Raw genomic sequence first — 144,179 nt, 5'->3', positions numbered from 1 at the left:
TCAGGCAGACAGCAGGTCTGGGACATGTTAGCATCCTCCTCCTGTTCTCTAGAGCGACAGACTCGATTTCAATCTGCTGCAGCTGAAAAAAGTAGACTTTTGGACTGTTCCAAAAAATGCACTGAATATAGATTAAAGCAGTGGTTCCCAACCTGGGGTCCACGCCCGCCCAGGAGGGGGGTGCCAGAGATCTGAGGGGGAGCATGAAGCTTTGTCTGCTCTGAGGCTGTGAGGTTATAAAAAATAGATTTTTACATTCTGGATGAAATCAGAGTAACAGACTCACTGTGTCATCACAAGTCTACCTATAAAACATTTTTAAAACACATTTATTTGGTCTTTCTTCAAAAATCCTTTGCTACTTCGATGGCCACACCTCCTTGACCTTTCAACTTCTCTCCACGCCTTCTTCAGGTTGGCTCCTAGTTCATCCTGATTCATTAGTTTGTGTGCAGTTAGAAAATTACTGACAGAAACGGTGTCTGAAAAACGCAAAACGGGTGAAGATTCATCAGTACCTAAAAACTCCGGCTATACCTCGAGAGTTACCTTAAATTTGGTTTTATTAAAGGACAAGACAGAATTATGTAATTTGTGGTGAAATGCTCGCAAATGACAGCATGAAGCCAGTGAATTACGGCGATGTCAAGAAACAAAACACAGTTCGGTAAAATGGGAAAGAAATTCACAAATTCGGACTTCCGGCATCAATAACTCATTAAATATACGTTGTCTAAACATAAACGATGCCTCTTTTCCATCGTTGTAAGGTAGACAATGTGCTACAAGCCCAGTTTAATCAAAAGTAGCTGCAGGAATAACATTGGTGTCTATGAGCAGCTGGTTGTGTGACGAGTGAACAGGGACCATCTGCAAAATGCAAAACCGCTGCAAACAGCGAAGAGACACAAATATTCAACAAATTTACTGCAGCAAGCAACTGACTCCTGCTGGTCATACTACAACTCTTGGTTTGATATTAATTTTTTTTTCATAATTTTAAGGATTTTTTTAGAAAAAAAAAATCTTTTAACTTAACTTTTATGCATTGTAGTGTCACCAAATTTACTGCAGCCATAAACTCTCTCCTCCTCATAGTACAACTCTTGGTTTGATATAATTTTTTTATTTAAAAAAAAAAAAAAAAAATTTTAGGGAATTTTCTATTAGTAATATTATTAGCACTGGGGAGGCGCTGGGGCTGGGGTGCAGCTTACATGGGGGGGCTCCAAGCTAAACAGGTTGGGAACCACTAGATTAAAGTGATATGCAATTCAGAATATTTTCCTTTACAGCAGCACAGAGAACATGCAAACTCTAAGTGTCTCTCGAGACTTTAAATCCAGTCATAGTCTTAACAGCTTCACTTTAATCAGAGCTCACTCTTCATACTGTCTATTCAGGCACTGAAAATAGAGTTTAGCCAAGGACGTTCGTCCACCTCAACGAGCTCCAGTTGCCAAACAAATCCGAGTCCCATTGGACAGAAACCCCTCCTGTTGTTGTTGTTGTTGTCAACCTTGGACTTTTTTGAGATGGGAGAATTTGAGTTTTGTTTTCAGCTGCAGCAGATAAAGAGTCCCAGAGAGCCAGACATCCACTGTCACAGCAAGTTTGTTCAGAGTCATTCTTTTCATGCGTGAAGCTCCTTATTGTTTAATAGTTTAGTGCACAGATGCCTCATTAGTTGCTAGTTATTCCCTTTATTGATAGTTAGCAGGTTGATAAGTAATAAGAGCCATGTGTCTGCAGCAGCTGGGAGTTATAACGCTGGTTCTCGTTAGTCACCCCGTGGTATTTAACTAATATTGTCAGTTGAGCTGCCAGTGAAGACTATTTTACAGATTTATTGGTTCATCTAAACATTTAAATTTCTTCAAAAGAAGTTCTAATTAATTGATTCATTTACAGAATTATTCATATCCATATCAAATTTAAATGTATACTAAATGTTTATTTGACAAAGAGGTTTCAACATTCTGAAAAGGACACAAACACCAAAAGACTGCAAGAAATTCTGTTAGAAATGTTAAGAGCAACTGTTTTACTACAATCTCATGTCCAAACCTACTCATACTCCTTGAAACTGAAGCTTCTATACTGTCCCGATAAGTTTATTTATTCTCTAAAGGTCTCCAGTCAGTTACTAGACAATTGCCAGTCAAACCAAAAACCAAAGACTTTAGTGAGTTCGCTATTAGGGTCCATCTCAGAGACAGAGTTGCACATTGTGGCTGCTCATCAGATGGGAAAAAGGCTATAAAGGTTAAAATCTGAGTATTTTCAAGTCCCACTGCCTACAGTGTAATGCATCATCAACAAGTGCAAGGAGTTACACACTGAAAATTCATAAAAATTTGTGATGTGAAGCCAAAAGTGCTGGAAAGAGTAGCAGTGCAAGAGGCCAAGAAGCATCCACGGGAATCCAAGGTCACTGCCAAGATCATCCTGATGAATCTGGTTCCAACATATCAAATCACAAACATCACCAGACGCTGAACAAGACTGTTTCTCCAAGATTGGCAAAGAAAAGTTCATCTGGACACAGAAGAAGGCTTTTGGTGGTCGGTTCTGTGGTCAGATGACATGAAAATGGAGTTGTTTGGACACATGGACATGGCTTTTGTCTGACAAAAGACAAGAGAAGCATTGAACTTCAAAAACACCATCCCTATAGTCGAGCACAGTGGTGGAAATGTAATATTTTTGGAGTGTTTTTGAGTAGATGTATTTGGCAGTCTTATTGAAATGAGCAGCGTCAAGAGACAAGAAGATGAAATTAAGATTCTAGGAAAACATCAGGCAGTCTGCAGAAAAACTTGGCTTGGGCTGCACTGAATATCCAATAATGATCTAAAACATACAGTAATATAAATTTGCTATACATAACATTTGGCATGAGTATGAATAATTTGAGTCTTAAATGGAAGTTCTTTTTTCTATAGATTGAGCTTCATGAGTGAATTTAGCAGCTTTACTTGTAAAAGACATTAAAACGTTCTCCCTACTCGCTACTCAGGTGCTTGTGCAATGATTTTTGTTTTCTATTTGGTTTATATTCTTATGACTACAACTAACTACTGTCTTCATATGCAAGCATTAAAGTGAAGTGTGACACTGTAGTTGTACAAAGGTACTGGTTGTGCGCAGTGAGAATCTTTGTGACAGCGCTGAGAAGTAATTATGAATCTCCACTCTGAGTGGCCTTAAGTCATCAAACAGCTCTATCGCCTGCACTATGCCTCAGCAAACAGAAAGGAAAGGAAGGCATTTAGTGAGCAGGATTTCCCTTTAAAAATGCTGATTAAAGCAAGTTGGATTAAAAATGACAATGCATTTAGAGCTGAAGAGCTGCAAGGAGGTTTTGGTTCAGTTTAGGGAATTTACAGCTTCTGAACCATTTCTTACTATTATTTTCAACAGATGTTCTAACTAATTCATCTCACAGTAAATACATACACACACATACACTATTCAAGAAACCGGTGACAATTAACAATAGTCTTACAAATGCCATCTCAGAAGTTTGGTTACATTACTTCTGTCTAATACTAGTTCCATTTCCCATTTAATTTAGTAATAGATTTTTTTTAAACATCTGGTATCTAATATTCTACTGTTGATGTGGAAATAAAAGCTGCAGCTTAATTTGATACATTTTGTTTATCACAAGCTATATGATTAAAATAGTGAATAAACAAAACATTCAAGCTGGTGAGGTTCAAATATTGATAAGATTAGGGATGTCCTGAGCCCCATCTTTTGTTAATGTCTGCTATCGTGCATGTATTGTAATTTGGAAAAATTACCTAATATGTGCAATAATATAAATTATTCACTGATTAATTGATAACATAATTCAGCATATTTTTATTGGGTCATGTGCATGTTGCTGGCACAGCTGTAGAACACAGTCAACACATATGCCACTGGGATGTTGTCTCAGTGTCAATGGAGTTAGCATATATGTGCTAGCCAGAGGTCATTAAGCACTACAGAAGTCTTCATCATGGTGCCCCTCTAGCCAGTAAAGGGGCAATTTAAAAAAAAAAAAATTAAACAATTTCTGGAAACAATTCATATATCAAGCTTAAATTTCACAAATGACTTTATAAATGTACATATTTTATGCTATAAAATTTCCAGGAAAATCAGAGACAGTTGAGTAGAAACTGTTCAAATCATACAGCAACCTTGTTGACTGACACCAATATAGAATGTGTGCATCGCAAGGAAAGCCCTATAAAGACAATTACATTTTTTTTAACGTATATCTATTCAGACAACAAGGACCAGCACTGCAGCATGTTGAAAACACAAGCACCTCCACCAATGCAGCACAGGCTTAGACCTGGAAACAGCTTTGTTAGAAGGTCGATCCGTCACATCTTAGCAAGCTGCAGCTGCTATCAAGGCTAAAATAAGAAGTCATTTTCTGTGTGTTTTCTACTCTGACAAAAGGAGAAATAATGGATTCAGTACGTTAAGCAGCTTAGCACTTTCCGCCATCCCAGCTAAGTCAATCACCACCATGAGGTGAAGTCACACATCGTTGTTTACCTTCGCAGCTTTACACTGCTGCAAAGGAAACATTTGGGGCTTGTGACTGATCCGCAATGCAATTACATTACGAAATGCTGCTTTTTTTTGTTTACGTGTCAGTTCAGGATGTAATTCGCTACTAAAGGTGTAAATTACAAATTGCGTTGGTGATTCCAATCATTTTGTGTAATTCTTTCATTTACTTTCTTTTACTTTTATATTTACTTTCAAACATTTGCAGTGAATGATTATGCAGTTTGATTTGCAATGCAAAGGAACTTAATTGCAGTTCAAGCCCACATTCAAAATTCAGTCTTTTGCTTTATATAAATGTTATTCAGCTTTACAAACTAAGCAGATCTCTGCCTTGTCTATGGATTTAATGCCTTAGGAGCTTATGCGCAAAAGATTTAAATCTTTTGTTCACCAGTGAGGATAAATAACAAAGCTATTAAAGGATTGTGTGTTTAAAAGTTGTTTTATGACATAAACCATTTTTTTATGTCTGTTATTCAATGTAGTCACAACAAAGTGATGTAAAGAACTGTTCCTGGCAAGCCCACACTCAGAATGAAGTGAATGGATGATTCACTGAGGACATGTGTTTACTTGGACTTTATAACCTTACGAATAGAGTGAATTTTCTCCATGTTCAAATACATTAAACAAAAACGATATTCAAGCTGATATTTAACTTATTAAATGTCAAATATTACTTGAATTTTGTACAAAAATTAGACAAATTCAGTTAAACATTGCCCAAGGTAAGGAAAAATAACCAGAAATAAAAGATCTTTCCAAAAATGACTCAAAATTGTCCAGATTGACTTGAAACTGACTCAAATTTTGTCCAAAACGAATCAAAAGTTGTTCAAACCAACTAAACTTGTCCAATCAATGCACAATCTGTGCAAAATTAATTAAAAGCTGTCTAAAATAAGTGTTTAATTTTACAAACTCTTGCCAGCACGGCCTCCATAAATACCGTCAGTGGCGAAACTTTGAGTGGCTGCAAAGCAAACTGTCAGAGAAGTTTCTGAAGGGGCCCCAGACAAAAAACCTGTGAAGCTCAATGAACAGAAAAGCTGCTCCACGGTCAGTGGTTTTCTTTCCACTGGGACAATCTAAACTCAGAGCCTGTTCGCTTTCAGCACCGCGAGCTGCTGCAGATAAGAGTCCGTCCAGCCACATGTACATATGATGACACTGAGGTGTTGATATCTGTCTCTGTCTGCTGCTTCCGTCTCCTCCTCACACGCTGCATCATCTTATTGCTGCAGAGACAAAGAGGAAGAACTACTGCTACAGAAAAAAATAACCTCCTGGCTGCTTGGTGGAGCCAACACTTTCTGTCTGACGGCCTCCTGATAGAATCCAGAGGAGACCAGACTCTTCCAACGGTTTATCAGCGGCAAGCAGCAGCACAATTATACCAAAGTCTACAATGGAAACGACTGTAAACAGCTTCTGGAAATGTACGTAACTCAGAGTGAACGCCCTTCTCTGTCTCAGAGTCTCTGCTTTTTTGTCTATTATTATTGTTTCTCTCTGTCTCTTCAACCCTGCAGCATGCCGGCATTATTCTCAGCTACACAGTTAAACCTGTTAACTTGCAGAGCAAACGGATTCCCCCACTTTAATTCACACCGTTGTGATTTCCAGGATGCTGTTGCTGTTGCTCTCTGGCAATTTAAAGTGTGATTAGTGATAGTGAGAGAAAATATCACAGTTTTCTTCCAAAGCTGCTCAACGCACACAAACGTCTCCTGTCATTGTCACACACCTCCTCCAGCTTCACTAGACAACTTCTCATTTCATCTCATACCTCAAGGTTTTTCATCTTTTATTTAAGATACTAAAGGAGGAGAAATTAATTCTTGCATTGTATTTTTAGTGGAGGCAGAGGGGGAAAAAAAAAAAGAGGGCAGCTATTATGCAAATGACTCCAGAAATCAAAGCATGTGATGTTTTCCGCTGGAACTTGTTGACACTGAACGACTGGAGAAGTGAAGCTTGTTGGAAGTAATCAGGCAAGACAACGAAGCTCGAAGCCGACACGGTGGACAAACTTAAATGAGCATGTAAAATCACAACGTGGCGTTTACTCCTGCTTTTTGTTCGACAGTCTCCCCACGGAGCAGGAAGCTCACTGATGTAACCAAGCATGCTGTGCTAGCAGATGCTGCCGCCATCCACAGGGTTTACTCAAACAGTTCAAATGGAGGTTTAGATGCCTTATAAACACAAGAAAACAAAACCAAAACAACCATTCAGCCTTGAAGCCCTGACTTTAAGAGGACGTGTTTTCCCTGGTGTTATTTTATGCAGTGGATTTTTTACTGGGAGCAGTATGCAGGAGAAGTGAGGAGACAAATCCCTGAGCTGATTCTTGACACTTTATGCTAATCTGCTCTATTATTTGCCTCGGTTTGCCCTTGATGGAGACAGCTGTACCCGGAGGCATGTTGGAGAAACAGTTTTTGGATTAATGCCTGCCACACACACACTCACAGTTGGTGTTGATCTGACGCCGTGACTTTCAGCACTGATCTGTGTCAACACTCCAGCCAGGACGCATTTATAGCATTTGTCAACCGAAACAACAGTTTCTCCGGATAAGGGCAACTGCTGAGATCTGTAAATGTTTCTCGTGTCATCTATTCGAACAGCACAGCTCGTCTTCAGTTTGACTTCAACCCCTGTGCTGGTTTAATACAGGACTGTTTCTGTTCCGAATCCCCACAAAGAGGTGAGAAGCAGATGAGATTACAGCTCAAAGATGAAAAAGTCAGACATTCTCTACAACTACAGCCAAGATGGAAGCTATGTCAGGGTGAGATTAAGAAAGGAAAAGCAAGAATGTTTCACCTATTCAGAATTTTTTAGCCATCCTGTGAAAGAAGCTCATGTCTTTAAACATTTAAGCCACTGCCTTTCCAGTTTACAATATTCCTAGATGCATCAAAGGTCCTGCGTTGGGGGTTGAATGGTAAAAAAGACAAATAAAAGCTCTACAAAGTGAAATAGACACCTAAATTACTCAGCATCAACAGTATATACACATGGGAATACTGTGGGCTAACAGGATATTTTATGCGTAATTTGCCATATAAAAGTTGGACGTAGCCACCGCGATGCCATTCAGTGGTTTGTGGACCATTTCGAAGCCTAAACTGTGGCATTTGGTCGTCACCATTTTGGTCTTTTGAAACCGAACGCGATGATCGAGGGGTGGATCTGATGCTATAATGTCCATTATACTCTAAATTGAAATCATTTACAGAATAGATATCATTCTGTATTGAAGAAAATTAACAACAAAAAAAAATACAATTGAGACCAAAAACCTGATAGGAAAATGTTTTTCTGAAATAACAAATCAGAATAGAAGTAGAGTCATATTCTCATAGACTTGACAAACAATCTGATTTCTTTTTGCAACCACAGGAGTCGACCCCTGTTGGCCAGGAGAAAGAATGAAGGTTAAAGGTATTTCCTGCTTTCAAGTTGTGTATGAAAAAACACAGCTCACGGCCCTTTGCTGCAAGTCTTCCCCCATTCTTCTCCCTACTTTCCTGTCTGCCTCTCTAAATTGTCAAATAAAGCCTACAAAAAGGCCAAAAAAATACCTTTAAAAAAAGAACACTTAGGATCCTATAATAAAAATGTACTGAAAGGCTGAAAATACAAATAGCAGGCACCTGCTTACATTGATAATATTTAATAAAAACATCTCCACAATGATGAGGATGATGATGAGAACTTTATCACTAAGCAAATACCTGATCTGGTAAAATGGCCAATTTGTAGGGAGGTCTACTGGCAGAAAATTAAATCTATTATTGTAATTATGCTTTCTTTATGCATAACTATAAATTGCTGTGTTTTTGGTAGCTTAGCTAGAGCCTTTAATATTTACACAAAGAGCAACTTGTCTTTCACGGAGCGCAACATGTTGCACTTCCATGTTTCTACAGTAACCTAGGACAGACAAACAAAACCAAACACTGGCCTTTGCATTTTTTACTTTAATGCGATGGCCACAGTAGGTTCTCATATATGCTTGGAAAGAGACAGATGTTTAGTCTGGTGCAATCTGCAGGATCATTATGTGATGATGCTCCTATCAACGGTTTTCTGGAACATTTAATTGTGTTGTATTTCTGTTGCAATTTCAGCGGATAAAGACGAAGGCTTCTTCAGAACTGCAATGCAGTATTTCACATTCTCATTTTAATGCTCTGCAATATTGCAAACATCCAACCCCATCAGTTGTGCAGGAGGGCAAAAGTTATTTTCTTGTGTTCTGCTCAGCAGTTTCACCCAAAGTCAGCTTTCTTTGTGTTTTTGTTTTCATGTTTAGCCTGAGGGGAAGGTCTGGCCACTTATCGATCAATCTGAAGCGAGAGAAATGTCACCATGTCGCAGTGGATCAGCGGACTGGCCTTTCTGGATAAATCTCATTAACTTGGCAACACTGCCATTCTGCTGTCAGTCATCAGACCCAAATGTCAAGAGAAAACAGGCACTTTTTGCTCCACACAGGGAGAGGGGTTTCAAACAAGGCAGTCGAACATTTAGGAGACTGAAACCTCTTGTTCCATGTTCTGGTAAAGCTGTAACCCTTGTAGACACTGGGTTTCTTGCGCTCAGGATTCACTTTAACAACATAAATGTCATCCAGAACAGATACGGTACGACAGTGGGAAAACTACAAAAAAAAAAACTGTAGGAAGTCTTCTTTTTTTAAGTGTGGGATCAAAGAAGGATAATTACACCCTTATCTGCTGAGCTTATGTAATATGAAAAACCATCAAACCTGCCTAAATCTCATCTAAACAGAGGAGGTTCGAATGATCAATCAACTTGTAAAGTGGGTGTCACTTTGCCCCAAAGAGTAGATCTTTCATTTTTAAAACTAATTTCTCAATTAGTGTCAAATGAGTCACAGCATGTGCTCAGCGATGCCTCACATTAAATGTTTCGGAGGAACACAGCTCGTATAGTAGACCTAAGCATCCATGGATGAGTTTATTTGAGGCTTAAAGAAAAGGCTCAGTTTTTGAAGGCCATCTTTAAACAACACTGATGTGCTTGGATATGCAATAACAGTTTTTGGTTGCTGATATTCGTCGTGGTAGGATGAAGCATATATGAAGTTCCAGGAGTTTAAATGGGGAAAATCAAGTGAGTTTTCTCCTCAATATTGTCCAAGTACATCTGACAATAAGCATATTTTTTACTAAAAAGACCAATTTCGATTCAAATTCAACGTATTTTTCACCTGAAGTCTCTCATTAGCTTCAGCTGAGCTTTATTGTGTAGTTTTACGCCCCAAGTACTATAGATTTTATCCTAGAACACTTTAATTGAAATAATTTTAGGATGATGATTAGTATGATCAGTAGGGACAAGAGGAACACTTCAGCAACAACAAACAGTCTCAATGTACATGGTAAATTACTGGTATTGGTAGTGGATGGTTACTTATGTCTTGCAGGTCAAGAAGATGATGGAAGATGGGGGTTTTGTGGGTTTCTGTCACTTCTTGGCAGACTTGTTTGAGGCCATCAGCATATTCAGCCTTCTTCTCCAAAGAAATGATGTTATTTTGCCTCAAGTAATATTGAGATGTTAATAAGACTATTGTTTAACCTCATTAATTCAGAGAACAAATTACAAATAAATCTAGTCATATATAGTTTTTCTCCTTATTGTTTTTCATGTGTCAAGGGAAAATATTTTACAGGCTGTGAATGGGATTGAGAATCTTATTGCAACCGTTGAGGCCATGTCAGTGAGATGCAAGCCAGGTGGCAGGCTAGCAGAATTACTGGCAGACCTTCGGGCACACAGAAGACAACAAGAAGGTGATGGTGAGGCTCACCTTTTGTACAAATATCAGGCTAGAAATTATTTTAACAATTTTAGCTTCTGATTTGATTTACTTATTTTTTTAATATTTGTCTTAGAGTTTAATCTTGTGTGAACTCAGGGGGTCACCATCAAAGGAGAAGCTGTTGGACTGGGAACAGATGGACTCACAATGGCAGGCACACCGCACCTGCAACAAGCAGTAAAAGCAACAGTTGACTGCACTGTGCTGCACTTGAAGCAGAGAGTCAGCAGTCTACTTGGCAAATGAAAACACATTATAACAATTTTTATATATATCATTATTATATCATTATGACACATCATCTTTCTCTTCCTTTAATCTCTCGCTCTTTCTCTCTTTTATTCCTTGATAGATGAAGGGTCCTCATCAGCAACCACAAAGGCAGTGAGGTCGTTCAAGATATTCAATCATGATTCCTGGCCAGAGCAATGAGATCTCCTGACAGACTATGGTACAGAGGAGCTGGACTTCCTGCTGGACCACTTCTCCCCTATCTCAACAAGGTTAGTGGCTCCTTTCAATGATCATGATAAAATAGAAAAATTATAACACAGAACAGCATTTCAAACATCTACCTTGATCCTACAGAAACTTAGTTTGAACAGTTTTTCCTTTCACTCTTTTCAGAAATGGCTGTGACACTAATCTGGCAACAAAGGAGTATCAGTCCATGAAGCTGTTTATTGCCAGGAACTACATGGAGCAATCATACCATGCCCTATGGGGTATGATGGTGACAAAGTTGCCGTTCTGCTCCGACTACAAAGTAAATATCATGTTCTCAGTAATTTAGTTGGCATATATGACTTTTTGATTGAATAAACCTACACTATTGTTCTATTCTTTGTAGAACATCCTACTTCTTGTTCAGATCATGCTTGCCCTCCCAGTGTCCTCTGCTGTGTGCGAGAGAGGATTCTCTTCTCAGAAGAGGATCAAGTTTAATATCAGGTGGTCACTACATGTGGACACTATTGAGGACCTAATTAGAATAGTATGGAGAGACCAAGCATTGACGACTTTGATGCCAAGGAGGCTTTACAAATGTGGCTCAGTCAAGCTCAACGCACAAGGAGGCCAAATTACAAAGGCTGGCCTACCCATGCACCTTATCCCCCACCAAGGGTGGATCTGTTCTAAGGAGTGGAAGGAGTATAGGCACAAGTTATATGTCTACTTGTTCTGTATTGGTTAGTGCGGCCAGCAAGCTGTTTATTATGTTGTGTCAGCTGCTGCACAATAAAATGTGAATTGAAAACATTATAGTTTCTGCATTTATTGTTCAAGTATTTATCAGTAATACAGTGAAAATGAGAGGAAATGTGAATATTTACTTTGCAAGTCGATTTCGGTGTGCGCCCCTAAATTTTCTGTTTGCGCTTCTAAAATTTTAAGTTGGGGTCCACTGTGCTCCAAGGAAAAAAGTTAGTCTAGAGCCCTGTGACTGTCTGAAATTTTGTCGTTTGAAAATTAAAAATATGCCCATAATGAAAAAGATTACTTTCTTAATTACAGTTTGAGGTTATGAAACCGTACGACTCGTTTCTACTTGGATTAGGCTGTCTACCAATATTTGCATTTTTGTGGTATGACATCTCATACCTGCTCATTTAGCTATGAAAGTTCAATGAAAATAACTTTTTTCTCATTTTTTTAAGCACATTTTCTACACATTGAAATTTTAGTTTATGTTTGGATGACAGTATTTCAGGAACTAAACTTCAACCTTTGAAAGTTCAGTGAAAACCTATTTTTATTTTATTTTTGTGATCAAGTATTCTCTGTTTTTTGTTTTACTGTGACACGCAACTACATATGGGTGAGAAAATATCAATAGCTGACTTCTGCAGCTCACCCATAATCATAGACAATTTTTTTTTTTGTGTTGGAGTTGTGTCATTATACCTTTTAACACCAAGATTTTTAGTTCAACTGTGAGGATTGATCTCCATAATTACAGAAAAACTGGTATCAAAAGACAGCAGTAATGGCAATGAAGGTAGCTGTCTATACCTACTAATGTTCCAAACACAAGTTTGTACAATACAACGAAATTTCCTGAAAGCTTCGAGTTCACAGGCTCTAAAATATGCATTTTTTTCTATCCACACTTTTCTCAGTCTTTTTTCCCCTTTTTGTATTGTCACATTGCAACAGTGTTCTCGCAGCACAAGCCACCTGAATGCCATTCCTCAAATGCAAAATACAACCTCATGATTTCTATTTGAAAGCAGCAATAGCTATCACCTGAGAGCACACCATCTCACCCATCAACACTTTGGCTCCTTCTGCTGCAGGAGAGCAGATACAGGAAGGAAAATCTTGGCTGTGTGGAATACATTTTGACAGGATGAGTTTTCAGCCCATTCTGACAGATAAGAAGCGGCTTTTAAGGCCTGTCTGGGATAAAAAAAAAATCTGGCAGAAATTCAGAGCAGCGTTTCAAGAGGCTGAGCAGCTTCCCAGCAGATTTTTGTCCAACTGGCTAGCTGGTTTTCCCCTGCTACCGGCTGACTGGCGCTGTCACATCCAACCAACCAGCAGCGGGAGATGAAGAAAGATTGTGAACTACCTGGAGCTTTTGTCACTCAGGTCAATCTTAATAGAGATCCGTCTCACAGCTTGAAATAAGCACTGAAGCTGAGAGTCGTGTGGAGAAGAAAGCTTTAATATCAAAGGCAGTTGTGGTTGTTGTGCTGTTGTTTAAGTTCAGCTGCTGCTCAGAAGGTCACCGGGTGTCATAAAGACTTCACATCCTAACAGCAAAATGAGTTTGTCGCTGCTTTCCAAAAAAATAACCCACAAATCTGACTGTCTAAAAAACAAATCACTTCGGTTGCTGTCCAAATCACAGAGTTTTTTTTAATTTTTAATTGAAGTATGTGCTGTTTCATGTAGTACACAAAAAATTGGGAGAGCCCACTTTGTCATAATATTGCACCTTAAACTTTGACCAGTTTATCATGCTAGTATTTTTGCATTTCACATACTACAGTGCCAAAAAAAGGTATACAAGCTCTGTCCATTCTCTCTATGGTCAATTTAATTTGGCTTTAATATGGCAGCAAAAATTTACAAAAAAACAACTCTTTCATGACTAAGTGAAACCAGATTCCTGCAAAGTAATATCAATAAAATAAAAATATCAAATGTAATATAAGTGACTCCATACTCATTTACTCAACTGATTCAAAACAGGAGCAGCCAGTTGGTGCTAGAGATCCGACAATCAGTAAAATGGAGATTATCTGAGTGCAGTCAATGCGTTTCGATGATTTAATGTTGAGAAGCATAAAGAGCAGACGAATAGTTTTTTGTATGCACTGTATGTTCTGGAACATATTAAATCTTTTACCAGCATATTTTATTTTTATATATATATATATATATATATATATATATATATATATATATATATATATATATATATATATATATACATATATGTATGTAGGTATGTATACACACAGGCAGACAGACAGACATACATACATACTTACATCTGACAGCTCTGATTAAGGTTCGGTCAAGATCCAACAGTTGAAATTCGCTTTAGTTAAAAGTACAATGTGTAGCATTTAGGAGAGCTACTGGCAGAAACTGAATAATTAATATAGAATTTTTACTGGCATATAATCACCATGAAATTATAATTAATATGTTTCTATCAGCTTAGAATGACCTTCTTACATCTAGGTTGTAGATCCCCTTCCACTCAGTCCGACATGTTGCATAGTAATGATTCTACAGTAGCCCAGAATGGACAAACCAAATACCTACTCTAGAGACAATGCTTCAGATTTTTCATGACCACAACAGGTTCTCCTACAGGTTTGAAAGGGCAGACAAAGGCAAGCAGTATTTAGTTGTTGTCATCTAAAATCTTGCTGCTAAATCCAATACACTGCATCTTTAAGGTGAAAACTACACTTCAGTTGAGGGGAAAGTGGTTGATCACTCTAAAAAGCAGCACAGGAGCCACTACTGATGGCTTTCAATACCTCTGCTCATGGCAAAATGGCACAAAGCTCTGCAGGTTTGGCTTTTCATTCAACAATACAGGTTACAAAATGGATTGTATGGCACAAATATGCAAGTTTCTTCAAGTTTAGACTCATTTGTTACACTGCAACAAGAACATGTGCTTCAGTACAAAGTCATTACCAAAATAGTTTCTCTATTCTACAGGTATTGGAGATACTGGGCAATATAAACAACATGTGGAATGGTAGTCACTAAGCACATGCAGCAACACCTAAAGAAGTGTATCAAGATGTTCTATTGAGTTGTAGAAAACCAAAAACCAGTGTGCAAACATCTAACATCTAAGGCAAGCGTTCAGACCTGTACACATAATTCAAGAAGAGTAAGTCTAAGTTGTTGTACTAGTAAATTAACAAATGGTAAATTACAACAGCTGCACACAACATCCACGTGGTATCTTGCCAAGATTAATCTGGCAATGGATTCAACATCTTCAAGGATCTCTCCTGGTCTTTCCACCACCCGGACTCCAGGCTGTCTTCATACTCCAAAATGCCTCTTTCCCCCCCAAGAGAAGATTGGCATGAACAAAGCGCAATTTTCAGAAACAGGTGCACTAAGGACAGGACACTCGCTGCATTCATGTCCAATGCAGGAACCACTAGAGCTGAGAAAAGAAGGTACAGTATCATTGAAGGGCCAAAAACTGCAGTTCCTCAAATGTCCACTTGAGAAATGCTCAACTTTACAGCAGAAAGAAACATATTTATGCCCTTGTATAAAAGAAAAAAGACCCAGCTCTTCACTGAACATCTTTGCACTTGACAGACTGCAAAAATAAAAATAAAGAAATGAAATTCCTATTACCTCCCACAATGCCTGAAGACATCAAGGTCCTGCTATCACGCTTGAACTTGTTTTATGACACTTATCTAGGTTGTTTTCTCCTAACTAGATCCTTGCTTGTGTTGCATCTACTCTCAGATGTAAGTCACTTTGGATAAAAGCGTCTGCTAAATGTAGAATTGTAAAATTGTACAAATAAATGTGCGGCGTCCATGGCCTGTCTCAACTCCACATCTTTACTTATTTTTAGATTAGCTAAGAGTTATAAGGGGTCAGACAATGCCAAGATGGCAACGGGTAAACCGACCACACTGACCTTCAAAAGGGTTCATCAGGACGGACAACAGGACGGTAAGGGTTTCTCGATCTTTATATACAGTCAGTGGCACCATATTGTGGTGTGTTAGCTCCTCAGCAAAGGAAATACATTCACTGAATTAGTTTATTTTTAATCTAATTCAGCATCAGAAATAGGAGAAATCCACTAAATTAGGTATTGAGATTTCTTGAAGACCAATTCCAGAACTGGTTTTCCAAAAAGACCAAAAGACAAGAGGCGTCTGTCAACACTAAAAAGAAAGCTTGCAGTTCATCAAAGTCATAAGTTGACATGTTTGATTTAGCCAGTATTGAATCCTACATGAAAATCTAACAAATTCACTTAATCTCAGAGGAGAAATACACTAATTGTGGGGATTCCATTGAGCTAAACAAGCATGCTTTTAATATATTTTCCAGACTTGTGGTTACCAACCTTTATTTGGCAATACTATGTGAATAGAGTAGACAAATAATGACTGCAAAAAACCACAACATCAGGGGACGTGGGAATGGTGCAGTAAATAAGCATTACTGTCAATTTGTCCCAGTGCAAAACTCCAACAAATATCCCTTGTGGCCTAAAGCCCATTTTCCCTGTAGACTGTCATTATATTTTTTAATTTGAACCCAGTGTTTGATGTCTGTAAAACTTTTCCGGAGCCCTGAAAAGCTATTTTAAGTTTGGGATGTCACCCTGTTCCTATGATAGATTCGCTCTTCAAACTAGCTGAAATACCTTCAAGGAAAATTCGATACAGCAAAGCGACACAGTGTGAAGTGGTTTGCACTGCATAAAAAGTCTGCTTCCCTCCCTCTGTGGTTTCCATTCACCAGCGCCTCCGAGTATAAAGTGAGCTATATATCTGCGCACTCAGCCCACCTGCCTGGTAGCGTACAGTCTGGGTTGGCAACAACAATAATTGTGTGGAACGTAATCATCATGCAGAGCTGCAAGTAGGAGTCGGAGAGGAACCCCATCAAGCCTGTGCTTGCTGAGGAGGATATAATTACCATGCAGGATCAGTAGCAAGGGGCACAGAGGTGGTCTTGTCTGCTTTTACATGTGTGTAGATGGGAGGGGAGGTGGTCACACACTCACAAACACACACTTATACAGTGAAGAGATTAAAGAGAGTGTGTCGACCTGCCACCGTCCACTGATTGATCCTCTTGTCTCTCCATCCATCATCCTCGTTCGTCCATCCCCTGAGGCTGGTTGTCACTCAGCGGTTTGACCAGACGAACATGAATGCTGGTTGTTAATGTACCAGGCATTCTTATTTAGAAAACAGACACGTTAAAATGAACCGGTGTTGGAAGAGAGTTGCTGCCCAAAGAGGTCTTCGCACTCTCTTTTTAGGTTTTCAACAACTTGTCCCCGATTATCCGACTTAAACACAATACCGTTGCCTCTTCACTCATTGTGTAGCATTGGCACTCTGTGTTGCTGCATGTTCACTTGCGGCAAACATTTCACGTTTTTATTGTCTGATGTCTCCAGTGGCTGTGGTACCTACGGCAAAATAGAAAAACTATTTTGGTACCTGGTCTTGTGGCAGTGTAACAAATGAGCGTAAACTTGAAGAAGCTTGCATAGTCATGCAACAAAATCCATTCTGTAACATGAGTTGTTGAATGAGAAGCCAAACCAGCAGATTTTCCTCTTTGTGCCATGTTGCCATGCAGAAGAAGCAGAAGTGTTGACAGCCATCACAATCAAGGATATATCACTGCTGTTTCACTAAGACTTTCGTTTTGTTTTTTTTAATCAATCCGATGGCGAGCTTTTTGCATCGAAATTTCAGTCTGATGTGCACCAACTAGTGTATGTTCTGGTTGACAATAAAGTGGCTATTCTATTCTATTCTATTCTATTTCAAGACTTGACACTGTAACAGTCTGTCACCGTGAATAAGGAGCTGAGCTTGAAAGCAAAACTCTCAATTCACAGCGAGACACTTCATTGATAGCAATACGAAAGTGTCACTTTACTAGATGCAAACTTCTATCAAAGCACATAACGAATGCAAAATTTGCTTGCTTGAACAAACCCCAAGCGTGCTCCCTGCCTGGTTGACATCCCTTGATAATGTAGACCCTTTGCCCTTCCTCATTCTCCCTGTGGCTATTGTTGCCTACATCCATGCCGGCAGACCTCTTCTAGTGGAGGTTGCAGCCAGCGGTGACAGGTGGTCTACCTTGTCAGACAAGCTTTACGGTGAAAAAACACCCACAAACCCCGCACAACCTCCACCTGAGCAATGCTCTGAAAGCTGATGGATTTGATGTAGGAGTGTCCAGTCCAGGACCACCACTCTGACCGTTAACCTCAGTGTGGTGCAGCACTGTCACCCTGGTGGGCCTCTAATTAATATTTGTTTTCTTTATTACTCCACCAAGGAACGTGGCGGAGTTAGTGACGATCCACAGTTTGTCTGTTAGCAACATTACTCCAAAATGGACTAACGGATTTGGATGACATTTTCAGGGAAGGTCAGAAATGACACAAGGACCAAGTGATTCGATTTTGACTGTGATTTTGACCGTATATAGTCTGGATCCACAAATTTGTTAAAGATTTCTGTATCATTGCCAAATAGCAGCACAGCATCACTGTAACTATGACAAGTGAACACTATGTCAGCTGCCTGCTGACGATCACATGATTGCGCTCCTACTATAAATTGAGTGCTGCAGACTTATCGGGACTTATCTGTCAGAAATCATACAAGGAACAATTGATTAAATTATGGGGGTGTTTCCAAGTCCCATCAATTCCCGCTGCCTGCTATATATTTAAGTCACGCGATTTGGTATACGTACAACACATGCATAACACACATCTGTGCTGAGTGCAAAGTCATTTTGTTTGTGGGTACATCTATATTAAATGGCCACATTCTATGTTGCCGTGATTTCTGATCATCAATAACTAATAAACAAATGCAGCATTTCTAAAATTTAAAAAAAAAAAAAAAAATATGCTGAATTTCTGACAATGCCATATGGGGAATGAACTGCCTTGGCGAAGTATTGTGCTCTCTGTACATTGATGTGAGACGATTCCTTTACCTTCATTTTTATTTATGAGTGCAAATCTCTTTATTTTTGTGTGTTCTTCATTTGTGTTACAAGAGCTATTTATAGTTTTGTTGTTCAAAATATAGAATATGTTGCTTTGTTCGGTTACTTGACCTTGTTTGTTTACTTGACTAGGATCTTTCTTTGATTTGTTAGGTATTTAGTTGGGCAACAGGAGCCATGATTCTCTGTTCTTTTCTCTGCAAAATTAAACAAACTTCATGTATACTCCGTTCAAGTCTTTCGGAAAGTCACCATCATGTACATAAATTTAACCTCACTAGTTGGTACAAACTCATGAAAAGATATTTATAATAAATACTCTTGTTGTGATGCTGTCTTTACCTACAGGAAGAGTTTCAGTGCAAGTTAAAATTAATGTTACAGACTACATCCAGGTTTATTCTTGTGGTTAGATTCCAGTGTTTGTTGCCCAACAGAGTGGACAGCAGCTCAGCCTGTGTTTATCATTTACCATGCAGCCAGTGACTGAGCAGATATTAGCTTGGTCTTATCAGCAGGAGCCACAAAGGGCTGAGGGTGAAGTGTGGTGGATGCTGAGAGGGGAACAGCTCCTCGGGGAGGCAGCTAATGATGGTCCCCACTGATGGAGCCTGACGCTGGGCCTGAGGCTCTGCCTCTCTGTGGAGGACCAACAGCAACAACTGCCGTGTAATTTCAAAGATAACAAGAATCTCCTCATTCTGTACTGAGCGAGCTAACACTCTGTTGATATTAACTTTCTAATTTTAGCCGATTATAATTCAGAGGACGGGATGCGAGGTCAGTGTTCAGATCCTCAGACGGGGTGCAAAAGCCAAAATTAAAAACTATAAAACCCCCTTAAGCTTGTTCCAGTTAACAGCAACTGTAAAAAACCTATTAGCATTTATATAAAGATGTTTCATTGGCTTCTTATTATTATTTGTTTTCATATTATAATTTTAAAAATGTGCAAGTCCCCCAACATACAAACATCAGCAGGTTTATCTTCAAAAAATGAGAAAATTTGAAGTTTTTCTTGGTTTAAAGTAACTGTAATTTTAATAAATATCTGTGGTTTGGATTGTTAGACAAAAACAAGCAGTGAAGGGTCAATTTATGTAATTTTGATTGATTAAAACAATCGATAGAGTAAATATTTTTCCAATGTGAACCTTGTATCTTTAGATTTCCATTCTTACAGCCTCAAACCATTTTCTTTCTTCTATGCTGAAACTGTAGTTTAGCCTTGTGACACCATATTCTGTCAAATTAAAGCCTTAAATTCCGCTTGTAGTAAAGTCAAAACTATTTTATTTGCAGTATAATGATGCAGAAATTGATTTTTTGCAAACTCCACATACATTGACTAGATTAAGTGTAGTCTGACTGTGGCTTAATCCAGGTTAAAGTCATTAGAAAATACATTTGAACTGTGGAAATTTGTATTTAGTAACTGCTGACCTGCCCTCCTCTCTCTGATGTAACTCTAACTGGAGCGATTTAAAGTAGGACAGCCCTTAAAAAGAGCATGCAAGCTCAGCAAAACTGTTTTCCAAGAAAAATGAAGTTGCACTGCTTTGGGACCATGCAGACCTTCAGATAACAGTGGTTAACTTCAGTCTAAAGTTCCAGCAAATGCAAGAGAGAACCCAGAATGTGGAACAAATATGTGGATATTCAAATTGTAATCCGGTGCACACAAGTTCTTAAACCTCCTTCATCTTCTCTGACCACCTGTGAGCAGCAGAAACATGTTTAGCACAATGTTCACCAGGTAGTTGTGAACCATCTGTTCGAGATACTTTTCTGATGAAAACAATAAATCTAAAACAAAAAAAAAATAAAGACATACCTCTTAAAACCAAAATAAACATAATTTGCAGAGAACAAAGGATCGACTGATGTGGGGTTTTCAGGGCCAATACAGATGCCAATTATTGGTAATCAAGAAAGGCCAATAACCAGTGTTTGGAACTCATATATATTAAATGTAATGTTTTAACAGCATGTGATAGCAGAGAACCTGTCGTTCATAACTAGGTGTCTTCAAAAATGAGAAATAGGAGTGACTAAATTAGGAAACTCTCCTGTGTTTGTCATCTGCAGTTGCATCTGCTCTTCTCTATTTTCTTAATATTTCAGAATTCTGCCACTTCTATTGTCTACTAAGGCTCATATCTTAAAGTGTGATTGACTTTGTTTCCCAGACTGTTTCTGGGTAACTTTTGACTGCCTTCTAACTTAGCCGCTAGCTGTTAGCATAGACTTTGCCCCTGTGAAAGTAGCTAATTTTCCTGGTTGTGGCAACAGCTGGTGTTTCTTGTTCAGTTTTCTTTGCTTGAGACACATTTCTGAGACCACAGAGAGAGGAGGCTGCATTAGACCTGAAGAATAGCATTTAATTTATCAATAATCAGTCAACAAAAATACAGAAACCAAGAATCGGAAAAACACCAAATATGAGCCACGATATTCTACCAGGCCAATAATCATGTTTTTCCCGGCAGAGAACTAAGAGAAACTGCAGAATCTAATGATAACTACGTGTGTCACTGTCAATAAAACTGATCTCTTTCACATGCACGTCTACATTTGATCCATTATTAATATAAAAAAACACCATAAAGTAGTCTAGAAACGCTATTTAGCACTCTGAATGTATGGACAAAATATCCCCCAATACCTTACAGGCATTTACTGTAATAATTTAGCTGAGAAATCATCCATACAATCAATATATAGACACAAATATGATTTAATTATACATGATACTTTTGAGAAATACTTTGTTGGCGTGTGTGTGCCGAGTCAAACAGGTGGAATTAGTTGGTCAATATGCTGTAATTACAATTGTAATATACACCAATTATACACCATATACACCAATTGTAATATACACCAATTCTCATTGGCCAGACATGGAGACAAGTGTTAAATATGAAGCCGTCCAAAATGAATCCTGCTTTTCTGGCAGCAGGAGGAACAGATTAGCTGTGAACACCTCACACATTCACGGCTCTCACCACCACGTCAAAAATGTTGTTGGTCTGGCTGCCTTTTGTTCAAGAAGATGACCAAAAATTTTACGTAAACTTTGCCAAAAGCAGTTTGTCTTTGACAGCTCAACAACCAACATGGCAGATCATTTATGTCACAATTAGCTAACCTTTCTATGTTAGGACGTTCTGGCAGCTTTTATGTTTTACACTTCAGGTATTGATAGGAATTGGCAGATTTCAATATAATCATTTCATAAAAGGCAGGAGCATCTAGCAACGGATCAACAGCACCTGCCCGTAGCATCACCAACACCCAGATAAAACTGTAAGTGAAGCTGCTTAAAGTACGATGGAAAATGTTAAATAACACTGCTAAAAAGATAAAAATATAAAAAAAAACTTTCTTAACCCTCTTGTTGTCCTGCGGGTCAAATTGATCTGTTTTAGTTTGAAAAGAAAAAAAAAATGTATTTTCACAGTGAAACTTCTGATGTCCACATTTTCAACATTTTTGGGAAATTTTTAAACATTCTTTGGTGTAAAAAAAAAAGTTTCTTAAGAACATTCACAAAAATGTTTGTGAATGTTCTTAAAGAAAATATTAGAAGTTTTGCCGATACATATGTAATCGCTTTGGATATTTTTAAGACTTTTAAAATTTTACTCATTTTCAAAATATTTGTAAGAATTTTTTTGCCTTTTCTTTTTTTTTTAAAATAAAACTTCTAAGGGAAACTTAGAAACAAATTTTCAGAAACATGGGGGATTTTTTTGTTGAATTTTTGGATTTTTTTTCAGACAAGGAAACAATATTTTTTGGTGTCCATAAATGAAGACAACAGGAGGGGTAATGCTTAAAGCTCTCACAGCACTTGGTAAAGGTTGGGGAAAGATCACAGTCTGGTGAAACCCTAAAAAAGTCCACAAATTTGACATGCAACTTGTTTGTTTAACCACAATCATGATTGTCCACACCGCAAACAGCAGCCTGAATGCAAATGTTGCCTCACAACACTAGCTTACACACCTGTAAAGGTCAGAAGAAGTGTCTAAAAATCTGTAGAAATAACACCAAACTCACTGAGCAAACATCTTCATCTCTCCTTTTTCCACCTGTTTTTACATCCATCCATTAATATTTCCATACATACGACATGTCTCTTGTTATTTGAGCTTTTTGATGGTTACGAAACTCACAATGAGGCCCCTCAGACATTATTTCCATTCCTAAATTCAAACATCTCTTGCATCTCTTGAAGGGCAAATATTTTCTTCTCTGTGGATCTGAGCTGTGATGTGTGAAACCAGAGGACAGAAAACAGCAGGGAGGAGAGTCAAAATGCTGTCGATTTCTCCAAGACGGAAGATACTTTCACAGCAGAATACAAAAACGACCTTTACCCTCTGACAAATGCTTTGCATTCACTGACAAATAAAAAAGAATCTATTATCAAGGTTTAACCGAGACCAGGCCTCAAAGATCTCATTAAAATCCATGAACTACAATCCTGCTGCATTTTAAGCATCTGAGAGGGAAGTTTTGATTCTACTGTTTGTATTTAATGTGATTTTTTGTTGGAATCGGTCCTTGGAAATTGCACGATGCATCTGTTTATACTGTGTTTTACTGTCAGACAGGATGAGAAGGACAGCGGTGGTTTTGTCATGTACAGCAGGATTGAATATTAATAATTGTGATTTGAAACAATGCAATTAGCAAATCACAAAGGATGCGATTTAGAGTATGCATTATTCAGCCTGTATGACTCTGAGTTTATTTTTATTATCATTTTATTTAATTTGATTGCAGAACGAGGAATATGTAAAAGCTACTCTGCACCATAAGTGAATGACTTCTATTTTTAATATTAGAGATTGTTTACAGAATTTATTTGTTTTTAGAAAGGATTTATTAATTTATGGTTACAATATCACTTTATTTAACTGAACACAGTCACAGCTTTTGTGATAATTGTTCTACATTAAACTGTTCTGAGTTTTGTGTCAATTAAAAACTTGCAATATACTGGAAACAATATCTTTAAGTTCTCATTTCTTTAAAATTACAATACAGCATTTTGGTTTAGCTTTTACACATTGATGACATCTAATGTGTTACAGCTCCACCACTTTTTTAAATCTACAAAATAACATATGTTAACCTGAGGCTTGACTTTAACAAAAAATACCACAAAGCAAACTGCCACTGCAACATTTGCAAGAAAAATCACAGCTTCATATTTTCCCTAAATTCATAGTTTTCTCCTAAAAGTTTTTAATCACAAAGCACCACTTTGTTTAATCACATGGTGCATTTCGTTAGTAATTTACATCTAGAAATACAATTGTGCTCCATGCTTTTGCACCGCTACTTAATTTCTTTTCTCAAATGTCCGCTTTGTTGTTGTAATAGCTTGTGGCATCAATGTGTTTTTCAAATCTTTTTCCCACTTGGATTACAGTCCTAGACTGAGCTGAGCATTAATTATGAACTCTATTCAACTGAGCCAATCCTCAAACATGCAAACTACAATGAGCAGAAAACACTGAAGGTTAGAAATGCAAAAAACAGGGAGGAAAAGCAGTTCTTAACTGTAAACAACCCTGACAGATCTGAGGGTTTTAGTTTTGCTCGGTATGTTTGAGAAAGCTATTCCTTAGATCAAAGATCACTTTGTCACCATTATTAGAGCATTTGTCGTCCTCTGCTGCACGTCGCTGAACTTCTGTTTGACATTTCAGTTAGAAGCTGCCATGCAGGTTGACTGGCTTCTCCACACAACAGTGAACTTAAGATTCAGAAAATCCTTAAAAACGGTCACAACAGGCCAGACGTAAACATGTGATTGTGGCCCTGTGCAAGTTCGATACCAGAAATGTTGTAGCTTTACAAGTATGTATATGATCAACAAGACATGCTCTACTTTACAGCACTTATTATTGATTATTTTTCTTTTAGGGCAAGTTAAAGCAGGAAAACAGCTGTAACTACTACTAGAATCAAGGCCTTGTCCCTCCATGTTATCATCTTATCTTGTATGGATATTATTTTCCTGAAATATCTGATCCATCCAGGGTGGAGGAAGAAAAAGTGAATACATTTTAATGAGCAGAGAAGCAAATAAGAAGCCTGTTACATAAGATATGCGGTAATGTGATCATTTACAAACATTCAGGAGCAGACAAACCTAAAATCTTGGTCAGACTGATCCTCAGTATTGCACATATAAGCAGCAGCCGATGATCTAATTTGAACTTAACATTAAAAGCAACATATTCACCTCCTAAATGATGTATATATGGACTGGAAAAAAAATTACTAAAAATCCAAGACTCAGTAAAGCACAGTGAAGTTCAACAGCATCACAAACCACAGCCTCTACATGACTCTAAGGCTTGCTAAAGAACAGAAAAAACACAATATAACCTTAACAAATAAATCATTTATGCAGGGATGTTGTTTTGAAATGCATTTGCATAGTTAGTTGTAACTAACTAATGAGCAAATTATGAGATTTTAGCTTTCAGTGAGCAAGCACTAGTTTCTTCCAATTATGTGCTCAGATATGTGCAAAAAATGAAAAACTCACCTCCTGCAGGGCTGACAGGTGTTCAACTGCAGTTTGCTTCAGGTGCAGTTGCTTAGCTTAACTTAGCTAGCGTCGTCTTTAACACAGCGTTTAAATGACAATTTTTTTTTTTAAAGCCTAAACAAACAAAAAAATGTCCTCTTGCAGTAGAATCCATTTGCCTGCTGTCCGTTCGTTTTCTTTTCAAACTGTAAAACAGATCAATAATAATAATTCGTAAAAATTATCAAAATAGGTCATATAGCTTAGTAGCTAATGTTAGCTCCCCAGCCGTTACCTGCCTAACTAGCTAGGTAGCTAATGTAGCAAGTGGTGCTAACAACAAAAGATTTGCCAAAATGTGCTAAATGAGCTAGCCACGGCTAAACGCAGTAGCTAGTCACAGCGGGCTAATGTGATTAGTCGTTAGTGTAACAGTTAAATCTAATGGTGAAGCTAACAGCGCTAGCAACAAACAGAAGATGTAGTTAGTTATTTTGGCCACATTTTGTCCCATTGAAGACATGTACAGTCAATTCTGGTTTTCCTTCTTCCTTATTTCTCACAGATACAATAACTTTTCCCCCTCTTTCACTCACAATGTGACCACTTGATGTTTGAAGTGGTGTTCAGCCATCAGTAAGTTGTTCCTAAACACACCTGTAGTGGAAATATTCAGGTATTTTACTTAGTACTACCCCGTGAAAATACTCCATTAGAAGTAAAAATCATGCAAAGTCAGATTGAAACTACACAATTAATTTCCTTACAGTTTAATCTTCATTTTTTTGTTTTTATCAATTAATCAGTTCAAATAAACATTTGTTTTGTAAAATTTCAGAAAATAATGACAACTTACTGCTTGTTTTGTCCAACTGAAAGTCCAAACTTCAATATTACTAAGAAAACAATGTTTACACATTTTTAAATAATCAAAAAACTCTCATTTAAAAAGTTGGAACCATTAACATTTTTTACATGACAATACCTTTATCGAAGTAGTTAGATTTTTTTTTCCAACTAATTCTTTATTTCAGCTCTATGTTAATTCAGTAATTAAAGCTGCCAGATGAATCTAGTGGAGAAAAAATACCATATTTCTCTCATCAATGTTGTGAGTATTGGTATTATAGTATATTTGTACTTCCTCGAGACCATTGCAACAATCATAAGATCGCTGAGAAGTCTGATTTAACAAATATTCTTCTTGTATGTAATAGATGCTCATTGAATTGTTTCTCAGTCAAATCAAATCGATGCTGTTTTTCTTCTTTTATTACAGCTGCCTGGACATCGTCTTCTATTTTTCTATTTCTATTCCACCACTTACTTTTAGGAAACATTTGCAACTTCTTTACCGCCAAACAACCAAAGCATCTGAAGTAAAAGGGTCGATAAAGCAGGTTGAAGGTTCCCCTCGTTGTGGTGGAGCTCATTAGCAGGAAAATCACAGGAGTAATTCATCACCTTAATTAAAGCCGCGTAGCTTCACGGTGCTCCACTTCCAGGACCCTGCTGTTCACGAGCCACGCTCACTCCATGACCAAAAAGAAGTTATTGTTAGTAAATCATTAGTTACATCCAATGTTTTAGCCTCGGCTTGTCTACAGTCCTGAAATTTATATCCATACAAAGTACTTAAATTATACTGTAGGTCATATATTCCTGACAGGGTGGGAAATTAAATACACCTAAACAACCGAACAGGACAAGATATTAACTGTATAAATAGAAACTTTTACATGGAAAGTAAAATATATGAAACTGAGTCAAATGTTTGGCCTTCAAATTATGACATGGAGTAAATTAGAACATACTAAGAGCAATTTATAAAGGAAAATCTAAAGTGACTTCCCAAAAGAGTTTACGACTGCTAACTTAATGTTGTCACTAATTCTGACTAAAAGTTTATATAAGTTTAATATCTTACAAAGGGTCATCATTTTTGACTTTTTCAATTCAAATCATCAGCAGCCTTCTGCTCAAAACTTTATTAGAAACTATGAATATTTAAAATATTATCTGTGGAAATTTAGCTTCAAATACCAAATGATTTCTGAAAAAGTTTTTTTTTTGTTAAATACTTGTCACACCTGCTTATGAAGTTCAATGAAAATAACTTTATTTCACGTATTTATTACTGAAAGGTAGAACAAGTGTAAAAACAACAAAGAATAGGAGCTTGGGAGATCTCTTATTAGAGGTTTTTATTCCAGTTCGATAAAGCCAACAGGTAAACCTCCACATCCCACTTTACAACGATCACAAAATAGTGATTTCTCCCTCGTATCACATCCGTGTCGCTCCAGGCATATGTACTTACATTTACTATTTGTACAATATATTGTCTTTAAATTCATTCATCCATTAATTCATCCACCCTCCCATTCACATGCGCACACATAAACACTGTACAGATTCATCAGTGGAGACGTCCGAAAGGCTGCTCGCCCGAACATTTTACATGAAGGAAAGACACAGCTCAGTACCGTCAGTTTGTTTGTTTTTTCAAGTTGACTGCTGTGAGATGATTTGTTCTAAAACTGAGAAGGTGGCGTGCAGATATAATACAGAGTGGCGACTACCTCTTATGTGTTCAGAGGACCTCGGTCCTGTTAATCAGGAAGAAAATGGTAGAAAATGGAGATTCGGTAAAATAAAAAGAAAGCGGACATGTTCTTCCCCTTGTTCTAGCTTCACCTTTTAGTGTATAAACGCCTAAAGCCAAGCTGAGGGTGGTGAGAATTCAGCAGTTTGGTTTCTTCTGTTGCTTCCCCAGTGTGGTTCACACAGGAGTGACTATAAGCAGAGACATTTACAGTACAGTCCATACAGGTGGCATCCAGCATCTCAAGCCTCCAATACTGACGCCTCGTCTGCAGTTCAGCCGGCTGAGGCTTTTCTTCTGCTGCTCCTTTGGTCTCAGTCAGTCTGTGCAGCTGTCGAAGCTCGTTCGGCCCACGTCTTACCAGTTTTATTAATCCAGTGTCGGGACAGAAGGACTTTGCAGTAAAGTGGCACAAATGCAGCTGCAGAAAGAAAACGAGAGGCTGAAAAGTGCAAACAGTCTAAAACTTGTTGGTCACTAGTTCTACGTTTTGGTTCATGTGTGCTGGTCCGGAAGATCGGAGAAGCCGGTTAATAGCAGTAAAGCCAGGTTGGGTAGAGATGAAGAGAAGCCGGACTGGACCGAGCCGAGCTGGGCCAGGATGACTTTTGGCAGGGCCATGCTTGGGTTAGGAAGAGCTCTGCACTGGAAGTGGAAAACAAAAAAAGAAAAAAAAAGGCTCGTCCTCTGGCATCTACCTGCCAAAAATGTTCTCATACTCCAGCAGTATAAGCTCCACGATCTGGTTCTGATAGACCATGTGGACCGCCATGTTCCAGGTCTCCGTTTCGGGTCGCAGCAGCGTCGGGCCGAACACGATGGCGATGCTCTGGGTGGTCATACGGTTCTCCTCGCCGTAGTCAATCACTCTGGAGGAACAAGGGAGAGTCGGATTAGGGCTGCAGCCATCGATTATTTTAGCAATTGAGTATTCTATTGATTATTCTGGTGATTAATTGAGTAATCGGAATCTGTGCTTGGCATGCGGGTGACAGTGTCAGAAGTGGAAGTGAAGGCGCCGTGCAACAGAAATAACCGTCCTGGTGGAACACGGGCGAACATCTGCAGTGTACTGTACATATATAGTATAGAACAGGGATATAGTACATATATAGTATAGAACAGGGATATAGTACATATATAGTATAGAACAGGTATATAGTACATATATAGTATAGAACAGGGATATAGTACATATACAGTATAGAACAGGGATATAGTACATATATAGTATAGTACAGGTGTATAGTACATATATAGTATAGTACAGGTGTATAGTACATATATAGTATAGTACAGGTGTATAGTACATATATAGTATAGTACAGGTGTATAGTACATATATAGTATAGTACATATATAGTATAGTACAGGTGTATAGTACATATATAGTATAGTACAGGTGTATAGTACATATATAGTATAGTACAGGTGTATAGTACATATATAGTATAGTACAGGTATATAGTACATATATAGTGTAGTACAGGTGTATAGTACATATATAGTGTAGTACATATATAGTATAGTACAGGTATATAGTACATATATAGTGTAGTACAGGTGTATAGTACATATATAGTGTAGTACAGGTGTATAGTACATATATAGTATAGTGCAGGGATATAGTACATATATAGTATAGAACAGGGATATAGTACATATATTGTATAGTACAGGTGTATAGTACATATATAGTATAGTGCAGGTATATTTAACTAAAACTAAAGCCATGGGAACCCCACATGTATTTAGTTGTTGATGCAGAAATCATATAAATATGTTTTTATGTTTGGTCTGTTAAAACTGCTGATAATGCAGCTGATAGAACACAAATAAGAAAACTGTTTAGTTTATTAGTAATAATTAGAGAATATTCAATCAGTAACATTAGTTTCACTTTGATTTGGCCACAAATTAAAGAGATTTCCTTCATTATGAGAAAGTGTCAGACCTACATGCACTTCAATACAATAGCATGTTTGAATATATTAAGTTTGATAGTTTTATTGTGTAGTTGTCTGTTATCAATAATCAGCTGCATTGATCGGTAAAATAAATACATTACCTCACGTTTAACAGTTTTCTACCAGCATTACTGCCTTAATTAATTTACAGAAACTTCATATTCCTCATTCTCCATTAAAACAACCTGTTGACTGAAGCGGCTGAACATGATCAGCTCATTTTGTGCAGAAAATGAGTCAAATGATGCGCTAAACACCCATTTATGTGGACAAGTTTGAATCAGAAAGTCTGAGTTAACAAAGAAAATTGAAAACCACCTGTTAACTCTGACTGGGGTTAGTTTTTTGTCGAGCCGACTCACTGTTTTTGTAGTTCAGTTCTCTGCTAAACGAACGCCATGAACAGTAGAAAAGCTGTACTGGTTAAAATAGAAGCATCCCGTCAAATTAAAAATCCCCTTATAATTTAATGATTATAGGTCCGGGTCCGTATAGGATGAAGTCTGGGTCCGGACTCAGACCGCGGTCCACCAGTTAGTGACTTGGAGTCTAGCATGTAGTGGATTAAACAAAGGCTCGATTCATAGAATTTTGCCTTGAGGATATTTAGTAATCGAATTACTCGAATAACTCGAGGAATCATTTCAGCCCTAAGTTGTACACTAAGAACTCTTTGGCTACATTGAACACAAAACGTATGTGGACTGTCTGAGGAAGGGATCGGTCTATTTACTGGAAACAAGTGACGCATTTCAAAAGCACAAGACTGTGTGAGAATAAAACAGTGAGCTGTCGTCTAGTATTGTATTGTGTCTTCAGTTTTTGGACGCAGCACAGCACTGGAAAAGTTGTTAATTTGGTTTGTTAGATATGTGTACATCTGCATCTACAGACAACAGCAGATTTCATAAGGGATGAAGTTACTAAGCAACCATCAGTTGGAGGGAAAATAAATGCTGAGAAGGTGATCAAGACCCCAAAATAAATACCCTGTACAGTACAAAGCACTTATTTCCTGTATACCATTAGTTTAATTAAAAAAAATATATATATAGACCCTTAATGACATATTTCTGTACAAAAGGTCCATGTGTGTAAAAATATAAATAGAAGCCTGATCAATTTTTACATTTGCAGAGCAGATCTCCACTTACATCTGGTGCAGCCACTTTCATTGACAAAGGTAGAACTGTAGTGTCTGCCAACATTATGAGTTCAGTGTAGCTGCGGCGTAAAGGCTGTTAAAGTGCGATTTGTGGTGTGATTATAAAGGAAAGCATCTGCAGACAGACACAGTGGACACAGTTGCAGACTGATCAATGGACACTAACAATGAAAACAGATCAATAAAGGCTACTTGTTGGTCGGCCATCGATTTACAAGGAAAAAATTAAGTTTACCAGCGTGTGGCTTTAAATGTGTCACTAAAAACTGTATAGTGATCATTAATGTGTCTGCAATGTTATTATTTAATTAATAATTTCACACTTAACTGATGTTTCCTCATCACATGAGAGGATTTTCTGATTTTCTCCTGAGATATAATGCAAACTGAATGTTTTTGAGCTTTGGATATTTGTAGATGTGATTTTGGGTAAATTTATGTGGTATTTTTTCTGGCGAGTTTATCTGCTGACTGAAAAACTGCTTCATCAACATTAACCGTCTGCTAATTATTGCAGAGCCGAGTCTTTATGTGTTCGTGTGTAGACAGAGCCTGTTCATGAGTAACATTTGTTTTAGGACGGAAAACAACCAGTTCAGACAATTGTACAGCTTTTCTTACTTCCTGAGGTGTTTGAAGAGAGCCTGCATAGTGTCGTGGTTGGGTTTGGGCAGCTGTCTGACCAGATCTTTGATCGACTGAACTCGCTGCTTGTGGTCGGGTAGCTCTGCAGAAGAAAAGAGAAAATCGATCAACATCAGGATCCAACATCTCACACTGTTTCATGGGTGCAAAGTTGGGAAAAGTAAACCAAAGCTGCTGTCACTTATTATTGTACTGGTTTTCTGAGTGCTTTATGGGGCTGCAGTGGTCACCTACACTCCTCTGCAGTCAGTTCACACTACATCCTTCCAAGTCAGCACAAAATCTGAAACCAAAATCTCTTCATAATGAGCTCCTTGGCAAAAAAAAAAAGTCCTTCTTGAGCTGAGGTCTGTGACAGGAAGCGTTTCAGTAAATTGATGGTCTGGAGTTTTGAAGCAGTGAACTGCTAGCTAAACTCTCTGAACTCCAAAACTCACCGGTAGGTGTGCAAGGCAGGTTATCTTTAAAAAAAAATACCAAATCTGTATCATTTATCAGAACAAGAAACTGTAAAAACTGAAAGAATTTTTAGTTTTCGGACACACCTTGAATGCGTTATGTGTGACGTGCAGCTCAGTTACTAAAAAACTAATAAATCTATGCTTAAAACGGTGATATTTCATCAAAACTACTTTATTCCTACTCCAAAAAAAGCTAAAAACAAATCTTTCTCTTCAGAGAGGAGACAACAAGAGAGTTGGAGATAATAAATAAAGCATATTTGATGGATCAAAAAACGCAGCATGGATAAAACGTTGTAAGATACATTCAGCATGGTGAAATGTGTGTGCAGTAGTTTATACAGTCTGCAAAATTCAAATAAGTTAAATAGCCAATCTATAGCATTTGGAGCCCCCATTTTTTGTAATATTGGTAACATTTGTGACACTCTGGGGAAATATTGTACAGATTTTACAAAAATTCACCTTTTTCTCAGTGTTTTAATCTAATAGTTATGTCATCCTGTACAAAAGACAGCGTTGAGCCTTTTATACTTCTAGTCATGTTTGTGAAGGAAACATGACTCTTTCTAAGGTGTTTCCTTGCAGCTGTTAGCTGATGTCATCCCAAATTATCTTCTGACAAATAGATGCTGTAGGAGGAAGCTATGTTAGGACTCTCTGCCCTGGTCAAGATTAAATATCGTCTATTCTGACGTGACTAAGTAGACGAGTTGTCTTCATATTGGTCTGTAATCTAAATCTGACCCCTCTCCCAACTACAATATATACCGAAGGTCGGGGAGAATCCTCAGAACTGATGCTGGCATTGCTTGCATGTACTGCTGCTCTGTCGGTGTCACTCCTCCTGGTATCAGTAAACATTACTCACAACCTAAGTCATGTGAGTCTCCAGTGTGCCTCTGTCTGCCTCCTCATCCTCTTTTGACCTCGCTGAACTTCCACAACAATGGTCATGCTGTTTTCACAGAGATGCAGGACTTTATATTGCAGTGAAAAATGTGTCCACGGTGAGTAAAAATATGACACGGACAAAAAAAAAAAAAGAAACTGCAGTTCAGAGGGCTTAGAAGTAAACAGGACTCCTCCAACAGCATGACTAATAATACAGATCCTATATTCAGGTCACAGTGCGAGTGAATGCACGAATAGCTGCAGATAATTGTGCTATGGCTGCTTGCATCACGTACTGATGGCGCTGACAAAGTCGTGGAAGAGAGAGTAGGTGAAGAGCGGCTCGGGCAGCTCTCTGAAGTACATCTTCAAAGCTCCGGTGGTCACATGGATGTCCTCCCACTTTGCGTCTGCCAGATTCACCTTCTCATCTGGACACACAAACCCTTCATTTAGTGCTATCCACAGACCTCACAAAAACCAAAACAAGGTATTCAAACCAAAGCGTTCAGGCCTTTTCTAATACTCTTTATGTTATTTTTGTATTAAATGACAGAGGAAAGCAGCTTCAACTCACCGTGATTGATGGCAAAGCGTAGTTTTTGTATGACAGCCAGGTTTCCACTCACTCTGTACAGCCCGTCTACACACAGACCTGCAGGGATTCAACACCAGTTTCAATATCTGCAAATTATTCTTAAAGTTACCAACGCTGTGACTGTCAGCCACGTCTTATCTGACGCTACCTGTGTTATCAAGAGGCAGTAAACCCCAGCCTTCTTTTACTACAGGCAGGTTTACAGAAACTACAATCATTTCCTCTAAACTTATGCCTGCCATAGTGACCCACCGTTGTTCTCCACGTGGTCAATGCACATTTTGACAAAGACGGGCACCGTGCTGCTCTCCCGGTGACACAAACTGGAGAGACTGCAGCCAAACACCTGATCTGAAGACACAAACAGACAAAAAAAACACAGTCACAAAACAGTCCAAAGTCCAGGATCTCTTATAATCTGTGTTTTGTGAGCACTTAGATCGTAACATTAGCCTTTAAAACCTTGTTTGGCTTTGAGTTTTAATTGTAATAGAATAGATCTTTATTGTCATTGTTAAACAATAACAAAAGGTAGCAGGGTTCATTAGAGCTACAAGGTTTTTCATGCGTAAATTAGTTTAAAAAATGGCTACAATTATGAATCTATAAACAGAATTATAAAACTTTACTGAGTCCTGTTCCAATTTAGTTAAGACAAATTAAAAAACTACTACTACATACAAATACCCAGCTATAAATGAAAATACAGCAACAGAATAATGGCAACCAATGTGTTTTCTCCATATTACAGCTTTTATGTGTTTAAAACCTATAAAAATAACACAATTTCACACCACTAACGTATACATCATACCGAAATATGTGCTTCTATATTCCTTTCAGTTAATCCATTAGTAAAATTCCCTTAAAAACTCCTTGAGCCTTGCTTGTAATATCCTTTTCATGCAACAGAAATTGTCAGAAAGAGCATCTAGCGCACAGTGAGGATGAATGTATAAAACAAAGTTGTGTTTATGTTCCTCCCTCCAGCACCTTTGATGTATCCCTTGTCTCTGACGGCTTGCAGGGTCGGACGGCGGGTCAGGAACTTCTTGAGCTTGTGTCTGGTCTTCTTGTTGTCCGAGGCGTCCATGCTGGTGGAGGGCTTCATGGCTGTGGAGGAGAAATGAGAAAATATGGCGTTATCCACCACTTGTCTCAGCGCGCTGATCGCCATGGTGGCCGCTCGATGTTTTGGAAGAATGAAACTGATAAGCTGTTTTATAGTTTAACTTTTATAGTCCTTGTCTTGTTTTTTGTACTTTGTGCTTTCATTTTCAGTCCTATATAATATCTGTACGGTGTCTCTCGTCATTTTCCAGTCATTTGTCTCTTAATTCTTTGATATTTGAGGACTTATGAGCAACTTCTCTGAACCCTTTGTGTCATGTTTCACTTTTCACATTTGTGTTCACCTCTGCCTTTCTTGGAATCTCTGTGTTCTTTCTCCTTGTCGTGTTTCTCTGCACCAGGCGACTCAGGCATGTCCTCTTCAATCGCCTCATCAGACTCCCAAGCCTAAAACACATAAATAAATCAATACACATAAGAAAACAAGATACGACGGCCTGTAAAAGTCTCTACATGCGCCATTTGGCCTCTCAGTAAATCAGTAAATGGATCAAAACTGAATCAGGTGAGTCACTTCAAAGCAAACATTATGTTAACTTTGAGCCTTATTATTCAAAGTATTCTCTTTTTTTACTGTGGTTTTTCCAAAGGTTGTTTCTGTTTGAGTTCAACTTGTTGTTTTAGCTTCTTCATAAATGTGTTAGTTTCACTCTGAGTTATTTACTGGGACAGATAGAATTCAGGACATATGAAAAACTATACTCCGATCAGCCACAACATTAAAACCACTGACAAGTGGAGTGAATAACAATGATCATATTGGTACTATGTGGTGTTTTGCTGGAAAATCTTGGATTTTGGCATCTGTGTTGATGAGACTTGGACACCAACATAAACATTGTGCCAGAACAAACACATTCCCTCATGCAAATGGAAATCCCAAATGTCACTGGTCTACCCCTGCAGGAAAATGCACCCCACCACTTCACAAAAACACTAAACAATCAGGAACATCTTGAGGAACATGACAATCGCCCAAGATGTTTGCTTTGACCTTTAAATTTCCTAGACCCCATTCTGATCAAGCATCAAAAGGATGCAGTGAAACAAGTTTGATTCCCAGAGGCCCCACTGCACAACCCAAAGCACCCAAAGGATCCATTGCCAACGTCCGGATGCCAGATGCCAGAGGACACCTTCTTGTCCAAGCCCAATGGTTGAGAGCATTTTTGACCACATACGAGGGACCAACACAATATTAAGCAGACAGTCATAATGTTATGCCTGATCGGTGTATATTTGAAGAGCATTCAGTGGATTTCAAACTGTTTCAAACTGGTTAAGTTCTCACTTTTGTCCCAGTGGTTAAAATGAGTAGTTCAGTTCATGCCGACACCCATAAGGTAACTTCCTCTTACCAACCACATGCACTATCTCAAACCCTCTTACCTGACATGTTTGTTCATACTTAATACTGAGCAAATCTGATTGTAGACGTTCAAAGTTTCTACTCTTGTCTTAATTCTGGGTGGAACAGTAAAAGGCTTTTGTGATTGAATGAAGGTGTTGGTCCTCACGTGGGTGCTGATGGTGTCCTGCAGCGTTCTAAACCAGTCGTTGATGAGGCCGTCGTTTTCCGACTGGATCAGCAGCTCGGTGCCCTGCCGAGTCTTCAGCTGCAGTCAGAGGACAGACCACGTCATTTTTTGACTTTCAGTGACACCAAAAACAACCTCATGGACAAACATTGTCTTCTTATACTTCGTATTCATGAACTGTGTTTGTGAACGCAGAGCTCATTATTTCAGCAATGAGTGCTGGATTGGTGGTTTACCGTGCCTTCGTCTTGGATGCTTTAAACTATCAACTTTGTTTATTTCTCATGTTTTTAAAGTTTGTTGGGTCATTAAGTTAAAAAATGCGGTGGACATTAAGTGTGTTAATGGTTGGTTAGTTAGTTGTTCACTCTTGCACACTATTTGCACTACATGTAAAACCCCTTAGTATTTGTACATTCTTTACAGAAGACATTTTGCATTATATATTTTTCTTATTGTTCATTTTAATTTATTGCACAGTTTTGCTTATTTATCTGTATTTATGGTGGTGGGAAATCTACTGTTTTTGCTGTAGCAACCAAATTTCCCATTTGGGATTAATAAAGTATTTCTATTGTATTGTATTAGTCATTTTTTATGTTTACTGTATGATTTAAAGATTTAAAGAAGAATTTTTTGTTCATAAAAACTGAAGAGTTCAACTTTTGGAAAGATTGGAGGATTTTTTGTTTGAATTTGATACTTCCAGTTACTGTTTATACAGTATAAGCTTAAAAAGGGAATACTGGAAGATTTGGCAGCATTATCAACCAATAATTGACTAATTGATGACATACACTGAGTACTGTAAACATGAGTAAACTTGCTGATATTACTGTCATGGTTAAGGACATATAATATCTGCTGCAAAAACGGCTTAATTAGATAATCCACTGGGCTACAGGAGCAGTGTCCTTATTATGACAGCTACTCTGAACACTTGGACCCATTAAGCGTCCCAAAAGTCTTTGTCATGGTGCCCACTGCCGCTAAATTCCCACAATGCTCTCTGTGTGCCAACATGGTACAGCTCATAGTCCAGATACTACAGCTTTCTAACATGCATGTCTTCTGCTTTTTTACTTAATATATTTTTAATCAGTTGAATTATTACCAACAATTAACTGATTGATCAATAACATAAATACAAAACTTGAGTTTTCTCTCACCTCTATAACATGCTTCTTGCTGGACTTATCTTTAGAGGCCCACTCGACCGAGCCACCTCTTAGATCGACAGTGAACTCAGGTTTGGACTGACTGCCTCCAAACTGGACAGGGGCAAAAAATAATCACAAGAAGGCAAATTAACAAACACAGTACAGTCTGTCTTCATATTTGACTGTCTAACCATGCAACGGTGTGTATAGATGAGATAAAAAAAAATAGGTCTACATGGGCAGAATAAGAGTCAAAAATCAACTTTCAACTCAAATGCTCAACTGTAAAATTTGTTTTGTTCGTAAAGAAATAGGAAGAAGTTTTCAGGCCAGATAGTCAGCGAAGCATCTCACCATCTGCTAGTTGTTTCACATCTTTTTAACAGTAAAAAATTATTGATAAATGATGATTTGATCTTTGATTGTAGATGATGTTGTGGCAAAGGAGGGGTGGGAATCTCAGAGTAACTCACAATGATACGATCACCTTATGTTGCCGATGACAACAATATTATACATTGAATTCCCTGCAAGACAATTATCTAACTTGCATCACAATATCTGTCTAACTGAAGAAGACAGAACTATCTCTAATGGGCTGAAAGCAGGAATTAAGTTCTCTGTTTTGCTTTCCCCAGCAATATATGAGTTCCTTCGTCATCACAGATTACTTAACTTCTGTTTACTTTACTCTCATCCATTTGATAAAACCACCACAAGGAGTCATAAAGTCACGACTCTGGTAAGTCATAAGGAATTTCTGCAAAAGGAGAATAAACAAAATGAACTAAAAGACATTATCTCTATTGAAATGCATGTAAAATCATATGTTTGAATGCATTAAGGAAGGTAACCCACAAAAAAAAACCAATCTTCACTGCCATTTTCAACCTCTAGAGAGAAGTTTTGCTGTTTTTGTTCCATCATCCTGCACACATGCATGTAAAAACCGAATATAATCCTGCTTGTTGTGTTCTAATCGGAAAACGCGACACCCCTACAAACCTCCTCTTTCAATGAACTCCACTTGAGAAACACTTCTACACTCTAAAACACACCCTGATCAAACCTCACGGTCCATGAATTTACTCCTGAAAAACGTCAAGTCAAGCCGTCAAGTGAAAAATTTAGCGTTTTGTCTCTAATCTTTGCATTATGTAAGTGATTGATGACACAGAGGGGTCGGCGTCAGAGCAGCAGGGAGGTTTCATGCAGAGGAGAAGAGCAGGAAGCACACATAAGGAAGGAGGAAGCACATACAGAGGAGGCCTGGTCGAGCCCAGAGCGGCCATAGAAGACAGCAGGACGTCTCTTAGCCGACGGCCTCCAATTACTCAACAGTGACAGGAGCAATTCGGGGAAAGAGTCACTGTGGTAGCATGGCTGCATGAGGGGGGATGAAGAGAGGGATGATGGGAGGACGAGGGGAAGGTAAAGACACAGAAAGAAAAGGAAACATCCAGAAGACAGAAAAGTCAACCCCAAACCACCTTCAGTGACCTGAAAACAGCCTGAAAACTGCACTGTGATAGCAAAGCTAGCTGATCATGGAAGTAAGTCAAGGTTTATCTCCTCAGTCGTCAACACAAACTGTAGGAGAGTTGACTCAGGTGAAGATGTCATTGGAGGAGGTCTTTCAAAGCAACAGCTGACAGGTAAAGGTTCCCGTCACTCACCCAGCTGGTCCCGCCTCCTTGTCCTTTAGCAAACAGCAGCGATGAACCTTGGAGGACGGTCCAGGAAGAAGTCCAGTTCTTCCTGCAACAGAAATTAGAAACACTTAAATGTACTGAAAGGTAATCTATAAAGAATTATTGTGTTTATTCAGCAAAAGCATACAATACTGGATAAAAGGAAGGCCACACATTGTAGATCGTGAATTTGACCACATTTGCTTACATTTTTACAAGACGAGGCAAGTATTTTTGGCTATCTTTCCTAATGGAACTGTACATCACTCATGATATGTTCATGGACCACCGGAAAGTAGAAAATCCTTTTCTTTCTGTTTCCATTTCAGTATCTTTCTAGAAGAAATAGTGTCATTTGCTGTTTTGAAGAAAACAAGCCTTTCAAACCCAAAGGTAGGTTACAAGCCGCACAAGGTTAAATCCATTGAACATGCCAATTATTTAGACAGAGAAAATCTAACATTGATGGATTTAGGAAGTCTGGATTATCTTACTAAATCAGAAAACTAAAGTCTGGTGATATTCAGGTCTATTCAGCTGGGCAGCAGTGCAACAGTAAGAGAATTACTCTCATTCCAGCTAAAATTGTGAAAATACACATTTTCCAAAACAGTATAACAACACTGGAAAACAACTTTCAATGTTAGAGAAAATGCTTTTATCTTGTTCAAAAAACACCTCATTTATCACAACTGAAAACAAAATGGGGACATTTAAACAAACAAAAATGGAAAAATCACATAAAAGGCTTGACATCTAGATGATAGAGGCCGATAATAACATGGGTAAACAGTACTCACCGTACTTTCTTGCCATGTTCAGTGATCTTTGTCACGTTTAGAACTCCACATTTTTCAGACGGCTGCAGAGGAAAGAGACAAACATTGGTATGCAGATTATATTAGGTCACATCTTGGCACACAGAAAAAAAAACACAACCGCCACCTTGAAATGCCACCACCACCAGACCAACAACAGCTTGGAGGAAAAACAGACCACTACTGTATCATTATTCCCACTTAACAACACCAGCGGATTAAACACAGATTATAGTACTTTAGAAAAAGGCTAAAGCTTAAGTTTTGTGTGCATCAGTCAGACACATACAGTGATTTCAGGATGAATTTCGAATGGCAATAAAAAGAAAAAACAAAACCCTTTGGTGTGATTTAAACAAGGCCAAGCTATACTTTTATCACCCGCGGAGCTGCAGTTTTCCTACACAGGCTCAAGCAGTTCTTCAACTTTATTTCTCTTGTGACAGTTTTCTTGCAGACATCGAGACTCTTTTTGTACGCTTTCCAAAGTTCGCTTCTCTAATTATTTCTGAGCCTGTGTAGGATCCTTGCAATGAGCTGTGTCGCTGCCTACAATCTGGGTTAAAGCGCTGCAGGAGGCAATGAGGTGTAGGTTAGGGGCGAGTTACTAACGGAGGCGGGGGGCTTTGGAGACGAAGGGCAGGAGTCGGAGTCGGGAGAGGGGGGCTTGTAGCCCTGAGGAGCATCCTAGGATTAAGAAACAAAAAAAACAACAAAAAATAATAACTGTGACATGGACTAACAAAAGATGGTTAATGAGAAGATGATGCAAGGTCAAGAAGACAAAGAGAGCTGAGAGAGTGTGATGATGGTAATTAGCAGCGAGATTATGATGCTGTCGAGTTCCTGTTAATTAAGATGTGGGTGCAGGTACAGTTATTTCTCAGACGTCTCATGCAGCTGCAGACTACACAGGTTTACAGGGATTTTTTTTGGAAGATAAGTCACCTCTCATTTTGCCTGAAATTCATTAAGCGTATGATTGAATGTGTTTTTGGTGAAATGATTCAAATGAACAATCAAGTCAGGTTTGACAGTGAAGAAAGAGATTTTAAAATCACTGCTGCTGGTTGATTGTGTTCATGCATGCTGATTGCGTGTTTGGATTTAAGGAGGAGGCTCTGATTGTTTGGTGTGACAGGCCACTGACTTGGTGTTTGTACGGGTGAGGGCGGGCAGAGCCTGCACGGAAACGCCTGGTTTTGAACAGCCGCTGCAAAGCAACAAGTCTGCAACTAAAAATCTCGACTCATCAAACAACAGATAACAGCTGCATTCAACTCTGAAAAGTGTGTTTTTAAGTCCATATGCAGGTAAAACTGGAATCATTTTTATTTTCATTTATTTAACCTTTATTTTACCAGGAAGTCCCTTGAGATTAAAAACCTCTTTTCCGAGGGAGACCTGGCAGAGCTGGCAGGTGTAAAAGGAATGGATTTGAGCAGTAACAACATTTTGTTAGCAGTGAAGTCTGGTATATTGCAGGGAAGGTAATCTACAGCTTGCAGATCAGCGGTGTCACACCTTGTCGTTTGGGTCTTGGACGTAGGCGCTGTGTCTCCATTTGGTCAAGACGATGGGCTCCACATGTTTCCTGTCCAGACTGCGACTCTTTGGAGCGTCTCCGGTCGGCTGAGGAGGGGAGAGGTTGTACTGCAGGGAGACAGCAGGGAATCCACGCATCAATATTCTTATTTCACATAAATATAATGAATATTTGTTCTCAGTTATGACAGAGTATATCTGCATTATTCTGTCAAAAGTTTAAACTACAAACACAAAGTGGGACTGTAACGAAGACAGGTTCTCATTAACCGAAATCTGTGTGCTGAAATAATGCCATATACTACTATTATTATGCAGAAATCACATTACAGAATCTCATTAAGTGCAGGAACGGAGCTTTTTATCTTCAGATTAACGCATTATTCACGCAACGCAAAATGAGTTTCTTCCTGCCTTAAAACACCTTAGATATATCTTTAGGTTATTATTTGGAGCTTCATTTGGTGTTGTCGTGTTGGTAACACCTGTGGGTTCTTGGACATATTGATTCCAAAATCCCAAAAAAGAAAATCAATTTTATGTCTTTTTACGTACAAAATGAATTTTTTCCTGACTTAAAACACCTTAGATGTATCTTTACACCGTTGCTTCCTTTACTGTGTGAATTTATTTGGTCCCTGTGTCTCTCTCCAGCCACCAGCTCACCCACACCTCTGTTCAAACACTGTAAAACTACTTTTTTGCTACACAATGCCAAGCTGTAATACTGGAGTAATTAAGTCATCGAAGCGGAAAACAATTTGGAAAAGGATGAAAGTACAGAAAGCCCCTCTCTTGCAAGTTTACAGCATTGATTTGTTCATGTTTGTAATGTATGAAAGCTGATAAGTCTGAATCCACGTTTATGACACTATCAATGGTACACTGCAGTTTTAAGGTGGAAATGCTGAGCTGTGGTGTTGGCTGCTTATTTCCCTCATTATGTGATTTTTCGCACATAAAAAACACCATATAGACATGTAACAGACAAAAAAACTAACTAAATATTCAACAAAAACTACCAAAGATTTTGAAAGCTAATGTATAGTTTTTGTAATATATCAAGCAAAAAGTGAAACATTTATTTTTTGTCTTCCTCATTTTGTTTAATATCATTGTGAATCATCTCTTTGTGTTTTCTGACAGCCAAATAACCCGACTGCTATCATTTTAACAATACTATTATCAATTAATCTAAAATGAAAATAGTTTGTAGTCAAACGGCCTCTTGTGGATGCAATATTTAGGTTTGCTGTCACTTTAAATTATTTTCAGGTATACAGACGTTCAACTGTTTGTATCATACTTGGAATTTTGAGCTCAGCTGTCCCGCCAGTATGGCAGTAATTCTCATCACTTTGATAAATCACATGGCGTGCTTGAGCATCTTACCTTTGGGAGCTCCCATTCTGACCTGGAGCCATCTGCACTGTAGTAATAAGGTCTGCCCTGGTCATCAACGTGTTTTAACCACTGATGGTGCAAAGACAGACACCGGAGAATAATAATAGAATAATAAAAAACACCGTGAGTCCTGAAGCTTCCCTTTTATTTTCGTTTTAAGACTCACAAAAGCAATTAAAACTATCTATGCATGTTGAGAATATAACTGTGTGCCTACAGCTTGGTGTTACGCTTCCTCTTGTTGCTGTGAAATAGCTCTGCGTCACAATGTGGAGAAAACATTTAGTAGAAATGTGCCATTAATCAGACCCGAATCTTGTCCCCCATGCAGCCCCAGAAACCACCACAGCACAGAAGACACAGCAGATGCAGTCGGTACCTTCTCGTTAGTATAGTCGCTGACGTACAGCGTGTGGCCGTGCTCATCCATCTCCTCCGACCAGCCACGCGGCGGCGAGCCATACTGGCTGTCCGACTGGCTCGAGTAGGTACTGAAGCAGGTGTCCTCCGACGACAGAGGCTGCAGCCGACCAATGGAGAGCGACAGGAAGGGAAGGAAAGACGGGGAGAGCGAGAGAGGGGTGGTCTACCATTAGTGTAAAGAGAAAGAGAGAGAAAAGAGAAAGAGCATTTTCACCACAAAGGAAAAGAAACAGTCATGCACCCAGAACCCATAAATCATCAGAAACAGCCCAACACCAGTTTAATACAGCACAGAGAACCAGAAAACCCATCAGAGCTGACAATCACTGCTTGATTGTGGACAGAGGAGTGACAGAAAACAGATGACGTGACAGTGTTTGGCCTGTAGGTGGCAGTGTGGTGCAGCCGTTTAGTGAAACATAGGCTGACTCAGAATCAGAGATGACTCCCAGAAGACGCAGGCTAATGTGTTATGTCACTAAGAGTTTGTTTTTGTGTGGGGAGCGGATCATAAAAAGTCATTCACCGCTGACTAATTAATTCCAGCTACTTCCAAATCACAAAAAGCTGTGTGTTCTTTTTTTTTATTCATAAATCTAATTATTCTGGTGTCGGTGTATAATCAAGCCGTCGCATGTCAGAAAGAGAACAAGAAGATTTATTTTGTCTGATAATTCAGAATCTCTCAGAACAAGCTGTCGAGGCTGAAAGAACAATTTTGCTGTTGTGTCAGTCTGAGCGCACAAACAGCATCGAAAGTGAGAGGTAGTCGCAGTGTGTAATCATGCACTGAGATGCATTATCTTTTGAATATTTGTCTCAGATTTAGACTGTATGAGCATCTTTGTGCAAGTTCTTGTAATTTTATAACTGTGAGAACCAGTTTGGCTTCAAAGTGACAACATTTCTGCATCGTTTCTGACTGTTCACGGATTCAGTTTCAGAATTAAAATCTTGTATTTGGGCTTGAATTAGAGCAAAATGCGGCATAAAAGTGGGCCTAAAAGCAATATTTATTACAAACCTTGTCTAAGACGTCTAGACAGGAGATCTTTGTCACCTGACTAAAAACAACAATCACACCTGCTTTCTGTTCTGACTAACCAGGTGTTCATATAAATGATGACAAAGGACCAAACGCCCTGTCAACTCCTCTTTACATGTCTAAAATTCCTACATTCTTCTACTACATGAAGTATCTAAATATACCTGATTTTCAACACACAAAAGAAATGTGGCAACCTGTAAATGCAATGACAGTTTCTTGCTCCACCTTGAAAGTTATCTGCCTTTAACCCTCTGAACTTCAAGCAGTTTCTAGGCATTTTTATATTTTTGCTCCTGTCACATTTTTACTCACTGTGGGTTCTGCACCTCTAGGAAAACAGCTCTACCAAGGCTGGAAGTAGAGAGAACTCAGAAATACCTTTTGTGCAGTATGACAAAGCTGAATTTCTGAAAATGTATTTTACAAAAATTTAAAAAAAAAAAAAAAAAAAAAAAAAAAAAAAAAAAAAAAAACCATGAATCAACATGTACGACATTTTTCCAAGCGCCCCCTGGTGTTACTATTTTGGGATAAAATTGTGGTTACTCTACATACTATAGATATTTTACTACTTCCTCTTAATTTGCTTTTATAATTGTCTCCTCTATGCTCTGTGCAAACACATCCTGCAGTTCAGCTGAATAGTAAACTTTGTCAAATGACTTCTGGTTGCAGTTGAGGTCAAAGATTTTCTTTTGTTTTTTTAATGTAGAATCTGGTGCAAATGGTTTATTTGTGGCAAATTTTTCAATGAGATGCATGACTTCATTGAAAATGTGGCAATGTTAAGCTTAGATTGTGTCACTTTTTTGTCAAAAACTTGAAAAAAATGATGATTCCTTCTAATTTTACAGTTTCTCGCTCTGATGAAAGGTGTAATTTTGTCGATTTTTAAAAAAGACAACGTGCCTTTCCATATTTGGTGTCAGTTTTTGTTGTTCAAAGGGTTAATACTTTTTTCTGGGTGACTCTCTTGAAGGGAGTGTGATTGCACACATTTTTTCAAGTGTGAACGCTAGATTAGTTTCCTTGTTCATACTGTGTAAATGTATTGTTTTTTTCCCCACTAATGACAGGCTTGCTGATAACAGAGGCAGCTAATCAACCTCCTGTTTGATTGTCATTTTCACAAAAAGTTGCCACCCATTGATGCACCCAAAGATAGACTTCGACAGCTAATTTCTTCCTAAAGACTGATGCAGAGTGCTTCTGAGTTTTCTTCTGTACCTCGGAGCTCTCCCCAGTGCTGTGGCTGTCTCCTCTTGAGTTCCCGGTGCTGGTGTCCCTGGTTCGAGGCGGCTTCCAGGTCCTCTCCTGGGTGGATCGGTTGTAGTAGAAGTGTCTGCCATTCTGGTCCTTGTAGGTCTCCCAGTCACCAAAGACATGGAGGGGGGAGCCAGAGGGCGGAGGAGGCTGGTTGCTCTGGGTGATCTTCAGCTCTTGGAGGTTAGTGTAGACGGGCGACTCGGAGCGGCCCTGGCCTGACGAAGATACCGTCTGCGGAAGGAAAAAGAAAGCGGGGGGAACTGTGAGTCATCTGTGACTGGATTTAAGTCTGTTACGTAAAAGTTCCCGAACAGCGTGTGAAGGTTCATGATGTAAGAAATTCACAGCTTTCAGAGTGTAAATCAACTAACTGCACACATTCATCTGAAACATTTTAAAACAGATCAGCACTTCAAACACGTAACATTTACACTGTGAACATTGTGTTGTACACATGGAGACAATCACCCCATCTTTGCAGTGTTTATACGCTCAACTGCAGGAATACAAAGAAAACAACCGAAAGGTCAAAGGTGGAAGAAATAACGAGCTGTATTTGCAGCTGACATGACCACCGTTGGCAGATCTCTAAATGTACTGTGAATGGAAGGAAGTTGCAGTTATATAACATGGAGTGGCAGAGTCAGGTAGAAATGAGGAAGTGAAACTGACTGAAGATGCATCTTGAATATTGGGATGGCAGTTTATCCCTGCAGCTGCAAACAGAGAGAGCTGTGGGAATCTTCCACAGAAAGGAAAAACATGGATTCAGTACTCTGTAAATCATATGGAATAATTTTACCTTTGGAGCCTCAGAGTATTAACTACAGTGTGTATTATAGATGTCTGTTGGTTGTCATGAACACTACATTGGAAAAAAGGTCCATCACAAAACAGATCTATGTATGAAGAAGGAGAGTATCAACAGTTTTCTTGATGCTAGAAACATGTGGCAAACCTTATTTTGATTAGATGGTCTCCAAAACAAAAAATCTAGAGAAGAGTGAATCTATTTTACCAATTACAATTTTCGAAAACCCAAGGTGACATTGTCAAGCTGCCCTACATCAAAAATTAAGCATTTAACCTTGTTAACGCGTACCATATGGTGTTTTTTTTTTTTATAACACAAAACATATCATGAGGGTAATAAGCAGTCAACACCATGGCTGAGCATTTCAACCTTGAAACTGGAGAACAACAATGATCAGAGACTTTCTGCCTGCATGTCAGAACTGGGACTTTCTGCATCACTATACATCTCTGGTACGAACATACATGACTGAATTACTCCAATAATACAACTTGTCATTTCGTAGCACAAATTAGTTTTACAGTGTTTGAGCAAATCTGTAGGTGAGCTGGTGTGCTCGAGCTACAGCAAGTCAGAGTTTAGTAATTACATCAATTACCGGAAAGGGAAATCAAGTAGTTTTAGAGCTAAAATACAATATTCTAATGACGAATGTAACTTTAATACACAGAGGTGAGTTTAAACTCGAGAGGGACTTCAGGACAAAACCCAAAAAGAGTCAGCTGACTAAAATTTGGAAAAGCAACATATTGGCACACAGGAGAAGCTGAAACCATTCAGCTTTTTTTTGGCAATTTGCTTGGAAATTAATCAGCTGTACATCAATATGCTCTCTGATTAATTTATCTTGTCACTTGGAGTTTGTTTTTTTTAATCAGAAGAAGTGTCCGCAGATGTGTCATGATGAAAAGAGAAGATATGATTTACTTTTCAGAGCCTGGTTTTATTTTGCCACAAAGCAAATCAGAAGAAAAACCTAGAGAAATATTCATATTAAACAGGTCAGACCAACCGCAAACCCTTCTACAGGAGAGTCCTATCTGACCCTCACTTTGGCAGGTGGCAATCCTGATTTCAAAAATAGATTGCAGCTCAGCAAAAGCACTGACAAGTGAACAAAAAAATAAATAAAAGTTGCTGCTTTTCAAGAATATCTCCACAGCTGCGGTGCAGCCAGCATGCCGTCTCTAATGACAGAGCAACCCTTCAAAGCCCAGATGCACAACTGAGCCAGTCAATGGGCTGCTTGTCATGATTATTTCATGCTGGCATTACAAAGAAGCTGCCTGGCAATAGAGCGACAGGGCACAGAGAGTCATAAATAATGCTGGTGGCCCGAGGCCTCTGAACACTGGCTCTGTGATGTTTTTACTGCATGGAGATCAATAGGGATGAAATATGCAGGAGCAGAGCAAACAGCTGGAGGTGCCCAGGAGGATCGAATATTCAGCGGACTGGAGGAAGCCTGACAAGTGTGACGTCCAGTCCAGTAGCACACTGACAAAATATACATACTGTAGATGCATTTTCTCATATATTTACAGCACTTTCTTTTATGTGCAACATTTGACAGAAAGTTGCAAAACAAGGAAACTTTTTTTTTGGAAGTTTCCTACCACTGAGTCATCGAGAAAAAGGCGCTAATAAAAGGCAGCTTTTACTAGAAACGCTCTGTAACGCTATTGAGCATAACTGACGTCTTAGTTATGTACAATAAATAAAAACACACAGCATGTTACCTTTGGTGGCGAGCAACTAGTAAACACATCATCCTCTTCGTGTATTGAGATGGCTCGAAAAAAACTCCTGCTCAAGCGGATTATTGCCATTGTCCTTGTATGATAAGTCTCCTTTATCAAATGTAGCGTGCAACACTGGTGACGCCGTTCTGTGGTCTCCCTGCACAAATGTTGAGTGAACATGTGATTTAGTGCACAGATCTGTCAAAGGGGGAAGTCCTGGTGGTGAATCGACCGTTACAAAGCCAGCGAGGTGGGAACCCACTTCAGTGTTGGCCACTAAAACCACATTTTCCTCCAAGCTGCTCTGAAATTACACTTTAGTTAAGTGGTTAAAAAAAACAAAAAACTCCAGAAAGAGGTGTATTTTTTACCTCATAGGACAGAGTAGGGTCACATGAGATCCACATTTTTGTGCTTTTAAACGCTTAGGATTAATAAGTCTCCACCTGTTTAGGTGCCAAACATCTCAGTCCCCATTAAACCAAGTATTCAGTCAGTTTTCTGCTCTTTACTTTCACCTCATTAACTTATTTCATGTAAAAGAGAAATTGTACATTAATCAGAAAGGTATAACAAATGTTTCAAATAAAGGTACGACTGAAATATGCATTAATGCAATTAAATGCAAGCAAAACTTTCATGCATTAAATCCAAACTTCAAAAAGTAGTCTCATTTTTACATTAAGATAATCTCAGTATCTCTCTATTATTACAACTTTGACATAGTACTACTCGCTAAAACTGCAGATAGAACAACCGATGACAGCAGCAATATGCACTCTGTCAAATAAAGGTGCCCCATATGTACCTAAAGTCTTCACTACCAGGTTGACTCATTAAAAATGGATGAAGAGAGTCTCTTGACTTCATTATAGCAGCGGTATATTCCTGAGCAGCTGGTGCTGGACATCTGGTGTGAACAGACTGACCAGCTAATCGATACGTAGCTGTGAAACCACTAAACCACGGTGGGACATTAGGAGGCTGACCTCTCACTAAGAGGAGGCTGCTCTCGCTGACAGGACACCGTGCTTTAAGCAAAGGTTTTCAGGTGGACAGGTGTCGCCATATACGCACATTTTTCTACGCATCCAACAGGCGTCCTGCAGTAATTAAAGATCACCTCTGCTAATGCCTGAAGAAATTATTACATTTTTATGAACCATAAAACTCTGAAAAAAGACATCACACAGCAAAGCCATATATTTATGAGTAAGGCAGTTGTTTTAAGTGCCATCAGGATGAGATTTGTCAGGATCAGTGGTGGAATATGTGGATTTTAATCCAATATAAATGTCATCAAATTCAGCAAACATAGCCCTGCCTCTGTAAATGGGAGTGGCTCAGACAAATGCATACAACACTACGAGCTTTTACGAGCTCAAACGTGCAGGGAAAGCAAGAGCAGGGAGAAATAGGGACAGTAAATCTGGCACTTGTCAACTATCTGAATATGCTAACTCGCTAAATATCAACATCTTTCTCCATGAGTCACAGATTTTACATTTAACCGATCAATCACATTTGCTTTGCAGAAATTAATCTGGGCAGCATGTAGCTATGTCAGGAAGTAAAGAAAACCTTTTGAGTTAGTACAAGCTGGAAAAAGTGAAGACAAACATAGGACATGTGGCTAAAGTCAGGGTGATAACTTCCAATTGGACTTTTATTAACAGTGGCTATGACCAGAAAAATGTATCTACAGTATCAAGATAGCTAAAGGTTTTCTGTGGTGAAAAAATATGTCATTAAAGAGCCCATATCATACAGGGGTACCGATATACACTATAGTTCAAAAGTTTGGGGTGACTTAGAAATGTCCTTATTTTGAAAGAAAAGCAGTTTTTTTCAATCAAAATAACATTACATTGATCAGAAATACAGTCTAGACTTTGTTAATGTGGTAAATAACTATTCTAGCTGGAAACGACTGATTTTTAATGGAATATCTCCATAGAGGTACAGAGGAACATTTCCAGCAACCATCACTCCTGTGTTCTAATGCTACATTGTGTTAGCTAATGATGTTGAAAGGCTAATTGATGATTAGAAAACGCTTGTGCAGTTATGTTAGCACATGGATAAAAGTGTGAGTTTTCATGGAAAACATGAAAGTGTCTGGGTGACCCCAAACTCTTGAATGGTAGTGTATAATTATATTTTGGGGTGTACTAGAATATGTTTACATGCTTTAATGTTCAAAAAACATTATTTTGCTCATACAGAAAATTGCTAGAGACCACTTCTCACTGTCTTGCTTCATTTTAGCTCCTGTCTCTACAGCAAAGTTACCCAGAAACTAGTTCTAAGGCAGGTATTATGCAAATGTCTTACATGGTGATGTAGACAAGTAATGGAAGAAACCTTTTCTTTTGGAGAGAATAACTGCCTTTTGCATGAATGAGGGACTTGCAGACCTTTTATATGCACAAAAAAAGGAACTATACAACACACTGGAGGAGAGGGGAAAAAATCCCAAAAGCATAATATGGGCTCTTTAAAACCAAATACTTCCAAATACACCCAACAGCGCTGACTATGATGCCCATTTTCTCAGACAACATGAACAGAGATCTTCCAACAAAAGCTGGTTAGAAGTTCAAGAACTCAGACTGACCTGATAGTTGCACAGTTTGACCAGGAAGCCAGAAGCTAAACAACCACAATAACTGCTGTACAGTACACAGACAGGAGCTCTGAGCCTGAGGGCACACTTCACAGCAGCAGCCAATTAACACTTCTGATTTCAGCACAGCATTCTCTTAATTTCCTATTTCAGGCCAGAGCGGCGGTGAATGGGTAGAAAATGGGACTGGACGGAGAGTGGTGCTGCCAGTTCTAATTAGGAGACCAGCACAGTCTTATCAGCACTGCCTGCAGCTCTGCAGTGGAACAACAATCAACCGCTCCAGTGTTCTTCAGCTGCAGATAAACCACATCAGAAGAGCCAGGAAAACACAGATACAGAGAAATGGGAGAAGATTTAGGGACATTGCTTCAGGCTGTGAATGCATCAGAGCTAATAATGGACAGAAATGGGTGCACATGCTTTGGCATACAGTTTATATTTAGACGAGTCTGGTGAGAAAGTCGGAACACTGTGTTTATTTTATGCAAAGTTGTGTCCTGGTTCACTTAAAGCTGGGGTCATTCTACATCTGCTGAGTTGTTTTCATGTTAGCGATGTCAGTTCATGTGGTTTGCAGATTTGTCATCAGATTTGTTACTTTGCCTGACTAGCAGTTACAATACACAAAAGACACACAACTTTGAATATGTGGAAAATGTCTTGAAGTGATTCATTTAAATCTGAATTGTCCAAAACTTTAACTGTAAATATGATTACATAAGTGAGCATTCCTGTGTGTACACACGATACAACAAAATACATAAGTATGATGTGAACTTATACCTACTCCACCTTTCAAAAGTCTGGGGTCACTCAGGCAATTTCATGTTTTCTAACATAACTGCACAAGGGTTTTCAAATCATCAACTAGCCTTTCAACACCATTAGCTAACACAATGTAGCATTAGAACACAGGAGTGATGGTTGCTGGAAATGTTCCTCTGTACCTCTATGGAGATATTCCATTAAAAATCAGCCGTTTCCAGCTAGAATAGTCATTTACCACATTAACGATGTCTACACTGTATTTCTGATTCATTTAAAGTTATCTTCATTGAAAAAAAATGCTTTTCTTTCAAAAACAAAGACATTTCTAAGTGACCCCAAATTTTTACACTGCAGTGTATATATGTGTTAATTATTAAGTAATTGAATTAACAATTAAACATTTATTGCTGAATTTTTAGTTGGACGACTGAATCTAAGCAGCAACAATTAACTGATTAATCGATTAGTTGTCAACTAAAATAATCTACAACTACTTGTATAGTCTATTAATCTATTTGAGTAATTTTTAAAGCAAAATAAACTCAAAATCCACTGTTTCCAGGTTCTTAAATCTTATGTTTTCTAGTTATCTTACTCATCTGTAACAGTAAACTGTATATTCTTTGGGTTGGGGACTAAACAAAACATTTGAGGACGTCATCTTCAGCTCTGGAAAACACTGATCTACATTTCTCACCATTTTCTCATATTTTGTGAACCAAATAAGCAATCAGTTCATCGAGACAAATAATAAATAGTTGCGGGCCTAACCTGGACAGCTGACTGATTCAATACATGACCACATTTTGATAACTGATAAATAGTTTCAACTTTCTTTTAAAAATGGGCATTTGCTGTTTGCAACTCTTTGAGGATTTTTTTTTTTTTTTCTTTTTGTCATTGTAAATTTGTGGACTTTTGAGGACATCTGAATCTGTCACAATGGACGTTGGGAAATGTCATTTTCTTTCTGGAATTTTAGTAACTAAATGAACTAAACGTTTAACCAAAAAAAAAGAAAAATAACCAAAAAATAATGGTTGCAGGCTGATGCATCATGATGAAGCTGCAGCTTTCTATGTTTTCTCAGCAGATCACAGGTGAGCAAACGTTCAGGCAGCAGCGTCCTTTAGGTGGCAGCCTGACAACAAAGTCGGTGCAGGTCCTGAAGCAACATGCCCGCGATGTGGGAGGAAGAGAAGGTGGAGGTGGGACTCTCCATGTTCGCCTCCTCTCTCCTCCCCTTTTCTGTTTGACACAGATGAACCTGCTCTGCTGCATACCTCAGGGAGCTGGACGATGCAAACACAAAACACACACACACACACACACACATAAATAAACACACACACTGGAGCACCCGGATGCCAAGCTGAAAGTGTGTGCGCTCGACTGACGTGCACACGTGCAGGTTTGCACATGTACAAACATTCCCACACAAACAGAGAGAAAGAACACACATCTCTCTCTCTCTCTTCTACTTCCTTGTCCATTCAGTTTTTAGTTTCACTGGGACAAACAGTCGCTGCAGTGCTTTTTATGTTCACACTCTGGCACGACTGTGGTTAAGTGCTGCATTGCATAACATATGTAGGAAATGTTACTTAATATTTCTCTCTTTGGGGACAAGAGCAATGCGGCAGACGGGAGCAGAAACACACACTTCTCCCTTCACATTTAGGACAAATCTTAATGTGCAAAAACAGCTCGAGGTTAATTCATTTTGTATGTGGACAATTACAATAACGTATGAAATTATATCTTGAGGCTGTAAATACACCTTATACATCAAAAAACTCCTAGAAAAGTCAGTTATCATAATTTTACTGCAACATTTACTACAGCAAGAAAATCAACTTTATTAACATTTGGAGTAAATGATTTGACTTTGTCAAAACTTCAGACTGAAGACACTTAAAGAAATATGTATTTACAGTAACTTTGAGTGAATTTAACTTTCCATGCTTTCAATGTGAGCAAGTGAAAGAAATCTAGACATTTTATTTCTCTATCAGTAACTGTTATGGATGTAAGGAGTTATTGCTATGTAAACTACTGTTCAAAAGTTTGGGGTCAACCAGATAATTTCATGTTTTCCATGAAAACTCACACTTTTATCCATGTGCTAACATAACTGCACAAGGGTTTTCTAATCATCAATGAACCTTTCAACACCATCAGCTAACACAATGTAGCATTAGAACACAGGAGTGATGGTTGCTGGAAATGCCATAGTGTAGAATAGTCATTTACCACATTTACAAGGTATACACTGGATTTCTGATAAATTTACAGTTATCTTCATTGAAAAAAAGTTTTTCCTTCAAAAATAAGGACATTTCTAAGTGACTCCAAACTTTTGAGCGGTCGTGTAGGTGTGACATTAACAGTTGCAAGAAAGACAAATAATCAGTGAAACCACTCCAGGAAGCTTCAGAGCATCTGATCGAAACAGGAAGAGATTGCACTGACATGTAAAACAGCCAGGCTGTCTTTCCTGTTAAATTTTTTTTTCCCACAATACATATCTATGTCTTGACATTTTCTGTGGGAAGGAGTGGGCATTTAAGACAGAAGGACTTGTAAAAGGAAATTAAATGTTTCCTGTACGGAGAATTAAGCAGGAACAAAAAAAGCCCAAACATAAACACGACTGAGAAAAGTAACCAAAAGACCCTAAAAGGCCCCAAACACATGTCCATTATAGCCCGGTGGCTCTTTCAGTCTGGGCTGAGCTAATCTCGGTAAATCTGACTGAGCTGAATAATAAGGAAGAAAAGCAAACACGCCGCCAGTTGACACAGAAAGGCCTTGAAACACTGGCACCACCCAAGGCAGTTACACAACTCCAGCGACACGGCATTCAACAGGAGAAAAGAGCAGACAATGCAGCGCGGGAAACAGCAGCGAACAGCCTGAGGCGGCTTTGAGTCCCGACTGGCTCGATAAAACTGAAGTCAGGAAGCAGCACTGACAGAAGAGACGCTCGTCAGGTGGACACTGGTGGGAAATAAACTGATCTGGGATGCAATTTTAGATCAAGTTATGATTTTATTTGTTCCAGTTCTACTTCATTAATACAAAAATGCTTCTAGAAATTTATCTTGGGCACTAAAGCTGTCATTTCCCATAAACGTGGCTGATAAAACAATAACCATGTACCAGCAATAGATGCTGTGAATGTCATTGCATGATCAAACCCCAAACTGGTTCATAAGCAGGCTATATGAGCTAAAATGCACAATTAAACTTGTTCTTTTCTTCTGTATCAAGGTAAAAATCATTCTTTCATCCTCATTTATTTTATTTTATATGTGAATTGTCATTGTTGTACGGCTACATCATAATTATTAGCTGTGTGATTTAATACGAATGCAAAGTAAGGTGGTTAAATTCAAAATAAAGATTTTTTTCTGCTGGTCTTTATTAAAAAGGCAAAAAAAAAGGTAATCAAAAGACATCAGTAATTATCAATAAATTGAAATGAAACATCTGATCATGATAGGTTTTTTCAGTTGTATAGTCAGGTCTAATTTTTAATAATATGCAGAACATGCAGCACAAATGAACTTATTCTCATTAAGGTACAAATGCAAACATTCATCTTGGAATTTCACTTTTTTTTTTTCAATCCTTTACCTGCAAATTGCAATAACTTTTGATGAAAACTCTTGTTGCAGCCGTATTATCAGACGCACTTACTCTCTTACTGTCAGAGACAGTGAGGCAATAACACCTGTCTGGTGTAAATTATAGAAAAGCAAAAAGACATTTTGTTCTTTCTTACAGTTCAGCTGCTCTTTTTATAGCATAATCTCAGCTGAGTTTAGAGTCACAGAAGTCTGTCAGAGAAAGTCGTCTCACAGAGGAACTCTGGTCTCATTGTGAGTCTAACTCTGACGTACTCAAGTCTCGAGATGGGCTGCAAATGGGTCAAATGTAGGAAAAAGCAGGAGGAAAAGAACGTACTGAAGAGCAGAGAGAGAACGGAGAAGCTGTATGAATATGTTTAAAGAGAATATCAACAAGTACAGCAGGTCAGACTGCAGACTGTGTTATGTGTGGTATTATGTACAGAGTGGCTAGGTCTTATTTTGACAAAATATTAATAAAAAAGAACATTTCCAATCATAATATGAGGCTATAAAATAACATGTAACCACTGAGGACCTATAATGTGTAAATATACATATGTCAAAAGGCTGTATGCATATTATACTGGAGAAAGAAGAAAAAAATTAGCAAAAAATCTATCAATGACAAGAACGATTCAGTGGTCAGAAGTTCATTAATCTGCTTTTACAGCTCTGCAAAGCAAAACTGTCACTACAAAGGAAACAGGTTTATAGTTTAATAGAAACTTCAAATTAAAGTAAGAAAATTTCAAGTTTCAAGACAGAGTTCTACTGTAATATCTTGAGGAAAAACACTGTACACCGATAACCTCAACTCTCTTATGATGGCATGTGTGTGCTCCGATGTGCCGTTTGCCTTGCCTTTATAATCACAGACACAAGTGAGTTCTCTGTGCCTGTAGCTGTGCCCGCGGTGACAAAGGGGTTTTTTAGTCATTCTAAAACTGGCGAGTAATTCCCCCAAGGTGACTCAGCATTAAATATATGTTAGTGCTGAGGTGATGTTGTTTATGGACGTCGTAGCGCAGAACCAAGTTGAACAAACACAGAGAGGCAGGGAAACTAACGGCCTCAACTGAACGATAAATCCTCTAAATCCATCTACCTGACTGGTGGCAGCTAATGATGCTAATTCTCCAGCACAGCGGTTGGCCGGGGGCTGGAGGAGTCCGCTGAGGACAGCTGCCATGGATAAAGGTGTGTGTTGGTGGTTATATAAGAGGGTAGCAGGGGGACAGGTGTGGTCACTGCTCAGGACATATAACACGATGGGATGTGACTTACGAAGATGCGTGTTTTGTGCAGCTTTCTCCTTCAATCTGGGTTCCGTGCAGGATTTAATGTTGTTATCTAACACACAGAGCTATAAAACCCTGCTGCCAGGTAGGAAATGTTACATTTTTTAAGTGGCTTTTTCTTCAGGGCCTAAGAGAAGCAGTCTATTTTTAACCCGGAGTGGTAACTTTTAGGTTTTATCAAGGGTTGGAGAAGGAATTAAATCCTTTCGGTACAAGTCGAAGCAATAAAATCATCCAAATTAGACTGATAACATTTTCCCTTTAACAGTAGAAAAGCCCAAGATCCCCCTCGGATGCCCCTCTGTTGTATCGCTCAGAAATAAATAGCCAACCACATTACAACGGGCTTTCAGACGCTATCTAAATCGCTACTGATGGATGTTTACATGTTGACGCCTGTTATCTGAGCCCAGCTCTGTTGAGCCAACACATCTAAGGAGGATGAAGATGTGAAGCAGAGATACAGAGATTCTCCATATCTGTTCTGTCCCGCCACTTGGTTAACGTCAACCATGATATAATCCTGCGGGCTTATATTATTATTATACACCAGTTCACTCAATCTGCATCTCACTACATTTATTAAACAAACTGCTTTGTGAAAAAACTTACCATTTACTTTGTGTCTTTATTTAAACCAATTACTTCATGTTTGATACTGCAGCTCAGTGTATAAGCTTTTTTTCTGCAGCTTTGCATTTATGAAGTAAGAAACTGTCAAGAGTACTGATTACTGTTGAATAAAACCTTTATTAGCGCAGCTCAACATTACAAACCTTGTTCAAAGGCAGTGTGATTAGGTCAACTGACTATTTATCTGATTTGATATTCAGATTTTTTTTCTAATTACCAGTATGCTTTTTGTTTGTTTATTTCTTAAACTAATACCTCATAATAAAAAAGATTTAAAAAAAGATTAAACATCACAATTAATAGTCAATCAACACTGACAGCTACTCTAGGAGCCACATAAGTACATAGCATTATTTGTTGAACTATGCTATTATAATATGTTATTTACATTCTACTATTATTTACATTCATGCTGTTGTCAAAAACCTACTACAAAGCAGCTCCAAGAAGCAAGCAGATTTTCGCTTCCAACGTAAGGTAGCAGATATTGGCAAAGCTGCTAAAAACACAACAATCCAATGAACTATTTCTATGATGAAAAACATGTATGTTTTACATTTAGCACTGAAAATGCCCAAATTATGCACTATGCTGCAGTGATATAAACTTAACCATAACAAGATAATGGAGTATATTTATGTATAGATAATTAAATCTTTCTGTAATGTCAGCATGAGTGGGACTTAGCAACCCACTGCTAACAGGGCTAATGAAGGTCAAGAAGCATTCACTACAAACCAGGAAATTAGCTATATTCTCAGTGGCTAAGATCATTTTTTGACCCCGGCTAAGGTTTTGTTTATGCCTAGAGGACAAGATTAAGCTAACGTCAAAGTTAGGCTAAGTTAGCAGGCGGCTACACACGGCGTAAAATTAGTCATTTGAAAACAATAACAGCTAGTATTTTAATAAATTGTCTTTAGTGGGTCATACAAATGGTGGAACAGCAAAAGACTGAGACACAAAGAAGAACATCAGATGATAGAAGAGGAGACACAGCTCTCAAACTTATGGCAAACAGAAAACTATTTATTTTTAATGATATTGGACATATTCAGCTATAGTTAATATTGAAGTAACCTTGTTTTGACAGATTCCCTGCAATCATGTGTTGTAAATGTATGACATTCAGTTGATTAAAACCAATTAAAGGTTTTCCAAAGCTGTTGTACCGTAATAAATGAAGCATAATCATGTGTTCAGCAGATGTCAGCCTCATGTTTAAACCTCCCTCATTCTTTAAACTCTGTATATCTGTTTCAAATATTGGTTATTGGATTACTAATAATCAGTATTAAAAATATATTGGTCAGCTCCTACGATAAGGTTCAGAAAGGAGTGTTTTTTAATTTATTTCCAACCTAGATTTATCCCAGCTGGTGTACGGAATTGAACTCACGACCTTCTGGTCACTGTACAGCTGCTCCCCAGTATCTGAGCTGGAGCCAGCGAGCCGACCTAGAAAACCAAAGTAACACCAACTATGTGCACAGAAATAAATTACATCGATGTCCTGTACTGATAAAGGAACTGTTGGTGCCACAGAAAGTATTTATGAGTCGTTTCTTTAAGGGTTTGGCTCTCTCAAGAAGGAAAGTCTGAGGGGTTGTAAGATTATTAACAAGGTCAATTAATTCAACAGATTTGTGTACATTCTAACAGGCTTTTTTCTATAATTTCTTTCTTATGATAATACTTCAGAGTTTCAGAACCTGTTAGGCCTAGAAAAATGTCAAAACTACAACAACCTGGCATGAGAATATCATTCTTGTTTACCAGGTAGAGCTGCTCAAAACTCATGAATGCATCCGACCTGTAATGAGGGGGTTTGAGTGGAGAATGCTAAATTGTCATGAATAATAAGTTATGAACTTTAAGTAGTCCTCTTAACTTTTTTCTGCCAAGATAAATTTTCAGTCGAGTAAAAATGTTAAAAAAAAAAAAAAACGTCATGGATATGCACTGTAAACAATTAATGGCTTTTTAATTTTTTTTTAACAATTCATTGTTATTTTACAGATTTTGTGAAATTACAGATAAATAGTAAAATCATAGAAAAAACATTTTTACATGTTAACTACAAAAAGAGGCCAAAACTGTTCCTGATGTTCACAACAAAAAAAAGACATTTGCCCACTAAATTATGCTATTTTTAATGTAGTTAAATCATAAAAATATTGTAATTTTAGAGACAATTATTATTCAAAGAAAAGCTATGTATATCAGTGAGTGATAAATAGTAGATCATTTTGTATTTTGTCATAGGTTTTTGATCAAATCTACTGAAATCACAGAAAAAAGTACAGAATATCCACATTAAAAATCTGTATTTTTACAAATAGTAATTTGTTCTTTTACAATGTTTAACTGTATTATATTCTGCTAAAAAAATTATTTTATAGATATTTGCCAACATTTTTAAAGTGCGTATAGTTTTTCAACATTACAGTAAACAGGTTTTTAACTTATGTTTTATTTTCTTTTTGGTTTTTTTTTTTGTTTTTGACAGTGTAGAAAGCAAGCAGAGATGGTGAGTGTGAGACACAGACAGAAAAAATATGCTCTTCAGTAGCAGTGAATTTCAACAGAACAGCCTAGGCAGCATGTCAAACATTTTCCACTGAACTGGAAGTGGGAAAATGCAGTTTAAAAGGCTGAGGAGATGGTGACAGAGAACACCTGCAGCTTCATGCACCTGCCCAGCCCTTTCTCTCGACATTTTACTCGTTCCTCTAAAACCGTGGGTCACCATTAGTGCTGGAACAGTTTCTCGATTCATTGATCCTCAGTCTTTTATCAAGCAAAGGTGTCAAACACTTGCTGGTTCCACTGTGCAGAATCTGAGATTTTGCTGTTTTTTCTACATTTCAGGCATAAGTTGACTACTTCTGTGTTTGGATTGTTGTTCAGACCAAATCTATAGTAATTACAGCCCTAATCTAAATGTAGGAACATCACATTATTCTCTTGACCTCTCGAACAGAATTACTTGAAAAGCTAAATGTGAAGTTGTGCTTTAATGTGAGCTGTTCAGCATTCTCACCCAGTCAAGATAAACATTTCAGGTACCAATGGCTTTTGAAAACAAAAAAAAAAAAGCATTTAACTCACTGCCAGACAGCGTCTAACCTGTGGGTGTCTAACTTGACACAGCAGACCTCTGATCTGATCAGAGAGTGATGAGGCAGATGGCAGCATGTGGGTGTGATTGTGTTGTAATCCCCCCGTGGCAGACAGGCCACATTCGGTTCATTTCCTTTTCAGCACCACATTACAGAACACAACCGGGACAGTCTGGGTTCTACCGACTTTCCAAACAGACTCCGCTCAGCAAGCACTTTTATGAAATGTTTTAATGTGCATCTTCAATTTGCATATTTTAAAAAAGACTGACGACAAACAGCAGAAATCTGATAAGTCGTGCAAATTTTCTTAAAACATTTTCATATTTAACTGGGGCAGAAAAGTTACTGTATCAATAGAAACAAAACACGACAAAAAGCAATAAAAACAGACCTCAACTCCTCACGGAATGTATGATAAATGTGGCCAAGAGATAAAAATCTTGGTGCATGAAAACATTTGATCTGTGTGAGCGATGACGAGACTATAACTTTGCTAAAATAAATAAAAATATAAATACATTTCCAGCAGCTCCTGACTTGAGATTTTGTATGACTTGTTGATGGAAAAACATATTCATTTGCATTTTCTTTTGCGGAATTTCCTGGAAACTTGTTTGAAATTTGTGCAAAATTTGGACAGAAACTTGTCGATTGTTTCTCGGTCAGAGGGCAAGTAGCAGCATTTATTCTCTTTTTGTGTACAGCTTCACTAATTTCAACATGACAAGTAAACTTGTTACGTTGTAAACACATGAACTCTCTGTCTTGCATGTTTTACGTTTTCCTTTCTGCAAATAAACAAATTTCAGCACATTAACCTGTATGCTCACCCAAAACTTAATGATCCAGCAGATAAAATGAACCGTCAGAACTCCAAACCCTAACAGCAGGTTTAACAAGCATATTACACAACTGTAAAGTGCTGCTCTGTCTAAGCTTAATATAAGGATATTTCATCAAAATCAAGGTATTCTACAAATCTCACTTAAAAATTTCAAAAAAATAAGGCACTTGCAGCAATCAAATTCTGAGAAAAAGCAAAGATTTTGTGTTCCTCGGGATAACCAAGAAGCTTTGTGTGACTCTGCTGTGACCAACAGTCACGTTATAAAAATTCATGGACTTTTCAGCTGAACTGGGCTGAATTACTCTGCGTTGACAAAGAGCAGATAAGAAATAAGAATGGAAAACAATTAAAACTGTAAATACTGAAATATCTATAGTAAATACAGCCACTTGTCAAAAAAGTAGATGTTGATTATAGGTTTTGCAAATTTTTGTAAAATAATAATCATAGAACAAAAATAGACTTTTATACTGCACACAAGACATTTTAAGTTCTCTCTGCTTCTAGCCTCATTTGTGCTGTTTCCATAGAGATGCAGCATTTTATATAGCAGTCAAAAATGACCTCAAAGTGAATAAAAATGTGACTCAGCGAATGAAACTTCTTGGTTTTCAGAGGGATAATTGACTATGATAGCAAACACAATAACATTAAGTCTACGTGCGACAGCCTCTTTTATTCAGTTGAAGGAATCTAGAAGTCAGTGAATTTTGTAATCAACAAAACACTGTATTGAGGTGCTGGACACACATTTGTTTCCTTTCCTGCCCAAAGTTATCAGATCACACTATGACAGACACAGCTTCACTGTCGAGCAGCCTGACCCAGCTGGGCCCACTGAAAGAGCCGAGACTAAGCCCAGCAGGGGAAGAACAGCAGTGGCTACTATTTCTCCAGACAGTGACACAGGTCCTTCAAGGCCATCGGTCTGCATGTGCTGGATGTCCATTCATGGACATGAATGAAGCTATACGTCCATTAACCCAGAGAACAGGGTCACAACTCAGCCACGATGCACTGAGCTCAGCACAGTGTAAGTGGCGAAGATAGAAGGAGCCTCGGAGAGGAACCGCAATTATCTACGTAGACTTTATTCATTCAGAGCTAAATGTTGCCTTAAGTGAGGCAGCTGACAGAAACACGGTCTGTCAAGAACCATCTTAAAACGCTTTTTGTTCCCATAAGTGTTTGTTGCAGCACTGTTTTCTGGGCCAGGCCTAAACAAAATTACATAACGCTCATCAAAGGCTAATAGTTGAATACAAGAATTTTAAAAAATGCATAATAAATGGTGTCCCTCGATATTTTACACCAACAACAACACTTTAAGAAGACAGCAACCTTTCAGTGCAGGTTATTTTAACATCCAAACATCCAAATTCCATCGTTCTTCAAGCTCAAAGCAACTTACATGCTGTTAAGCTCTGCAAACACAACACAAGTCCGTCGTAGCACTGCAACATACCTTTAGTACATCCTCACACCTTTTGGATTACAGCCTCCTTCAGTAACAACGTGATGTGACACGAGGCAAAAGTGGTATGTAAAATCAAACATATGAATTCAATAACGACATGGTGCATTACAACTCGCCAACACAAGTAACAACAGATAACAACGTCAATATTTGAACACTTTAAGCAATCTTTGCAAAGCTGAAACAGGGAGTCAATTATTCTATTACAAAGAAATTATTCTGCAACTTGTTTGAGACTTAATTCATCATTTCAGTCATTTCGAAGCTAAAAATGGCAACTAGATCAAGCTTATTGGTGGGAAGTTGGTGTATGGGGCAATAAACTGTAAGGCTTTTGACTTTTTATCACCTGGTTCATTATTTACTGACAGTTTATTGACCAAATGATAGATTTTAAATGAAAATAATCGGTGGCAGAATCATCTATAATGAAAACAGCAGCTTTAGACGCCTGAGACTTTAGTGCAGAAATGCTATCTGACCATAATGACATGACAAATAGAAATCTAAACTGAAAAGGCAACGCAAGGCATTTTTATTTGTATACCGCATTTCAAACACAGGAATAGTTCAATGTGCTTTACATAGTAAAAAAAATAAATAAATAAAAATCCCAAGAATTAAAACACCCAGTTTAAAATAAAACCTGAAAGTTTTTAACCTGGATTTGAAAATATGAACATTTAGTGCTGACCTCAGCTCCCTTGGTGCTGCTTCACCATGTCTGGTTTGAACTCTGGACTCTACTATCTGACCTGAGTCTGTAGATCTCAGAGCACTGCTGGGTTTATATTACATTAACATATCACTAATGTATTCTGAAACCATTCAGTGACTTTAACCATTCAACAGAACTTTAAAATCTATTCTATGGGCAACTGGGAGCCAGTGGAAAGACTTTATAACTGGACTGATGTGTCCAGAATAGTCAGAGATCAGTTATTCATTCATGATGGATGCCTGGAAGTCAGCAGACCCTCGGTAATAACCCCAAACACATCAATAACATCAGTCTCATAGTCAACAACTGTTTCTTTCTACTTCGGGGCTCATGAAAAGTCATCCTTTTCCTTGATGCATCAGTGATGGCTGTGAGGTCAAACATGTGGGTGAGAAGTCAAATGCCAGCAGGGTTAATGAAAGAGGCGGTCTGAGGAACTATAGGTACATCAAAGGCTGCCTACAAGCTGAATGATGACTCAATGGTGCCACTAAAGTTCCCCAGTGAACTAGTGACAAAAAAGAACCTCCAACGGACAAAGACGAGATGAAGGAAAAACCTCACCAGATGCAAACAGCTGAGGGCTGGGACAAAAGATCAGAGGACAGAAACTGGTAGGAGGTAGAAGAAAACACACAGAGAAAACAAACAGAGAATATTAATCTTGTGACATAAATGAACTTGGGAAGCCACTGTACGTTCAAAGCCTTATGGAAGCCTGAGAAAGCTTCACAGGGCTGTACAAATAATGGAAACACTAAACGTCATGTGTTGAATGTAACAGTGGACCTCATAAATGAGTGCGCACTGGAAAAAGAGTGAGTCACGCCTGAAGCATGTCACAGTGTGGCCTTTTCACTGGCAGTGAAAATAACGGCAAAACATAGAAATTAGAGAATTACTGTAAGTGAGGCGAATATGTTGCGAAAGAGAATCACATCACTTCTTCATCCCACACTTGGTTTGAGTCACAAACGCTGCAACACCAGCTGAGACAAGTTTACCAGCCAGTGTTCATCGCAGAAAATCAACTTGAAATCAACTGTGACGTTTTTCCTCAGATGGCCAGATAACAGAAAAAGAAAATAAAAGATTTACTGATATAGCCCTCTGACACAACACTCCATGACAAAAACATCTTGCCCAGGCAGGACGTAACAAACCAAAGAGCCACACGAGCCTGATTCATACTTGAATGGATATTTTTCGAGACGGACGTTTTTCTATCTCTGTTGAGGCAAAATTTCAATTCAGACAAATTTGATTTTACAAAATATATCTGTACGTGAGAACACACAAGTTACTACAATTACCAGAGAAGACATCACATTTTAAATTGCAGAACTGCTAATGCTAACCAGATTGTAAGAAAACAGTAGACTATATATTTCAGGCACATTACTCAAAGCAACACGTCCACATGGATAAACTAACTTTAGAAGGCACTTAAGAAGAAATAAGTCTCTGTTTGAGTGACCAAAAATGTCATTTAAGTGTGGATGAGGGATCCAAACTTACATAACATATTATCATGGACAAGGCCTAAGTATAAACCACAGACTGCACCCAAGACATGGACATAGCGATCGTTGGTTTGTGGAATAGCCATTTGTAGCCTTGAGTTTGAGTTTCTTAGGTTGTTTTATAACTGGATGTGCGATGGATTTGACTGAGCACTCCTAAGAACCTCTAAGTTATACTCTGCTTTAGCATCTATTTTACTCTACATGGAACTAAAATTTACCAAATAAGCATCACACTGTATTGATGAAGACTTAAAACTAGCAACTGAGATCATAAAGTCTTTAAGAAAAACTTTCATGAGGCAACAGATGAAGACAGAAGTAGGGTGGTTTTCTCATATACTAATATACAATCAGACTTCTTCTTGAAACCAGGAGCCGTCACTGCTGGTCAGTGGAAAGAATGCAGGTTTGAGGCACTTTGCATTGGCTTCACTTTACAAACCTAGAGATTACATCCATCTTTTATATTCAGTCTATGGTAAAAACAATAACACATCAGCTCAATGCTAACTTTAATTAGCATTAGCATAACATTTCCCACAATGATGCAGCTTCAGTGGAAAATGATAGAAGGCTGCCTGTTTTTAGGAGGTCGGTGCAGTGCTGCCCTGATTATCTAGGATACTGGACTGACACGTATATAGGATATTCTTACTGGTGGACCCAGTTTGGCTTTATTTAGAAAGCAATAGAGATGGCTCTCTAAAACTGGAACTGCACAAAGAGAAACAGCACTCACTCTTGATCTGCTGTTAATGTACACTCACAGTCTAGTCTAACAGTCATTCTGAATCAACTTGTTCTCTGGTATCGCTGGCGTTTCCCATCTTCTTTGAAACCTTGAAATGATGACTTGAACTTCCTGGTGAACTGCGAACCCTCAGAGGCGACCTAATGCTGAACTAGTAGGTGCAAATAAAGTAATCCCCAATATTTCAGTGTTCCCATGGTGCCTCAGTTACTACTTAAGATGGATCTTCTGCTGTTTAAACATGACAATTTATTAAAGAAGCAGTGAAGCTGTTTCATGAGAGCTTTAAAACTTTCAACAAAAAACAGGAAATAAAGTGCATGTAGAGCTATAATTCTTAGCTGATTACTCAACTAAATTGACAGAAATTTCACAAGAAAATGGTCATTTTCAAAGGTTTAAACTTACTCATTTCAGCACTTCCAATCATGAATCTACAGCATACTCTGTTTAATCATTCTAAAAAGAATATATCTGTGTTTTGGTCCATTGGTTGGACAAAACTAGACAATTTCTACAAGTTTTGGTATGAAAAATAAATAGCAGATAAATCAATTGCAAAAATAATCAAACCTGAGCTCAAATATAAAACCAAACGTAAACCAGGATTATATTTACTAGCCGATGACACATTGGAAAACACTAGGCGAACACTGCACACCTTCAGGACCAGTAAGCCAGTTAAACACACAGCAAGTGAAGAGGTCAATAATTGCAGGCAGGAAAGCTAAGCAGCAGCATGCAACAGCAAAATGACAGAGTAATTAGAAAAGCCCAGAGTGTAATTAAGCTTGACAGCGCGCCCAAATACTCCCTCCAAAGTCTTTTCACAAGGTCAACAACAGTGCATAGTAATTGGTGGAGGGTAATGAGAAAATAATGCACAGCTCGAGCCACAACAATCTCTCCAAATCTGATGAAGAGACGGAAACAACCTGATTTAACTGTTTGGAGGAAACAATGAAAAATGCTTCCACATTAGTTTCATTGCTGCTTTCTACGGGACTTTCGCTCTCAGTCCATGTAGGTTAGTCTGCTGCATTTCCTGACAGAGCCTCATTGATCATCATCACGTATCCAAGATAAACCAAGAGACACTGCAGAAGGCTGGAAAACAGACCAACACAACACATTTTCTCTTCAAAAAGGAAACCACAAATGGCTCAGTTTAAAAAGTATAATGTAATAACTAATTTTGCAGTGTTTTCCTTATCAAATGAAAATCTTTCCTATCACTCACTTTTCTCCATTTTTTCTGTATCTTTCCTTCAAAGCTCATTTTGTTCTTTTTTGTACACCACAGTCATGTGTCGACCTGTTTCTGCACACCTTGAAGAATGTGGCGAAGGAGAAGGAAGGGGAAAAAAGATTTGCTCAAATACTTTTCTCCCTCTCCTACAGCTACTGAGATAAAGCTACGAGTTTCCTCACAGCCGCATGCCTCAACAGTGTACCTCTTTATGGAGGAGGAGCAGGAGGAGAGTAAATGGCAGGTATGAGGAAGATGGAGGCAGGAAGAGGAGATCCCCCTCTGGCTAAGGATGATCCTGCAGTCAGCCTGTAGCATGCCTGGACTTCTCCTTTTAAAAACTACTTCATGGGCTGCAGGCAAGTGTGTACAAAAACTACGCTGATGAGGAAAGTGAAGGTGTAGACCAAGAAATATCAGACTGTGAGGTAAAGATTTAGGCAGCATTTGACAAAAGAACGTGATATTCAAGGGAATAAATGCACAAGTAAGTGTATTTATATCCACAAACAAAATTAGGTCCCATTCTAAACCCGCCAGTGGGTTTGAAAGGTATGTAGTCTAACAGATAACAGAACTAGGTAACAGAAAGAACCACTAGCTTTTCGACTTCCCGATTCTCCTTCGAATAATCATGATTGATGTTTGGTTACATCTAGAAGATTAACCAACCCTAAGCTCATTAAAATTATCTTATTCTACGTGTCATTTAAAAATCTGCTAAAAAAAATCCACCACATTGTTAGAAACCAAAAATTCTACGTTTCATGACGTAACTGAGAAGCCAAGACTGACTCAGCAACAAAATTCAACAATTTTTGAGCTAAACTGCTGGCTGTGTTCACACAGAGCAGAGGAGGAGACACATATGGAAACATATTAGAGGAAGTGAAAGGGAATATAAAACATGCTTTATCAAGAAAACACATGCAGAATGTTCTCAAAAATGGTTGACAGTGCAGGAAGTAGTCAGCAACTTGTTGAAAGATACATTCAGCATGGTGAAATATCTGTTTTGAGTTGATGTGCAGGGTAGTGGGAAAATGTTTGCAAAAATTTAGGCAAAAAAAAAATCTAAAGCATGTGAAATTACCTTTTTTTCAGTACTATTAACACATGTGGGAACTGATAATATCTACTAAATTTCAGGCTTTTATATATTTTTTAAAAATAAGTCTACCTTATTTTTTTTCTTTATGATAATTTTGCTATACTGCATAAGAGACATTTTTGATTTCTTTACAGTTCTCGCCATTGTTGTGCTGTTTCCACAAAGGTGTAGAACTTTATAATCAAGTACAAAATGAGCCCACAGTGAATAAAAAATGTGACAGAAAATCCCCCCCCCCCAAAAAAAAAAAATCCCAGCAACTTCTTGGAGTTCAGAGGGTTAATGCACTAGAAACTACTAAACACATCTTGTCATTTGATAATTTCTGTTTCAATGAGCTACAATGGGCAAAGGAACCAGCGAGCTGCATCAGTAAGAAGATCATTAATTCTAAACTGACTTTGCAAAATTATGCAGCAAAACTGGTCAGACCACTTCGTCTACGAGGTGAACATGTGGTGTAAGAGTTTTGCTCCAAAAGTAAACGAAGTGTGAAATATCAAAAAACAACAACAAAAGATTTCACAAACTGTCTTTTAATTGGCAGTTTACTGAGGCACCGAATCCCAGCAGTGGCAATGAAGTAGGAAAACAACAAATAAGTGACCAGAATCTACTGTGTGAAGCTCGTGTTTGTAAATGTAAGCCGAGGAACTGAGAAGGGGACATTTGGATTCAGTAAAAGTAAACATGCAAGGCGAAATGACAAAAACGGAAAGGGAGAAAAAAACTGCACGGCACAGGTGTTGTTGTAGCCTCTCTTCAAAATGACTCCTGGCAGTTTTCAATCCGTCGGCTGCCACTCAGCGGGTGAAGCAACGTGGAGAGAGATAGCAACTGCTGGCTACGATCACTTCACTGACCACGCAAATCCTGCAAGGTCGCAGCGATGGGCACGCGGGGAGGCGGAGAGGTGAAAGAGGAAGAAAACTGCAACAATTTCGCAGAGAAAACACTGTAGTGCACTCTGCTGTTTCACCCAAACATGTCCCAGCCTGAAAATAAAAGTGAGACGTGGTGCTTAGCCTGAGTGAACGGTCTAGTGAGAAAAACTGCATTAGCAAAGAGGACTCAACGCTACCACAGGCTACAAATCTGTTTGTAAGAACTATAGATCCTACAGAGGTTATATCATATCAATGGAAGAGGCCAAAAATCTTCATCCACTTCAGATGTACATTTAAAACTGCACTATAGTTGTAATATGTTGGGTTTTAGTGCATTTCTCAACAAATCTTTGTGTGTTAATTTTGTCCATGAAAGATATAAGGCCTCATTTCAACTTCCTGTATTCCTGCAATTGATTTTTTTTTTGTCAAAAACAGAAGCAAACATCCTTTACAGGTTTGTTTATATGCTACAAAACTGTATGCTGTATGTTATTATTATTTTGATAGGTTTGACTATCCTTCATTACTTACTGTCACAATGTAAAGTAACTGCTAGGCTTTGGCAAATCTGCAACATTCCTTCAAAGCCAGATAAATGCAAAATCATGTTATTTGGAGGTAGCAGCATCTGAAATATCCAAGATAGTTTCAAACTGCAGGGTGTATGTGCTGTATACACACAACTACAGTAAATAGCATAAGTTAAATTTTTTTCCAAAAAGTCACCCATGTTTGGATCTCTGCATTTAACTTTGTAAGTACAATATCCTTCTATACAATTAGGGTCAAAACCACAAGGACAAGATGCTATCAATGACAAAAAAGTGAATAAAATACTGAATTCTTACTGTTTACCTGTGTGCTCCGAATTCCATGATAGTCTCTTTGTTTTTTGCACATTATTTTAGGAATTTCCTTGGTGGTCTTGACAGGAACAAACAATTAAAAAAAAAAAAAAAAAAGACATCTTTGTTGTGACTGGCTGAGAGTTAATCATGTTTTTCTCTCAATCTGCACACATTTTTTCTCTTTAGCCAGCGCTACAGAGGTTTGCATACCGGTAAGTCTTAGTTTCCAAGCACTTCCTGCATGGATCAGATTTTAATAATCAGCTGAATACAGTAAGCAGAAGACAATGCAGACAGACAACAGTAAGCATCGTGTGATACGACTTTGTATTCATATTTAAATCCAACCGTCCTCGAGTGGAAAAAAAGCTTTGTTTTTCCCGATTCAGAATACCAACCATTCACTGGGCCTGAACTTGTATTTCTGGTCTTGAATGCAAATGAGCAAAAGTGTGTATCGTGTCGCAAACAGTAAACCTGAACAAGACACATAAAAACAGCAGAACCAGTTCGACCGGACAAAGTGGGCTCACTGGGTTTTTCTCTGTGGGACAACAGGCGCAATATTATACATATAATGGTTGATTATATCTGCTTGGCATTTTATTATTGAATGCAGGAGGAAGAGGAAGAGCAAAAGGAGGAGGAAGAGGCAGGCGAGTCTCCTGGAATAATCTACTAATCTAATCTGAAATGGAATTATCGCCGGGGCCCAGTCTGAACAGGAAGTTAAGGAGCTTTCATCCTGCAGGAGAGGAGCTGACATTAAACTGACAGTGTGCAGCCAATTCCCCAGAATGACTCTGCAGGTTCGATTATTCAGTCTGTCGTGTTTGTTCTTTTATGTTTTATCCAGGCAATTCAATCACCGCCACGGCCCAGACAGAAGGTGTATTAGGGAGAGGATTTTCTTCACAAATCACTCTGAAATGTGCAAAGTGGTAAACAGAACATTGGGTGATGGGTTAATAAATAAGTGCAAAAGCTGTGAAGCAGGGACTTAACTGAGTTGTCCAGATTAAAATATCAACTATTTGACATGGATCTGTATTTTTCTTTTGTTCTTTCACTCTGGAGCTGTTCTCAAGCAGTAAGCTGGATCAAAACCAAGCCACACACGTCTCACTTTCTTCAAGACATAATGAAAGAATACTGATGTAAGTATGATTTCAGATGAGAATATGTGGGGTTATTCAAAAGTCCCTATGATCTGTTGATATAATTATCTCAATGAAATCATGTCAGTGAAATATAATCATGATTTTGAGCCTTTTGTCAGTAAAATGACAGCTCGGGATAAAGATTCAAAAGGCAAATGGAGCCAGAACAAAGTGGCGTTTAATGTTAAAAATGGGAATCTGTCATTTTAGTAAGGTTTAATTTTTGTAACAGCTTATCATTATCACTTAAGAGTTTCTGTTCATTGAGACAAATCGCACAAATCATGCATGAGCATCCCTCAAAGTTTAGCTACATTTACTGGTAATATCCAATTTTAACCTCTGAGCCAGAAACGGTATGTTTAAAGACATGTTTTCTTTTATTTTTTATGTTTTTTCTTTAAAATCACCAAAACAACAGCATAAATCAGGGCCAAAAACTACAATAAATAAAAATAAGTAGAAAAATCAGACATTGAACTTGGGAAAATAATATAAATCTAAGCTTAAATTTTTTATATTTCATCAAAACCACTTTATTCTGCATGTCTCATTGGAAATTTCACCAGAGACAAACCATTTACACAAACCGGATTTGGTGAAAAACTAAAGATTATGCACACCTCGTCGCAACCACAAAACCATTAGTGACTTAGCTGTGACCAACGGTCATGTGACAAACATTCAGGAAAGTTTCAGGTGAACTACGGGCTGTGTTTACACGAAGCTGACAGAAAACAAGTACAGAAACAAATCTAAAACTTCTAGCCATGTATGTGCTGTTTTCACAGAGGTGCAGGACTTCAATGAAAAATGAGCCAACAGTGAGTAAAAATGTGGAAAAAACACCATCAGAAAAAGCAGGGCTAGACATAAAGTGAGACTCATTTATATTGTCCCAGGGCATTGTGGGAAAGTTCCCATGGCTGTATTTCCTGTTGGTGTGGTGTCAATCACATGGATGCTGATCATAGATTTAAATAAATATAAGAAGTACTAAGAAATCAATCCTCAAACTGCACTCTAAGAACAGAATTAGCTGAATGAGAATTAACAGGATTATTTTAGCCTGATAACAGCGAGTTAGCCTGAATTACTGAAGTAACATTTAAAAAAACAGGGCACTGAAATTCAATTTGTAGTTATGCAACTGAACCATCTCACTATTATGCCATGCTCAGGCTGCTCCCATCGTGTTGAGGAAATTCAGCAAATACTTGTCGAAACACGTCTTAGGTAATTTAGGATTACACTCCAAATAAGAAGGCCCTGAGCTATGAAGAAATGTCAGAACCTGTTCAATGTAAAGTACATCAAAAGGCAGAAAAGAATCAGTCTGCAGGCACGTTTTCTACTTTTTGTCCAGAAACTACCCATAAAACACAAACAGTGACATTAATTTTAACTCTTAGCCTCTACTAGGTGTGTCGATACCTCACCTCAGTAAACCTGCTTTTCCAAACCCAGTGAATGAGATCTTGTGTCATGATTTATACATTTGTATGTAACTACGGGTTTACATATTGTGAAAAAAAAAAAACCCTGAAACATAACTAGAAGCTTAAATCGGCCATATGCCACGCTCAGTACTAGAACAAAGCTTAAGCTGGGATCATCCTATCATTGATCAGCAACCAGTTCATACCGTTACCACTTGCACACTGGTTTCTTTATCCTGTGACCTCTGCCCTGTTTGTCACAACCAGGCAGGACTCGAATGTAGAGCTTTGTGAAAAAAAAAAACTCATTTGCTTGACCCACTGACATATAAGTAAGGCATTAGGAGCTTTGAGGAGAAATCGTCTGTGTAATTGAACACTAAACCTGCCTGACTGATCTGTCCTCATTTCAGCTTCAGCTGCAGAAATCCACACAACATATGTGTAATTCCTTTACATGTTCCCATCGATACATGTTCTATGTTCGAAATGATGGGAATAGTTATGATAATGTTAGTAATGGTGCGACTACGTGAAAATGACAATGTATGTATTTTCCTGTCAAACACGAGGAGGTGAAACAATATCTGTAAATTATTCATACAGTTATATGAACACACAAACTGCAATGATTGCGGTACCACAAATAGGTGAACTATGCACAGTAGTTTTAGGGAAAAACAAAGGATTAGAAGCTGTTTTTTGGTTTTTTTTTTTTAAGTAAAGAAAATGTGCAAAAAATACATATAGCCAAAGAATACAAACACACCATTTCAAGTAGGTAATTGCACTTAAAGCCATGTTATTGAGATTTTTGTCAATAGAAGTTGTTCTAAAAACTGAATGATGCTAAAAGCTAGTTTGGTTGCAGATTTCTGAATTTCTGCTCAAACGTGTCTGACAATGACTGGATTTCTTTCCTTTATGTCAATGTTTTCCAACTTGTTTTCCAACACACTGACTGCCGAAGCTGATTCTGGGATGTGCACATATTTTCCATCTAACTGCAGAAACACGTCTCTTGTTGAGGAATTAACAGAATAACATTCCTCCTTTTAGCCTGATATGATGCTGGCAGGTGTAGACCTAAGATACGATGCTTTTCTGAAATATCCACACTCGCTGGCCACAAAAACTACTTAAACCTACATATAAAACATGTTAGATTCTTTTTTATGTAACATTTTCAAACAAAACTGCAGACTTGTAGCCTGTCAGGGGTTATCTGCATGTCAACATCCGTTTTTGGCCCAATGTCAATATTGAATTTTAAACCCTTTATATCCCAATACTGATAATGACGGAGATATCATGGCGCATCGCTACAAGCAGCCAATCAGAGCTCTGCAGACATAATAAAGAACGGGGACATCAGAGCCAGACAAGGAGATGCATCCATAAAAAACAGAGACAGGTGTGAACGTCGCTTTACAATCTTGAATTTCTTCAACATTTGTATGACCGGTGCAAAGATAAAACACCCTGCCAAATAGAAATGATCAAACAAAAAACACAAAGTCAGACTGAATAATTAAATGAAATGAAACAAACCAGGTGGAGGCTGCAGCAGTTCATATTTGAGAATCATATGTTTAAAGTTTCTTACAGTCTGTCAATGACTTTTATTTCCTGGACTTTAGCACAACTACGTAAGGATAGAGTCTGACAGCGAGAGGGCTACAGTTTTATAAAAGAGGAATGCTGTCATTATTAGATCAAAATGAGGCTAAATGTAGAACAAAAAATTCTGTTCCCACGTTGCCAAGTTAATCATCTCTGACCCTGAATGTAATTGAGGACAAAGTGCACACAGAGATGGTCCTTTCTGCTGGAAAGTGAGGAACTTTAGTGCACGGTGTCGGGAGCCAGACGAGCATGAGTACACATGGGCAGGGCCAAAAGCAAACCTTTATTTATATTTCACCAAGAGATTACATGGTGCACAGTTCACTGTCATTTAGTGGCTGCTCAGATATACACGGTGGTTTGGACGAGTTAGAGGCTCATCACTGGAGGAAAAGCAAGTCTTTCTCATGTATGGGGAGTCGTGTTGTTCATAGAAGGACTGTTGCTGCTAATGTACACTACTGTTCAAAAACTGGGATCATTCAGACAATTTCACGTTCATTCATATGCTAACACAATTGAACAAGGGTTTTCTAATCATCAACTGGCCTTTCAACATGATTAGCTAACTCAATGTACCATTAGAGCACAGGAGTGATGGTTGCTGGAAATGGGCCTCTACACCCCTATGTAGATATTCCATTGCAAAAAATTACAATTTACCACATTAACAATATCTAGACTGCATTTCTGATTCATTTAATGTTATCTTCATTGAAATAAACTGCTTTCTTTCAAAAAAAAGGACATTTCTAAGTGACCCCAAACTTTTGAACTGCAGTGTATGAAAGAAGTAATGTAATGGAAAGAGGTGCACATGATTAGCTGTTTAAAAAAATGACAATAATGTTTAGAGAAAGCACTTACGTTGCCACTAAAATTCATATTTCATGACACGAAAGAGTAAAGTTTACACCCAGTTCTGGTAAAGCACCGTCTTGAGAAATATTTTGTATATAAATCTGTCAACTTAATGTGTAAAATATCAGTTATTGTAGCCATGCAAAGTAAAATACATCCATCCATCCATCCATTATCTATACACCGCTTAATCCTCACTAGGGTCGCGGGGGGGGGGGGGCTGGAGCCTATCCCAGCTGACTCAGGTGAAGGCAGGGGACACCCTAGACAGGTTGCCAGTCTGTCGCAGGGCTACATATATAGACAAACAAGCACTCTCACATTCACACCTACGGGCAATTTAGAATAATCAATTAACCTCAGCATATTTTTGGACTGTGGGAGGAAGCCGGAGTACCCGGAGAAAACCCACGCATGCACAGGGAGAACATGCAAACTCCATGCAGAAAGATCCCGGGAAAGCCGGGACGCGAACCAGGGACCTTCTTGCTGCAAGGCGAAAGTGCTAACCACTACGCCACTGTGCAGCCCAAGTAAAATACAGTATATTTAAACTCCAAATAAACATCACAGAATATAGTGTCCTGTCTGCCTCCTCCCTGTCTCCTCTCTCTTCATCACTGCTGCCTCGAGCTCGTCTCACCAGCCAGCTGTCCAAACAAATGTTACGTAGCTGCCGCTTATGTAATGAAGCCCAGCAAGTGCTTAGCGCATCCTCTTAGCTATCGTGTCACATGCCGTCATCAGTTCAAACATCTCAGGAAGAGACCAAAACTAGCGTCTGTTCCTTCTGGCAGTGTTTTGTTTTTTTTTATTAACTCAATCGGCAGAAAAAGTAGCTGGATTTTCAACAATCAATCTATGGATCGCTGTGCACACTCAAGCGGAATGAATGGATGATAAACACAAGTGTGCCTGGAGCTTGTGAACAAAAGCCGCAAGATCAGCTGCTTTGAGAGAGAGAGCGAGAGAGAGAGACAAAGACAGAGAATGGAGAAAAATACAGAGCTTCAGCTCCATAAGCTCTGAGTGCGTGTATGACTGAAAGCTTTTCTAGATAAACTTTAGGGATCAACACTCTATGCATGCGTGACCGGGATCAAAAATCAGCACAATATACAGCAGCATGCCTGATGAAATTGAAAACAAACAGCACTTTACTTAAATCTCTCTGAGTGCAACAAACAGCAAACGCAACAGTGCCAGCTGCCATGTGTGCATCTGTATGCTTCCTGCCACCCAAGAGTTGCATTTTGTTGGAAATATTGGCAAGCATGAGTCACTGTGCAGGACATTACTTAGATACAGTACATTACAACATCCTGAGGGGTTGTGCTGACTTGGACAATAAAGTGCATGTAGTTGTACGAGCACTGAAGTCGACTGTCTCTGTATTTCCGAGTGTCCCTGCTGTCAGTGCATGCACAGATAAAGAAGCTGTCTTACCGTCTCATTCTCATCTGGGTACATACTGTCCTGTAGCTGAGTTGCCGCCGCAGAGGAATAAGTCTTGTAGCCGGCGGTGCTGACGAGGACACTGATGATGCAGTGAAACACGGCAGCCCGAGCCTATTCACCGACTCTCTCTCTGACTGACATGTCACTGTGGCAAACCAGATAATGTCACTCTGAGACCCCACACACCCTCGAAAAACACACACCAACTCTAATTCACTCACACGTTCTTACATAAACAGAGAGGGAGAGAGAGAGAGAGGGAGCACACAGAGCTCAGTGATGCTCGCTCTCCCCGATTTGCCACGACACACACTGCTTGACCTGCACATAATGCCATAATGCTGCAGGACGCAGCGGCGGACATAATAACCAACATGCATGTGTACGCTCACACACACACACGCTCAGCCAGATATCCAATTGAAGCTTCCAGAGGGATTAGGAAAAGCTGCATAAAGTGAGGAACAGTGTGCCCAAACACACACACACACACATACTTGTGCATCCTCTGTCTCCAATCAAAGAAGTCGTACAGTTTACACTGGATTATCCCTCATAATCAGTATCGAGGGGAGTTATTATACTAGTGACGGTTGTGTTTTTTAAATGTCTAACTTCACTCCGACGGGATGAAGATCATCACTGCTCATCAAGCTACATTATGGCGTAGTAATAAAAACACTTCTTGCAATTAAAGCCTTCTGTTCTAATTAAAGCCTGTTTCTGTATTAGTGAGGCGGCTGTAAATCTTCACATCTCGGCTGCAATTTCTGACACAACTCCTACAATCAAATGCAAATGAAGACGGTGTCGCACGACTATCAGAAACTAGACATCCATCATCCAGAGACTTGCTTGTGGGAGAATTGAGGAACAACTCTCATTGTCCATGTCACTATAAAATTCAGTGCTTTGATGGCATTTGTTTAGTCTTAGTGCAGCACTGACTCAGTATTTTGGCAGCACAGTGATGTCTGTCATCAGGTTGCCTTCCAGGAAATGACTGCAATCATTTCCACATAGTTAAACAAAAACCAAGCACCAAAAATCAGCATCTTTAAACACCTTTAATGAGTTAGCAGAGGGTGCTTCCAAACTTGCAATTCTGTACTTTTTGCTTTTACCCAAAAGGCCCATTCTGAACCAGGAAAAACCATGTTAGACAATGGAAATGTTTCTCACTTGTCAAGGCATTATGCTATTTTTAGCAAAGTAATCTTTTTTAAAATCATTGGTTGATTTATAGCACTGCAAGAGTTAATATAAATCAATGAGCATTGTAGTTTCATGGTAAAATGGGATTTATAGTATGTATTTTGTCAATATGAGCAATGAATTTTGTTGGACATCCCAGTTGACTAATTTTATCAATTGTATAAAGTGCTTCTCAAGGGAAATTAACATAGTATTAACAATATTTCTACTGAGATTGAGAAGTTATTATTTTTTTATGTTGAAGTTGCATTAAAGAGAGGTAAAAATTGCATTGCATCAAAACAAAGAGGTAAGTTGAAAGAGCTGGATGAAGACCGGGCGAATTTTAAATGAAGGTAGCAGAAAAAGGAAATAAGAGAGTGCCAAAAAAAAAAAAAAAACAAGACTCAAAGCGAGGGTGTCAAACCTGGCCTCACCACTGCTCTGTTACACAAGAGCCAAACACACTGCAAAGCTGTGGGTCAGCTGCCAGACAACCTGAAGCTCTGAGTGTTTGTGTCCCAGGTTGAGAACAACACAGAGCAGTATAATAAACCCCTCAGGACTGCTTCATACCATCGGTGATGAGCACACAATCTGACACCACCACTTCTACACAACTCCACTGAGACTTCCTGGCCTTTTCCCAAATGACCTGCTGTTTTCTGACGGTGATTTTCCAAAAGAAGACATCTGTGAAGTCATTCTGAGGTTCAAATCCCAGAATATAACACTATCCACAACAGAAATAGTGAAATAATTGCACCAAAGATCTAGTAACTGGTGATTAAACATTTTTTGAGAGGACAAAGACAATAAGTTGAATCAATACCTTAATCTGTTTAGCAAAAATACCCCAAATTTGTTGGGTCCAGTTCCTACATCGTAAATAGCTGCCATTTTTCTTTGTCATAGAGGTCAGTAAATTACTTAAATATTATTCTGAGATATTTTTAGCTATGGCAAACAATTTGAAGACATCAGTTAGGGCTCCGGTAATTGTGATGGTTTATTCAAGAAAACAATAAACAGTAAAATAGAATGCTTGCAACCCTAATAAACACAATGTGTCATTGTGCTGACAGTTCTCTGGTTGCCCAAATGGTGACCCAGATGTAACAGAAGTGGGGTGTGACAGAAGGTCACCGATAATCCACAAACAATCTGGCAGGAAACATGCCAGAGCAAGATAAGGTGAAACCGAGGTAAGAAAAACACATAACACAACTAACAAGCTCAGCAAATGTTGGGAAGACAATGAGAACGATCAAGTCTGCTCATTTCATTTCAATGTCACTTACACGCCCCGTTTTGTCAACAGTTACCGTCATCACAGTGCCCTTGAGCAAAATATGTAATTCCTTGAGTTCATCAGCCAACAGCAGAGGATGGAAAAAAAACCAAAACTTGATCAATAGGCAGGAGTGGGCAATCTTAATCTAACTGATGATCTACTTTTCAGATAAAGTGTACATCGAATCGATAGCACCCTTAAATTAGTACAGCAGAGTTCAAAGTTGCCTGCTTCACCTGAACTAAGCAAAATGAGAATTGGTTGCGACACAATTAGAAACAAGAAAAGCACTCAGAGATCGCAGCACTCTGCCAAGGATGCTCAGTCGTATGATTTCCGACGCAAAAGTCCCGGTAAGTCCGCAGCGGTGGATTTGTAGTAGGATCGCAATGATGTGATCATCAGCAGGCAGCTGACATAGCGTTCACATGTCATAGTTACAGCGACGACATGCCTTCATCTTGCAATGATACAGAAATATTTAACAAATCTGTGGATCCAGATTAGACGCATCACTGCCTAAATCTAATCAGGTGGTTCTTGTATCATTTCTGACCTTCCCTGAAAATTTAGGAAATCAACAGCAAAACTCACGGCTATGTTTAATAGTGAAAGTAAGAGCATTTCCACATGCACAATGCAAAGGGAGCTCAAAGGAATGGGATTAAACAACTATGCAGCATTAAGAAAACCACTGATCAGTGAGGCTAATCAGAAAAAAGTGGGTTGTGCTCAGAGCTAAAGGTGGTCCAATGAAATATTACAGTGTGCAACTTTTTTTTGGACAGGCAGTGTATAATTATACACTACCGTTCAAAAGTTTGGGGTCACCCAGACAATTTCATGTTTTCCATGAAAATCACACATTTTATTCACGTGCTAACATAATTGCACAAGGGTTTTCTAATCATCAATGAGCCTTTCAACACCATTAGCTAACACAATGTAGCATTAGAACACAGGAGTGATGGTTGCTGGAAATGTTCCTCTGTACCCCTATGGAGATATTCCATTAAAAATCAGCTGTTTCCAGCTACAACAGTCATTTACCACATTAACAATGTCTAGACTGTATTTCTGATTCATTTAATCTTCATTGAAAAAAAAAGCTTTTCTTTCAAAGACAAGGACATTTTGAAATTGATAGCGACGTATGATATTGTACGTCGCTTTGGATGAAATCATCTGCTAAATGAAACAGTAGAATTGTATAATGTGTGAGAAGTTAGTTGAGCTGCACATTTGAAAGTTGTAAGTCTCTAACATCTAGCAGAGTTATTATATTTATCCCAGAAATGTTATAACTTCAATTGTCCAAATGTTCCCTTTCTGAATGTTTACATTTCAAAAACTACCCCTACTGTGCAGCTTTGGAGCAAACGACTATCTGGAATCATGTTACTGTTCCCTTTCTCCAGAACTAATAAGTGAAGCATCAAGGGGTGACTTTGTGTTCTCCAATCGTAGCTTTGTAACATCAATAACGATTATCCAGCTGGTCTTATCGGATGGAAACTCAACAAGCACGAAAACAGCAGAGAACCATGTTCAGAATAAAGTCAGAGTGAAAACAGTTTGCATCCATATGCACAACTAACCATGTGATCGCACAAGCTCAACCAAATTTAGATTATGGATCGTGATTCTGCTCCAAAAGATGATCATATGATGTTTTTGGCCAGATCGCCTGCCCCAAAACGTACTTGACCATAATTAATTCATGCTTTATTTAAAGTCTTTACAAACTGGAGTCCATTGTTTATTATATTTCCATCTGGGGGTTTTCAGCTTTAAACCACTGGGAACTCCCTGAAAGAGATCAGATCCTCTCGCAAACATGTGATATAATAAGCCCTTTTAATAAGGCGGAGAAAGAGAATTAACAGCAGTGCAGATGGCTTGGCTCCCATAAACAGATCCGTGTGTGCAGATGGACAAATTTGTATGGATGTGTCCGTTCATATGAGAGTCTTAACTCAACAGAAAAGGGTGTCACACTAACAAAACCACACAGATTTTCTGAATGTGTGCCTGTGTGGAGAAAGAATGAGTAACTGTATCAATAAATTACTTATTTTATGCTCTGTGGAAAACTACTGAATGTACAACAAGATGTGACAGTGTAAAGTCACAAACTCAACCTCCTGCCACAGCAGGTAATCAAAGAAATGAGGAAGTGTTTCCTCCACTCCATCATCCCTCTGAGCGACAGAGGTTTTTAGCTGATTACAGCTGTCACAAAGAACGATGGGAGTCTGAATGGTTGAGTGCATGTTATTGACTGTGACAATTAAGGGTGGGGGATACAGAGAGGTGGGAACTCTTAAGTGTGTTCTACTTTCAAAAGTGAGACACTAAGCAGAAGCTAAAAACTGTTGAAAATCAACAGCTGATCTGCATGCTTGGTGTCTCTTTTGAGGCCTTTAATAGCAGATTAAAGCTTCTGCTTGCAGAATGACAGTTCCATGCTAATGAACCAATTGAGATAACTGAGGCATTAAACCATTGTGTCAAAGGTTGTATTCTAAAGTTTCAGGTTGTTTTTTTTTTTCCTGAAAGACTAATCAGTTAATAAGGATGTATTACACAGCCTCACATTTTTTTCCAAGGGCTGTTTTTTTCACCGCAACATGTCAATACCTGTGCACTAGATTCAAATACAAGATTTTTTTATTGACCTGGAGGACTTAAATGATTCTGGTTCATCACATCATGCAGGTAAGACTTTGGATGGTTGTTCTGATAAACCAAATCCTCTTTTTCTAAATCCACATCACACAGTTTCTGGCTGCTGTCAAACAGCAACTTCAGACAAGCACGAACTGTGTGTCACACAAGGATTAAGCTCATAAACAGTATAATTTGATGCCTGTAGCGCACACATTTAACATGCAATGACATAAATCTGCCCAGTGTGCAAATATGCATAATACTATCTAAACCCGAGTTTAAGTGCTATTATTCTCCACACAGAGCCAAAAGCTTCAGCTATAACTCTCCAGTCAATATATTCTTTCAATATCAAACTTGTAAAGCCTGAACTTGGATAAATATAATGTGCAGTAAATTTCTTCTCATACACTCAATCAGCTACAAGACAACAAATTAACACATGCTATTATCTTCTTACAAGAGAAGCGGCCAAGCAGATCTAAAAAATGCTGCTTTTCTGGGGCGAAAACTGAGTGTTAATTTCGCAAACCAATTATGTGAGGTTACAACAAATGATACATAGCATATTTCATGCTTTTCACAACTGCTGATGGATTATTATGATCCTGAAGGAAGAGGGATGATGAAAAGCAATGGACGAGACGGTGCGGTGAAGCAGCAAATTAAAACACACTGAGACCTGGACAGCCATTATATTCAGAGGCTGGAGGGAAACATCTGCTTCAGCAAATACAATGTCCACAGTGGCCAGAGGCTTTGAGAAGTACTGTATGCACAAAAGTATCCAGTGATATCTCAGTTGGTAAATCGGAGGTTTTCCAACTATGTATCAGCGCCTTACAGGCTTACAAGAAACTCTGCAATAACGTGGTGGCACGTCTGTATTGTTTTTCCCACATATGACTGCACGGTTTCTTTTATTACTGTGTAGTTTCGTTGCAGAATGTCTCCTCTAAACTCTGTGCCTTCTGCTTTGTATATAGTGATTACCACAAATGGTGAAGGTGGTGTCGACAACAGCATGGAAAAAGATCTGGTACCTTGGCTACATGTTGAGTTTAAATGTAAAAAGTTTTGCAAAACCTGCATCTTTGCATATGAGGCTGTGAGAAATGGCCACATGCAATTTTAAGCAAACTTCAAACCACTGCTAACACTTGAGCTAAACTGTTGAAAGCGTGGAGCTTGCAGCAAAAGCACAACTTTAACATTGTGATGCCTTAAACAAGGCCACTGCATTAGAGGACACAAGGGGCCCCAAATTTTAAGAAAGATCACTTTAAGAAGAAAGTGATACAACAGTGTCTACAGGATGACCCAAAAGTCTAAAGGCTCTAAAAGGACATGTTAGGGCTGGTCAGTCACAAAAAGCTATCCAAGCTTTTATCCAATTGTATATTTACTGCTCATTGCATTTTGAATTAACAAAGCAAACTGGACAATCAATTTTTGTGCAGCTTAATCAAAAGGCAAATACATACCATGGCTCTAACAGTAAATGTACTTGTCCCAAACCACTGGCTACATGACATGAATTGATTGTAATGCAAAATTACACAGGTTTTCATGCTTATGTGATCGGCAACAGGGAAAGCACGTTTCAAACTAAAAGGATGTAGAATAGCTTTGTAACAGCCTGATTTCTATATCAGTCTCTCAGATTTCATTAATAGTAAACCAGCAACCAGTGTCTAAGATGACACAAATGACACATTAACACCCATTTGGGACCATCGTTGGACACAGATCATTTCCAAATTTTATTAATAATAGGCTCAGCTGTCAGAGCAATGATGAATAGATGAAACAATGATACAACAGTAGAAGTTGCTTAAAGGAGAACAAAAAACTAAAGTAGTGACAAAGTGGTTCTGGAGTACAGCAGATAAGAGCTTGGCACACTCATCATGAGCTACTCGAGTAGCTTATCAGAATCAGCTGAACCAGCTGGATAGAAGGAACCAGACCTGGCAGTTGGACACACAAACATTGATCTACTTCCTGCATGTGTGCTGCTGCTTGGGTTTTATATTCATTCCTTCTTTTCCTGCTTCAACAGTCATCATTTCTTTCCTTATCCTAAAAAAGGATATCCTTCAGGAAAGAAAAGAGGCTGATGGCTAAATCATGAGAGCAGAAAATGTGAGAACAGAGGTGTTGAGGGGCAGGCTCTGTGTATTTTAAGAAGTCCTGACTCACACCTGAGCTGTTGTCACCAGCAGCATGCTGCTAGAAGTGAGGAAAAACAAACAAGCAGCCCACTGATACTGGAGCAGTTTCACATCACCAGGCTTGTGGCGGAAACGCCCACCAGCCGGCTCGCATGAGCTGTGCTGGACTACTGACTAAACAACAGTCGCTGAAGGAACAGCACCGTGTTTACACTTCATAAATCTTCTTGACGACAGTGGTGCTGCAGCAACATGGAGGCCCATCTATTCAGTACAGATACGAACAGTGACAAGGTGAATCTAGATTCCAGAACAAAGATTATATCTATTGATATATCAAAAGATATATCAATTGCATGTATAGAAAAATACATTACAGGTGAAAGTGAGGACATCACATGATTTCTTTCCTTCTTGAATGCTCTATATTCCTTGGAAGTGAAGCTTAAGCACATCTGTGGATGAGCGCTAAAGCACATGACCAGCAAGTTTTAAAGAGAAACTCAGAGTGCCAGTGTGGATGGCTGAGAAACCATCTACAATGTCTACTGCTGGGATCCCATCATACACAAAATTGCCATCTATTTTGGTGTCGCTATGGTTTCGGTTTACATTGGGCAAAAGTGTACATTTTTAAGGACGATAATACAAGAATGATTGGGCCGCAATCTGCCCACTGGTGGATATACTTTTTAATCCTCAAAAACAAGTGCGTGAACATTTACGCTGACGTCACAGCTGGTGTTGCAGCTTTTATCCACATGTATGAGTTGATGAAAAGCTCATGGATCAGTGGCTGTAGAGTCCAATAACATACTTATACTAGCGAGATACTTAAAAAAAACTAATCAGTGAGGGCTTTAAACATGCACGTTTTACTCTCCTTTTGCTAAAATACTGAAATAAACAGATGATTTACAACATCAGAACCCATTCACATTTTAGATAAAGGTGTCTTCTATTCTGTAAGACCAACTTGACTCCAACTTGAAACTATGAATTGTGTCTTTCAGCTTTGCATGCTTAAGCTAGCACAGAGTAAAGCATTAATGCTCTCTCTTGCTGTGATTACTTGCAGAAGGTAGCAGCTGCAGCAGCTCTGCCACTCCATCTTCATCTACACAGGATGCATTTAGGCACAGTATTGAGCTGCAGGTCACCCACGGTTTGGAAGTGCTTAAAGCCCATTACACAACTATGTCCCAAAACGCAGAACAATTCAACTGAAGCATAAAAATACACTTTAGACGTCACCATTGCAGCCAGCTGAAGAGATTAAAATAGCAGCATGTGTGAGGTGGACAACTAAAAAGCACACTATAACTTAGATGGCACTTTCATGATTTTAATTTAAAATCACTGAATAAACTGTATAGTAACTATATTTTATGTGTCCTGATATCTAATTTAAAGAAGCCACTCAAAAGAGAAAGGAAAGGAAGAAGGATGCGACAGACAGATTAGTTATGTGGCCAAAGAGAGGGATTTTGCCTTTGTTTTAATATTTGCACTGAGAATGAAAAAATCCCAGAGTAATCACTGACACACAAAGGTGGACTGGTTGTATACATACCCAAAAACAAGTTTGACTACTCTGACCTTTGTCCTGCCATTTAAACGGCACACAGACTGGTCGAGGAAGGAAGGAGCTCCATTGTGGGCTGAGCTGCTTTAGGAGAAGATATCGAAATTGTATACGTTTGCTTTTAGATAACCTTTCACACACACATCATAGTGAGTCAGCAGTGACCTCAAAGTGTGACACAACATACTGAAATCAGTAATTCTGAAACTAAAGTTGACAAGATGAACTGTTAAGCCCTGTTGTCCCTGGTGACTGATAAAAGTCTTAAAGAAAAAGTCTTATTTTATATATTATGTTTATATTTCTTTGTAGTTACATCAATGACAAGAAAACCTACATTGTGATGATATTTTAAAATTACACAGGCAACTTGAATCAAATATTTTTCTTACTTTATATTTTAGACTAAATGTGTTTTGGGTGGATTGCCAAGTGCATTTCAGATGTCAATCAAAAATATGTTAAAAAATGTTCAAAATATGCAGGTTTCTTCAAATGTGGTTTTGTTTTATTGCAGAGGCGTATGTTCCATTTTAAATGAAGGCCTTAAAATTTATTGTAGTCTATTAAATTATGGATATTGTACTGGTATATCGTTCAAAAATGGAAAGAAAGAATATTGCCTCTTTAAAAGTTGGAAGGTTTATGATAACTAGTTGATAAAAGATGAATAACCTCACACAGACAGTCAAACGGCATACAACAATAGCTGCTACAAATCTGTTCACATCAGTTATGAAGTAAATAAATAAATTCTGCAGAGCAATAATTGTTCTAGATCCCAAATCTTATCTAATTATCATTTCTGACATATTAATATTGGTATTCAGGTCACATTTCCACAACTGTGACAGCATTCTGCAGAAGTAACATAAACAACTTATACTGTACTCCACTTCTTTGTATGAAGAAAATGAGCTCTACAGCCAGAAGCAGCACCACTGAGACCCGGTTTCTATTTTCTCCCCTGCCTTTGTTCTGCAGCAGACTGAGCTAATGATTCAAGGAACAAACACTGCCATTGACCAGTGGTTAATCAGCTCACTCATCTCACTGGCACTGCTTTAACGTAGCTTTTAGACTTGACTCTCCTTTTCAACAAAACTTTCTGTAAGGAGGTCAAGAGGTGAGATCACCGCAGCGTGACGAGATTGACAGGAAGAACATCCCTGTGGCAATCACAGTGTGAGCCAGCGAATCATCAACAGAAAACGTTTGATTTTAATGGTTACGGCACACACCTTTGTTTGCCCCTCAGTTGTCGGACCTTTGTTGCATATCACTCAACAAATATTGCTCTTCCTGTCGTTTCCTGTGTGTATCTCCACTGATGCTTTCCAATAAAAGCAAAATACCAAATAATTAATGCTATTACTGGAAAAGACAAAAGTCACTATTAGCACAGGCTTGTTGAAAGCTCTTATTTTACATTTGTTAAGAGCAACTAGTCCTCATAACTTGATATTGCTTGAATGTAAAAAGCTGTCCACAAACACTGTCAGTTGTCTGATAAGAGAAAATGGCTGAACACAGCTCCGTTGCACGATCTGTACCTCAAACTACTGTCACTATGCCTGTATGGTACTGAAGTATGTATATTAGTTCTCTTGGTAAATCTATTAAAGCCTTTATTTAAAACTACTGAAGTAACATCCAGTGAATCAACAATAAACCAACATTAGTGTTAACCTTCTCATGTATAGAGGCACACAACAGCAACAAAACAAGACCAGCTGGGACTTTACCTGGAGATGTTCGGTGGAAGAGCTGCTCAGTTCGTCTCCAGACTCGGAGTCGTTGGTGCGCCTCTCTTCCCCCGCAGAGTCACAGTGTTGGGTGTTGTCCACGTCTAGCGGGGCCCTGACCATCTCCGGGGATCTGGCTCGGGTTCGGGGCAGAGTGCTGGACCCCCCTTTGTAAGAGGGCTGGGGGCCGCCACCGTGGACAAGGATTTCAGCCAGAGATCTGTCGTGGTCGGTGGGAGTGGTGGGGGCGTGATGGTGGTGGTTACTGTCCCTGCGTGGAATGGGAGGACTAAAGTTGCCCGAAGAGGCAGTTTGTGCTGAAGGAGAGCGCCGATAGTTGGACTCACGTCTGTGGAGGTTCTCGGCGGGCGGATCGTGGAGTCCCAGCTCCAGATTTGATGGTTTTACCCAAAGTGAACCTGCTCTAAGTGGAGACGTGTTGCCGGTGTTGGCAGGAGGATGTGGGATGGGTTTGGAAGGAGGCATGAGGGCTTTGCGAACTTCGCGGACATACTGAGCAGGTACATAAAAGGCTTTAGTCCCTTCCTCTTTCCTCACCTGCCACCAGTCCTCGTTTGTTTTCTTAACCAGCATGTAGCATTCCCCCTGCCGGATGGTAATGAGGCGGTCCTTGGACTTGTACTCGTAGTCATACTCCACCTCGATGTAGACCTGGCCCGGGGCAATAGGCAATTCCGCCATGATGCCTCTGACTCTCCACCAGGCAGTTCACCACAGGAGGAAAAAATCTGTTACCATGGCTTCATTTGCGGAGCTGGGGAGAGAACAAACAGCGCTTAAAATGACATAGTTGTGAATGAGCATTTCATTTTCACAGCATCTCTGTGCAGCCTTGTAATCAGAAACTAGAAATGCAACTTTTATAGATTTGTCTGAATGGATCGTCAGCATCAAAATGAATTAATAATTGAGGAATTGTTAAAACAAACTAAGTACAGTGGACAAAACTCCATAGGTTGATAGAGCATGTTAGTAAACCATGGACACATGACATTTACTGCAGAGAGAAGTTAGTTGTATTAGCCACTTGCCTATATAAAAAGTGCTCATCTTCAATACCTGAATGCTTGCCAGAAGCCATTAACCACCACAAAAGTCTCTGTCATGGTGCCCATTGCATTGTGGTCTGAATGACTGTTCCCCTGGCTCACTTCAGTATTAAATAGTAAGACACTCATGCATATCCTCATCTTCTACCTTACTGGTAAATATATATTTGATTGATTAAAGTGTTATTGGCAATTAGTTTAGATTAACATTCATCTCCTAACGAAAATGAATGAATGAATGCAGCCACAAACACATGGCCACCTCATACAGAAAACATAGTCCACTAAACTTCTGATAACTACATTCCTGCATAAATGTTCAGATGGCCTTCATGTAAGATTATTTGTGATGCTATATATATATATATATGCAATTAAAAGATATTACAGCATTTTGTAATTTGGTCACACAAGCCTAGATTTGGTGCAGTTGTAAGACATTTGGGGAAGAGTTTTTGCAGGCAGCTCTACGTTTGCGTTTTGTTGGATGCCATAATTCTTGCCTTGCTTTTAAAAAAAATCCAGATTACGCTGGCTCACATTCTCTTTATCAGTTGGAAACATTTTAGCTGACTGCTCCAAACGCTATGAAAAAGATTTTTCTTGTATGGTTGATTTATTCTTAGAAATTCAAGATTTTACATTCTTTTCCAGATCTGGTAAATTACTAAAACCCAGTTCCATACGTTTCCATACTGCATATTAATCCTGAGTATTGTCGACAGTCAGCAGTGACATGTCTAATGTGTTATAATGAACTCTGTATTATTTGGCAGACATAAAAAAAAAACCCTCACTTTTACTGACTTTAACCCAACCTTTAAATACCTACTGAAATACACCCAGACATCCAGACTTTCATTCTTCAGGCACTAGTGGAAGAAAGGAGGATGGTTGGGTGGGTGGTGGAAGGGAGCATGTAGTTGTCATCAGGATGGATAACCCTTATTCAGATACTCAATAAAGGGCTTCCAGGTCTTGTCAAAGGATTTACTGGAGTCTGGAAGTGGAAATCTAATCTTTTCAAGTTTGATGTGACTTAGGATCTTAAGCCAAGTATTGCATGAGGGGGAAGAGCGTGCTTCCACTTGAAATGAGGCAACTACCTGCCAGAGTTGTAAAGACTCTCTTAGGTATTTTTGCTACTTTCTATTGTCCTTCTATATTCCATGTGGGTATAAATTAGTCTCAGAATTGTCTAGTTGTCTAATATGTGTACCAACAAACAGGTGAACTCTGTTGTATATAATCTGCCTCCTTCTATTCTTTATTTTGTGTATCTCTTGACTGTATGCTGTTGGATTTAAACAAAACACCAAAACTCATTATTATTATGTGAAATAAATATATCTGTTGTATTCAACAACTTTCCTCTAACAATAAACGTCTCTTTATTTACCTCAATGCCATGCTGAGCGAAATTATTGTACCGACTTCTGTGAACAATATTATCAGCTTTTCAAACAAAACAATGAAATAAAATAGCTAATTGGCATCACAGTTACATTGTTCTTTTGTAAAAACGGATTTGACAGGCTGTGCATTAGTATTTTTCATTCAAAAATAATGTTTTACTCTGAAATAAGTTCTCTGGAGAAAATAAATCCTTAAAAACACTTAGTGGCAAAGCAAAGTTCTGTGTTTATGTGTCTGCAGACATTACATATAAAGCTTATACACAAAATTTGGTGATTAAAAATTAGGTTTCTGCCCTTCTAGTGTGAATTTAGACATTTTTTTGTGTCAGCATGTCCTATTTAAACCATAATTTATTGAATTATTAAATTAATATAATACATTTTATTGTCTTTTAGAAGAGGTAATATTTTTTTCCTTCTATGATAAAATTGAAACTAAATTATCAACACTGAAGACTTGTTGTAGACATAGTAAATAAAACAATGAGTGGTCAAGTAATTATTTCCCAAGTTGTATACTGTAGAATAATGGCCTTTCACCTAAAGAAATTCAAACCACATTGACAAAAAAAGCAAAGATTCACAATAATAAATAAGCTGTCGATATTAATCTTTGTGAGGGGCAATGCAAAAAATACAGCAACCTCAAAATCCCAAACTCAGGTATGCAAAATTAAAATCTTGAGCTACAGATAAATCAGAGAAAACTTGTGCCCTTTATCTATCGCTTATGCAACATGCACCAAACAAAGACAACAGTGTCTTTCAAAGCCTAATACTCCACTAACCCAATCACAGCAAACAACTAAGACACAAACTGAATGAGATTTAATCCTCTTCAGTGGCTGAATGTACCATCCAGCTCAGCGCAGCACAAAAGATTAGACAGAAGAAGGAGGACAGTAATGTTAGTCACATTGTCCTCTTCCACTTACTTCATTACGGTTTTTCTGTCTTATACCCCGTCTCTTCGGTCTGCTAATGACAGCCACAGTCCAGCAGTGCCTGAGGCATGTTGCAGCCCAGATCAGTCGAGTCACACATAGTTTCCTGCTGAAGTCACACGTGTGCACACAAACTCTTGCAACACGAGGCGAGGCTGCAGCACACCTTGTCCAACCTGAGCTTTGAAGTGTTTCTCTTTAAAAGCAATTTTAAAAATGCTCATAAGTCAACATGTGATGACAGCACAAGGCATGCCATGAAGCCAATCCTTAGTTTAAAAGGTTGTGTTATCTGTAGTGAACTTTGAGGGTAAATTTCACAATAAAGCAAGAACTACTAGATTAATTAATTTCCAGTACAACAGGGGTGTCAAACTCATTTTAGTTCAGGGGCCACATTCAGCCCAATTTGATCTCAAGTGGGCTGGATCAGTAAAATCTCAGCATAATAATCTATAAATGACGACAACTCCACATTTTACCTTTGTTTTAGTACAAAAAAGCGCATTCTGAAAATGTTCACATTTAAGGAACTATCTTTTTACAAAACATTATGAATAAACTGAAATTTGCGAAGAAAAATAAATTCAATTTCAATAACATTATGCTTTAGTGTATCATTTACACATTACAACTTACAGATGACAGAGTATCTACAAAGTAACAAAACATTTAGTCGCAGGGATCTTGAACTGAACAATATAATATTTTACTTTAAAAAAGACAAAAAACAACAAAAAAAGACAAAATATTACAAAAATGAGACACATACTGACAAAAGCGAGAAACAAAATGAAAAAATGAGGCAAACAACACGAAACAACAAAAAAAAGAGTAAAAAATTTGACAAAAAAGTTACAAAGCAACAAAAAAATGGACAAACGACACGAGACAAAAAAGGACAAAAGCGTGAAACAAAACGACAAAAACGATACACAAAGCAATAAATAAAGCAAAACACAATATGACAAAAATGAGACAAAAAACACAAGCAAGACAAAAAGGAAACATAAAACGACAAAAATGTGAGACAAACAATAAAAGTCAGAAAAAGAGAAAAAACAACAAAAACAAGACAAAATATTACAAAAATGAGACACAAAATGACAAAAAAACAATGAGCAATCTAGTATTTTACTTTAAGATCAAAACAATTTGTCATGGTCTAGAAATTAATTTAAATTAATAGTTTTACAAATTTACAAATTGCAGTTATTGTCTTGTTTGTAATTTTTTCTCTTTACGTTGTCCTGTGGGCCGGATTGGACCCTCTGGCAGGCCGGTTTTTGCCCGCGGGCCGCATGTTTGGCACCCCTGCAGTAAGGTTTTCCAGTGAGCAGGAGTGCAACATAATGAGATTTAGTCATTTACTGCCTCAGGGAACAACTGCACATGGGCTATTTTGATATAAAGAGATGGCATCACAGCTAACATGGAAAGAAATATTTCATGTTTTAATCAGTGCAATAGTTCAAAGATCTGCATTTTGCCTCTTGAACGCTGCTTAATGTGTTTATAGTCAGATATGTACATGAAAGCAGACCACATGCTTTAACTCGCCATCTATCATCTTGTTATAATCTGATGTAAAACTTTGTTGCAACACAAAAATGTTTCTTAACTCTGACAGTACAACATATTCTTTTTATGGTCTGTCGCCTTCTTGTCCAGATTTCTCTTCAAAAACAGATTTAATCACAACGTTAAGACGGTTACATAAAAAAAGTATAAGAAATTGAATTATTCTTCACAAACACACACACATTTTGCAATTCTCTTGCTGCAATCCTGCAGATACATTACAAAACTGATCTCTGAAATTATGACTTCAGCCTCCAGGAATGCCAGCGATCTGTGAAGTGAAATGTTTACAACTCCTTTTCCATTGTAAAACCACACTAAGCGAGAGCGTATTAGCCAAGTGCCTCAGATATACGGCAAGAAAGGAAACACGCAATTTCCCCACAAGGAAAACATATATATAAATGAATAAGTATATACAAGTTATTTCTCTAATATCTTATCAAGTTATAGACAATTAAACTTAAGATTTTAACTGAATTAGCTACATTGGAAATAGCATTTTCACACAAATCAAAGTGATAATGTACAATATTGTGTTGTGTTTGTTATTTATAGGAATTAAATTCTGAAATTCATTGTTTCTAGTTTAAAATGTTGGCCAGACAAAACAAAAAATTTGAAAATGCCAACTTGATAAATTCTTCAAGTTTGGCATTTTTTTCACAATTGTTTTTGTCAGGAGAAGGCTGTCTGGCTGAAATATCCCTGCAACGCATGACTAAATAGCTCAAGTGTAGTGATACCCTAACACCTTGTTTTTAAGGATTCAGTCACCCTCTGTGCAAACTGGTGTGGAGCCTATCGATTTGACATTTTATATTAAACAATTCATCAAGAAAATAATTAGCATCTGAAAAAATACAAGAATAATCATCGTGAGTTGCATCTCTGGTGATAGTAAAATATTAAATCCACCCTTCTCACCCGAGTACTAATCAATACTGAGACCTCAACAATGTTCATATTCACAGGCCTAAAATAAATCATGACAAAAAACAACACTCCTTGTTATATCATGTAAAGGGCACATTCTTGGTCTTTCAAATTTTAACAAACCAGGCAGCGGTTTAAAAGTAACTAGACTGGTAAAAACTAGCAGAATATTACAGTATAAATAGAAATTACAGCAGGATATTACAATGACAGATGTGATTACAAACCTAAAAAGGAACATCCATCAAAATATTTTCTTGCAAAACCGAAATTATGCCTCTAAATTATAATCAAGATGAGAAATGTGTCTTTTTATTTCCTGTGCATGCTGATTTGTACTTTTTAATCAGAGTTTATTCGAGTGCAGCAGCACTGCTACAGACTGGGCACCAGACCAACCACACAACAAATAATGGTAGCTGTGAAGACCATGTAGTGGTTGCAGCTGTTCTGTATTCTTTACTTTACAACTCTGTGTCCAGAGCGCCCATAATTAGCAACAATTACGCTACATCCCACACACATTGAGCAACATGAGCTACACCCTTTTATAGGCACTTGATTCATCATGAAGCGTTGTCACCAATAAAGCTGCAGCTGAACATCAAGCGTGGGTTTTGGTAGCTATTACCTAATATTACTATGACTTCTCTGATTGCCTTCAGTTGTGCATTAGCTTAATAAGGATCTGTGTTTATTAGGTGTGATTAGGCCAACAGCATGTGGATTACTCCTGATGCAGTGACCAGAGGGATGATACCACCACAGATTAACTCGCCGGTTCAGTCTAACATGCACTGAGGGAAATCTCACTGAATCAATCAGCTGAACAGAAAGTCCATTAGCCAAATGAAACAAAACACTGTGTCCGGTGCCAATTCACAGCTCGCAGTAACAACACACAGACTGCAGCAGGCCAGGGCGGCGGTCGACTGGGGGAAGGGTATATCATGACTAGATATGGCAGCTTTGCTCGTTAACCTGTGACCTCTTAATTAAGCTCACTGGCCCTGGCAGGAAGAGGACAATGTTTTCCTTCTATTTCTAGCTCGTCCTCGTGCTGGAGACATGTGCTCTACGGCGACGGCTAGTGATATTTACTGAATAATAGGCAATACTATTACAGTCATGACAGATACAAGATACGGATAAAAAATAAATAAATACAAAAATGATAGATAAACATTGTCTGATGCTATAACAGCAAAACAAAAATACAGCAAATTAAACCAGCTCCTACCTGAGAAAGAAAGAGCTTTCCAAAAACATGTTTTGTGAAGTTAGATTTACAAGATGCAGCATCCCAAGTTAATAAAAACTAGTGATATTCACTGAATAACAGGCAATCTTATTACAATGAAGACAGATACAAGATATAGGTCAACATACTGTCATAAAGCACAAATAAAAATACACCAAAATGTTAGATAAACGTTGTCTGATGCTATAACAGGAAAACAAAAACAAGAAAAGCACTCAGAGAGCACAGTACTCCCCCAAGGCTGCTCAGTCGTTGTATCATTTCCGACGGGTGAAATTTTGAAAAACTTCATGGCAGAAATCTCGGCAACATAGAATGTGGCCACTTAATATAGATGTATCCACAAACAAAATGGCCTTGCACTGAGCACAGGCATGTGTTATGCATGTGTACGTTATGTACAGATACCGAATCGCGTGACCTAAATATGTAGCAGGCGAGACTCGGAAACAGCCACGCAATTTAATCAATTGTTCCTTGTATCCTTAATGACGGATAAGTCCGCAACGGTTGATTTGTAGTGGTATCGCAATCATGTGATCGTCAGCAGGCAGCTGACGTAGTGTTCACTTGTTGTCATAGTTACAATGACGTCATGTCGCTATCTCGCGATGATACAGAAATCTTTGACAAATCCGTGGATCCAGACTATAAACCGCATCACTGTCAAAATCTAATCACTTGGTCCTTGTGTCATTTCTGACCTTCCCTGAAAATTTCATCCAAATCCATTAGTCTGTCATTGAGAAATGTTGCTAACAGACAAACAGACGGGCAGACAAACATACGTCACATAACTCTGCCATTCCTTGCAAGATACAGCACCCAAAGTTGATTAAAAAAAAATCTAAAATGTCCGGTATAAGATGCGATTTGAGTCTGCTCTACTGATCAAGTTTCAATCAAAACAATCAGGATTTGTATTCCTAATAATTGTGACATCCTGTGCTCACGTCATCCATGGTAGGTGTGAGATTTTATCTGTGCAGAGCTACACGTAGCGCCTCATTACACACTCAGTCATGGTGATAACTTCATATAAGAACTCACAAAGCCTGTCAGCTCCATTCTGCCACAGCCATGTCTCTCTTGTAGCGCTGCAGTTCAGAGCAAATAGAAGACCTGACTGCAACTACCTGCTCATTCTTCACAAAATCTGGTCTGCAAGTACTTCTCAGTTGGTAAATTAGTCACACGGGCTGGGAAATTTTGGAACTTAAGTCACTGCAGCGGTTAGACAAGAGTTAATTTCCTGTCGTCTTTGCACAACATTTCCCTTGGTTGTTATCTTTTCACTCTTTTGCTTGTCTTTAGCATCCGGCCAAAGTTTGGAGGTAAATCACCAACCAGTCTGACTGCTGTTGATTAAAATAGTCATTCAGATTGAAAAATGCTGTAGGACGCCCAAAATCAACAATCAAATGAAATATTTTAAAGATTTTTTATGCTGCAGCTGTGATAAATTTTCTATGAAATTAAGATCATGAGCAGAAATCCAAAACAAGCCATTTGTTGCATTTTAAGTCACAGTTACACTTCTGTGAAGAATATCTACTCATTTTAATCTGATCTTTTCAAAGCTGAAATTATTAATTCATTAATCTATTGACAAAAAAAATCCAAAAATAGTGAGAATTTTCCGCTTTTCTTTGTTTGATTTGATTGTAAACTGAATATCTTTGGGCTTTAGACTGTTGCTCAGACAAAATAAAACATTTAAAGACGTCAAATATTTGCAATTTGTCACTGTTTCCTGATATATTAAAGAGTGAACAATTCAATTAAAGTGAGAAAATAAGCTACAGAGTAGCTGAAACTGAAAATACTCACTAGTTTAATTTTTTGGACAAATGAAGCGTTGTATATTTAGCATAATCTAATCCCTCCACCCTTTTAAATCAGAGCAAAAAGTTTATTTCCAATTAATACCATAATTAATTATATTAATTTATAGAACAGCTTTGCTCCGATGATATCCTATGACTTAAACTTGGCAAGAGTATAAACAGCACCTATATTCTTGCTCATTACTTTTATTCTTCATATTGTGGTTCATATTATCATTGTGTTTTCTTGCTTTTCTTACTGTCATTTTGGTGCTGTGATGTTGCAAATTTCCCCGTGAGAGTAATATAGGCTATTCTACTCTTTTGTACTTTATTTAAAGGCATTTGGAAGGTTAAGTCTCTGTGGGTTGTTGCCTCTTTCACTTATCCCGGCCTGGATTAAGCTCCAGCTTCAGCACTGCTATTTAGTAGACAGGAAAAATCTTCTCAGCGTCCAATCAGCAAAATCAGAAGAAGTGCTTTAATTTGAAGTGATAGTAATAAGATTTACGTGGGGATATGGGGTGGACGAGTGGGTAAAATCATGTAGAGGTACAGTACATGAAAGCACAGCCTCGGCCGAAGTGACAGGAAGCCAGAAGAAATGTGAGTTGAACTGATATAAGTTGAAAACTTTGCCTTTGTCAGCACATGTAGGAAACACACCCTTGCATTTTCTACCACCTCAGCATAAAAAAGCAGCACCTTGGAAATGGTTCCTGGCTGTGAATGCAATAAGAAGTTCTATGGAAGCAGGGAGAAGTGAGAAAGTAGCATCATTCGTCTGAATCGAGTCTCACATGACTCTCGTTAGCAGAGTTCGGCCCGTTTCTATCCAGAGCCGAGCTGCCAGCGATTACTTTGAGTGAGTCATTTTCATCAGAGAGCGTAAATCTCTCTCCAATTATGGAGGTATTTAAAGCGAAGGAAAAGGAGGCTGGAGAGAGATGCTTATCAGCTTCAATTCACTCATTTCATTATGGTGAGAATGTCAAGTTTTCAGAGACAAAGCTATGATTTTGTCCCAGTTACTCAAGTCGTTTCACATCCTAGTCATCTGTTTTCTTTGGAGCTGCAATAATCCCTTAGAAAACAGTTCAAAGTGAGTAATTTCTGACAAGAATTGGTTTCTGAAGAGGAGTGATGCCATTAAAGTGGTCAGAATTGAATTTACAATAATAATAATCAAATGGTATCACCTGAATATACAGTTCTCAGTTTTACAGAGCTTTGCAGTGAGTTTCAACTCACTGTTCAGCTGTCGGATCCATGAATTTTAATGCTTTTAATGACTTTTTGGAAACATCAGGCAGATTAAAAAAAACTCTGAAACTCGATGTTTGTTACTTGTTCAGCAACAGCAAAAAGGCAGACATTAAGCAAAGAGCTGATGAGCATACAGTGGGGTTTTCTTGATTGAAAATGGGACTTCGGAGCCACAACGTTAAGCACAACCAATCACATTCAGTAAACACAATAGGTCTGTGTTGATATATTTGACAAACCAGAGCATTTTCCTGCCATTTCTGGCAATATGATGAACAAAAATGTATATTATACATAAGCAAATTAACCCTCAATTAACAAAAAAGGCTAAAAATGTATTAATTTCATTCTCAATGCTTATTAATTCTGAGTAAAAACCCTGTACTGGAACATCTAGTAGCTGAGGAGATGCTTGAGACCAAAAACAAAGCTAAAACAGAGTGATCATTAAACTTAGATTCACCAGCTGGATAGAAACATTACTCCAAATCGGTGACAATGTTGCTCTGTAGCTGCTGGTTGCGTGTATGTGTCAACTGTTCTGTTCACAGCTATTTCCGCTGCTCCCATGCGACCAAGAAATGTTGTTTTTCCAATATTATGAGCAGTAAAAACATTGTTCTCCTCAACTGTATTGGAGCAAACAGCTCACAGACAAAGTCAGTGTGGTTTTACAACTTGAGGGATAAGTGAGAAAAAACAGACCCTTTAAAACGTGGGAAAAACTTGTGAACAATCTGTAAGAGGAATGAGCAGTGACAGTCAAGTAGCACGCTGTGACCTTCACATGCCGCCACACCAAATATAGGCCCACACAGCCCCAAAACTGCTCGGATTCAGCACAGACTGTCCCAGTTACGCACCTCTCACCACCATCTTCCTCGAAACTCAACTCCCTGAGGTCCCCTGCGACTGTTATAACCACAATCTGTCACACATCTATTACCAACAGCCAGCTGCAGTTCACTTAATACAAGAACACAGCAGAGATATTAAAAAAAATGCACAAAAAAGAGCACATTTAGAGGCATGTTAGTCATCATGACAGCAGTTAGTTATGTTTACCACTTGGTAAATCCAATATTCAACGTAACAGTTTCTCCTCATACCTGGCAAACAAACCAGAGGAAGCAGGTGTGAAGATACATCCACGCTGTGATTTATAGTTTAATCCACTATTCCACTTCTGATAAGCAAACCTAAAGCTGTAACTAAAGTTTAACATATTTGTTGTCTTAGGATGGTGCAGCTAATCATTTAGTCTATTTATTAAACTAAAACAAATAAACAGATGACACATTAGTAATCCATTATGCAAACAGTGACTGCTCACATTTTAATGAAATGACTAATGGACTAACATTCATCTCTTATCAATGCATCATTTTAGTAAGTTATGTGGCAAAGATATCAATGCTGCTCTCTAGCTTGTAATTTTATCAATTGAATACCAAAAAGATGTTTGTTTTTAGGCAAATAGTGTCCTGTAATTATGATGTATGATGAGACTGTGACACTGCCTAAGTGGATGTCACTCAGTTAATAAACTAGGTCTGCAGTGATTTAGAGTGCAATTTCTAACCCTAGAAATTAGGTTAGGTTTAAAATATACAGATTATATCGTTAGTTATCAGCCATGGCAGGTTCATTTCACCGCTGTCAGTTAATGAAGGTAATACAGAGTCACAAATGTCAATTAACATTCCAGCAAACATTAATGACAGCCTTGGTTCTCTCGGGTTTGATATTTTAGCTGGTATTCCTATAGGGATTAAAGTTTCTGTGGGTTTCCACGAAACTTTATTAATTTAGAATAGTTTTGAGCACTTTCAGTAAAGGTGTCAAGGTCTTACCTTTAACTTGAACTCACTGTTTGTATTGTTAATTGTAGGTTTCGGCTCTGTCTCGGTTTAATCCGCCGCTAATGTTAGCTTGCTAATTAGCTTCCTGGCTACAACATTCCTGAGTGTCCCGAACAGCCAGAGATCCGCACCTTCACCTACCTCCTCTACGGGTCCTCGGAGGGCAGAAAACACGCTCTCCGGTGCTCCTAGGGTGACGTTAAAATCGCCGTTAAACTCCCGTCGATCGACCGTGGTGCGAAACTAGTTGTGCGCTTGTCAAGTTTGCTCCCGTCCCTCCGGTTCTTCCCCAGCCGGTGTAATCCACAGCAGTGCTCGCTCCCGTGGACTCTCGCCTGCCCCGACAACTTCGGCAACTACCTTCAGCCAAAGATCGTCTATGAAATAGATGAATCACCACTCTTGGAGGGAAAAAAATACGAATCGCTTTCCGGTGCGCAAAAACTTGGTGTTAGTTACCATAGCAACCAATCTGCTATAGCCGACACACACTCTCTCCTTTAAAGTCGATATTTACAGCTAAAACTGAAACAACGGCTCATTGGCCTATCAAAACCACAATTTGTTCACTTAAATGGTTAATACTGTCTATATACTGCATTAGCGTTTCGTTGGCCGGTTTAAATATTTGTAGCCGAAATACTTTGGGAGTGAGAATTCTTGTCTAACTTATGCTCTCTGGTCAGAGCCCCTCAGGTGTTCGGGACGCAAACGGGAAGTCAGCGCAACCTGGCGGCGATGACCCGGAACTACGCGTAACGATATAACTGGTTAAATGAAATAATCAAAATGTATTCTTTATTATATATTATTCAACGCGCCGACAACTCTGATTTAATTTAATTTGCAAAAACATTCAACCAAACTCCATAAACACAAATTCACATGTCAAATAAAAGTCAAAATATATATTTTAATCTTCTTTTAATTTAAAATAAACCAGCTGCCTCCTTTAGTGTGTAAGAACATGCAATGACACAAAACTATACTTTAGTCATCTCTAAAGCGAAAACCCATATATACAATGCTGTAAGTAGCAAAATATAAGGGAAAAAAATGCATTTAAAAAAAGTAAATGGAGTCCAGGGATTGGTTATGTTGTGAATCTAAAGTGGAAATTTTTAAAAATGCGTTTAAAAAAAACAGCAACATTAAGTTAGTAGTAGGCTGTAGGACTGTTAGCTGTCGGCTAACTTAGCTTAGCTAAAACAAGGGGAAATAGGAAAACAGTTATCCTGCCCAAAGCTAAGAAAACCCTCCACCAGCAGCACCCTAACCCCCATTATTAGCACTTTTTAAAAATAGTTTGTTCAGTACAAAAATAATAAATGTAAAAAAAAAAAATATACATTTCGTAGTGAATTAGCCTAGCTAGCTGAGAAACAGCAAAGAAGAGAAGTAAAGGTCTGCTTAGTTTGTTGAAATATTTATTTTAATCACTAGTTTGATTAAGAGAATATATTTTATCACTTTGGTGAGGCAACAGACATCTGTAGAATCATGAAAATATCCACAACTTGCTGTTCAGCACCAGAAATAAATGCAGATTTGACGTTTCTTGTAAGATTCACACATATTAGTGAGTGCTGAGGATGAAGACAACAGTTGCCTGGCAACAAGACATTCAAGCAATTTGGCTTCCAGATAATATTTAAATAAACTACTTAAAACATCTCACGTCTTCTCAGTACAAACCAATATAATTGATCGGAAATTAAAATATATGTTTTTATTTTTAATCATATAATGCAACAGTTCTGTCCCTTTATGAATTAACGACAATGCAACTTTAATGTGTGTTTATTACTGTGATCTCGCATAAGCATAAGTTATTGAATAATTAACTTCAGAACTCCACTTCTTTGTCTCCCAGGGACAATCTCACCAACCATCATCAACTCTGATAGTTCACCAGTATCACCTGGAGGATTTACCTAAAATCAATGAGTATTATTGTCAGGCTTGTTTTTTTGTTTTTTTTTTGTTTGTTTTATAAATTTTTAATTACTACCAGTGTTTTCTCAAGTATATTGTTTTAACTAACCCTGCTTTGACACATTAATCGGTTCTTTTGTTATGTTGGTCCTGGTGCTGGAAGTTGGTCTTAACATTTTTGGTTCTATAATCCAACTCAGTCCAGTGTCATATGCTTTTGTGGGAGTTTTGTTTTTTTGTAATCTATTTGATCAGATAAGGGTTTGTTTTCTATTTTAGATTTAAAAATGTGAATCTGGACAGTTGTATATTTTTTTTATTTTTTCCTTCATAGATCTACGATTTGAACATTTTTTCCCCCCATTTGCTCTGGTTTATTACAGGCTTGTGCAGTTCTGGGGATGTTTGCCACCTTGCATTATACTTTTATGTGTTAATGTTTAACAGTGGAAACAATGTGGAGCTCCATGGGGACTGACGATCCCAGTTTTGACACTCCACTTGCCTTTATTTCAAAATCAGAGCGCAGTGTTACTCCAGATAACTTTATCCAGAATTAGCAAACTGGCTGAGTAAGAATAAGCATATAAGAACTCATTATTTTAGTCAGATTACACCATGTTAGGCTGAATCTGTACTGAGGTCCATATATCGAACATCTGCATCACAAACTCCGGTTTATCCCAGATTTGCTGGATGAGATCAGGATTCAATATGCGCAAACCAGTTGAGTGCTTCCACATCAAACTAGGAAAACTATTTCATTATACACTACAAGTCAAAAGTTCGGACACACCTTCTCATTCGATTAATACTGAAAATTAACTCTTTTCCGTTTAAAACATAATTCCATAGGTTTTCTTTTATTGTGGTTTTGATGTCTTCAGTATTAATCTACAATGTAGAAAATAATTTAATAAAAACCATTAAATGAGAGGGTGTTTCCGAACTTTTGACTGGGAGTTTATCTCTGGATTTGCATCAATCAATAAAGTTACAAAGTCATTTAAAATATTATTTTTCAGTCAAACCCAAACTGTGAAAAACAGCTCTAAACCAAAAGTACTCAGTGCCCAGAAGATCAACAGTATAAACAGCATTAAAAGACTCAAATGAACTAACACAAAAAGGGGATTGTTTTCTCATAATTATTTAATCACACATACATTTACATCATGCAGTCAATCCAAAACTGTGATCTCATGAACTTCCCGTCTCCATCCATATCAGAGCCCTGCTATTTGTGCCCCAGTTCTCCAGGAATGATCCAGTACCTTGTCCACTGATGGATCCCCAAAACTGTCCTTTAAAAATTGACCAACTATTACACAGTAATAAAAAAGTGGCTACACTTTTGTTTGTTTTTCTTAAATTTAGAATTAATGCAAAATTCAATTTCGGTAAACGCCACAAATACTCTTTGCTGTATTTATTCTCTATTTTTCCCCATTTCATATCCAGTTTTGGTGGAAGGTCAAAGGATAAACATTTTGAGGTCCATGCTGCAAACTAATCTAGAAGGTTACACAGAGGGTATAAACCGTCCCGATGGACACCAAACACTGTCCTGTCACAGATACGGTGGAGCTACTCCTCCCTGCAGCTTGTACAATTACTACCGCTGAATTTAGTCGCTGCCGACCAGCAGTTCCACTCGCAGGGATTTGGAAACTTCTTTTTTCCTCCCTTCAAAAACAGCCACAAATGGAGTGTTTTTTTTTCCGAGTGCGGATACTGTGAAGAAGTGCTAATAAATCCAACTTTCTTGTTCAAAGATGACAGGTTTTTTATTCGTATTACACCTTTTAGAGAAAGCCGAAATCCTGTTCACCTTTTCGAGCTGGATTTGCTCCGCTAGTCTCAGCCCACAAAAAAAAAAAAAAAAGGTATTTTTCAATAGAAGTTTAATGTGTCTTTTGAAAAAGCTTCAAACTAATGTGAATGCATAATTGTGGCTGTCCTGGATGGTAAACCATCCTCCATTATTGCTTCCAATAAATTCAGCTTTTCAGAAAGAGCAACAGAATTCCTCAATGAGAAAATACATCGAGAGCCAGAAGCCAGTGAAACAAATGTCAACAGAAAAGAGGAGTGGCAGGACTGCTGCTGCTGCAAACACACCCTGATCACACCTGCCAGTCAACTGTTATTCAGTGTATTTTACAGTATATTGCACTTGCACAAGATGTTAGTGTTCTCATGCTGGGGTTACAATCACAACAAGCTTTTTTTGCCAATGCACTGGGGCTTCACAGGGTTAGGAAAAAAAAGATGTGGCGGAAAGTAATAATTAAAAAAAAAACCACTAAAAATACAACAAGGACAACAAAAAACAAAGTAAGTCCTACAACCCGTGGCTAGATTTAGTTAAATAAACCCTTCCTCCAGATGATGACAGAAGATTATTGTGCAATTTTAGACCCTGCTCTCCCTGACTGGCTGATCAGCAGCAAGGGTCCGACCCATCAACTGACACCCCCTCGCCCGGCGCTTCCCCTTCAAATATAAATCTACGCCGTCTATGGAACAATGAAAAGAGATACAGTACATCAAAACCCAGCATTAACACGTTGTTTTCTGCAAATTTACAACCAAAAAGGGGCAGTTACAGGTCTCAAAACTATTAAGAAACAACGACAGAAAAAAAGGGCGTGGGAGGGAAGACAAAAGAAGAAGCAGCGAGGCACCCTTGAAAAAGAAATCATGACACGGCAGGGATTTAACAATTCCTGATAGGTTTACGGCTAAAAAAAAAACAACAACCAAAGAAACAAACAAAAGGTCCTGATATGTGAGTGAAGGGAGATGAGTGAGTGACAGGGACCCAGCTAGGACAGGACAAGCATTGTGTGCCATCTCAGTCTATACGCCTGCAGTCTATGTGCTCCGATGTGCAGAGAGAGATAAATAGCGTCCAATAACACGGCATCATTAACCACTGAGAAGTAAAAACAGTACATTTAGCTACTTAGCATAGGCTATGCTAAACGGTGGAAGTTTTGTTGTGTTAACCGGATCATTCTCCTCTTTCCGTCCTTCCTTCTACATTCTTTACATCCTTCTCATGAAGTCACCAATAACGAGTATAGGATTTATTTTAACTTAATGATAAAAACAATTGGCCTCCACAGGTATTTAGTTAAATACATCTACAGTACACTGTTGCACGTCTTGGCTATCTTTATTTTTTTTAAAATCCTTCTTCTGAGCCGCTCCCCTGCCGTTTATCTCGTGGCCGTCTCTCCAGGGAAACATGTGCAGTAGTGCCAATTTTACATCTGTACAAGACCGGACTGAACAGTAGTGCTCGACGCCATCTAGTCAATTTCAAAACAGTTTTTTTTGTAGTTTTTTTTCCTTAAAGAAGCATGTAAAATCTATCCAGAGAAAAGTGTGGTTAACAACCGATAATAATAATGATGAAATGTACAGAGGTTAGCCTATAGGGTCAAGCTATTTCTCGTGGTAGGGTCTCCTCTTCGTTTTTTATCAAATTTTTTTTGGTCTTTTTTGTGTTTATTTTCCTTTTTTCGGATCTTGCTACCGTTACATTCAGCTTGGCACAGTGCAGAACTACTCGCACGACGACGACGGATGACGACAGACTGTGCAAAACAAAAACGAAACCGAAGCTACACATTCGAGTCGCGCGCGGTTTCGCTCGCCAAGGCTGCGCTCAAGACTGTGTTTGGTTCAGTGGATAAGAATATTATCTTGCCTTTTTGTAAATTAAAATTGTTGTCTTGTTTTTTTTTTATTTAATTATTATATCCAGTAAGAGAAAAAGACGTAAGTCATGATGAGAATTCGAGGAGGGGTGGTCGGAGGTGTGGGGGGAGGTTTAAGGGACTGGAGCTGTACAGGCCAGGAATATTTATATATATATATTTATAATTCAGAAACTCCTTCGTGGCTCCGGAGCTGCGACGAGGAGCCTGTTCTCTGTAATGGAATGACAGGTTGTCGGGGTGGGCGGGGGTGATATTGGCTTCTTCTGTGGTGTCGTCCCTCTGTCCCGATGCTCTTCAGCTGGAAGTTTAAAAGAAAGATGCTGTCAGTAATTATGTCACACTTTATGCACACAAGACTACTATCGATCACAACCTGCCAGTTGTCTGTCTAAACACAAATGGCAGCTGTTGGATTTATTCAACTGCTGTCTCGCAAAGAACACGCTGCATTTGTCAACAAATATGAAGAAAAGAAAATCTGCCAGTGTACAACTTATTCTTTTTAAGGAGATACTGTATGTATGTACTGGAGCTGTCGCACATAATCAACAACGTCAACTTTAAAAATGCATCAACATTTTTAATTGAATTCATCTTGTTGTAAGAAATGTTTTTCTTCATCATCACTTAGTAATTGTTGCATCATAACGTAAAGTTGTTTTGGGCTCCAGTCATTGGTCAGTTGCAGTTTTAAGCAATGGAGGCAGCAACAAAGTCTGACTTGATAAAATGTCAAAGTTTCAAAACACCCAATACTCTCAGAGTATGCGAGTATTTCAAATTATCACAGAACAAAAAGATGGTTTCCTTTACAATTTGCATTTACAAGCACCTCTCTTGCTCTCTGTCGACCTAAAGATTGCTTTAGAGTAGGGAGGGCTACTTTGGACTACCGGTTATTTTTAATATATGTCTTTACTATTATACTATTTTAGTTTTGTACTGTTAAAACCATCAACAGTGGCAATAACATACAACTTAAACTGAAGGAAAACATCTGTAATATGTTGTGTCCTGCAACATAGCATCGTCTTATTAGCTCTCAGTCAAGATATTTGATGTTTCCTGATTTGCTTCCTAGATTTGAGCATCCATTTGTCCCTTAAGGAAACTAGTAAGACCCAACCGTGTCCCTTGTCATGGCTTCCAGATATAAGATCTCATTTCAAGCCATACACTGTGCAGAGTTTTGATGGCAAATAATGTATGAACACATGAAGAAAAACTCACGGGGGCTATTTGGTGCTAAATGGCTTCTCTCCTGCTCTCTGTGCTCAAATATACTGGATTTAATGCAGCTGAATTCCTAATACAGCTGCTCTCATTTACAAATTTCTCTGTTTCTTTTGAATATACAGCCAGAAATGTAGCTATTTAGACAACAAGCTGCTGCTCTGCACAGCTAAAATCCTAATTTTCAAACTCACTTTACAAGAGTTAAAGACAATAGCCATGCTAAGAGTTTATCTATATTTTCATGAATTTCAAAGATACAACCAAAGTCAGAGAAAGATTACACAAAAGGAAGAAAAGGAATGGTTCAAGCTGCTCTGTGTTTGTAAAATATCCAGCATATACATGTTGTACTTTAATATACAGACCTTTTTTTCATTTAGCTAAAAGGTTTTATTGAAACTTGGATTTAATCAAACAAATCTCTCTTTTTTTTATTTATTTACTTTAGGTTGGAGCTTCTCGGTTAAACATATTTATTCAAATCCAATAGTTATTTCACTTTTTTGGAAGAAAAAACTTTTTAGAAGAATTCACTAAAATTTTGAAGAGATTATTCAATACAAAAACAGTCACACGTGGCAGCTCTAATCTGTGTAAACCAGGGGTGTCAAACATTGTCCCATGGGCCAAAACCGGCCCAATAGAGGGCCACGTCCGGCCCACGGGACAACTTTGTAAAGCGTAAAAATTATGGAGAAACCACTGTAAATTTGTAAAACCATAAATTTCAAATGATTTCTAGACCTTGACAAGTTGTTTTGATCATAAAGCAAAATACTCTATTGTTCTGGTGCCTGTAACTAAATGTTTTGTGTCTTTGTAGACACACTGTGATCTGCAAGTTGTAATGTGCAAATGATAAACTGAGACAAAATGCTGTTGAAATTTAACTTGTTTTTCTTGAGAAATTTCATGTTGTTGAAAATATTTTGTAAAAAGATAATTCCTTAAATGTGAACATTTTCAGAATATAGTTTTTGCACTACAACAAACAGATAAAACCGGAGTCGTTGTTATTCATAGGTTATTATGCTGTGATTTTAACTGGTCTAGCCCACTTGAGATCACATTGGGCTGAATGTGGCCCCTGAACTAAAATGAGTTTGACACCCCTGGTATAAACAAAATAATGTGACTCACACTAGATAAAAGCAAAGCTCTTGAATACTGAGGACATTTAAAGTCACCATACAGCAGCTTAACAGCATGTTTGCTTCTAAAAGCGGTGTCGTTTTACAACCTCTCTTTAATTTCCTGAAAACAAAACATGTTCTTTCCACTTACTTTTTCTCAGGCTTTCCGCTACCTCCTCCTCTGATGGACACCGTCTGGCTGTTCTGGTAGAAGCCTCCCCCGCTGCGGTTGATGTTGGGGTGGGTGGGAGACGCCACTGGCTGCTGCCCAGGCCGAATGGGTTTGGCTAGTGAGGAGAAAAAAAGAGGAGACTGAGTCCTGGCTCTTATGATGAAAACCGATGTTTTGCAATATAGGCGAGATTTGCATTTCATTTCACACAAAATATAAAGTGATTTTCTTCCCTGTACATCTAATGAGAAAAACACACTGAACTCCAATTCTGCATCAAAGTAACTGAAAATCAAATAGGAAAACATTTGATTTACTGAAGGTAAGGGTTTCATCTCACATCAGAACTAATCTTTAGATTACTGAGAAATTTAATGTTCTGTTTAACCCATTTTTAGCAGAATATGAGCATGAAAGTTTCTATTTTGAGCTAAGAAAACTGTAATGTTTCACTTCAGGTCTACATGTTATGAAAAAGTTTATTCAAGGGGGAACTGACATGAATTCAAATTGCCAAGATGTCAAATTTAAATATACTGTGCCTATACTGAAATTAGGCTTTGAAATACTTGGAGGATCCAGACTCCCTCCAGGTTGCTTAAACCATCACATTATCGGGGGATATAGATACAACATTGCCTCAGTGTGCAGCCGTAATGATTATGTAAATGTAGTATTTTAACATTTAAAGCACATTTTCCTCGTAATACTTATATTCATTTACTTTCATGGAGGGTCTGAATCTAAAAGATCTAAATCTTCCCTCCAAATATTTCGTGCAGAAGGTTATTTAAAAAAATAAATCAATAAAAATCATCTGAGACAGAGGGATGTAATAGAATATAATATCTCCAGCCACTGTAAAATGTCATAACAATCTTGGGTGTTCCACTCTGGATGAAAGAAGCTGTAACTATGTTTTCCACCACTCACCGATCTGGGCTGAATGTCCCCTCCTGGCCATGTTCTTGGCCCTGACGGCCTCCTTGATGCGGTCGACCTCCTGCTGGTAGCGCTTGCGGTCGCGGGCGGCGTTCTCCTTGGCTTCCTTCAAAGCAGATTCCAAGGCCTTGACCCGCTCAGCCGTAGCACGAAGACGCTTTTCCAGTTTAGGAAGCTCACAGCGCAGGTCTGCATTATCACGCACCAGCTGTAGGAACATTTTAATTGTTTTAAAGCATTTTGTTTTGTTTATTTACCCCCAATAGCCCACCAGTGGAGACAACAGACTGTCTAAAAGTGATGATCGGAAAGAAAGAAGATACATTTCGTCAAAAACATACAGAAAAAACAAAAAGGGAGGCCAGTCAGGAGATAATAACAAGTGAATAATCATCTCTAAAATACACTTGTATGCGCAGATAGAACTCCTACCTGTTTGTGAACCTTGGTGAGCTGCTCAAGATTGTTCTCAAGAAAGGAAATTTTCTGCTTCTGTGCCGCACTCCCACCTGTATCGTCCGAGTCCATCTCAGCACTCTGCACAAAATAATAAATAAAAAAGCATAAATTACCATCACAGCTTAACATACATGTCCTGCCATCTGCACCAGTTTCCTGCTCTCACTCACTCATCAGTAGTAGCATTGGTCATGAAATAGTGGATCTAGTATGCAGTGTCTGTCTTTTATTTGTTTTGCAACATAAATTCCACTGTATAGTACTAGAGTCTAACTTCAGTTGATGAATGTTTATGAGATTCACCTTTTTCACTCTGGTGGCCAAGTCCTGGACAAAAAGTTTCCTCAGGTTGTGCAGAGTTTGCAGCTCCTTGGCCTGGAAAGCAAAAGGACAAGTGGACTTTAAATTCATGTATAAAAATAGATGTAGTTTAACAATGAGTTCAAGTTGTTGGAAACCAAATGTTAAAGCTGTTTTTCTTCAGCTCTGGGTCTTCAATCATGGGTTAATTTGGATAAACTCACCACTGTCTCTTCCAGACCCTTCAGGTCCTGTCTGGCCTGCTCCCTTCTGTCCTGCATCACCCTGAACAACAACAAAAAACACAGTTAAAGCCTAAATAATTGCACACAATGCAACAATGATAGTGGAAATGTTGTACGTATGATGGTAAATAGCTACACTTTTGCTGTACCTGACCAGTAAATTCAATAATATCGAGCCAAGAAAGGGAAAATAGTGAGCAGCAAGTGTTATGTTTGGAACATACGTAAGCTCATGCAGCTTGCGGCTCTTCTCCTGGTCGGTGGATTTGAGTTTCTCATGCTCCACTCTGAGCCTCTCCTGCTCCAGCATGATCTTCTGGTTCAGACTGAAAGAAAAAAGAAAGCAATCACGATGAAAATGTGTCCCAGTCAAAAACAATGAGATCCTGTGTGTATTTTACATTCTGAAGAACTGTAACTCAGTAGTTCCCCACTGTGACCAACATCCTGTTATAATCCAATCACCATCAATAAATATTGGTTTAGCTGTGATTTTACATCTCCCATTAGTCGATGCAAACATTAATTCTTGTTGCCGTCATCTCTCATCACCGTAAAGCAGCACATTTTAGAGTCTTACTCCTGCAGCTCGGTGATGAGCTTTTCCTTGTTGTCCAGCTCGTCTCTCAAGCTGCTGATCTGTTTCTGGTGAGCCTCGCGATGGGAGTGGATCTGCTTCTCCACCGCTTCCTGAATACACACAGACACAGACAGTTCATATGATATATATATTGCAAAATAACTACACAACACATCAAATTCAGGTGAAGCTTCAAACACAATGTCATTTAGCATGTACGTGTATTTATATGATATTTTTGTAGGTAAGCCAAATGACCTTTCATAAGGAAATTTCACAAGTTTCCAACAGAAAACAATCAACATGCTCTTAAATTAAGACCACAGTTAACAGGATATTTAGCATGTTCTACAATTCTACAATTTAATTTAGCAGATGTGACATACATCTGAGAGTAGATACAACACAAGCAAGGATCTAGTCAGGAGAAAACAACCTGGATAAGCGCCATAAACAATGGCAAACATTAGGATTATTCATATAACAGTTTTGTAGTACTCAAGTTAAGCCAAATTTCTTTTAGCGATGAAATTCCACAAGTTTGTGCATTTAACAATCTTTCTCTCCTTTACAGAATGAGTAGGACTGTAGCATGCACTGGTACCCTGGTTAATGAGGAATAAAGACGTACCTTGACTTCATTGGCAGTCTGGATCTCGTTCTCTTTCTCCATGGCATGGACTTTCTCTGTAAAATACAAATATATGATTTCCCATTTAGTAATGATGTCGACAAAGATACAATTTTGAATGATATTAGTACAAATTTTGGCCTAAGAGTATAAAAGTAGCTAAAACAGTGGTAACGAATGCAAAAATCTATTTTCTGTAGATGTAAACCGCTGATCACTGGACTCTTAGGCACATTTTCTGTCTTGCTCTGAAATAGAGGTTCACATGGGTCCACCTGCACCCTCAGACCGGCAATTTACCCCATATAGGTTCAGATCTACATTTTTTATGATGCAGATTTCATGTCTGTTAAACGTTAGAAGGATCACTGACACCCAAATTTATGCTACAAAACTCAGCTATAATCAAAGAGCATTCATCACAGTGAAACTTGATAGCAGTGCTTTAGTGATGCTAATGCCAGCAACTGTGGCAAGAAACGACCAGTTGTGGCTACAGTTTAACAAGGAAACAAGTCAAAATTATCCTTAACATACTAAATGCAACACAAAGGTAATTCTAAAGGAGCCAAATTTGTTATCCTTTACCTTTCTTGGCAACGAGAAGTTTACTGACGCTGCATTTGGTGAGAAACAAAGTCATGTTTCCAGGTGGTACATTTTGAATTTTGAAGTCTTTTTTGCTTCAGGCACAAATTTTCTGTTATTAACTGTCTTATAGTAAACAAACAATACAGTAGATCCATACATCAACAACAGGATCACCAATCCTTCAACAGTGTTTTTTCTGGAGCCAGTTCCTGAAACCCAGCCTCAGCCAGTTCTTCAGGTTAAGCGACTGCATTGAGGTGAACCAGCCCTGAAAGCCTGTTTAACTTTTATCCCACATCCTCTGTTCGACTGCACTTAAATGAAGCATTTTAACATCTTTCAGTGGACTTGATGTCTGCATTTTATTCACTGCTCTTCCCTCATGTGGTGACCTACCCTGAGCGCTGAGTTTGACGAGTTCCTCATTGAGAGAATCCACATTCTCCTCCAACTGCCTCTTCTTCTGCTCCACATTCTGCAGGTACTCAGTCAGCGACTTGATTTTAGCCTCATGCTGGAGAAAGAGGAAATAATAGTTTTTATACATGTAGTCTTTACGAGAATTCAGACATGAAACCAAACTTAATGTGCATATACAGAAGGATCAAAAAGATGCATGAATCAGGTCAATACAGCATCTGTGGTTAGGTCCTACATACCTGGGAGATGCGGAGCTGGCAGGCTGCTAACTCTTTCTCATTCTCATCCATCTTCTTGTTGCTTTCTGACTGGGTGCTCTCCAGCTGCTTGCAGCGTTTCACCATCGTCTTCACTTCTGACTTCATCTTGCTGATATACAGACGGGCCACTGTGAACTCCTCATCAATCAGACCGCTGCCACCCTCATGTTGCTGAAAAGACAGCAGAGCAAAGTTTAGACTGGGCAGAGGAGGGAGGAACAGGAAAAAAAGAGCAGCAAAGACCGATATGACTGAGGGAGGCTGAACAAGAGAGAAAGTGCAGAAATCATCTCCATACCTTGATGTCATTGCTGCCCACAGCGATGCCAATCTCAGCAAGATCTTTGAGCAGTGACGACATCATCTCAGTCACCCTCTTCTTCTGGTGGTTGGACATTTCCTTCAGCTTCTGGAGCTCAGAGTCTAGAGAAGACAGGATGGACTGCAAGGAAAGAGAAGATTTTAATACCAATTATGCACAATATACATTCTTTTTTCATTATTATTATCAACTAAGCCTGAAAATAACCCATTGCATGCGTAACATAATTTCTTTGGCCTCTCCCTGACAGTGAACAAACATGACAAATTTTCACATCTATGTAGAATTAACAAGCTTGCTTAGCGAGTATTGAAAAATGAAATCACACAAGACGGAGTACCCTCGCCAATAACGGTTTATCGATATAAACACCACGGCTACAGTTATGTAGTGACATTCCCCACAGAGATGCACCCCAGAGAGCCCCTCGTAGAAGAACCGATAGCTCAGCTGCACCATCTATACCCAAACAATGACTCTCAAAGAGTCATAAATGTTCTTCTAGTGATTACTGTGGGGCTACTTGTTTTTGCACTAAAGGAAAAAGAGTCTGAGAGTCTGGCTGTTGGCTCTAAAATTCCTCTTTCTCTCTCTGTTCATACCATAATAAACAGTTTCCCACCATGTCCTCCAACCCTATATCGACCTGGATCACACACTATGCAGTCACAAATCCCAGTCTTTTGCTGCCATTGTTCTCTCTCCTGTTTGATTTAATGTTATTTTTCACATATGCTTGTAAAGAGGGTTCTATCTGAATTTGAAGCTGTAGTTACCTTATAAAAATCACTGCTGAACTGCTTTGACTTAAGGCACATAGTGAGCATGATAGCATTTAATCAATCTGCCGAGATCTTTTTCACATTGCAGTGAATTCCAGACTGGAAAGAGGCTCTCAATAGTGAAAGAAATAAAAGATCTGCAGCAGCAATTAATATGTGCATGTTTCCCCGGGTGGATGTGTCAGCAGTTCCTTTTATCCCTGCAGGTTGGACAAGCTTAATTATAGTGTCGCGTGTCTGTGTGTTGCATATGAACATGGCCAAACCAAAGGACAAATAAAAGGCACCCGACAAAAAGCAAAGCATCACGCAGTCTTTTGGCATGCTGATATCTGTCTGCTGCTCACCGATTTCTGGCTGAGCTCCTCGCTGATAGCCTCAAATTCCTTGGTTTTATCCTCCACCTCCTGGCTCTTCTGGTCGTAGTTCACAGCCAGCTCCTCCAGAGCCTGCAGCACCTCCTTCACCTCCTCCTTGGAAGCCTCATTCTCTGCCTGCAGGCGGTTCAGTTCTGCCTGGAGGTTCTCGTGATCACGCCGGGAGGAAGCTAGAAGCTGCACATGGGGAAAGAGGTAGATTTAGGTTCTTTGCTTTCAGATGTATCAGAACCGGAGCAACTATTCAGCATTTGATATAATATGGCTGACTAAGCATTTGCATTTTAAAGTGAAAGTCTGACTACTAGACAGAACTAGCAAACAGTTCACAGATTTCAGAGTGACCCCAGATTGTAGCCTTGATCAAAACAGCAGGAGAGAAGTAAGTAAAATATAAACTCAGTTTGACACCTCTGATAGCTTCATGTGTTTCCTCCCACTTGTGAAACTACAAGGACCATAAGTTCACTCTGCAGCGCTGCCACCTTCCACCTGTTGGGCCTCCACTACTCACCTCCTCCTGGTCCAGCATCTGCTGCTTCAGCTTCTCAGCCAGCTGGCTCTGCTGGTTGATCTCCTCATCCTGTAAAGTGCAAAGACACTCAGCAACATTAGCATTCACACCAGGCACCAAACGTATCACTGTAGACAGCCGATACTGGGTAAAAGAACACTGATAAACGAAAGAAGAAAAAAGATTCCTATTTAATATCAGAATCTGTCAAAAAAGACAGCATTATTGTTTTAAATAATGACTGTTGAGCTCTGATAATGTAGAAATTCATTTAGTCTGGTTTGTTCAACATTGCTACACCATGTGTGTGTGTGTGTGTGTGTGTGTGTATATATATATATATATATATATATATATATATATATATATATATATATATATATATATATATATATATATATAGAGTACGATTGATAGTGTCTAAAAGCAAACCAAATACACAATTTTTCATTCTTCAGGCTGCTGCATTCATGTACATTTCATCTCATCACATTAACATTTTAACAAAGTTAAAAAGATAATCTCCACATCTGGATGTCGATAATCTTAAGTAAACATCATCAAACACCGCTCTTTTTTGGGTAGAAACCAACTAATCAATAGAAAGCCTAAGAACAGGAGTAACGTCTGAGGGACTAAACCTGATTAATCACTCTTTATTCAACAAACTAAGTCATTCTTCAATCACATTTCTGTGAATATTACTAAAGAAATACAAGACATGTAATTCTACTCTTCTTTCAGTATGTAATCATATGTAATCAAGTCATACACAATTTTATTAATTTTGTTGTGTTTTCTTCCTCACCTTATCATCCAGCTGTTTGTAAAGCTTGGCCAGCTCAGCCTCACACTTGTCCTTTTCCACGTCAGTGAGGCGAACGCCGGGCACGTTGGGCGTGGAGGCCGGCTTGTCGTTGAGGATGTTGTCCAGGGCCAGCACCTCGGCGTTGGCCTTCTCTTTATCAAACTGCTCCTCCACCGGCACGCTCTCACCTGAAGTAGGGCAGGAGAACACAAACGTTTAGTATATGTGGAGGGCCGGAACTTTGGCTGTTAGGGCAAAGCGTTGTTTCTCAAATATGCTGCAGACTAAACCCAGAGAGAAAACTGCCTTACCGTTCCTCCAGCGATTGAGCTCATTCTCCAACCAGGTGATGGTGTTCCTCAGAGTCTTATTCTTCTCCTTCTCCCTCTCATACTTCTGCTTCCACTGCTCTGCCGTCAGCTCAATGTTCACCGTCACAGTGTTCTTGATGGTCTTTGCTCTGGATGTAGAAAAAAAAGGTTTTATTCCACTCAAAGGACTCTAATAATGAAACTTCATGCACCATTTTTCCTTCAAAAGAGGTAGTACAAATATGTACCAGCTGACACTTGACAAATATTGATTATATCACCATGGTATGTCCTCTTTACCATATTTTTTTCAGATTTGTAATATCCTATTTTCAATGTTTACAATGTAAAAAAAAAACACTAGTACACCATGACAAAAACATTTATATGAAAAAACTTTTTGAAATATAGAAATATGACATCCAGTCAACTTATTTACTATAGCTTGAGCATAATTATAGCTACTGAATATAGCTGCAGTACTTCTACTGGTCTACTAACCTCTGTCCGAACATAAGGGTGGATTTGGTTTCAGCCTCATTGTAGGAGGAAGGCGAGCAGCAGATAACAATGGTGGTTCGACAGTTACCACCCAGCGAGTCCTGCAGGATACGGGTCATCTTGCTGTCGCGATAAGGGATGTAGGCCTGAAAATGTACAACACAGAAACATATACACTCAATGAAATGAGAAGACTGTGCTTTATAAATTTCCCTATAAAGTTTACTGCCCTGTGATACTTCTAGAAACACAGACTTGGATGAAAACTTGTGATTTTCTTTGTTCATTGCTGAAAACTTCAACAAAAACCCAAACAATGCGCCTCTGATCAACAGTAGCACCTTGAACAAAGGAGTTTAGGTCTTCAAGACTGTGTTTAATAGCAGCAGTGGGACACCTCTCCTAAAATACAGTGAATGAAGGAACATGTGTGATATTCCATACAGAAAATGTGTGGGTGCTGTTTATGCCACCATCCAACAACTCATATCAATCATGCACAAGGATCTGTGAAGCATACCACATTGATTATACAGCCTCTTGTCAAAACCAGTTATGACAGACATCAGAGTTACAAAGAAGAACGAAAAACAAAGCCAAGTCTGGTATTCACTCAGCTGAGATATTACACTTTGAAACGCTGCTACTGTCCTGAAAGCAAAGTGGAGGCTTGTGGTTTCACCAGCATTCAGTCAACAGGACGTAATGGCTTCTGTTATAGTTCTCACGAGTTTAGTAAAACTAGACGGCAGTTAAATGATAACTTGATATATAATTAGCACTGATAGAAACGGCTAAGCTGCAGCACTACGCCTTCTTTCTTCATATGCTGAGCTGGGAGTGACACATCTCTGGAAAATAGCTTGTTTGTTTTAGACCATCACAACTATATCTGCGGCTGTCCGCCTCAGGTTGTTTACTCAGCAAATGGCCTCTAAGACAAACCAACTGTTGATCAAAGCGAAAAGGGTGAAATCAGTATGAAACAGCTGAAGCACAACATTGCTTGAAGGAAAGTTTTTATCTACTCAAGTTGTTTCTGCAGCACAAAGGACCTGTAGATGGCTGAAAATACCACTTTCACAGTCAGATAACTGAAAATGATGCTGGTTTTCCACATGCACACCTAGCTCCAGGCTGCACAGCCGCTGAACAGCACTGACTTCCCTTCTGTCTGCTACATTAACAGTATTATCTGTTGCTTCCAGATACTACAAAAATATGTGGACTAAATCACCACCTGAGGTTACAGCAGATTTAAAACATAATGTGCTGAATAAGCCAGATAATAGCAGCAAAAACAGATTAAAGCTCATTATGTTCTGCTGTAAAAATTAAAGCATAACAGACGAGAAAGCTAACGGTGTCACATTAACCTTAATTAGGGAAAACATTTACTTCAACAGACACTTTCACTGTAAATTAAACACCCAAATGTCACAGAATACCATCACAAAATATTCCACAAATGTATCCCCAAAAGGAAAAAAAGTAACAGATTCAGAAAACATAGAGGGGAAGTAGATTTACTGACCGTTCCTTCAGCCAGTGCAGAGATGACGTTTCCCAGTGATGACAGGGACTTGTTGATGTTCTTGGCTTCATCCAGCACAGCTCCCTCTGCACCTGTTTTACTGACCTGAAAATCACAGACAATAACTGAAGCTTAAGGTGAAGCTCAATAGTAAAGACAATGAATTAACTACAATTTGAGCCCATCCTGAATAGAGAGTGGACAATACAGCTGACAAAGTAGACTACAACAGTTTATGACTCAAGCACTGCTGTACTGTAAAGAAACTGCCTGATTCTACAGTGTGTATTAAAGATATTCTAGTTCACCTTTTCACTACCAGCCAGATCCACCAGGTAGAGTTTTCCGCTGAGCTTCTGCTCTGTCTGAGTGTTCTCCTGTTTAACGTTTATCAGGAAGATACTGTGACTCCTGGAGCTGTGCTCGTTCATGTCTGTGGGAGAAGAGGGACTCAGTCAAAAAACATCGGCCTCCAAAGTCAATGCATTTGTGACACAGATTCTTGTAAAACAGCAGGAAGGTATCTTACTTGTAACTGCTACATGTCTGTTAGATTTGCCTTCATCAATTGTATCCATGACCTCATCTGGGCTGCAGACAAATCTCTCAGTGCAGCCCTTTAAAAAAAAGAAAACAGAACATGCGGTTAAGATTATTAGTGTTCTCCAACAGGTTTTACCAGTTTTTTGACATGTGACAGGAGGGTAGGTCTCACCTTGACATAGGGTACTCTGTTTTTGTCTTCATGCACTGACAGATTGGTCTTTGACACTGGAAACGAGAAAGGATAAATAAATTAGGAACAGTGTGGCCTTGTGAGGGTACACCACAATAACTTTGAACATCCTGAACATCTGAAATGTAAATATTTAAATATATAGGAAGCTACATTGTGTTTATATCTCTCTGTGAGGTTAAAATGTTTAGTCTTTGCTTCCGTTTCTACATGCATCTCTGCTCATCACTATCTATTAACAACATATTAACTGTGTAAACCAGTAGCGTCCACTCAAATTCAGGGCAAAATAAAGGAGCTCTAATGGCTCCTAGTTGGATAATGAAATGCCATGATAGAACCAGATTACACAAAAAAGATATTTAAATTTTTATGTCTGCAGCTCATTTTGGCATCAATGTATTCACTTAACTTTGAATTATCTGCTTAATAGACTCAGTTTAGAACATCAAGAGTGTCTATGTGTGTTGTTGTACATGTAGACTGTCCACACTTACAATTCTGTTTATAGCAAAACACCCTGCCTGTTAATTTTCCAAGCATTTCACAGACTTTTAGCAGCTCATTCAATCCCATGCGTAGGTAAGATGAGAGATCTTCAGGCATATGGGTTCTGTAAAGCGTCTTGAGACAACTTGACTATAATTGGCGCTATATAAATAAAACTGAATTGAACTGAATTGAATCTGGTGTTTGACACTTACCATCCAAAAGGTCCCGGATCTTGTCTAAGTAGATTTCAAAATATGAAACCTGTGAACAGAAGACAGGCATCATTATGTGCCGATCCACTTGCCTTGTTTGCTGTATAACAGCACAGTGATATTACACAAATTTTAAAAAACACGACATCCCATTAAGTCCCTTTTAGCGCAGGTAAAGGAAAAAGTGAAGATCCAGAGAATGTCAGAAGCACGTGTGTTGTTTTAAGAGTGTTTTTACAGATTCTCTGCTAAAATTATTGAATTTATTTCTTCACACCTGCCTTGCAGATATCTCAAACCCGATATTCCAAACAAAAAACATTTTTAAAACAGCCCAACACCATGTTCTGCAACATAAGAGTAAGATAAGATAGGACTTTATTAATCCTGAAGAAAAGCTCTGAAGTAGAGCTCAAAGGTGGCGTGTCAGACAGGAAATATGACACAGCAGTACAAAGCGACATGTTGCCTATCAGCCTCTACCATTGCTTATAATGTCTCAGGCACAAAATGCTAAGCAATAGCAAAAAAGGAAGAAATAGCACACTAATAATAGTAACAGCAAACCAGCTGAGAAATAGCAAAACAGAAAGCAAGAGGCTTGCTTCTAGGATTCACAGTGTATAATTTTGATCACTAGTCAAATATATCAGAGGACTGTGCCTCTCGAACCACTGCAGGTCTCTGCTTCTCAACTAGCTGTGGGAAAGTTCAATATCTTGTCCCTTCTGCTTACTTTGATATGAAACTCAAGGTTTTCGTCCATGGAATAGATGTAGTTGAAGATGTCTTGCACTATCCTGGGGATGATGCCCATTGAATCTGTGTCATGGAGATTCCCCTGCAAACAGACAGAAAATGAATGTTGCGTAATGATGTCAGTTGAAGAATTTCAATCAAAAGCAAGACTCACTCATTTCAAAAACATGCAACATCAGTTATTTGGAATCATTCTTACCTCCATGGTGTGTGTTTTGCCAGAGGATGTCTGCCCATATGCAAAAATAGTTCCATTGTATCCCTCCAGAACATCTACAAGAAACCATTTAGAACTTAGCGATAGTGCTGGGCGATATGACGATACATATCGTGAGAATGATAGAAAAGTGTCTATCATGCCATTTCTCTTCTATCGTTTCTAACCTAATTTTATCAATTATTACAGCAAATATATCATTAAATAGCCTGCGATGATTGTATTAGTGTTTTCTTGTCACTATGCATACTCTAAATTTATATAAGTGAAAATAAAGAAGAATAAAAGAGATTTTTCGCAAAGAAACTCCATCTTGTGGTTTTTGCGACATGACGCTGCTTTACGTTCTTTGATTCTCACGCGGGTTTGCGACATGCTTCATGTTACTTAACTTATGAGTGCTGAACGATGGAGGGTAGGGCTGGCCCGAATAGCAGTTTCTGGGCTCCGGATATTCGGGCCCTATTAATGACGAACATTCGGTCTGCTCCGTAACGCCCGACGGGGGGTGGGGTGTTGACGGACGGACGGAGGAACGACCCGAATATTCGGTTCGGTCCGTGACGTCAGAGGTGGTGAGCTAACGGAGGAAAGAGCCGAATTTTCAGCTCGGTTCGTAACGCCCAGGGGGTGGAAGTGGGGTGTGGGGGGGTGGAAGTGGGGTGTGGGGGGGTGGAAGTGGGGTGTGGGGGGGTGGGGGGCAATATTCAGATCTCAAAATTAATATCGGCATACCACCATCAGCACCGAATATTCGGGTCCAGCCCTAGCAACAGGTTGAAGTTTCATGGAGAAAAGTAAGCAATGAAATTTTTGTCAAACTTTTCAGAGAATAACTGAAAACATACTTTATTGTGGTATATCAAGATATATATCGTCATATAAAATAATCCATATCGTGATATATAATTTTTTCCATATCGCCCAGCACTACTTAGCGATGCAATGACTAAAAGGATTTTTGAATACATTTCAAGATTTTTAAAAACAAAGCTAATGTATTTTCCGTTTACGGTATTAACACGCTATTATAAAATAAAAAGTGAGACCTCACCTTTTACAATCTTTTGGGCGCAGGCGTTGTACACTTGTTCTTGTGTTGTATTTGACTGAAACACTCTGTCAAACATGTACGGTTTGCCCTGGAACAGAGAAAAAAAGAAGAGTGAGTGAGAGACAAAACATCAAAGTAAGTCAGATTATCTTGTAGCCTCATTTTAAAGACTCTTTAATATGTCTTGCAAACAGATATGTGTAAAATACTTTCTTTCACCAAATGACAAACATAATAAACTAAGCTCACGTAACGTATAGTGATTCACAATGTACCAAGTTCAACACAGATAATCCATTGTTTGCTTCCTGAGTTATCTCTCAGCCTCATTAAGGGTAATTTCTTGTCATTTAAAAATCACTATAACGTGAGCAGTGACCAAAAATTAGATCACTATACTGACTCAAAGAAAATCCATTTGCAGTCCCTAAAGAATCACCCAATTTGTCGAAATCTTTAATATGTTGTACTGCATTTTTAATCCAAATTTGCCTTTATTTAATGACAAACAATAGTGACATGAAGAAATAAAGGTATCTAGAAGGGATGACATATAACAGACATCTCCTGCCAGGTTTAGACTCTGGGACATTGTGTTACATCGTCAGTTTTGCCACCAGGACATTCCAACCTGGCACAATTTTATGTTCTCGATCTAATTTAACCTCCACCTGCTGCACTATAGTTTGCATCTAAACATTAGTATCATTCACCTAATGAGGTTTCTATCCTACATGAACTCCATTCCAACAATTTATGCAATCTAAATTTTAAATTTAAAGTGTAGCTGACCGTCCCATGGCTGAGTCAAGACTTCAAAGCACAACTCCAGTGAGACAGCAATCAATAGCTGCATTTAAGATGGTAACCGCAGGGTACTAAATCTGATGCTACAAGCAGTTTTGAGGTTCAAATAAGATAGCACATTGTCTTTGGAGGTTTGCAGTCCCAGTCGAATCATGTCATCTCCAGCCTTACGGGTGTGGTTCTACTGCTGATGTGTTAAGACTTTAAGAACAGAAAAGCCCCATTAGTGATACCACAGGTTACAAAACAGATGTGCCTTAGCAGCATAGGTTAGTTATAATTAGATTCAGTGTTGACTCCTGTGTAGGTAGGACAAGTTAAGAATGTTGAAAAGCAGCTGGTGTCACCTTGAAGGCGCCACTGATACGAGCTTAGTAGTTTGGGGGCGAGTAATACATGTCAACACATTCTAATTCAAGGTCAAACCACAAATATGTCACAGTCTGACATTAACAGCTCCCAGCACAAAAATTATTCAGACTTCTACAGTGGAGATGTCCTCAATTTGCACCGCAGCTCATAATCCTGCCAGACAGACGGTCACATCTAAAGTACAGCTCTGCAACACCAACCAGCAACATCTTAAGACATTTGAAATTCACTCTGGCGAGCCACATCCTGGCAATTAACACTGTCCAGAATATGAGCACAGAGCCACTATCAGGGACTGCCAGACGCTGTCAGCAAACAATGGCACAGCCCGGGTTTAAAGTCCTCATTGTTACTGCTGCTACTGGCCTCGTTACCTACACTTCTGTCTAATGGGATTAGTGGCTGAATTTGTAATTACAGTGAAATGTATTGTTAGAGCATTCATAAGTGCTCTGTCATGTTCCTCCTCTCCTGATGGCTTTGTTACGATATCGCCCAGGGAATGCTATTCAGGAGAGACCATAACACACTATCACAGTTAGGTTATTCCACAGCATCCACATGATTCTTGTTGCAAGATGTATGATATCCAAGGCAAAATTATTTGTCAATTTTGTGTTTTTACTTCCTGATACACGAGGCAGGAAAAAAAACGGGCATTGATTGCTTGTGGTTTACTCGTTCAAACGTGGTAGGAGTACTTTTACTTGTCTCTCTAATCCTTTTCTTTCCTTTTATCTCTCACGCACTTCCACTACGACGCGATCTAAAAGTAGCTCAGTGCTGTTCTTGCAGGGCGTCCCAGCCTACTGTATGAAAATAGCAAATGTTACAGCAAAGCAAAGGGGAGGATGATCTGATCTTTTTGTGTACAACTGACACAGAAGCAATGGGCTCTGAATAATTCACCTGCTGCATACTCACACTTCGCTGGCAAAGCTAGCGTGGCAAACTGAGCTAGTAAGGACAGCGATACCACCTCATCTGGAAACTCCATCTCGCTCTCTTTTTGGCAAAAGACTGGCAGGGCTTTAAAGTGAACCACCGCTGAGTAAGGCAATATTGCACCAATATGTGACCCTCCATTAAAGTTGAGAGCATCAATGCACTATCATCAGGTGCTGGTGAAGCTACTTGTCGGATGTCTGCACAACATGCATTGTGGTCAGCTTCACCACTGGTTGAGTGATGGAGCGCTGGTGCTTCAGCTCCAGGACAGCGCTCACCACGCCCTAGATTGTTTCAAAACACATGAAAAATATGAGTCAAGTGAGTCAGTCTCCCTGGCTAAGAGCATCAGCAAAACAAAGTACATCACCATAATAATTACCCTCCCCACCCGGACAGATTGCCCAGCGCCAGTCCAAATGCCAGCTCTGATTGGTTGAACAGCTGGTAACCAGGAGAGAAAACACAGGAGGATTACCCAGGAGCCCGGCGGTGCTGCTGCTGCTGCTTATGGGTACTGTAAGTGCTGCGCTTCTCAAAGCTGATGCACCAGCAGAGGAGCTTCTGACTTGCAACACTTGCCTCTCTCACAATCTGCACTGGTATTTTGGCACCATGACTGGCACTCTGCACTGGGCAGGGCCACATCACGCCTTGGAGGCTCAGACAGTGCATTTGCTATTTGCTAAAGGCCTGGAGTCAGTGTCAGCAAAACTATTCAAGAAGTCACCACGGCTATAACGTGCTTCTGTTTTGCATGACAGAAAATGAATAGTCCTGTTGTACTCTTAAATTCACCACCTAAATTAGTAGTTTCACTCAAAAGAGGATGTGATTCATATCCACTTAGGCAAAACTTGCAAATTCATGAATGGAATTTCAGATAGTCTTTTATTGCCTTGTAAATTCTTTTAAGGTTGTATTTCCAAGGGTGATCATATTAGCGTGACACCAAAGTCCACAAAGAGAAAGATAGTTCGTTGCTTAGGAAAACTAATGTTTAACCATTTTATTTCAGCTCTGCCTTTTGCACATTTCGCAGGTACGAACCTGAGATGCCAGCCCTCCTTTCATGCCGTTAAGGTTCTTCATTACTTTAGTCATAATAAATATGAAAAGACTAACCAATTTCCTTTTGTGCATGATTTTCAATACTGCCACAGGGATGTGGTGCAGAGGCAAGCAATGACATGATCCCAGGTTGAGTAAATGGTGTCTTTTTTAAGACAAAGTGTATAGGCCTATGATGACAAATAATCAGATACAAATCATTTGCAAACAGACCTCAGGGCAAATTCTCTGTTGATTCAGTAAAGTAAAGGCAACATGGCACTGTATTAGCAAAGGCATTTCCTTCTTTTGTCATAGTGGAAATTGTGTCCATGCCTTAAACCCTTATCAAGTGCTGGAGGGGTGTGTATCACTGGAGGACAAATTAAACAAAACAACAAACTATAATCTGGTCCCAAAATAAACATCCTGATGAAAAGAAACCACAGTATTTCTTTGAAATTGTGAACATGCAGTTCAACTGCTAACTGTCCAGTCACTGAAGGCCAACAATACACCTGGCCTGCATATAATTCACACTTCCACTCCCTGTTTTATGATTTTATTATTACCCTCGTCTGTGGTTTCTAAACCTTTATGGAGTCACATTTTCTTTCCATTTATAACCAGGTCCTGTCACTAACTTCAACATGGTCCACAGAAGGGTTGGTTTTGTAGCCAGCTGGTCAGTTAGCTAATGTTAGCTTTATTTAAGCTACAGTATTAAAACTAGCCAGCTAGCCAAGGCCGGCTAATCTGTCAACTACCAGCTGGCCTAGCCTGCTAGCCAACAGTCTGTTAGCCACTACCAAATCAAAGCTGGCTTACGCTTTATGCTGACGCAAACTGTTCATAATTAATAGCTTTGTAGTTACAGAAGCACAGATATTTAATATTTAATGTGGTGGTAATAATGCAGTGAGCATGGTGTAGGATTTGAAGGCAGGCGGAGGGGACATTTTAACCTGTGCCAGCCGATGTATTTGTGGCTTTGTTGAATGACAGTTCGCTAGCCATGACAGAGCAACTGCGAGTAGTGACATTTTAAGGCTACCGCAATTGGCGTGGCTCTCTGAAATGTTAAATACAAAATTCCACGACACCTGCCCTCGAATTGAATACAAGAACAAGCAAATGCGACTAGGTGTTCGGTGGCGCCACAACTTGGCTGCAGCTGAGGGCCAGCGGAACAACGCCACGGTGAACAGGTCAGCCCTGCTAACGTTAGCTAACAAGCTAAGGTGCTAACTCCCGTAGCTAGAAGACAATCAAAAATGGCGTTCTGCAGACGGTGCCGGAGGGCTCTGTCAGCGAGGTAGCCACACAAAACCACTCACCGCGATTACAACGGTGTCTTCCCCTTGGAACTTGGGAATGTATTTGTCGCCTCTGGTCACCTCGGAGCTGTTCAGGGGCCTAAAACGGCACATCACTTTGATGGTGCACTCCGCCGGGTCGGCCATCTTCCACGGTTTACGAATGGAAATTCACCGATAAAAATTAAAGTGTATCCTGGATCCCTGGGGCGGCCGCGGGGGGCGAACAGGGAGGCCGAGCCCCTCTGTCCCAATCTCAGGTTCTGGGGAGGGCGATTATCCGTCGGGCATTCAACAAAAATCCTTGTTTTTGCTCTCAATCACTTCCCCCTCCTGTTAGGAAGCCATGATACCGGTGGATCAGCGGCTGGCCACCTCACCCCTCCTGCTGCTGTGGATGTGGATCACCATGACGTCACCCGGCCGGCGCTCCCTCCACCGTGTTATTGTAACCAGACCTCAGTGATCAGCACATAAATACACCCAACACCACCTAACAGAGGTAGAAATATCAAGATAGTGCACATTTATACTTTATTCATCGATACTTGCATTGTTAGAAAGTACATGTACTCAGCTATCTGCACTTTTATGCTTATTTCTTTTTCATATACATCATTATAAAATAAATGATTGTAATGTCATGTGTATTGTTTTGTACAAAGTGCCTAATATTAAAATTATGATCACATGTCAATGCGTCAATATATATATATATATATATATATATATATATATATATATATATATATATATATATATATATATATATATATATATATATATATATATATATATATATATATATATATACACATATATATATATGTCTTCCTGCACAGCATGAAAGGACAAAACAGTTTGCCTTCTCACTGTGTTATTGCAAGGAAACCCTCTCTAATCAGCACACAAATACACAAAACACCACCTTACAAAAGTAGGAAATGTCAAGATAGTGCACATTTATTATTTATTCATATGTATTTGCATTGCTGGAAAGTACATGTACTCAACTATCTGCACTTCTCTGCTTCTTTATTGCTCTGCTGCATTATAATAAAGTAAATTATTGTAATGTCATCTGTAGAGTATTGTAATGTATAAAGTGGCTAATAGTAATACTGTGATTACATGTTAGTGCATCAATAATAATCTCTTCTTGCACTGTATGAAAGGACAGAACAGTCTGCATTCTCACTAATCAGCACATGAACACACAAAACACTAAACACCATCAAAAAAAAGTTAGGAAATATCAAAATTGTGAACATTTACTGTTTACTCATATGCATTTGCAGAGGTATAAACTACATTTACACAACTATCTGTACTTTTATGCTTCTTTATACTTCTTTTCCCTTCCTCATTGTGTTAGTGAAATAAGCAGACATCAGCAAAAAAGAACCATCTAGCATACACATAAACTAACAAAATAGGTCAAATTTATAGTACATTTATTTACATTTGCAATGACAGAAGCTACATTTACTCAACTATCTACACTTTTTATGCTTCTTATAGCTGTTTTGCGTCATTCCAAATGAAGGTATTGTACTCTACTCTATAAAGTATTGTATTATGTAAAGCAGTTAATATTGAAATGATGAATACATGTTAATGCATTAATAATAACATATACATACAATATCCTCTCCTCACTTTGTGGTTGTAACTAAACCAACCAACCAAACACAAAACACAAAACACCATCTAAAACACACACAAAATATCAAAATGGGGCACATTTATAATTTACTTACTCAGTTATCTGCACTTTTCTGCTACTTTGTCCTGCTAATGCATAATTCCAAAGGAAACTATTGCATTGCACTGTATTAAATATGATATAAAATATCTAACATTAAAATGATTGCACGTTAATGCATTAATAATTATGTATAATTGCACAGTATGAAAGGACAGAACAGCTTGTAACAAAAACCTCATTAATCACTGCATAAACACAAAGGAAACTGGTGTACTGTAAGTACTGTACAAGTATCACATTTTAAAATGATGATTACATGTTATTGCACCCTACAATAGTCAAGAATTACACAGTATAAAAAGGACAGAACAGCTCTCCAACCTCATTGTGTTAGTGTCATGAGAAGACATCAGCAAAAACACAAAGAACCCTCTAGAATATCCATGAAATAATAAAATGGGGCAAATTTATAGTCTAGTAATCTGCACTCTTCTGCTTCTTTTGCAACATTTCAAATGGTAATACTAAACTGTACTGTTTACAGAAGCTATTATTAAAATGAGGATTACAAAGTTTGTCTAAAATAGGTATGAAATATCAAAATACTGCACGTTTATAGTTTATTCATATACATTTGCATTTTTAGAAAATACATTTACTGAACTATCTGCACTTTTCTGCTACTTTTTTCTTTCTAATGCATAATTTAAAAGGATATAATTGCTTACAATTTACTATTATGTGTTGCCATTTACTAAACCATTTACACCTTTTCTGCTTCCTAAGCCTTCTGCTGCATCATTTCAAAGGATTGTATTGTATAACGCAGTTAACATTAAAATTATGATTACATGTTAAGACATCACTAATAATCAATAATTACACAGTAAATAAGGACAAAACAGCTCCCTTAATCATTGTGTTATTGTAACAAAAACATCATACATTGCCACGAGGCAGGCTTTTTTGTGCATTTGTGACATTGACAAAATGAACTTAAACCTCATTAAAAACATGCACACACAAGATAAATAACCTCTATATACCTGTTTACATATTAATAAATACAAATGCATGATGTGGACACAGTTCATTGTTAAAACTCTAAGCTAACTCCTACGTTTCTCACGATACCAGATATGTTGCATCAAATTACTGGAGAATGTGTGTGAAACGACACACCGCAACACTAGAAGTCTTATCCATTTTTTTGCACAATAAAAACTATTTCTTGGATTGTTTCACTGAATAAAACTGTGCTAAAGCTTCAGTAAAACTCTGGAGAAACTGGTGTGATCTATCATGTTTCACAGTGTGGGAGGCATATTTATCTACTGTGCTTTAAGGGAAATATTACAAACACTGGTGCTATTGTTAAACTCCGCAAGTGGACATGACTGTAATGCTGTGACTCAGCTGTCTTTAACTTTGTATGCTGTGGAAGCTGCAGCTGTGAGGTCTCCTCCAAAATATAAAAAAACACATCATGTCTGACCTCACTCAACAGATGCCATAATGGAGCAAAAGCTGCGGCGAACCACGAGCTGCTGAGCACATTTTCAGGACACTCCCTGCAACACTGAGGGATATCCTTTTTCATGTTTGCTAAGCCAAATACCAGTTCAACTGGCCCACTTGTGTGCTGGAAAGGGTGTGGTGGCGCTGCTTCTGCGTGAGCTAATGGTTGTACAGTCTCAATATCGTGGAGCAACAAGTCCCCAAAGACCACATTGTCTGGTGTTCCTCCACTGTGGGAACAGCAGAATAAAAGGAAGGGCTATTCGGTAACACGACCTTTCATTTTATACATTCTGCTGCTGTTCATAGACCGAGAAAGAAAAAAATATTAATAATCCTGAGCTACGTATTTATTGGAGACCCCCCCACCCCCCCACCCCCACCAACCCAACTGTGTACCAAAGAGCTCAGCATCCCACTAAGCCTATTAGTTGACAGCTGTGTCTTAGTTATTACAGTCATGTTGCGTGTAGATTTACTTCCATTGTAAAAGCATTAGGCCGCAGGCAGAAATGTGTTTTTTTTTTTTTTTAATCTCTGTGTCATTAGTTTCACCTCCGCAATGCTATTCATGCATTTAAGGGAAACTGCACATCATTCAAAGTGTGAAATATAAAGTCTGTACAAGTATCAACAAAAGCCCTCAGGTGGTGAAAGCAACAATCACTGAGTTGGATAGAGAAGAAAGAAGTACTGAATCTGTAAGTAAAAGTATAAATATCAGTGTAGACATACTGTCACACACATTCAAAATCTTATTTAAGTACATAGGAATTTGCATCAAAATGTACTTCAAGTGCCAAATTAAAAATATTGACTATACAAAATGACTAATTTCAGAATAATCTAATTATTGATGTTTTATTTAGGTATCATTTCATGTTGCAGCTGGGTCTAGTTTAGATGGATCTACGGTAAAAATCTAAAATCCTAATTTATTGTTCACTATACACCAATCAGTCACAACATTAAACCACTGACAGGTGAAGTGAATAGCATTGATCATATTGGTACTATGTGGTGTTCTGCTGGAAAACCTTGGATTTTGCATCCGTGTTGATGAGACTTAGACACACATATAAACGTTCCAGAACAAGCACACTTCCTCAAGCAAATAGAAATCCTAAATGTCACTGGCCTACCCCCACAGGAAAATGCACCCCAATCAAACGACACGACAATCGCCCAAGATATTTAATGACCTCCAAACTTCCAAGACCCCATTCAGATCAAGCATCGACAGGATGCAGTGGAACAAGTTTGATTCACCACTGCACAACTTAGACTTTGTTGTCCTCGTGGGGAAATTCTTTTCCACCGCACCATTTCGCTTGGTTTACATTGACAGGACAGTACAAAAAACCCCAAACAAACAAACAAAACCCCACATCATCTACAAAAACATTGTTCATCATATAAGTGTAGTTTTCACTCTGGCCAGATCACCTTGGCCTTTTGTTAAGGGTTACTATAATAGATGGAATTGGGCTTTTGCCTCGTCGTGCTCATCTTCATCTCAGTGTTCTGTTTCTATGTCCTGAGGGGAGGACAGTAAGATATGTGTTCAGTGGGTGTGTTATGTCCTATTCTGTTATCATTGCAATTCGTGTAATGGCCCTGTTGTTTAATTCTGTGAGGTTTGGTGTGGGAAGCTCAATTATTTTGGAGGCTGTGGTGGTTATGAATTACGAGTTTGGTTTTGTTTGTAACAGAGAGCATGTTATAGAAGCAGGTGGAGCAGTACAGGAGGATAGACTGGATGATGCGTTGATACAGCAACAGAAGGAGAAGGGGAGCAACATAAAGTCCTTTTAGTTTACGGATGGCTGAGTGTCTCTGGTGGCTTCTCTTTTGGATGTCCATGGTGTGCTTGTGAAAGGTGAATTTATTGTCGAGTGTAATCCCAAGACAACCCAGAGCACCCAAAGGATCCACTGGCAACGTCCTCGTGCCAGACCCCATAGGACACCCTGAGAGGTCCTCTGGTCCAGGCCCAATGCTTCAGAGCAGTTTTGATCACATAAGGGGGACCAACACAATGTTAGGCAGGTGTTTTTAATGTTGTGGCTAATCGGTGTATTTTGTATCAATAATCTCGATCTACAAAATTCGTAGTCACAGACATGACGAATAGTTACTCTAAGAGAGCTTTTGAAGTCTTCTGCAGGGATGGAGAACCTGTAACAAAGATGACCATCTTAGTAGCGCTTCATCAGTTAGGTAGAAAAACTAGACAAAAGTTATTCTGAGAGCACAAGGAAAAATATTCTTCAGTCTGATGGATCAAAATCAGAAGGTTGGGCCGAACTACAAGCATTATGTTAGTTGAAAACCTCTGCTCGTGATCTGGCTAATACCGGCAGTGAAGCATGGTGGTGGCAGCATCATTCTATTGGAGTTTCTCAGCAGCAGGTCAAGGTGACCGGTCAGAACTCAGGGAAAGATAAATGCAGCAAAACACACAGAGGTCCAGTAACCTGACACTGGGATGGTGGTTCACCTTTCTAAACAACAGCAGCCCAAAGCTAACAGCTAACACCAGAACAACTGTAGGTCAAGTCTCTGGACTGCGTTTGAGCGTTCCAGCCAAAGTACAGATTTAAACCCAGCAGACATCTGTGGGGAGACCTGAAAATGGCAGCTCACATACACTACTGTTGAAAAGTTTGGGGTCACCCAGACAATTTCATGTTTTCCATGAAAACTCACTTTCATTCATGCGCTAACATAACTGCACGAGGGTTTTCTAATCATCAATTAGCCTTTCAACACCATTAGCTAACACAGTGTAGCATTAGAACACAGGAGTGATGGTTGCTGGAAATGTTCCTCTGTACCCCTATGGAGATATTCCATTAAAAATCAGCTGTTTCCAGCTAGAATAGTCATTTACCACATTAACAATGTCTAGACTGTATTTCTGATTAATTTAATGTTATCTTCATTGAAAAAACAATGCTTTTCTTTCAAAAATAAAGACATTTCTAAGTGACCCCAAACTTTTGAACAGTAGTATGTTACCCATCCAATCTGACGGAGACTGACAGGAATAACCAGGAAAAAATGGATAAATTGACCAGATCCAGATGTGCAAAACCTGCAGAGATTGAAGACTAAAAGCTGTAACAGCTGCCAAGAGAGCTTCTACAAAACACTTACGAATGTGAGATTTCATTGGTTAATAAATTTGCAAAAATTTCAGTCATGTTTATACAATAGCATCATGGGTAATGTAGTGTAGTTTGATGGTGAAAAAAAGAAGGTAATTCTATCATTTTGAAACTGAATCTACAACCCAAAATGAGGATTACATTATTTTCAAATCTGCATTTAAATTGGAATGTTCTACTTACCAACAGTGTGAATAAATTTTGATATCCTACATTTTAGGTAGTAGTGGAAATTAAGTACGCTCACTAAAGTATAAAATTGAGGCAATTATATTTAAATTTGATCCTTGTTTATACTTTCACTCCAATCAATTTTATATTGATTGGAGTGAAAGTATAAACGTTCTTCCACTGCTTGTTTAAGACAATTAATTTAGAGCCAGTAGAAAGATACAGTAAATGAAGCAGTAATAATCTGTAATCTACAATTTAAAATATTAAACTAAAAAATTTAAATTCCATATTTTAGGACAAAAGTTGTGAAGTAAACACTAGTGCGTCACTACTTCTGAGGATTTGGTAAATTCAGAGCAAACATGCAAATTTCATCATTTTCAACAGTGGCCATTAAATTGCTTTCTTTACTTTTGTTTCTTTTAGCACACCTGCAATAATCCTGTCAACAACACATATCAAAGTAGAAGCAGAGGCTCAGTTTCAGTTTTCAGTGTTTATTGATTGAACAGAACATGCATTCACAGCTGGTATAGTATATAATAGCAAACAGTTAATGATAAAATGTTTGTTGATGTCTATGTTGAGGTCTGTTTCTTTAATTCATTCCAGTGATGCGTTTCAGGTGAGAGTCAGTTGCAGTAAAAGGTCTTTAGAAGAGCAGTGCTTTATGTTTGTCTGTGTCCGTCGCTGTCTTGTATTATTTCTTTTGGAAAAATCCCATAATGGAAGCTTGTTTAGTTCCTTTATTTGCACTGGCTGAAGATTTTTTTTGACTTTTCTTCTCGTCGTCTTTGCTACTTGATGCTTTAAAGGGATCTCTCAGAGCTTGTTTGGTGGGCTGGAAATCATCTTCTGTTTCAGAGTAAGATTCACTCTCGTAGCCTTTTTCTGTGACTGTGGAAGAAAATAAATAAACTGGAGTTACAAATTACTGCACAAAATCCAGAGTATTAAGAATTTAAAGATTTGTTCAATTTGCTGTTTTCTGCAATTTAAGGCTTTGGGGATAAAATGTGCCATATGTGTAGTGAAATGCATTATATCAAAAGGTATTTGAACTGTTTTTGTTGAATCTCATTGATACTTAGGTTAAAAAAAAAAAAAAACAGAAGCACCTTTCAATATAATTAAGTACAACAGAGGTGCAAATTAGAGATATCAAAAGTACAACAAAACTGAATCAAAGCTGAAATAAATACCTGACTTGCATACTTGACAGTTAATTAAGAATTTCTAGAACATTTCCAGGTTTCATTTTACTTTTGGACAGTCACTTGGACAAAACAAGCCATCTAAAAATGACACCTTGAGGTTTTGAGATTTGTGGTTGTCATTTGCTTAACTTTTGACCATCACTGAGACTATAGTCACCAGGTTAGCGTTAAATCAGTTAAAATCATAAGGCAGTTACATAATGAAACTTCTGTTCAGGTTCAATAAGGGAGATCTGTTCACTCTGTTTCTGTATTCTTGCAGTCAGAATCACTTCATTCTCACTTTCAATGTCACTACTTTTGACCAATTTTCTATCTGTCCACATCTAACAAGCCCATCAGCCCCATTTTAAAAACTGATCTTAATTCTGTCCTTATCCCTCTCAGACTGTTGACCATGCATCCACTTTCATGTATTCTTGTGTTTCTGCAAAACGTTCTTATTTTTAAACAATCGCTTTGTTGGACTGAAGTTACAGCCCTAAACTGACTCATCAAGATTTTTAAAGGTGTTTTCTACCTAAATATTTGCTGGATTGACTGCAAGTTACAAATATGAAGTAGAATAAATACAAGTTTCTCATACCGATGCACCCTTCTTCGTCCACAAAGGTACGAGACTTCAGAACTCGTCTCCTCTTTCTTATCTTCCCATCAGAGTTCCCCTGCTGTAGGAGAATAAATAAAATAAGAAACAGAATTGTTCAGTGTGAAAAACAAGTGGTTGATAGATATGGGTTGTTCACTGGCCAACTGAGAAAACAGGACAGCCAATGGCTGATACATCATGCCAACATAATGCCGTTTATTTTCCATGTGAAAGTACCATTTAAAAGCTGCATTGTCCTAATTTCCTAAGCACACATGCACTCAGTCTGCATTAATTTTACATAATAAAAGTGCATCAACTAAATAAATGTCCACATGTGATCAAAAAACTACAATCTGTGACAAAAACCCCACAAAAATGAAATGAATGAAAAATCATCAGCATTTGTCAGCATCTCCTCCTGCTGGTTTAGTCAGCGTATTGATGCTGCATGAAGCGTGTTGTGAAACTCTGTTGCAAATGCATCCTATCATTGCTCATCTAATGACTTTAAATCTCTTTGTACAGCTGCTTGTTTTGAATTGTGACATACGATCACTCAACTCAACTCCTAAAATTCCTCGCTAATTTTAGATTTAACATACACTTAACATGCTAACTCAGATCCGCTAGCTTAGCAGATACCAATGGCTTCTGTTTATAGTGTTTTTCTCTGCCTTTTTAACTGAGAATGATATTTGTAATCAATATATATTCATTAAAAACACCTTATAAACTGCTAGTCAGGCCCCAGCTGCCAGTAGCCGCGGTTAGCTGCCCTCCTGCTGATCTGGTAAAGATACCAATCATCTCAAAATTGATTAGTCAGTCTATCTCTATTCAATAAATAATTATAAAATGGACACAAAATTATTAAAAGAATTGATCGATTTGATGTTTTCATTATCCACCTCACAATTATTACTAAAATGTCACTAAAACACTTACATATGAATGTGTAACAGCCTCGACTTCCTTTTTAGGACTCGGTGATGCTTCTCTTGTTTCCATCTGCGGCGGAGAATCTGGAATAACTGCACAAATTAACAATCATTAGTTTCCTCAATCTACTCTTCAATGTGGCTTTGGAATTTCTCACTTTCATAATTGTGTTTTTTGTCCCAAGACTTAAATATTCTGCATTTACAACAAGGAAAAACTAAGGCTAATTCTTAAAGATTTTAATTCTGAAAAGACAAATTGATGGATGAGTTGTTAGACTGAACATTCGTACTGCAGGTCCAGGAATTACTGTAAAAGTAAACAACAGGACTACATTAAATGGGAACTTCATTCATTGTCAGCTCTATTTATGCTTTTTCTTTATCTATTTATCTTAAATTGCTCATTTATGTTTTCAAAACACAAAGATGACTGGGAAATAAAGAGAATAAAGTAATGAGTACCATCTTCATCGCTGCTGTCTGGTTCAGGTAACTTAATCCTTCGTCTCTTTTTCTTCTCCATTTTATCCTCCTCACTATCAGAATCTTCTATGCGCTTATTTTTGCTTTAAAGGAAGAGAAACAAATACATAATTTTAATAAATATAATGATATATTTGACAGTGAACAAACAGTAAACACCTTTAATGATCTTTGTAAGACATTTATAGGCAAGAAATGTTATATTCTCTGTTTGCATCTCATTTTATGAGCACAAAATCATGAAAGGTTGATAATGTGAAAGGAAAATTTCCGCTCATTTGTCACAGATTTCCCACATCAATATATAAACAAACCTCCTGGAGTCGTTCTTAGTATTTTTCTGCGGTTCAGCGACAACATCGCCTCGTTTTTGCTCTGGTTGTGGACTCCGACGTTGTTTCTCTGCTGCTGTGGAAGATGACTGAGCTGCTTCCTCCTCCTTCACGTTTTTTTCAGGTTTTTCTGAAGAAAAGAGGAAGAACGATTTGTCAGAAAAGTTGTGACCATATTCAATCTGGGTGCACCGTGGCTTGGGTCACTTTTCTTTAAAGAAGCTCCACCTCCACAAATAAAGAAACCTTCAGAAAAACTGTCAAAATGTTACAATTATGTTCGTTTCTACATCTCACTGACAGAAAAGTTTATAGTAACAGCATCCAGTCGGGTTGATTTTAACTGACAACGACACCAAACTTAAAGAAAGTCTGCATCTCTTCAAACATAATTACTAGACAGGCAGAGTGACGTCTAATAGACAGTCAGAATCTGCCTTGACACAACATAAAGATTATAAAATGGTTAGTTTTTTGTCTGGCTTCACTACCTCTATCACATGCTAGAGAGGAGAAATTAAAACACTTCCCTACAGTAGCAGCAATCAGAGAAAACTAAGCTGGTTAACACAAAAACATTTGTTCCTGAACAACAGTTTTACTAGTCTTCATGTTCAGTTCAATTCAGTTCAACCTGTTTTGTAGTGCAGGCAAGTAAAAAAAAAATAAAAGATGGAGGCATACAAATAAAAAAACTTGCATAAGAATGACATATAAACATATTAAAAGGCAAAGTTAGTACAATGAAAATTGAACAATTTAAGCATTTGAATTTAAAAAATAAAAAAGAATCAAGTAAAACAAGGACAGCTAGAGGCAAAATATGATGAAATTAAAAAATTAATTCCCCTAAGGGTAAAAATACCGCAAGTTTCAGATTGTTTTGTGTGTTGTTCTAGGTTGCATTTGCACAGTGAGCAAAACTGGATTTTCCAAGACCAGTAAAAACAACTGGGACTTGCAGAGTGAGCCAATCATTTGAGAGCGTTTAGTAAGCGACAACATGAAGAGACAGCAATGAAGTAATGGAAGGGGGTTAAAAAAAACAGCAAGCAGGGCCATCTGACCTACAGCTCACAGTGATGAGTACTGTAATTACCAGTGATATCGCCAGTAATAAACTTTAATACAGAGTGATAAACTGCGTCCCATGACTTAAAGGTTGCAGCAGAGAGTAGCTAAACGTAAGTCCAAAGTCAAGTTCTATATAAGGCCACTTTCACCAAATAGTGTGAGTAAAGCTAAAATAAAGTAGTTGATACACATCGTCATGGTTTTAAAGAAAACCTGAAACCTTCAGAATTCAAACATTTTTTTTGAGCAGCAGTTTTACACAATGAAGCAGAAAAAACGCAACATACAGAAGCAGAAATCAAACAGCAGCAGTCTGTGAACTGAATATATACACTTTCATGCAATCCTGTTTAATACAAATACAGTAAACATGTTCTTAAACATCACCGGAAGTGTTGCTTACTTGCTGGTTGACTTCCAAAGAAGTTCATCATCGGATTGGCTTTTGCGGCTGGTCTGCTTTTGGGAGCATCGACCTAAAACGCAAAAACACAAATATACACATCTTTTCCTACTCTGCAGAACAGTTAACCACACAAAAACTACACAAAATCATACCACTGGTGCATCTTCTTTCTGCTCAGACTTTATCTCTCTGCCGCTGTCCTGATTCTTAGGTGTAGATTTATTTGCAAACATTCCCATGATGCCTTTTGCCGGCTTGGCGGAAGGTTTGGAGGCCAGGATCCCATTTCCGTTCATGGCAGGCTTTTTGTTTTCGGGTTCTGGTGAAGGAGGTCGGTGCATTTCTCTCGCCTGCTGCAGCTCCAGAGAAGACATGGGCACTGCAGTGGCACAGCGGATCGCACTGTATCTGCAAACAGGGCGAAAAGAAATACTCAAAATCCCAAAGACAACTTATTAGTGATGTTTTTTACTCCTACGTGCAGATTTTTCAGCCAAACTTTCAAGCACACGACAGTAAGATCGACGTACTTGCTGCAGTTCTTCAGATTGTCTTTCACAGCATCATAGTCGACGCTGTAAAGAGGCCCGCTGTCTTTCAGTAAAGCTTTCTGGACGCTGTAGACGTGGACGCTGACGATCAAGCTCATCTTGGCTTTGACATCTGCAACAGAAAAGAGTTGAGGCTACATACTCTTGCCTTTTCTACTACAGATATTTCCCTAAATGAACAAAATAAACTCAAGAATACAAGAGCAAAGTGTTCAGTAATGATGACTCTTATGGTAAATTTTCCACACAAAATTGTGAAATAATATTTACACACCTTCCAGCTGTTCCTCTCGGACAACTGACACCTTGTGACTCTAAAAAGCAAACAGAATGTCAAATGAAACAAAACAAAACCACAGCTTTGTGCACCCAGAGAAGAAACAAACAATGTCAGAGCAGGTCTAACCGTTTGACCGTTGTCCACAAACTTCCCAGACACCAGATAGGTGGCGTGAAGCTGAGCTGAACTTTCCTTCCTCTTGTGATCCAGGTAATGGAAGAGCATTCTGAAAACAATTTATACGTGTTAAAGTGATACTACACCACACTATATTGATTTGGCTACAATTAATATCAAAAATAGAGATTTATTAATCAAGCCACATAAAATTAATTGCCAACTACTTTGATAATTTATTTTGCAAGCAAATGCTCTACAATTTCTTAAAATTTAGCTTCATCAAAGTCAGAAATTGATGCTTTTCTCTGTAAAGTGAATATATTTGCCTGTTGGACTGTTGATCCAACACAAGACACTCTGAAGCTGCCACTGTGAACTCTAGGAACGTTATTTTAAGATTTATTCAACAAAATGATGAAATCAAGGAAACAATCATTGCTTACTCTTACAGCTCACAGTACTGCACTGTATTTTACAGGGCTTCTGCAGAAATCAGCCAGTCAAATTTAACGCCTTTTAATGCCATTTTAATGCTATACTGTAAAAATTTTAATGCATGACCGTGAACTCAACAAATTACACAGGTTTGTTTTTTGTAAAAGATGATTTTTATATGAAAAGTGTCACTACATTTCACTCTTTCTGAATCCAGAAACCACCCCTGTCCACCCACGGGCTGTAGTCATTCTCTGAATTCCACGTTTTCTAGCCATTTTTGCTGGAATTTACATTTCCCCATTTTCCAGCTATCCTCCACCTGGTCCAGCCTGCCGGCCACTTTCCGAACATGCAGTTTTTGGAATTGCACCTGACTGGCCGGAACAATTATCGCAGTGCTTCAGCATGTTTACGCAGATGCACATATCTGACGAAGCGCAGTCTATAATTACATATTATTATATCATTATTATCAAATGTTTTTTCTTGAAAGCTGCAGAAAGAACTTTTAATGCCACTGAGAATCAAATTTAATGATTTTTAATGCCATTTAAGGCCTCAACTTTCACAAAATCAATCTAATGATTATGAATGCTTTTTAATCCATTGCAGAAACCCTGTTTTAGCTGCTACTCCCCTGTTTTATCAATTTATATTTATTGTTATTATTTTAGTTTAATTATTACTGTAAAGCACTTTGTGGTTTTGTATCTGTGAAAAATGCTATATAAATACAATTAATTTACTTACACAAGGTCATTGAGAACCAGCTAATGCTCCCAGACCTACTACACCAGGCAGCCTTGAGGCCATGTATCAAACAAATGTTTAATATTTTGGGATATCTGTAGCAACATGAAACACCAAGTGATAAAAACTGACACTAAAACATAACTTTAGTTTTATTTTCTTACTGTTTTGCTGATAGTAAATTGCATTTTAAAATGATTAAAAGGTTGCTTTGAGTCAAGACTAAATTCAAGCATTTTGTTTTTAACCACTGCCCCTACATTTTTACACCACCCCCTTTGCTTTGATGTTGCTCTGCTCGAAAAAGAAATTACCATTTCTGCACGTTAAAGCATATAAAAGACACAGGAGCACTTACTGTTTTGCTGTGTTGACATGGATGCCAAGAGTGAGACTCAGCCATTTATAGGTGACCTGGTAAACAACGTTCATGCTTAGATTCACATTTTTATTGTCACAGGAATAACACAACTGACAGAATTACTGCAGACTGAATAAAGTTGTATACACACAATACCGCATTGAAAACCACCTGTAAACTCCTTTTAGTGCCACCCTTATCTCTATTTGTGTGCACCTTTATGTTCCACCTCTGTTCTCTACTATTTATATTTATTTCCCATGTTCTGTGTTTTGCAATTGAAAAAAAAACACAGATATGACAACTGTAAGAAAACTAATAAGAAGGTTTGCTATTACTGGCTATTCAAATAAACATAATCAACAGGTTTTCATTTTTGGCCTGGATAATGTGCACATTTCTTTATGGTATCTATCAGGTGATCCAACATCTTCTGTAGCTTATTGAATCCTACATTGTTGTTCTTTTGGAACTGCTGGCGGTTAAATCCAGCAACTGAAGCCACTCAACTGTGAAAAATCGGGTTGTTTTCGTTTTTAAAAGTCATTTGCTGCAATGCTCGTGAGCCGATTTAATCAAAAACCCTAAACAAACCGTGATATTTCACAATTATCGACCCCTATAGACATATTTTGTCGTGAAATGAGAACAACCGTAAACTGGCAGGTTTTTGAACGCAGTTCCACCGCCAAACATGTCCGGGCTAACCCTCGGTACAAACCGCCATTAGCTCGACAAGAACAACCTTAAAACACTACGACACGCCGTGTATCAAAAGTGAACCTACTATTTTATCGTGGTCGTTGACAAATTCGTCAATATTATCCAGATAAAGCTCGTCCATTGTGATTTATTCTCTTGGGAACCGGGACGTCTTCAGAAAACAGATTCAACTGCGCGGGAAGGCCGTTTATTTACTTCCTGGTAGATGTCACGTGTGTGCCTGTACTTCCGGTGGGATGATAGGCTGCAGCGCGCCCTCTGCAGGACAACAAGACACAAACCCTTTAAAACACACCGAGACACTGAAAAAAATAATTGAAACTAATTAAATGTTCGAAATAAACTTTAAAAAATCATCAAAATCAATCATATCAAATCATTGCACATTGTCAGTTGAATCCTTTGCACATTCCTGCATACTGTATATATTTCAATGACTTTTAAAAAATATATATATTAAACCTCCTTGGATTTTCTCCCCTTACTGTATATTGACTTTTTATTTTATTCTTTTAAAAAAATTTTCTCATCATTTTTACTGTAATGCACCAAATCACAATGTCTAATTCCTGGTAAGTGAAAATCTAAGTGGCGACAAAAGTGACTGTGATACAAGTAAAATTCAGTATTCAGTGTTACCTGATAAAAATACTCAAAGTGTGACAGGAAAAGTAGCAGCTTGGTCCCTCACACTGATATGTTATCATATATGATATAATTGGATAATTATCATGGAAGCATCAGTGCATCAGCAGTGTGAAAGTAGAAGCAGAACATTTCATGAAAAGTAAAGTACAAGCACATAAAATGTGTACTTCTATGACATTCAACTCGATAATACTGAAAACGGCTACTAGCAAATCTCTAACCAAGACACAGAACTCATTATAATGGAGTTTTATCGAGGTTTGTGAATCTTTACATCATTTTATGTCCCTGCACAGGCGAGGCAGGTTTATTCTCGCACTGAAGAAAATGTTCATAAATCACGACTTAGAAAATGAAACTAGCTCTTGTAAAGTTAAAGTGTCATCTGTGAAGATTGAATGTAGTTCAAATAGACACAGCAACAGGAAAGAGGACGAATGTGGGTATTAAACCAAGAAAAGAGGCTCATTTCTGAAGAATTAACAGGAGAACAGCAGCATGGAAACATATAGGAAGAAAGTGAAGAAGGCTGTGCTGTGGTGTCTCTTGAAAGAAAGTAATGACTGAAGAGGGCAGATAACTTATAGACAAAAAAAGTATGAAAAAATCCAACCTGATTTGTGCTCGTGTTTTTTTTTTTTTTTTTTTTAACACATCTAGCACACCAAAATAAAACCCTTTTATTTTTTAAACCCATCTTGAGGGCCTGGATCTGGATTTTTATGCCATTTTACAAGTAGACATGTTTATTCTTAGTAATCAGCTGTGACAGACATCCAGGAAATTTTTTTTTTGTTACAAAACATCCTGATTAAGTTCTGCAAAGTTCTATAATATTTTCATTTAGTTTTTTGTTCCCAGAACATTCCTCTTAATAGAAAGAAATTCCACAAAATGTTCTTTTAAAATATTTTCCAAACTTTCCTTTGTTTTCATGTAACAATGAAGGAACGTTTTATAGATTCTACAGTGTGTTCCTCAATAACATCCCCAAAACATTCTCAGAACATTGCAGGCAAAATGTTCCACCTTTGTTGTTATTTCACACAACAGGAACATTTTATAGAAAACATTCTGTCTTGTGAAGCTCCAATAACATCTGGAAAACATTATTTGAAAGTTGGTTTGAGAACATCCTCCAAACATACTTTGAATGCTCCAATGAAAATGTTATGTCTTAGCTCACTTTAAACCTTATAGTAACATATTTATTTATTTGAAATGAGAAATGTCCTGAAAACATCCTTTCTACATTATATCAAGTTGTTTTCTTTAAAGTGTTTGGAATTGTAGATAAGGTTTGGCAATGTTGTGGGAATCTTTCCTGCAAGCTGGACTTTCAGTGACTTTTTAAAAATTATTTTTAGGTTAATCAATGGTTTAGAATTCAGGAAAATGTAATTCAGATGATGTTGTGCACGAGATTTACAAAAACACAGCGGAGATTTGTGGCCATTAAAAGCAACAGGAGATGTTTAAAGGTTAAACTCAGAAGTCAGAAGTCTGAAAACAGCTAAAATGTTAACAGAGAGCAGTGGTTCATTATAAATATAATAAAACAGCAATTTATGAGTGGAAAACACAACTGATGACAGATCTACAGGGGCCACATTAATGCTGCCTGTTATTACACGTTTCGGTGTTTCCTCAGCGTCCGTCTCTGCAGGACACCAAAGCCTGATGTCTAGAAAATGAAATAACCTTTTCAACCTCCTTCGTATCACAGGAGAATAATAACAACTGCCCTTTGCTTGCCATCAGTGAAATTCATACCTTACACCTGGGGGGCCTGAACACCATTTCTGACCAGAGCAATAATACAATCTCTGTTAAACTGAGGCAGAATAAATACATTTTTTAAAAAGTCTGTCAAGTCTGTCCTTAGTGTTGGTGGCTCAGTGGGAAAATTTAGTTTCAAAACTGTTTTCTGACCTGAATTTTTACAAATATGTTTTTTTTTTAGTTGCATTCCATCAACTGTGCAGATTAAAATGGGTTTACTAGTACTACTCAGCTTGTAAAAACTGCTGTGCAAAGTTTCCTGTGGCATTTAAAAGGCTGGAAAAAATAAAAAAAATCTTAGTGAAACTCCATCACAGTTTGGACTTTAAGGGTGCAACAGAAAGTCTGTGTCACAACTGTATAAGCAGGGTCTATCAGGAAATGTAGAAGGTAAATTTTAAAGTAATTGTGCAGGAAAATTTGTTCTGTTTCATCTTCTGTTGCCCCAAATTTCCATCCATCCATCCATTATCTATACACCGCTTAATCCTACGGTGAAGGCAGGGGACACCCTGGACAGGTCACCAGTCTATCACAGGGCTACACATACAGACAATCACACCTACAGACAATTTAGAGTTACCAATTAACCTCAGCATGTTTTTAGACTGTGGGAGGAAGCTGGAGACCCTGGAGAAAATCCACACATGCAGAGGGAGAACATGCAAACTCCATGCAGAAAGATCCCAGGAAGGCCGGGACGTGAACCAGGGATCTTCTAGCTGCAAGGCGAAAGTGGCTAACCACCAATCCACTGTTCAGCCAGCACCAACTTTAGTTGGGAATTTTCAGAACTGCCTTGAAAACGTCACAGTTTACTAACTCACTGTTTAAAGGCCGTTTTTCTACTCTCTCAGAATTTCCATGAGAAGGAGGTAAAAAGTCTAATCTTCAAATCTCACTCTGATCTGTGTCTCTTTCACATTTAATCCAAGATTTTTGAGTTTGGTCTCATGGAGCTGTTCTCGTTAAATCTGGGTGTTTTTTCAGGCAGAACTAAGAAGAACAAACAGGGCTTCGGTGGGTTAATGTGGACTGTGTGTTAATGCATTTTATTATTTCTGTGGAAAAACAGCACATCGTAAGTACTAAATACTCAGTGCAGGAAACATCATGTAAAAGCAAAAACAGAACACATTAAGTCTCCCGGGAGGCTCGCAGACAAGCCGAATAGCACAAATCAGTCTGTTGCAGCGCTTAAAAGCTGCTGTCAGTCCTGAGAAGGCAGATGATTTATCAGACAAATAATATCTCTACTTGTTAAATAAGAAACAACTCAGTGTTTGTTCTGCCACAAGAAACCAAACAAACACAGAAGCAGATCAGTGGGAGTGACATTACTTCAGTGTTGTCAGTGTTCAGCTGGTGATTTTAACAAGGTAGAGCTTCAGTGTTATTAATATTTGAGCGTTTTCAGTGTTTATTCTCGAAACCCAAAGCAAATTCGACACTTTGAACAGCCATGTAGCCGTCCGATCAGTGTGACACGCTCTGTGATTACCTGTCTCTGTTTCTGCACTCTGTTGACCTGATGCATGATTTAGAGCGAAGCCGCTGGTCAGCCTCCTCGACAAAACTTCTGATAGAAATGTCAAACAGGAGGACAGCGATGTGCCGGCAGAGGAGGGAAAAATATTCCCTTAATGATGATAAAGTACAAGAATAACTTTCACCTTGAAGACGCAGAGCAAACCTGAAACCCTCAGGAGGGTCGGAGCTGGTTCAAATGCCTTTATCTTTATCTTGCATTTGCAGGCCTCCTTTATCAAAAGTAGTAGTACAATGATGTAAAAATGGAGTAAAAGTAGAAGCCATGCAATCAAAATAGTAAAAGTACAGCTGTTTAACTTTAATCCTGCTGCATGGGTCACATACAGACACCAAAAATATAGATGTTGTCGTGTCTCAGAGGCAATTTATCTCATATCAAATCAGTTTTTATGGCTTTCCCAAACAATTTGTTCCTTTTGATTTTAGATTATAGTTTTCTGTTCATGTTTTAGTTGTGCTTCTAAGAAATACCAATATTTTTCGGTCACTGAGAGGCACCCAATTACATCCATGTAATTTTAATTTATGTATTTGCTATTTATAGAGAATTACACATGCAGCAGACTCAGATTTCCTCATGTTGATGACCCT

At 38.4% G+C, this 144,179-nt stretch overlaps 3 protein-coding genes across 17 annotated transcripts; all 3 read right to left on the bottom strand.

The window, feature by feature from the left end:
- Positions 1 to 27,416: 27,416 nt before the first annotated feature.
- On the bottom strand, positions 27,417 to 99,387 carry LOC111580935 (rho GTPase-activating protein 12-like). 15 transcript variants are annotated; one of them, XM_055014417.1, is made up of 19 exons: positions 99,154 to 99,387; positions 86,859 to 87,633; positions 45,550 to 45,819; positions 43,231 to 43,437; positions 42,840 to 42,920; positions 41,427 to 41,555; positions 41,053 to 41,115; positions 40,515 to 40,589; positions 39,885 to 39,946; positions 39,070 to 39,151; positions 37,403 to 37,504; positions 36,213 to 36,311; positions 34,980 to 35,082; positions 34,558 to 34,677; positions 33,817 to 33,915; positions 33,544 to 33,621; positions 33,263 to 33,397; positions 31,588 to 31,693; positions 27,417 to 28,703 (listed from the first exon to the last, which is right to left on the bottom strand). In XM_055014417.1, exons 2-19 carry the CDS (start codon positions 87,558 to 87,560, stop codon positions 28,529 to 28,531), a joined length of 2,688 nt encoding a protein of 895 aa, XP_054870392.1. In that variant the 5' UTR covers positions 87,561 to 87,633; positions 99,154 to 99,387; the 3' UTR covers positions 27,417 to 28,528. The 15 variants fall into 15 exon arrangements, with proteins under 15 accessions (XP_054870392.1, XP_054870391.1, XP_054870395.1 ...); XM_055014416.1 differs by having other exon boundaries at positions 99,164 to 99,387; XM_055014420.1 differs by having other exon boundaries at positions 43,231 to 43,371; positions 99,164 to 99,387.
- A 2,704-nt stretch (positions 99,388 to 102,091) lies between these two features.
- On the bottom strand, positions 102,092 to 125,155 carry LOC111582846 (kinesin-1 heavy chain). Its single transcript, XM_023291703.3, has 26 exons — positions 124,791 to 125,155; positions 120,277 to 120,364; positions 119,205 to 119,278; positions 118,983 to 119,087; positions 118,247 to 118,295; positions 117,522 to 117,577; positions 117,336 to 117,423; positions 117,115 to 117,239; positions 116,807 to 116,911; positions 115,273 to 115,418; positions 114,772 to 114,920; positions 114,461 to 114,648; positions 113,653 to 113,721; positions 113,109 to 113,315; positions 111,956 to 112,099; positions 111,637 to 111,828; positions 111,374 to 111,491; positions 110,387 to 110,442; positions 109,756 to 109,865; positions 109,400 to 109,501; positions 109,155 to 109,215; positions 108,934 to 109,005; positions 108,604 to 108,708; positions 108,163 to 108,379; positions 107,209 to 107,344; positions 102,092 to 104,986 (listed from the first exon to the last, which is right to left on the bottom strand). The coding sequence occupies exons 1-26, from the start codon at positions 124,914 to 124,916 to the stop codon at positions 104,983 to 104,985; spliced, it is 2,892 nt and encodes a 963-aa protein (XP_023147471.1). The 5' UTR covers positions 124,917 to 125,155; the 3' UTR covers positions 102,092 to 104,982.
- Positions 125,156 to 131,820: 6,665 nt separating this feature from the next.
- pold3 (polymerase (DNA-directed), delta 3, accessory subunit) lies at positions 131,821 to 139,825 on the bottom strand. Its single transcript, XM_023291705.3, has 12 exons — positions 139,672 to 139,825; positions 138,882 to 138,937; positions 137,342 to 137,441; positions 137,210 to 137,249; positions 136,915 to 137,047; positions 136,537 to 136,792; positions 136,382 to 136,454; positions 134,887 to 135,034; positions 134,552 to 134,655; positions 134,094 to 134,179; positions 133,143 to 133,224; positions 131,821 to 132,236 (listed from the first exon to the last, which is right to left on the bottom strand). Exons 1-12 carry the CDS (start codon positions 139,726 to 139,728, stop codon positions 132,040 to 132,042), a joined length of 1,332 nt encoding a protein of 443 aa, XP_023147473.2. The 5' UTR covers positions 139,729 to 139,825; the 3' UTR covers positions 131,821 to 132,039.
- Positions 139,826 to 144,179: the final 4,354 nt, after the last annotated feature.

This window comes from Amphiprion ocellaris, chromosome 10 (assembly GCF_022539595.1).
Source record: "Amphiprion ocellaris isolate individual 3 ecotype Okinawa chromosome 10, ASM2253959v1, whole genome shotgun sequence".
Taxonomy (NCBI): Eukaryota; Metazoa; Chordata; class Actinopteri; family Pomacentridae; genus Amphiprion; species Amphiprion ocellaris.
This window is presented reverse-complemented; position numbering and strand designations above follow the sequence as displayed.

What these genes read in the sequence shown, in the direction of transcription:
- LOC111580935 (XM_055014417.1), bottom strand. Translation starts at nt 87,560, where the DNA reads ATGGCGGAATTGCCTATTGCCCCGGGCCAGGTCTACATCGAGGTGGAG. An exon ending in TCCAAGACCCAAACGACAAG is followed by an intron (nt 41,116 to 41,426) that starts GTGTGACACCGC and finishes GTTGCTTTGCAG; the next exon opens with CGGCTGTTCAAAACCAGGCG. An exon ending in AGACAAGGGATACATCAAAG is followed by an intron (nt 33,916 to 34,557) that starts GTGCTGGAGGGA and finishes TTGTGTCTTCAG; the next exon opens with ATCAGGTGTTTGGCTGCAGT.
- LOC111582846 (XM_023291703.3), bottom strand. Translation starts at nt 124,916, where the DNA reads ATGGCCGACCCGGCGGAGTGCACCATCAAAGTGATGTGCCGTTTTAGG. An exon ending in ACCCTTATGTTCGGACAGAG is followed by an intron (nt 114,921 to 115,272) that starts GTTAGTAGACCA and finishes TTCTACATCCAG; the next exon opens with AGCAAAGACCATCAAGAACA. An exon ending in GCCAGCTCCGCATCTCCCAG is followed by an intron (nt 111,492 to 111,636) that starts GTATGTAGGACC and finishes CTCTTTCTCCAG; the next exon opens with CATGAGGCTAAAATCAAGTC.
- pold3 (XM_023291705.3), bottom strand. Translation starts at nt 139,728, where the DNA reads ATGGACGAGCTTTATCTGGATAATATTGACGAATTTGTCAACGACCAC. An exon ending in TCAACGACCACGATAAAATA is followed by an intron (nt 138,938 to 139,671) that starts GTAGGTTCACTT and finishes GTTGTTTACCAG; the next exon opens with GTCACCTATAAATGGCTGAG. An exon ending in AGGCTGTTACACATTCATAT is followed by an intron (nt 133,225 to 134,093) that starts GTAAGTGTTTTA and finishes ATTCTCCTACAG; the next exon opens with CAGGGGAACTCTGATGGGAA.